At 35.9% G+C, this 144,179-nt stretch overlaps 6 protein-coding genes, 2 long non-coding RNA genes and 1 pseudogene across 9 annotated transcripts in view; 3 read left to right on the top strand and 6 right to left on the bottom strand.

Moving 5' to 3' along the window:
* LOC145567524 (ribonuclease II, chloroplastic/mitochondrial-like) overlaps nt 1-16,748 on the bottom strand; it is an 18,151-nt gene extending 1,403 nt beyond the window's left edge. The window contains exons 1-13 of one of the 2 annotated variants that reach the window (XM_081626821.1): nt 16,312-16,748; nt 14,291-14,450; nt 14,013-14,126; nt 13,840-13,917; nt 13,632-13,763; nt 12,786-13,007; nt 11,937-12,119; nt 11,633-11,695; nt 10,158-10,264; nt 9,879-10,028; nt 7,867-8,026; nt 6,804-7,199; nt 4,073-4,297 (exon numbers count right to left, since the gene is read on the bottom strand). In XM_081626821.1, the coding sequence (XP_081482947.1) occupies nt 4,073-4,297; nt 6,804-7,199; nt 7,867-8,026; nt 9,879-10,028; nt 10,158-10,264; nt 11,633-11,695; nt 11,937-12,119; nt 12,786-13,007; nt 13,632-13,763; nt 13,840-13,917; nt 14,013-14,126; nt 14,291-14,450; nt 16,312-16,583 (2,262 nt within the window). In that variant the 5' untranslated portion in view covers nt 16,584-16,748. The remainder of the gene's footprint in view (nt 1-4,072; nt 4,298-6,803; nt 7,200-7,866; nt 8,027-9,878; nt 10,029-10,157; nt 10,265-11,632; nt 11,696-11,936; nt 12,120-12,785; nt 13,008-13,631; nt 13,764-13,839; nt 13,918-14,012; nt 14,127-14,290; nt 14,451-16,311) is intronic. The other variant, XM_081626822.1, reaches the window with a different exon arrangement.
* Nucleotides 16,749-17,330: 582 nt separating this feature from the next.
* LOC145566533 (uncharacterized) lies at nt 17,331-18,620 on the top strand. Its single transcript, XM_081625922.1, has 4 exons — nt 17,331-17,399; nt 17,514-17,741; nt 17,795-18,207; nt 18,482-18,620. The coding sequence occupies exons 1-4, from the start codon at nt 17,331-17,333 to the stop codon at nt 18,618-18,620; spliced, it is 849 nt and encodes a 282-aa protein (XP_081482048.1).
* Nucleotides 18,621-71,317: 52,697 nt separating this feature from the next.
* Nucleotides 71,318-75,576, bottom strand: LOC145566532 (RHOMBOID-like protein 4; annotated as a pseudogene).
* Nucleotides 75,577-76,787: 1,211 nt separating this feature from the next.
* Nucleotides 76,788-77,279, top strand: LOC145566531 (uncharacterized). The gene has a single exon (XM_081625921.1). It carries the CDS (start codon nt 76,788-76,790, stop codon nt 77,277-77,279), a length of 492 nt encoding a protein of 163 aa, XP_081482047.1.
* Nucleotides 77,280-84,533: 7,254 nt separating this feature from the next.
* Nucleotides 84,534-95,189, bottom strand: LOC145568803 (uncharacterized). Its single transcript, XR_014095963.1, has 4 exons — nt 94,268-95,189; nt 88,501-88,553; nt 85,557-85,820; nt 84,534-85,452 (listed from the first exon to the last, which is right to left on the bottom strand). It is a non-coding gene; the product is annotated as an uncharacterized LOC145568803 (long non-coding RNA).
* Nucleotides 95,190-96,095: 906 nt separating this feature from the next.
* Nucleotides 96,096-97,389, bottom strand: LOC145566530 (putative disease resistance protein RGA1). The gene is made up of 2 exons (XM_081625920.1): nt 97,386-97,389; nt 96,096-97,312 (listed from the first exon to the last, which is right to left on the bottom strand). The coding sequence occupies exons 1-2, from the start codon at nt 97,387-97,389 to the stop codon at nt 96,096-96,098; spliced, it is 1,221 nt and encodes a 406-aa protein (XP_081482046.1).
* A 176-nt stretch (nt 97,390-97,565) lies between these two features.
* On the bottom strand, nt 97,566-100,636 carry LOC145568801 (putative disease resistance protein RGA3). The gene is made up of 2 exons (XM_081628202.1): nt 99,509-100,636; nt 97,566-98,794 (listed from the first exon to the last, which is right to left on the bottom strand). Exons 1-2 carry the CDS (start codon nt 100,173-100,175, stop codon nt 97,566-97,568), a joined length of 1,896 nt encoding a protein of 631 aa, XP_081484328.1. The 5' UTR covers nt 100,176-100,636.
* Nucleotides 100,637-102,200: 1,564 nt separating this feature from the next.
* On the bottom strand, nt 102,201-108,843 carry LOC145568800 (RHOMBOID-like protein 4). Its single transcript, XM_081628201.1, has 6 exons — nt 108,274-108,843; nt 107,167-107,330; nt 105,222-105,385; nt 104,869-105,119; nt 103,236-103,362; nt 102,201-102,505 (listed from the first exon to the last, which is right to left on the bottom strand). Exons 1-6 carry the CDS (start codon nt 108,606-108,608, stop codon nt 102,374-102,376), a joined length of 1,173 nt encoding a protein of 390 aa, XP_081484327.1. The 5' UTR covers nt 108,609-108,843; the 3' UTR covers nt 102,201-102,373.
* Nucleotides 108,844-135,905: 27,062 nt separating this feature from the next.
* Nucleotides 135,906-140,442, top strand: LOC145568799 (uncharacterized). The gene is made up of 3 exons (XR_014095962.1): nt 135,906-136,302; nt 138,355-139,329; nt 140,035-140,442. It is a non-coding gene; the product is annotated as an uncharacterized LOC145568799 (long non-coding RNA).
* Nucleotides 140,443-144,179: the final 3,737 nt, after the last annotated feature.

Here is a 144,179-nt window from a genome sequence, read left to right as displayed (position 1 = left end):
GTAGGGATTTCAAGATTTGAAATGGGAGGGGTAAGAAAAGGTAAATTAGTGTTAAAGAACATTTGTGAAAGAAATACATTCTCAGGTTCAAGATGCATTAACTGATGGCATAACATGCAAATTTACACAGAAATCTATTAATCTATTATCAAACTTTAATTTACAACCCACTGTGTCATAACATGCAAAATTACAAAGAAATATATTATCACCTCAAGTTATAACCCTATACTCAACAGAGTCAAGTTATTAAGTAAAATGTTACACAGTGATAACAATAATGCATAGTTGAGTGTGTCATGGTAACTTATATACGCACACAAGAAACATTGCATACTTGAAGAGTCAGATATTGGTCAAAAATAAGTTTTTGTAGGATTCATATGCCAAAGATGGTTATAGAATGCACCATTCTCTTAGTCTTATTGAAGAGGATTCCTTGTTTTTATTCAGAGTAACAATTCAAGTTGCTAAGAAAAACTGCTAAATGTTATAAACTCTCCTCCATATTTTTTTTTAACTTTTTTTTTATATCACTTGATGATGCATGGAGCTTTAGGAGAGTTCATTTGCTCTTATAATATATTGTGCAAGGACAAGTGACTAATTAAATTATTACTCCCTCCATCCTTTGATTACATGTTTGTATTCCTTTTTTGGGTCATCAAAATTAAGTGTCTGTTTTTATTTATAGGTTGTACTTTTTTACAATATTATTCTCTTTTTGATGATTTGTCATCTTTTTTTTTTTTTTTTTTTTTTTTTTTGTACTTTAACATCAATTCCCAATACTTTCTCTCTCCTAATTCCTAACCACTTTTTCTTTCTCTCTATCTCTCTCTAACCCCACATGCATATTTATACTCTCAATTATTAGTTTAAGAAATCTTTAACTTTCTTAATTTCCGTGCAAAATGAAAAATAGACATGTAATAAAAGGACGGAGGGAGTAAGATAAAAGTACAATGGGGACCGTGAAACAGAGCATGTGAGAGAAAGTAGTTTTTTTAACCATTTAATTAGGGACCATGAAAGAGAAACAATAAAATATTTTGAGTGAGCATTAGGGAAGAGAGAGATATGATTAAATATGGTTAAATTTAAGAAATATAGAGTGATGCAAATATAAAAAACAACACTAAACAATAACAAGTGATGCAAATATGAAAAAATAACACCAAAGTGCACTTCTAACTAAGCCGCACCAAACTGCACCGCAAAATGCAGTTTGGTGCGGTGCAGTTTGTGATTTAACCATTTTTTTTTTTTAATTATAATTTTTTTTTTTAAACAAAACTTTTATTTTATTTAGTAATTATTAATTATAATTCAAATATTAAACTCTTTTTTTACCTTTAATAGCTAATAGGCAAAGATTAGGCTCATATATTTTAGTTCTTTTATATTTTTTAAATAAAAATATAGTATAAAAACTACAAACCGTGCAGTTTGCGATTCAATTTGGTTTTATTTTTTTTTGAAAACACCAAACCGCAAACTGCAATTTGGTCCTTTATAAAAACCGCACCGCAATTTTAAAACTAAAAACCGCACCAAAACACAAAATTGCAGTTTGGTTTGCGGTTTGGTGCGGTCTAAACCGCACTCTATACAACCCTAGATACAATATAGTTTGAGCACTTAATAAATATATATAATCAAGACCTCAAAAGCCTCAATTATCATACAACTAATATATAAAGCTAAATCTTAAGTCAAGCCATGAGACAACAATACTTGCGTTTCAACTTTTCGCCAAGTGTTGTGCCACATAGGCGAAGTGTCGCGCTACGTACACACACACACCAAAAACAAAAAAAAAATCTTTAATACGACACCATGACATTAGATTAGTAAATTAAAGATACAATAATTTACTTTTGAGTTTTATTTCTAATATAACTTCTAAAATTCTATATATGTATAAAATCTACAGGGGAATTTAAAATAGATTTTTAGGATAAAAAATGAAAAATAATAGGACTTCTAATACTCCACATGTATAAAATAGATTATAACTTTTTTAGAAAACATCTTATAATATAATATTTTTTTTCATCATAAAATTCGTACAAAACAAATCCATTTATGATATAGTTTAATCAACTAAATTGAGACATTGAAATTTAACATTTTAGCTTTTTGCCAAGTGTATGCCATGTAGATAATAGATAAGAATTAGTATCACATGTAGTGGCTTTGAGTGGAGACCATGGCAAGAGATAAATATAATATAGAAATGACATTGCCCAAAAAAAAAAAAAGTGTAACACTTAAAAGTAGCTCCAAAAAGAAAGTGTATCATATTCTTTTAAAAAAAATGTAATAAGTCAGCAAAATCCTTTCATATGTATACAATAATTATAACTTTTTTAAAATAAAAAAAAAAATTATAATATTAATATACTAGAGTGTATCCATGGTTAGCACGGTATATACGTAGCATGTATATATTTAGAATGAAAAACAATAAGAGATGTGGAAGTTATAAAAAAAATAAAAAATAAACAAAGTTGGAGAAATGAAAGTTACTTAATTAAAGGTTATAAAAAATTAAAAAAAAATAAAAAATAAAAAATAAAAACATAAGATTTGAGAATTGGGCTTTTGGAGGGTTGTGGTTAAGTGACTCTTAAATTATACAAAAGATTTACATCATAAAATTCATTTTAAAAGTACTTCAAAACACCATTTATGATAAATCTATATCAATTAAAAATATAAAAAAAAAAACCTCACGATCAAATATGATTGTTATATTATTCAATGTCATTTCACTATCTTTTATATGTGGCATCATGGAGTTACTCGACCAATGTTGTAGAGGTTATTCTATCAGTTTTCTAGAGGTTTGTTAAGTAAGAGTTACTCAATAAGTATAATAAGGAGTTGCTCTATCCGTAAAATAGGGGTTTCTCTATTAATCTAATAGGGGCTATTTTATTTTCTTACAAGCAACCACATGATGTAGCCAGACGCATAGAAAACGCGTTGATGTACTTTGTACACCCGAAAACTGCTAATGGTTATTATTATTAAGTGATCATGAATTCATTTGTAGTACACTGAAATAATAGCAATTACAAAAAAATTTATTTAATCACATAAACTACTTAACATAGTTATTGAGTAAAACATTAATTTTTTCCGGTGAAAGTAATCATTAATTCATGAGTATCATAATGAAATAACATAGAATAATCCTACATAGAAATTACACCATTGTTTTTCTTTCATACGAAGTACAATTCTATAATATATATTGCTCTTATATAAATCAAGGGTATGCTATGTCAAAGTATCACAAATCAAAAGGGATAATTTATCTGTTATCAAAAATATGTGTTAATATATGGCATTTGGAACAATGATGTAATTAGCTACCCGGGCAATTACTCGAGCACAAAACTACTTTCTAATAATTTCAAACTCTCAGAATTTGCCGAAAGGAAAAGAGATGTCTCACTTTCACTGATCACTCTAATCCATGACCCTTCTCACTTTTATGAAAACCTTATACGTTTGATGAAAGGCATGAATACTTTAATTCCCTCCCAAGTATAATTCCATATTTCCAACAGGAACCTATTCCATAAGATTTTTTCCATCATCACCCCCACCACGACCCCCACCAACAGTTAAAAGTTTTCAATCAAATTTATTGATGAATGTGTTAAAATAGTTACCTCCTTTATCTCTTTTTCATACAAGTTTTAAACAATTTTTCACTAATTGAATTTTCCCATGCATGACTCTAATCTTCAATCATCATTCTCTCTTTCCAATTATCACATCAATTACCTACCTTTTTTTTTTTTCCTCCTGAGAAGTAAAACTATTCAATGTAAAAAAAAAAAACACAAATTAATAAATAACAGAATCCTATTATTTTACATGTTTTCTCTCGTCAAGGTCCATGTTTCTTAATTTACTCTCTGATTCCAAATGGGAAGAACAAATAAGATTGGAGGGAGTATAACACAACAGTGCAAGCACATTCAACAACAACAACAACAACAACAAACAAAAAAAAAAAAAAAAAAAAAAAAAAAAAAAAAAAAAAAAAGCGTACCTCCACCAAAATCAAGGCTGCGATGCGGTCCTTAATGAATCTGAGAATCAAAGCACGGAATCTTCTTTCCTTTGGCTGCCTTCTTAAATATTCTAGTACCCAATACCGGAGACTACTACTGAAGAGCTTTCTTGCAACTCTATGCTGCATATTAACTATCGATGCTATCCCTTCTAGCTGACCTGCTGAAAATGGAGGGGTATCACCCCTAATAAAAGACTTTACCTGAAAGGCAATCAATCCAGTACTAATGTTACGGAACAAGAACATCTATAGAGTCTATTTTTCTTTGAAGGCTTGAGGAAACATAAGGCTAATCAAAATTTAAAAGCAACAATAAAGCAACTTCAACAGCATGGAGACCGTAGTTGAACATAGATGTCATGAAATCGACAAATGTTTTAAATAAACAAAATGACACCCCGTGGTAGATAGTAAATCAGATTCATGACTAGAGAGCACAATTTTTATCTACAGAGCACGTATAAGTTTGGTCGGTCCTAATCTAATGTATCGGTCATAATACAGAAGCCATCATCTGTTCTACAAAAGGACGAATACGAAAATACAAGGGGCAACTCTATATATAATAGCTTGGTTGATGGATCAACAATTTTTTTAATGGTGGAACAAACGACTCTCACTTCTTCTCTTCAGTTAACTTTTACAGATTAGCCCTTCCTATAGGTGAAATGAACACAACAAGAGGTTGTTTATACATCTGTGTACTCGCTTCGTTGATCAATGCTAGATTAACAGATGTTTTGATGGTGGAATAAACAACTCTCGTTTAAGCAATATTCTCTCTAATACGCAATAGATACTTAAAACCTGAACAAGAAAGAAATGTAACACTACTTTCCAAACCAAAAACTTTGGAAGTGTCATATAGATAATAGTGAATCTTTGTTTATTAGTATTAGCATGTAACTTTATGCTGTCTGCATAGGAAATGAAAACAGGCCCAAAAAAAACCAAACGATCTATACATATCTGGACCAAAAAGTGAAGAAAAGGCTAAAAAGATACTTCCTCCGTTTTTAACACTTGCAATGTTTCCTTAAAATGGAAATGTCACAATACTTGCAACACACTACATTTGGAAACTTTTTTTGGGTGAAAGTTGTACTATTTCCCTTACTTAAAGGTCATGGCCTATTTAATTAAAATCCTAACAATCTCTCAACCCCATTTTAAGTGTGTAAAATCATGTGAAGCCCACTTTTATTAAATATTGTTGCATCAATCTATATGCAACTTATTGCGGTGGCCTAATCAGTAATCCCTCCAACTCGACAATAAAAAAAATTCTGAAGCCATTCACAACTCTCCATAAAGTTTTCAAACACATACAGTTCCCTATGCATAAACTGCCTTCAACGGCTTCAAGAGGCCCACTTAAGTAACCATGGAGCAAACTCTGCCCACACTAAAGTAGCAGGCTACTCAAGAGCTTCCCTTTTTTTTTAAGCATCTTTAAATTACGAAGATCAGCAACTAAGACAACAATATCATCTACTTATTAGAAGGTATACCTAAACTTTTGTCACCACCCTAAGACCCAAACTTAAACCTTCGAGCATGTCAACTGCAGTGAATAAAAAAAAGTGACATAAGATCCCCTTCCATAACCCCCATGACAAAGAAAGCCACTTCCTGGGAACGCCATTCACCATCACCTAACACTTACCTCTTTGAATTAAAGAGTCCCAAGTTCCCAACCAATCTAATCCAGAAAAAACAAGTGATTGCCAGTCTTGTTATCATAATAGAGCACACAAACATTGGGAGAAAGGCTCTTTAATTATGTCTCTTAGCTTGGAATCTGTCATCAATGCTGGATTCATCCAATATATGACAAATTGAGCAACAGACCTTTTATCTTTTTGAAGCCTTAGACTTCCATATGAAATATGAAAGTAATAAAATTTGAGCATCAGGTGTTTCTCGCATACGTAGTTACAAACAGCATATGCATTTTAAGGAAAACAAATGCAGAATGACCCCTGTTGCTACATCGCTTTTACCAAGATGCCTGGATCATTAAAGAGGAAGATGCTAGTGGTACATGCTTTAACCTTGATTCACTAGATTTCCTTTCAAATGCTCATATATGCACAAAGAAAGGGAACGAATTATTCCTACACTACTACAGGTTTAACAAGATGCCTGGATCATTAAAGAGGAAGATGCTAGTGGTACATGCTTTAACCTTGATTCACTAGATTTCCTTTCAAATGCTCATATATGCACAAAGAAAGGGAACGAATTATTCCTACACTACTACAGGCATTCTATCAGCTCTCCTAAGTCAAAACAAGTTTAGTTAACTTGATGTTTTCCAGTGTCGTTACTAGGCTTTTTGATTAGCTGTCACCAAAGGAGAAATTTATATTAAACCGGCATACATGACTTGCTACATCAAAGGAAAGATAAAATTACAAAAATAAACATTTTATGAACCAATAATTATCAGAATGACTTAATTTTACAGGACGACCACCAGTTGGGGATATGATCACCACTCAATAGCTTCAATATCCCACATTTAAAAATGGGAGAGAACTTTTCACTCAACATGAATTATTTGGAACTATTACAACTGAAAAGTGAGAAAAATAAGCAGTAGCTGATCTCAGACTAGACAAGATGGATAATAAACAACACAGTGGAATATGTATGACTATTAAAACGCTTATCCAGTGTAATCAACATCAAAGGAAGAACAAACCTGATAATGGGCAAGAAGATCCATATATCTTCGTATAGGAGATGTAAACTGAACATAGCCAGGAACTCCTAAAACACCATGGCGTATTGGCTTCCTAAAATCATATTCAGCAGCACGCATTGTTTTAACTAAGGCAGCACTCCGAACTGGTCCCTCAGGAAGATGAGAAAATGTAGATACATCTATATTTGACTGAGGCTGTCCTCTATAAGGTAAAGGAATGTTGTTACAAGATCCAAATGTAGCAACGACTTCTCCACAAAGAATCATCATCTCCGAAACCAGGCGCATTGCAGGGTCAGCTTGATTCTCTACATACAGATTGATTTGTGGTTCTGGATCATCAGGATTAGCCACTTTGACACGTGCTTCTATCATTGAGGTGTCAACGGCACCCTGAAAGAGAAAGTAATCCAATAAAGTTTGGAAATTTAAATAGACATCAAGCCACAACAAATAATTCAAATAAAACTGAAGAGATGCATATGTGTGCCAATAAGATTTTTAAGGCTCAACCAAAGAGAATTGTGATTGCAGATTACAAAATTTGTCATATATCAAGACTTCAAAAGAGCAGATATTCAGGGGAAAAATACAGCTGAATAAACAACAAAACAATTGCAAAGTGAAGTATGCCAAATACAACATGAAGAAACCCAGAAAATATTACTACACTGTAATTGAGAAATACAAGCTTTAAAAATAATACAGAATTATGATACAGAATACAAAGATGTAACCAGTTTTTTACGTCAATAAAATTCCCACACGGCATCTATTGTGGTAATTCTACAGGTCCACAAATATAGTCTTCACAAAATATGTGAATGAACTAGTAGGGAAATTTTTATTTAAAGAAAGACTGGTAGAGAAGTTTTGGATGAGAGACCTTAGTCCTGTCATAAAATGTTGCTATAAAAGGAAATTGGACAGATATTTGACAGCACAAGAAATAAAAAGAGTCACTATATTGGGGTATACAAACATGGTAAGATGAAATCAGCAGCTAGCAGCCATTACGACTTTTACAAGAAATATATATCTTGTGGAAGTTATATCTAACCTGCTGTCTTCGCCAATGCAAACGTAGAGCTGCAGCCTCAGATAGAATCTTTAATTCAGGCTCCTCTTCAAGATTCAAATGTAGGAGCTCTGATGCACTTTCATATGTGAGCATGTAGGTAGGTCTTATAATGGTGTTCTCTACAGAATGCTCAGTGATGCTGCAGTGTAAAGGAGCAAAGCATCATAATATGCCCATCATGTATGCACTACGCAAGACAGGCATTGAGTATTCTCATGTACGCACTATGCAAGAATAACATCATTTTAAATGAAGCTTGAAGTTCATCCTACAACACATTAGCAGCAAGTGGTGCACTCATTCTCCTGGTGCCACTTGTGTAACCAAGTGCCTTTAGAATAGGTTGTTTTCTGAACATGAAAGAACAAAACCACATGGTGCCCATTTATATTATATCCAAACATTTGTTGCTTAGGCAGAAAAAATTACAAGAATAATTACATAGAGGTAGCATAAGTCTTACACCTTTAGTTGATGGTTGCTTGGCATACATTTTGCAAAGGATAGACACTATTTGGTCAAAACCTGATACCATTATGATTTATGACAGTTAACGAATACTGAAATCGTTTCTAGCTCAGATAATGACAGCTTCATAGATATGAAAAATAGGAATACAAAAGTACCCTTGAAAGTGAATGTTTGTCAGCTATGCAAAGGATCACTCTATGCAAGAGGTAACATAAACAACCATCTTTCTAGTACTGATGCTAATTGTGGCAAGAGTCATCACTGTGCTTTTGAGGTTTGATATTCATCCAGTTAGAATTTGTCCCTTTGCTGGCCAAGCTTGGGAAGAAGCACAATTGAATAAAGTTCTGGTAAAAAACTTCTGGCAATTTGCTATTGACTAATTTGTCCTTTGTGCAGAGAGTGTTATGATGCTGGCATAATACATTTTGCTTGCTCCAAATTAGGAGGCACATAGTAGCTTGCATAATCAACCGAATAGATTATCCTTGAGGACAGTGATGCAGCTTGCGACACTGCAGTTGGCTCATGGCAGCTCCCCCACAACCACCAAGCTGGGTACTTCACAGTTTAAGGTCAGCAACCAGTGGCTTGGGGGTGATTATCAGAAAAAAATTCTGGTGAAGCGGCTATTGCAGCATATAAATATATTATTGACAGTTAAGAACTGGTGATGGCGGAAACAAAGACTTCCTTTTTTTAGGGTTCTAATATGGTTCACCAAAGTGGCACTGAAAACTTTATCTTGGATGGTAAATGTCTTAATACTTGTTTGGTGAACATTGAAGTGTGGGAAATAGAAATTCTTTGGAATTGCAAATGGAGTAGCTATTTGGTTATCAACAAAAAGTGAATGGGGGATGTAGAAAATCATGGGAATGGGGAACTTCCCACAAAACATAGGAAATAAATCACCCACCCACCCACCCCAGGTTAATTCATGAGATTTTTTATTTAAACCAAACAAGATTAGAAAACCCCTAGTAATTGCAAATGTAAAGTAATTTCCCATGAAATGTAACTTCCTACAGGAATTTATTTCCATATAAATTAAACAAGCACTAAGAAAATTTGAGATTTCATTTTCTACAACTTTCAATCTAGGACTTCTTGGTGATGTAGTTGTAGATTTGTTAGTCTGTATAGCAGGTTTATTTTTGTTTATGGGGACCATGTTCATAGGTATAATAAAAGAAATTTATAACCCTTAGCTCATATGCCTCCCTATGAAGTTAGTGCTTGAGTGGGTGGATGGGTGTCCTGAATTCCTAATGTTGAGATAACATAGTATCAGAAGACAGTTGTATTCTGCAAATACTTAAACAACCCCAAAAAATTATCACAACATATCTTCATGCACCAATGTTATTCAAAATAAATGAATGAAGTCAAACCGGGATTACAGTTGTGATTCATGTAGTGTCACATGGAACAGACTTGTCCATATTTCTAACCCAGAGGAGAAAATTGGGCAACCAGACAGAAAGAGATGTGCATCAACCAATCAACCAAATGGTTACCTGCCATCAGAATGAAGAACAACCGATACTGTCACAGCATTGCACTTGGTCCCTTGTTTTAAGCTCATTCCTTCCATTGCAAGCCTCACTGGAAACATAGGATAAGTAGCTGTAGGAAGAAATATAGTAGTTCCTCTGCTCATGGCCTCTCTGCAGATGTCAATAAATTAAACGAAGTTAAGAAAGACATTAACATTTAAAAGATAAAGAAATATATGGAGGAGGAAAGAGCAAGTAGAACAATATCAATGGACATGTCACATGGGTGCATGGAATTACTTGTCAAGATTGCTTCCAGGTCGAACCAAGCAGGTTGGATCTGCCACATGTATCCACACTTTGATCCGTCCATCTTGCAATCTTGCCGCACTAAGTGCATCATCAAGCTGCAAATACAAATTTCGTAATAAGATTACAGGGCATTGAAAAGTTCATGCAAAGGTGTCACATGCGAGTTTAGCCTTCAAAAAATGGCTAATGACACATCAGTCAGCTCTGCACCGTTCTCTCTGAAGATTACCAATCTTCCTACGAGTTGTTAGGGGCTTAGGGCAATAACACGTTCAGTCAAACTGCAAGTACTCTGGAAGTCCGATTGTCGGTAGAATAATAAGCTACCACGTAATTCAAATTTTATTTGCTTGTAAACAAATGTCACTAGCCACTACAGAGCTTCATGAATCAATTCAATATATGATTGTGGTTAAGCAAAGATATAGTGAGGTATAGGCCCACAACCTATAGTAAAAAAACAACTCCATAAGAGAAGCGACCCAACAGATTGATAAGCAAAATGATGAAGGGAAGGTGCTGTAGAAGACTTTTGTTAGTGTCCTCCTACTGTACTACAGCAAGCAACTAATGTAATTGAGAAAACGGATGGAGCACCATTACTTGTGGAAGCAGAGACAAAGAAAAGTTTATCTAACATCAAGAGAATGCTGACTTCAATAAGTATCATAATTTCATAAACACAAGAAATTGTAGAGGCACTTGCAGGAAAAATGTATAGCTTTTCAGCTGACAGAATCCTGAGAGTCCCAGTACCTATTCAACAAGCAGGATCTTAAAACCGAGAAAAAATTTTGAAGGGTAATTGGCTGTCAGAACTTAGATATTTGCATTGAGTTTTCTCATGGAAAAATGAACAAGAAGATACATACATATATATATATATATATATATATATTAAAGGATTGATAGAACTGATTGGGATTTGAGGAATGACCGAATGAGCAAAAAGAAGATAGATTGATAATAATGTAATCACAAGTTGATGAATACCATTTACTTAAAAATTTGGGTGAGCTGAAGGAAATAGGGTAGCTATGTAGTAGGGAAACATTGCTGACTTCATGGTTCAAGGTTTGCGCTTCATAACGCCAACATTTGGCAAATGAAACATTTCTGAAGCAACCACCTAGCAAGCGAGACACTCTTCTAATTAAAATATCCAGATCTGAGATTTGTGACATGTTTCGAAATGTGTTGTGTTCATTTCAGCATCAAAATGCCAAAGTAATGAAACCATTTTATGAATGGGAACCTTACAATACTCTGTCTCTCTCCCACCTCGATCACAGTTCAGAGGCCGCCGCCAACAAGTTCTCACCGTCAAAAGCAAGACATTGCAGAACCTGTGCTTTGTTCTGGCAAGTCATTCTTTCTTCAAATTCATTGTGTGTGTGTGTGTGTCTGTCTGTCAGATGGAGTGTAAGATGGAGATGATTCTATCATATTCGAATTACAATTACCTCATCAGCCTCGTCTACATCAATGGCGTAGACCTTCAAATGAGTAAGGTCTTTCCTTCGAATCTGAAAGAAATGTGGTCGAGTAAGTCATAGAGCACACTGGAAACAGATTTAAAATACATAAAAAAAAAAAAAAAAAAACAAAAGAATAACCAGCATCTCTCCTCTCCTAAATAAGCCAGCAAGAAGTGAAACAACTCCCATAGAAATCGTCACTCAAAGCTACTACCTAAATACTTTAATTAACCTTTTTGGGCATAAAAACATTATTTGACCTCTTTAGGAGAGGATCATCAAAAATTACCTCATCAATATCACGAGATTCTGACAGCAAATCTTCAGCAGCCAACACAATTTCTTCTGGGTGATTAGTGCGAATGTTCAGCTTCAACAGATCAAGATTAACATGTACTGGAAAATAACCAATATCTATGAGAAGATTTAATGCTGATGACGGTGTTTTCGCCAACCCCATGGCTGTAAGAATCTGAATAGAGATGTATACTAGCATTAGACATGGCATTGAATACATGTTTTGTTTATCGAATACAGAGTGCACATAAATGCCAAAAGAATGACCACTCTGCCGCAATAAAGCAGTCCTTCCGATTCTTGCTTGTCAAACTTTGAATATAGTTCAATATAGTCAGATAGGATATATGGCTACAGATCTTGTTGATAGCACCAATCCTCCAGATTAGCTTTATGAAGGAGAAAAGTATAATTTGCAGTACATTATGAATGACAGATTTTGTTATATCAGCATTTCATAATATCTAAACGGAGAGGAAAGGTTATTTATTGTGGGGTAAAGGAACTACAACTAAGAACAAGATGTTTAGAAGAGTAAGAGCACATGAATATATCAACTAACGAAGTTCCAGATAAAATCTTGGTCCATGATCACAAGCAATTAATCACAGCAAAAAGTGAACTTCTCTTCAGAAATATACCTATTGTAATCACTTTTTCAAATAGGTTGAAATTTTACTTCCTCTTACAAAAGACAAATCTATATTAGGACAACTTAACACAAAAAATGGACTGTTTAATTAGGTACTTAGGTCAGACAGAACATATTTATTATAATCAATAAGCTCTGACAGTTGCAAGGGAATGTGGAATTTAGCTGTTCTCAAGTAGAATAAATTACCGTCCCAGCTGTTCTCTTCTGGGTATCACTGCAGAATGATTCAACTGCATAAGCAGCTAGAGCCTCAATACGATCACGAATTCTGTCCTCTGAATTCCACGAGGATCTAGGAAGCTTCGCATCCATAGATCTTGCCTTGGCAGAATATAATAAGTCTATGAACTCCTGATGTTCCTTTTCAGCAGTCTCCTTGGCAAGTTTCCTCCTCATAAGTTCCTCAACCTAGAATTTCATGAGATAATATTCCATCTAGTAACCATCAAAAACAAACCAATATAGACAGACGGACAGAAAGCAGTGCATATTGAGGAAATAGATTTTGCAAATACAGAGTATAGTAAAAGTATGGTCAAATCAGGCAATCAGATCTAACAGATCAGAAAGAAAAGTTCATCAAATAAGCAAAAATAAGATGATATAAACACAGCCTTACAGGGGGTGAGTTTGTTCCCTCACATCAAAGACTACTTGCAATCCAATGATCCATGACAATGTGAAGTTTAAAAAGATACCAAGGTCAAACAATATAGAAGGTGCAAAAATCAACAGTAACCTCAATAAGGTGAAAACCCCCAGCCAGTATCATGCACCAGCACAAACAGCATATATAAAGAAAATAAATTTAAATCTCAAAGAGTGTACGGTATATTATATAGAGCTCAAATATAAATCAATGCTATGCTCATCAATTGTAGCACTTCCAGTCCAAATGATTATGAGAAAATATTATTAAAATTATAGAGCCAAGCTAGACTCACAGGAGAAGTATACAAGAGGGAAAAAGGCTAAACAACCTAAGAAAAATACAGGATATCTAGAACAAAAAGGATGAATCAGATGGTTTACCTGATCAGTAGACCGAGGAGTGTAAACAGAGCAATAACCTTTACTCTCCAGCACAGAGAAGTAGATTTCATCCTTTGACAGCAAGAGATGAGCACAATAACTCTCAAGTGGTTCAGCAATTCCATAAATCATCTGTATAATGAGCTCACATAGTCAACATCAACTATAAATCAGAACTATGATTCTATGAAGCAAAGATATGTAGTACCTCTGCCAACTCCTCTGGAGTCACTGATTTATTCTTCTCAAGCAGCTCAGCCCAGGCAAGCTCAAGCAGAGATGAATCCTGCATCAATTAATACATTTGATCAATTAGTTTTTTAGGTCCAAAAAAAATAAGGACACCGTACTCATGGTGATTCACTACAGGACCAGACTAACCAAGTTATCCTGAGCTTTCTGCATAAACTCTGAAATTTGGGTATGGTCAAAATTCTCAACACCAGGAACAACATAAGTTATCTGCTGTGGTCTTATAGAGCACGATGTACCATTCTGCTTGAAATTAGGGGGAAATGAGTGAAGAACCAATAATAAAGGAAGGATAAATCAATTCACCCTGAAAAACAAGTATACAATAAATTTTTCTTGCTTTTGAAGCAAAAAATGATGTATGCTCAGAATTTTAAGTTTTTAATACATTCTTCATGTATATGAACCTGATCTGACACCATCCAGTTCTTCTTCCCATCAGGTTTCTGAGCAACTGCTAGCAAAACCCTTTCTGAATCCTTTTTAAACTCCAACAGCAAGCCGCCTCGAAGTCCCTGCTTTTCAAGCTTGTCTTTAAGAAGCTCTCCACTGCTCGTTAAAACCAACCTCCAAAGAGAAGCACCTAATCAGTAGGGAGCTAGACCCTTTCTTTATTAATTGCTAAATGAGTAGATAAAAATTGTGCAAGAGATCATTGACTGTCACTCAAAACGAAATATTATAGGTGTGAACAAATATGCTACTGTTACCGCCTCCCATCACCCCCAACCACCCCTTGTCCTCTTCAGCGGTTACTTTGCCCTTTTTTTCATGGTTAACTTAAGGAGACTTCTTGGGTTAAGGTCAACGATTATTGAACACATAAATGTGCCCATTCTGTATTCTAATTGAAGGTTCCTCCAAAACACTCAATGAGTCCAAGGATTATACGGCAGACATTTCATTGAAATGCCACCAATCAGTCATCATAATGTATATAAGTAGAAAGTCGGCAAAAAAAATGACCAACTAAAGTTTCTCCACAATTTAAAACATAATACTTGTCTGACTTGCTCCCATGTTCTATGTGGATTTTGGTTCGTGATTTGGCACACATCAATGCAAGATAGATTATATGGTTGTGTATGTTTTGTATTTCTTTTCGACTAAAGTTGCTTAAAAGGGTGCAAAGCAGTGCCTTCATGTGCCATCACATTAGCGAGCATAACTTGTGTAGAAGAATTGCTTAACAGCCTCCAAGAATCTATTAGTTCACTTGCTTAGGAGACCAAAGTCAAATTTGGAAAGTTAGAGCCAGTAGAGGAGTTTAACACTTCAACTATAACACAGAATAACACTATGGCTAACCTTTTACATGAATATAAGAAATTAGTCATTGAAGATGATGAAGACGCCGAATTGGCCAGAATATGATGAAGAGCATGATAGTGGTAAAAACTAAAAACAATACATCCCTTGATGATTGTGAGATAAATCTTGATGATCATACAGGTTGATCTTCTAAAGGAGGAATTGGATAACACATCACCCAATCACTTTTAACGAAGTTTTCAAAATCAAAAGTCTACAATAAGTGAGTTGAACTTTTGGAAACGGGATATATATTTAGAAAAAAAAAATCTAATATCATGGTTTTTGTCATCTTAACAGGACTTCCCTGTATAGGCCTTCGGGATAATCTTCCTTACTGTCAAAATTGGCAGATTATAAACTTATCATGACAGATAAATAAAAAGCATGGCAATTTTTGCCATCCATAATTCCATAGTCCAATCAATCTACAAACGCTAACAAACAGGAACCACTAAACAGATGCTAATAAACTTCTCAACTCTCAAACAGACAAAAAAACCTCTCTTTCAACTGTCTGAAGGTTCAATAAATCCACTACTCACAACTGCATCCCTCAACACTGTGATAGGTCGTCTTTTCACTTATCTAACAGATATGCTACAATACTACTCAGACACCACCTCTACAACTAGACACGGCATATAAGTCCAAATAGAACTGAGCTAGTAAACAAAATCACCCATGTTTCGGTAAGTTACATCGTTTCACTTCAAGTTGCTCCCAACCACTCAAATCAATCCTGAAACAATGCCATCAATCAAACTATCCAAGTAACTTAATTCTTGATAAAGTTTGCATCCCCCAATTTCTTTGATTTCGTTCTTTAACTCAAAATGGTGGCTTACCAATTCAATGTAATTTCATCCATTTGTTCCATATCAACACCACTAGCACAACATAACAGTAAGCAACTAACTAAACAAATCAAATATCATCAAAGGATAAACCTGATTCAGGTAGAACAATCAATAAATTCAATTAAAAAAAACAAATTCCACCAAAACTCCAAGCAGCAGAAACTTATCTCACAATATCTTATTCAAATTCTCCAAATTTTTCAGCAAAAACAAAAAATTTTGCGAATAAAAATAATAACGAAATACAAACATACTACCTGTTCGAAGTTCGAATTCGTCTTGCCCTACGCCTTTCCTGAAGCTCCTCCAATACACTATCGACCAAACTATGAACCGCAAAAACCCCAAATTTTCCGCCATAACCATTGAATTGAATCTCGAAACGGCAATGAGACGAAATGAACCCTAATTTAGAGCGAGTCTGAGGTCGTAATTGATGAAAACAACAAAGCAAAGAGGAGAGAGAAGGGGAAGAATAAGCGGATGGCCGAATGATAGCGCAGCCATTGACAGCACGAACCGCCATCATCCTCTTTCCTGCGGCAAGAATTCTAGAGAGATGAATAGTTCATGTGGATTTTAACGGAGAACACAAGCACAAATGTAATGGAGTGATGGAAATGAGTTACAAGAATGGTGGTGTGGGAAGTTGTGGAGTTTGGGGGAGTTGGAATTTATGGGCCGGAAGCTTGCCGATGTTGTTGATAAACGCAGGTAAGATAAAGTGAATTGCTAAATCGCGTCCGGTATTTACCAGGTAACGTCCGTATTTTAACACGATATTACAAACATGTCCCCTTTTAATTTTACCCTAATTTACTCTTACCCTAATTTACTTTTACCCCTTATAAATTTCACTATTTTATTTTTACCCCACCGGCCACCAAACAGCCGCCACCACCATCCGCGACTCCAAGTCATATTTTTTTTTTTTAAAGAAAAAACTTTTAGTCAACAACAATTTACACAAGGGGGTGAATGGACGAGTTTACGGAATTGCAGACGCCACCGGAGAGGTCACCTGTGCGTACGGAATCGGTGAATTTTTAGAATGTTTTTCTTTGTTTTTTATTTCGTAATTGCCAGAGGAACACCTTATATTTTAGAATCTACCGTGGAACATTCTAAAATTTCAAGCATTCCCACCATTGTTCGCCTGGTGTTTTAGAATGTTCCATGGTAGATTCTAAAATATCAGGCGTTCCTCTGGCTGCATATGAGAAACGCTTAGAAATATTGAATCTACCATGGGACATACTAAACTATCAGACGAACCATGGTTGAAACGCCTAATATTTTAGAATGTTCCACGGTAGATTCTAAAATATCAGGTGTTTCTTCCATGGTACATTCAAAATTTTCAGGCGTTTCCTCTCTGATTATCATTTTATTATTATTATTATATCATTATTATTATATGATTTTATGGGTTCTTAAGTAGTTTGTTTTGTGGTTATAGGATTCAGAATCAGAAAATGGCGGTGATGGTGTGAATTACAGTGGCCATTTTCAAACTGACACCGTGTTTCCTACTTTTGATGCTGATGTTGAATGGGCGAAAGTTATTTCGCAAACAATCGGATTTTTATTCGTCTCATCATCGTACAAAAAAACCACCGATGGTCGGCCGTATCGATATTTGGCTTGCGATTGTGGTCGAAAGAAAAGGCCAAAAGATTTGGAGAATGTGATTCGCAAAGACACTAAAACTAAGTCCGTTGGGTGTCTTTCTACATCAAGATTTATTATGAGAGAAGCGCCGATGGTTGGAGGATCCGTGTTAAAAATGATGTAACCGGCACCCACAATCATCCATTCATTGTTTATCCTGAAGGTCATCGACAAATCAGCGGTCTTAGTCCAGGTGCAAAACAGGTTGTGCGTAACTTGACGAGGTCAAAGGTTGCGCCTCGTAATATCATGGCAACCATTATAGAGCAATTTCCTGAAGATCATCCAAACATCAGGCATATATACAATTGTAGAAGTGACATTAGAATGGAGGAGTCTGAAGGAAGAGGAGTGGTTCAACAATTTCTGCATTTGGCTAGAGAGAGTCACTACATTTACCGGGTTATGGTTGATGACATCGGCGTTTTACAACATGCATTCATGGTGCATCCGATCACGTGCAACTTGTTATGCACATATCCGTACGTGATTGGTATGGACTCTACATACAAGACAAACAAATACAGTATGCCATTCTTTGAGATACTTGGGGTTACACCGACCAATCAAAATTTTCTTGTTGGCTATGTCTTCATGAGAAACGAGACACGGGCTAGTTATCGATGGGTGCTTCAAAGATTGAGGGATTTGATCGGATACCAACGGGGAGCCATCAGTGTTCTTAACTGACCGTGAGCTTGAACTTTGTGCATCATTGAAAGCTGAGTTTCCCCACACTACGCATTTACTTTGTAGGTGGCATATTAATAAGGATGTCGAAGCTTATGTGACTAGATTGTTCAAGGACAAGACGGTGGGTGCAAAGTTCAAAAATGGTAGATGGAAACGAGTCATGGGTGCTGCATCTGAGCCGGAATATGAGTTAGCCTTGTAGAGATTGAAAACAAGTTGGGGTCGATATCCGAAAGTTGTGGAATACGTTGAGACTAACTAGCCCCCCCAGAAAGAGAAATTTGTGACGTGTTGGACGAACAGAGTTCTACACTGTGGTAATGTTTGTACATGTAGGGTTGAGCGTCAGCACTCGGCAATCAAGAGTTAGATGGAATCATCAACTGGTTCTTTGGATACAGTATGGGCTCGAGTACATTGCCATATTGGAAATCAGATTGTTGGAATACGTAACGCTTTAGAGGCTAGTAGATCTAAAGTAGGTGAGAAGTACAGGCACATGCCGTTGCAGCGGCTGAATGGAAAGGTTTCTCATAATTTTCTGTCTGTTCTTTACGATGAGACGGAAAGAATAAGAGAGTTGAGTTATGAGGTGCATGAGCGTTCTGGTTGTGCTCTACGGATCACCCATGGGATACCATGTGCTTGCCAGATTTATGATTCAATGCATGATAAGAAGGGGTTGTATTGCAGCCAAATTCATCCATTTTGGCAGAGCTTGTCATTGGTGATATTCCGGAATTCGTTGAAGAGTCGGCAGAAGAAGCAGCACATTTTCGTTCCCTTGTCGATGAGGTTTTGGCTAGTGACCCTGTTATAGTTTGAAATGTTTCTCGCATCATTGAAGATGAGTTGCATCCGAATCATTCAGATCTTGAAGAGCCAGAAGTGAATCACTCAACACGGGGTCGTCCACGGGATCGTTCAACTAGGCGTGACCGTAGCCATTTTGAGAATGCTGAGCGTAACACTAGCGGTCGTAGAGGGAGAAGTCCGGGCCAACATGGTTCGAGGCAAAGCCGTCAAACTGAATCCGGTATATTTTTTTTGTGACATATATTTCTCTACCAATTACGAATGTGTATATTAATTTCTTTTCTACCCATTACGAATGTGTATTTTTTTTAGGAGGAAATGGATTCAACATCGAACAATGTTGGTACGCTCACTTGCTTCCCGGACCTATATTGCCTTACATAACCAGGTGGAATGCTGTCATTGGTGATGGTAATTGCGGCTTTTGTTGTGTTGCCACCTTCTTCATGGGTGATCAAGAGCAATGGAGGTTAGCTCGACTATTCATGGCTAATGAGATTACTGGTTATCCACACTTATACAGGAGGATTTATTACGAGGCAAGTTGTTTGGATTTTGAGATACAACGTATTCGTTGGAGCGGTGGCCCGTGTGGGGAAAGACATTAGATGGTAGCCTTTCAGGATTTGTATGTAATTGTTACCTTATACAATGCAACCGTGATTTGTTATGGCATTGGACTGACACCAACAAGCTACTATCCTTGCATCACTGTGTTACCCTTGTGGGCCCCTGACAATGCTACAGCACCAGCTCGATAGTTTGTTATAGGTACTGTGGGTGAGTCTCATTTTATACTTTTGCAGCTTGACCAGGACCACCCGATTCCCCCGATTGCAGATACTTGGTACCGGGCTCGTGAACCTTGCGTTATTGGATGGGAGCAACGATACCAACGTAGAATTAGTTTGTGGGAAAGATTAGTCGCGTCATGATGGATGCAATGCGTTGTTCAAAACTTAAGTAATGATAAATGTTTGAACATAGATTTATTATTATTATTATTATTATTATTATTGTTATTATTATTATTATTATTATTATAAGTAAGCATGCCAAAAAAAATTAAAAAAAACTAACAAGTAAAGTACTAATGTCCGTACAAATATTAAAAGTGTCCGATTACAATCAGAAAAACAAAATAATAAAAGTGTCAAACCAATAATTTAAGTGTTCAACTAAGAATAAAATTGTCTAGCGTAACTCAAATCATAACTCACACATAACATCCCAATCACGAAGGGCCTGTGTAGCCATGGCCTTAGCCTCACGGGACATGGGCCCATGCGACTCGGCTAGTGCACGCTGTGTGAACTCAACGAAGCGTCCAACCCACTGCAAACATTATAAAATGTTAAAAAATCAATAAAAATACCAGATAATAAATACAAAGCTAAAGGAAAATGTACTTACATAATCAGTATTGGTCCTTTCGGGAAGACCGCGACCTTGAGGTACGTCAGGGGGTGACACACGAGGGTGAGAGTATCTGACCAACCATGGAATATAATCGTCCGTGCATGTAGGACTGCCGCGACTGAGTCTAGTGTAGCAAGCCACTAGTAGACAATACGCAGCAAATGGAATAAAGCTCTCCCACATGTGTATGGATGTCTCAGCCGGGAACTCAACACTATACATCTTAACCTTCTTCGGTCTCTTGGCCTTCTCAGGCCTAATGGGGTACCTAGGTATACCTTGTACAAACCCAAGCTGTCTGACAACTTGATCGGGCATTTACGGCTCAATGATGTTGCGATACCGAATAAATCCCGAGAACAAAGTCGTAGGAACAACACTGGCAGGGTAAGGTCCGTAAGGCAGCCAGTTTACCTGCATAATCAAACAATAAATTAGTCACATAAGAGTAACGCGATACAAATCACAACGAAATAATAAATTTGATATTTACCTCAATGTCAGTCAACATGTCAAGTCGAGCACAGAAAGCGTAAAGCCGACCTGGGCTCTTAGGTGGCGAACCAACATCCCATAACAATGCACGCTCACGTCCAGGCTCCCTAGTCAGAGTGCCCTGCTGAGGGCGAAAGCATGGAAAATACTCATAAATCCACGCTTGAAGATGATAGGAATGGTGTCCTTCGAACAAGTGTATTACTCCGATAGAGGGTTCGGAATTATTAGAAAGCTAATTATTCAGTAAGGTCAAGTGATAGGAATGCCTAGTTGGAGGCCGCTTTTGATCAGTAATATTAATGAGTAATTAATATTACAGTTAAATCTTGACTGAACCCTTCAGGTCACACCCAAGCAACTACACGACGAATTAATTCGGAAGGAATTAATGAGTCGCTCGCTCGAGTATTGTGAACAAAGACGTCAGATTTCGAGCTTAGAGCGTCGGAACCGAATCTTAAAAGTTGAGCCAAAATTTAGGAATTGGCGAGACGGGAAAATGCTTCAAGTAACAAGTAAAAACCCTAACCGTGCGAAAGGCTAGGGAAGCGCGCCAAATAGAAGTGCGCCACGTGGCAGCCACCAAGTGGTAGCGCGCCACGTGGCAGCCACCAAGGTGGCGGCGTGCCAAGGTGGCGGCCACCAAGTGGCAACGCGTTACGTGGTAGCGTGCCACGTTGGCAATGCCATGTGGCAACGCGCTACGTGGTAGCGTGCCATGTGGCAACGGGCCGCGGACTCGGGTGGCAGGTCATGGACGTAGGCCAAAAGGTGGCGGCCCAACCGAACCCAACTTGGGGCTCAAGGTTAGGTGCCACATGGTTAGATCACAATGCATGTGACTTGCCTTGGGGAGCAAGTGAGAAAGTGGTCCTCACCTAACCATGTGACACTTGTTACTTTGTTATTCCTTGGTTTATTTAACTAAGGATTGAATTCAACATTCTTTCTATGTGGGATCTTTTTGTGAAAAAGTACCACATTGAAAGATGAGTGGATTCACAAGGAAGCACTCCTTATAAATAGCCAAGGCATACCTTGGAATTGTTCACTTGAGTAAGGTGTTTGAAAAGGCATCTCCATTGAGAAAACCTTTAAACACATATAATTACTCGAGTTTAGGTCGGGCTTAGCTAACCTCTAAGCATTGGTCCTTGTCGGGGTCGTGTTGTGGGTGGACTTCCGTTAGAGGTCTTCGTGCGAGCGAAGCTAAAAGCTTTCCGAAGTAAGAGCTCTTGTTGAGAGAGAAGCACGCGTCAAAAGTATTAATCTTTCCTTAATTCTTGTTGTTTAAGTTAATTAGGCTTTGTGATTATATTAATTATGAGTGTGGTCTTAGCTCGGGTTTTCTTCCGCGGTGAGTTAGACTCATTAAAACCCAACAGCGGTATCGGAGCCTTGCTTATTTATTTTTTATAATCATAATTTTCAAGGTTTTTTTATGGCTTAATTTTTCTGGTTTTATGTTGCTAATTAGATTAGTAGCTTGGTTTTATTATTTTTAAGCCCGTATTAGAGCTGACTGCAGCCCAAAACCTAGATTTTTGCCCAAAAATAGTGAATTTTGGGTGGAAAACGTGTTTAGGAAATGATTTTACCCTTCAGGACCGTGTTTTTGGCCAAAATCCGACCAGAAATGCTTTTTCGAGGGATTTTTCGTTTTGACGAAAATTTTTAAGTCTTTCTAACCTTGAATCTTAATGGCATATTTATGGTGGTTATGTATTTGGTTCTTTTCTTAATTTTTCTGCAATTTTAAACCTCTTTAAGCATGGTTACTTGGTAGTAATTGGTGCTTGAAAGATTGGTTCATATTTTCACATAATTGCAAATCCATTGCATTAAGTGTGAAAATTTGTTCTTTGAGGCTTCTAAATACTAAAGATTCAATCTTTAATTGTTTTAAGTGATTGAAATTTTGAGTTACTAAATTCCATTATTTTTCTGTTGAACTTTTGATTTAATCATGTATTAAGTTGATTGGAATCATAAAGTTTAAATCTTGTGATAGAAGTTTGATTTATCTTCATGTTGGAAGATATAATTTTTCAAGGATTCAGAAGTTAAAGTTAGAATCTTTATTTAAATATTTGTTTCATAATTCCCACTCCCCTTTATTTTGTCAAAATCTCATGATTAATTTAAATTAATTAAATTAATAATGAGTTATTACCCTTGTTCATTTTGTTGCACCAAGTTAAACTAATTTTATTAAAGAATGGTTCTTAGAAATAGTTTTGGTTATGTGCACCTTGATGGAATTTTTATTTAAGTTGGACTTGTAATAATTTTTTCATTTTTGGCTCATTTTATTAATTCTAAAATTAATTTGGAGTTAATCATTTAGTCACACAAAATTTGGGTTAAAAACTCGGGGATATTGCACGAAAATCGAGGGCAAAGCATCCCTTGGCGAACCGGGCTGCATAGCAGCCCGCATGTGGCTGCCAAGGGCAGCCTTGACGTAGATGCAACCCATGCGTGGCTGCTGCCACAGCCAGCAAGTACGGCTGCCCGTGGTTGCTTGCGTGTGGTTAAGCCTTGTGGTGCATGCGTTGCTTGGTGTGGCTAGGTGTGCGCACAACCCTTCACTTAGCACTTGTGCCTCGTTTTAAGGCTATGTTTATTTGCAATTTTGCCGTTTTAATTATTTTAATTAATTATTTTGGTTTTAAATATTTTAATTAAAATTTTGAGGCTAGGCCTCGGTTTTGAGCGGCATTGGAAAAATTTAATTTTGACAAAATTTTGGGTTTACCGACTTAATTAATTGGATTAATTAAGATGGATGTGGAATTTAGTGGGAGCTTCAATTTTAATTTCACTAAATTACATAATCGATTAAACAACTTTGACTAGTTTTAATTAGGCATGTTAATTGGATTAACGACCTAAATTAGTTACTAGTTTTCGCGTGTTTGTGCATTGTTACTTATCATTGTAAAATGCATGGGCCATTCACAAATAGTGAATGGATGAATGGAATGTATAGAAAATACGGACTGTGATCCGTGATGTATTTTGTAAATCTAAATACGGTCTGCGAATGTTGAGTATTTTTGTACCTTAATATTTAGATTAGTCCTAATCGTAGATACTAGTATTTGCATAATTATGGTCATGTCTTGAAGACGGAGGTTCTTGGAAGACGAAGCCATGAAGTTGCAAAAGCCGTCCCTTGAAGACTTGACGACTCAAGGGGTCATGCTAGTTGCCAAATGCATCTTTATTTATGTTTTTGATTTATATATTTATGATTTTATATGTGTGTGATTCATATGTTAGATGCATGTTTAGGATTTCGAATGATGGTATGATTAATTAAATTCACTTAAATCAACCAACATAGAAACCCTAGGTCCCTAAAATATTGAGTAAAACTTGCCATTCCAAAACAACACTTATCGACCTATTGAGAGTAGTGATGGGCTACGCCAAAGCGAGGCATCACTATTACTCCCTAGGATACGTAAGGTATGATGATGGGTTTGCCAAAGGAAGACATCACATGCATGTTGGTTTTGGTTATACTCAACGATATGAGTGATGGAGTCCTAACATGTCGTGGCAAAGTGGATAAGTTGTTGAGAGAGCATTAGATGCGACGATTTATCTAACCAAGAGTGGCTTGGAGCCATTAGCAAAGAGTTGCTTACCTTAGAAGATTGAGTGTTAAGACAAGCCAAAGCATGCTTAACCACTCATTGTTTCTTTGGATCTTGGAATCGCCTTATTTTGGCCAAATGGGGACAAATTTAATGCGTGGATAAGACGTTTAATAAGTTTCAAAATTTGCATGAATGCTTTTAAATTTCAAACTTATTATGTTATTTTCTTGATAAATGGTTATACTTTGCACTTATATTTCTAGAATTCCAAATCAAACTATATTGTTTTCATGATTGGTAAAGGAAATCTTTGAGAATGGTTCTCAAAGAAAGGAAAGGCATTTCTAAAATGCAATTCTCATAAATGACTTTTACAAGTCCGAAAGGACAGTTGGACATCATGTATTCAAAATACTAGGTAGTTTTGATAAACATGAAGTATTGAGTTAGAAACTCAAAATTGTCAATGCTTGACAACCAACATATCTTTTCGCTTTATACGCTGGTGAGTACAACTCATTGATGTATTAATTTAAGTACGAATTAAAGGAAAAGATGGAACTTTGTTATACGGCGCATTAGATGCTTAATTATGCCTAACAAAGTATAAAAGTCAAAGACTCTTAACGAAATGATTCTGAAAGATTATGAGATAAAGTATGATAAGATATAGGAAACGAGGAACAAAGAAAAGGAATAAGATTCCATTTCTGCTAAAGAGTTCATGTTATTCTGATTAACTTAGCAAGTTATTATCTTCACAAGTATCAAATACTGCTCGAGTATTACACTTAGTGACCTCAAACTACTGAAGATAAGCTAAGTTATCGACTTACAAGCTTAGAATGAAGTAAGAAGAGCTACATCAGTTGTAAGGTCGTATGCTTTATTTAAAGACCTTTTAAGCTAAGGCTGGAACAAATAAATGGTTATTGTGTTCCATAATCAGCAAATAATCCGTTAACACACGGAAAGACTCACATTCAAAGTAAAGAGCAATAGTTGCAAATTTATTTGAATGACATGGTTGTCTAAACCATGAGTCAAGAATTCTTGATTATATAAACAAACATTTCCCTAACATGAAAACTCACAAAGTTCAAATCATAGGCATTGTTTTGGGTGTTTTGTCCCTCGGGAGAGTTACGACTCGAAGACTGGTCGGGAAGCGCCTGTACCTGCAAAATAACGGAAACTCCGGGTGGGTGGAGCTCCGCCTCCGACGATCAAGTTAGAACGTGCTGGAGAATGTAAAAAGTGCGAAAAAGGTAAAGGTGGAATCTTCTCGGATTCCGAGATCAGGAGATTTCTCTAATGTAAGAGAATGTTAGGATTATTGCAATAAATATCAATCTGTCCCACAAATGGGGGGAATCTCCCTATTTATATGGTCATTGGGAAAAGTGTGCCCTTACGTAGGTCATTTGACCTAGAGTTGATGGGCCGCCCGCGTTTTTGGCGGCTTTTTGGGAATTGGGCCTATGAAGGCCGCCATTCTTTCTCTTGAAGGTGGATTCCACGTGTCATGCTGCTATTGGCCTCTTTTGAACCAATTCTAGGTGGACACGTGTCCTGTTTTAAGTGGCCCACGTGGCGGGGTAATTTTCCCCAAAACATTTGCCCCTCACAGATGTGATGTGGCAAGCCACGTGGCATCTGTGACACTTGTCACTCAACAATTGGTGGAACAGATTTTACTGTTCTCCTTCTGGAAAAATTACCAAGGTGCCCCTAGAATTACCCCTCTATAAATAAACATTGCCCCTCTCCTTTTCGCTCATTTACGAAAAATCTTTGAGAGAATTTGAGAGAATCTTTAACTTTTCTTTAGAGAACGATTCCGCTTGCCGCTTGCTTTTTGCCGCTTGACTCAGACAGTTTGAACGACTTTCAGCAGTACCTTTCCAAGGTAACCGCCTGCTCTTTCTCTCTCTTTTCATTTCCCTTTTTTTTCACCCGTGTTTGCTTCCTTAGAAATGGTATCATAAACACACACGACACGACCTAGGATAGCTGTCAGCCGGTCACCTAGAACGGCTGAATCTAGAACTAGGGGTGCCACCTGTCCTAAACTGCACTCGCCAACGAATCTATCTGTGTTTGTGCAGGACACTATGGCTAGGACAAAAAGGACAGCTCGGCCGCCAAGTGATGAAGAGGACGAAAGTCCTATCAGGGTGCCTAGGAGCGAAGTCTCCTACTGTCCATCAGGCGTCCCCATGACGCCGGATGACTCTATCTTGAGTGAATTGGGGAGGGACTCGAGTGGTGAGACATCCGGCTTTGATGAGAGCTCACCTCAGTCAAATGCTAACACAGGCGGTCCTAGAAGCGAAGAGGGGCTGCCTAAGAATGCTAAAGAGGTATCTGAAGAGGAGGTCGCCTCTGTGGAGCGTGGCCAGGAAGAGACTTCCTCTTCTCTTCAAGAAAGATACACCCCATACTTCACCCACATATCCTCATCCGCCCAAAGGATCATGCGGAAAAATTTAGATTAGATCCAGGATACCTATGTTATGGGAGCCGGCTACAGAATAAATGTCCCTGCCCTTGACGACGCAGTCGTTTGGCCGCTTGACCAGAGCTATGGGGATTCGTGCTTTGGGTGCTAAACGGCCACAATACAGGTGGGTTTTAGGTTCCCGATAGATCCGGCTGTTGAAAGGATTCTGGATGGGTATCGCCTGGGGGTGTGGCAACTAGCACGCAATTCTTAGGTTTACATATTAGGGTTCGTAGCCGCATGCAAGATGCAGGGTGTCGAGCCAAGCTTTGAGGCCTTCGCCCATATGCACTACCTTAGCAAGGCTCCCAAATCAGCCGGTCCCGAATGGTTCACTTTGTCATGTAACAAAGGTTACATGATGACTTTAGGGAAAGAAAATAAGTGGAAGGATTGGAGGAACAAGTTCTATATCATCTCCTCCCCTGACACCATCCGGAACAGAAAATACAACTTCTGGAATCAAAATCCCTATCTGTTGGGTCAGAAAGCCATCCTCCTGCCTGTATCTAATGAAGGCTGGGATCAAATTTTAACGCCTGGGCTATTTAAAGTTGGAATAAAAACTGTTAAGGGGGGAACGGAGAAAGAAATAACCCCAAAGAGTTATATCCTAAAGTTCGACTAGTTAACAGATCCCTTCTACCTGGTTGCCTGTGGCCTTAGTAGTGAAAAGGGAAGAGGTGGGCAGCCACATGAGTATTTTGCGTAGCTTGATTTTTTTTTCTTTTTTTTTCCTTTTTTTACTAACATCTCATTCGGATTTTTGCAGAGGAAGCTATGTCTCAGTTAGACCCCAACAAGAAGCCAGGGAGAGCCGCCTCTGCCTACCGCCAGATGGTTTGGCAGAAGAGCCAGATTTTCAGAAAAGAGAAGCTGGAGCATGTAAGTTCTTCTACATCCGCCAACTTTCTTTTAGAATTTTTCAAATTCCACACTTTTGTTTCTAAGATGTGTTTTTTCAGGAAGGGTCGGTGAAGCGGCCTGTGCTACCAACCCTTGGGCAAAAGCCCTCAAAGCAGCTAGCTCCGGATGAGGATCCGACGCTGACCAAAAGGAGAAAGACGGTTGCTAACAAGCTTTCTGCAAGCCAATCATCCCATCCTTCTACAGGCGGCAAATCGCCGGCTGCCATGACTGCTCTAAAGCAGGCGGAGGAGTCCAAGTCAACCAGGGACAAACCTCTGACTGGGGCTACCGGCTCTTCAGGCGGTCTTTCCAACAGACGGAAGGACAAACACGCCAAGGATCTGGTCGTTATCCCAGGTACCTCCGCCTTTAATCCTTTGCCTTACCCATGTATGGTTAAGACTTATAGTCATTCGCCAACCAGCACTGAAGACAGCCGGTCTATTGGCCGGATCTATGCCAGCCTCTCACCAAGTGTTGATTGTGCAGATGCTCCCCAGGCGCCGGATGTGAAGCGGATCGCCAAGGATATGATCCCCCCCGTATCTACTGAACAGCGTGACTCTATTAAAGGAGTCGGCTCCTTGAACTTTGATGCTATCCTTACAAATTTGGCAGAGGTAATTTCTTTAAGTTATTTTCCAAATTTTGCCTTTACCGACTGGATACTAACCGCCCTTTCCTTTTGGCCGGATGTAGGCCATGCTGCGAGTGAATGGTCTTAAAAAACCATTCAGTGACAAGCAGAAAGAGGTAAGAGCTGCCAACCTAAGGGCCGCTTCCAATCTTGACAAAGCCATGTATGATGTAAATAAGACTGAGTTGTTGACCCAAGATATCCTATACTCACAGGCAACTGCAAATTTGCAAGTGAAGAAAGATTTGGAGGCGGCCTAGAAAAAAGGTGACTAAGCTGAAAGCGGCAAAGGAAAAGGTGGAGGAGCTTTAAGATGCTGGCAAAGACACGGATAGTCTCAAACGTTAGAATGAGAAGTTGCAACACAAGCTTTCCAACTAAGAGAAGCAGCTCGTGTCCAAATGGTCCGCCGGGGTTGAGGAGGAGAAGAAACAGCTCATTCAGGAGAATGAGGCCGACTGCGTCACTTGCATGAAGATGGCGTGGAAGTCTTTATTCCCCAATGACGATTACTCCGTTTGGGAGTATCGTTATGAGCAAGCTATGGATGAGCTGGATGCACAGGCGGGCCAGGGGGCAGATGGCGTTTTACAAGTTGGTTAATTGACTTTGGAAATTTTGTGATACCTAAAAAGGGTATGACTGATTTCTAAGTCAATCAATCACTAAGGTGTTTGCCCCAAGCCAATCGCGCAGCCGGCGACTTGAGTAGCCGGCACTGAATGCAAGCGGTCATTTGACCTTTTTGCCATAATCAGATGACTGTTCATGCTATAAATATTACAAGTTGCATGAACTAGGATGTAAGGTTTGCATTGGTCCGCCTGCTATTCTTCTACTACAATATCAGGCGGTCCTATATTTTCCAGGCGGCCTCATGTGCCTACCCCATTTCAAATGGGTTTCTGAGACTTAGTTATCCTACTTGGGCCAATTTTAAAATTGGCCGTCTGTGTAGGTTGATGACCATAATTTAGTTATCCAATTATACTCAATGTCCGTTTGCCCCTATTGGGAAGACTTGTTTAATTTCGAGAAGTAATTTAAGTTAGAACTTCGGTCGATTGCCGGCTGATGTGTCGAACATCCGGCTTTCGTTGTCTTGGTCGTTCTTTAGATTACCCTGATCAGACGGCTATGAGTTGACCAATTAGGTCGTTCAATTTTTGCCGTCTGTATGTGCTGGCAAAGCAAACGAAAGAATGCCTTCTGCGACGATAACACCCGGAGGGTCGTCGCCGGACGCCATATTTCACATTGGAGCAAGCGAATTTATAAAATGTGTAACCATCCGGCCATAGGCCTCATGTCTCTTTCAAAAGACGGTTATATAGCCACTAAACCTTTTTTGTACTTAGTTTATTATCTGGCCATTGGCCTCACGTTATTTGGGCGTTAGTGTTTCACTTCCAACATGATAGGGCGCATGTATATAGAGGAATAGATAACATAATTTGGAAACAAAACGCAGCTTTTTCATTGATAGGCTTTCTATTTACAACACTTAGAAGAAGTAATTTTTGAGATTGTCTACATTCCAAGTAGATTCGGTAGGGGCCTTCCTAATTAGGAGTCAGCTTTTCAAGCTCATTTGCCCTACCGGTTGCCTCCATTTTGCGTAACACAAAGTCCCTAACTTTCAAAGGGCGCTTGTGTACTTTCTTGTAGTAGGCACGAGTCATTCTCAGACGGTAAATCTCATGACGCAAGGCGGCATTGCCCCTGCGCTCCAGGAGTGAGTCCAATGCTAGTCGTATGGCCTCCCAGTTTGCCTCTTCATCGTATAGCATGACTTATAGAGTCGGCTTATAATGCTCGATGGCAAGACGGCTTCAGCACCGTAAACCATGAGAAATGGGGTTTCGCCGGTTGCCCCCTTTGTAGTTGTCCGGATGGCCCATAGGACATGAATTAATTCTTCTGCCCATAAACCTCCGGCTCTTTCAATTTTCTTTTTAATGCCGTCTGAGATGAGTTTGTTGAAGGCTTCAACTTGGTCGTTTGCTTGGGGTCGGCCGACTGACGCAAAATAATTTGAGATCCCTTGATCTCCCAACCAAGTTTTGAGCTGAGGCGTCTCAAACTGAGGGCCGTTATCAAACACCATAGACATAGGTACCCCAAACCGGGTGATAATGTTCTTCCATATGAAAGATTTGACATCCTTTGTCTTGATGTTTTTGACCACCTCCACCTCCACCCACTTCGTGAAGTAATCCACAACCACTAAGATATAGCGCTTTCCGCCTGGAGCAGGCGTGTAAGGACCTAGAATGTCCATACCCCATTTAGCAAACGAGACTGGGCTGTGGATTGCCGTCAGGTCAGTAGCCGGACGATGGATTAGCTTGCCAAATTTTTGACACTTGTCGCATTTTTTAACCATCTCCATGGCATCTAACTCTAGAGTAGGCCAGATGTAATGCCGCCTGGCTCTGACGGCTAAGGATCTACCGCCTGAGTGAGAGGCGCAGTATCCCGCATGCAAATCTTCGAGAACTTCCCTCCCTTTCTAGGGGGTAACACACTTCAGTAGAGGCTTCAAGAAACCTGCTTTGAAGAGTTCTCCGTTTCTCATCTCAAAGCTTGCAGCTCGCTTCTTCATGACGGCTACCTCCTGTGGTGAATCAGGAAGCGTGCCGTCTGTCAGATATGTCCGGATGCCATCCATCCAGGTGAAGCTTCGATCAAGAATTCCAATGGGCTCCTCATGTATATTTCTCTTTTACAGGACTTCCCAAAAGACTGACCGAGGCGTATCACAGTAGGCGGAGGATGCCAGTTTGGACAACGCATCCGCCTTGATTGTTCTCAAATCTGGGCACCTAATTTAGGTGGAATTCTTCAATTGTCCCAGTCTCTTCTTTGATCGCCTAAAGGTATTTGATCACAGTCGGATGGGTGGCTTCATAGTCACCTTGGTACTGGCTAACGACAAATTGCGAATCAGAGTAGGTGCCAATTTTGGTTGCCCCTGCCGCCTTGCACATGCGAATGCCGGCTAGCAGGGCTTCATATTCCGCCTCATTGTTTGAAGCTTGGAACTTGAACCGTACTGCATACTCAAATTTGTCCCCCTCAGGGGACTCATAAATAATTCCTGCACCACAGCTATTCATAGTGGAGCTCCCGTCCACGTACACTTTCCAAACCTGATCAGGATTATCCGGTGGAACCGGTCTTGTTATTTCGAAATGAAGTCGGCGAACGCCTGACCCTTCACTGCCTTTCTTGGTTCATAAGTGATCTCAAGACTTTGAATTTCAATAGCCCTTTTAAGCATCCTAACGGATGACTCTAAAGTTGACATAGGCCGCTTGAGGGGTTGATCTGTGTATATCACAACCGGATGCGCTAGGAAGTATGGTTTTAACTTCTTGACTGCCATGTAAAGTAGATCGGGAGCTGAATGCCGTCTCTTTCAGCAAGGAGAACGACACTGAGGGCATGGTCTGAGACGGCTAAGTACATGTATAACATATCTTTGAGCAGAGGGCTAACTAGCCTTGACAAAGAGTGCAAGTGTTCTTTTAATTTTTAGAAGGCCGCCTCAGCATCCTCCCCCCATTCAAATCTAGTCTTCTTCCTGATTGCTTGGAAGAAGTAAAGACATTTGTCACCTGACCGGCTGAGGAATCTTCCCAATGCCGCCAGGCAACCAGTTAGTTTCTGAACTTCCTTGATAGTGCGGGGTGACTTCATGTCAATTATCGCCTGTATCTTCTCGGGGTTAGCCTCTACCCCCCTTTAATCAATTATCCGAGAAACTTCCCAGACTCAACACCAAAGACGCATTTCTTGGGATTTAACATAACCTTATGCCGCCTGAGTGTGGTGAAGGTTTCTCGGAGATTAGCAAGATGATCCGTCTGAAGCTTGGATTTGACTATCATATCATCAATGTACGCCTCTACGTTCCTTCCGATGTGAATAATGAAGACTGTATTAATCATACGTTGGAATGTAGCAGGCGTATTCTTCAAACCAAATGACATCACAATATAGTAGAATAACCCTTGATCAGTGACGAAGGCCGTCTTCTCTTGATCTTTTTTCCATAAGGGTATCTGATGGAAGCCGGAATAAGCATCCATGAAACTCATCAAGGCATGGCCGGCTTAGAGTCGACAAGACTGTCGATCTTTGGGAGCGGATAACTGTCCTTTGGACATGCCTTGTTGAGATCTGTGTAATCAACACACATGCGCCATGTTCCATTCGGCTTCTTTACAAGCACAACATTCGCCACCCAATCAGGGAAGTTACATGGCCGAATGAACCCAGCGTCTAGCAGCTTTTTAACTTCGGCAGCTGCCGCCTGACTTCTTTCCTCGCCGTGATTTCTTTTCTTTTGCCGGATGGGCTTCTTTTTTGGATCCATGGCGAGTTTGTGGACAGCAAGATCCGGGACAGCAAGATCCGGGCTGATGCTGGGCATCTCTTCCACTTCAAAGGCAAAATGTCTTTGAATTCTCTTAGCAGGAGGTGCAAGTTTGCACCCAACTTAGCAAAGGCAGCCATCCCAACCTTAACAGTACGCTCTAGACGGCTGTCATCCAGAGCGCGGTCCATGTGCTCACCAGCCGGCTGGGGACGGAGCTCCTCTGACCGCTCTCCGGTCAGTGATTGCTATTTCTTTTATTTTTTCTCCTCCACCACCTGTTCAGTTTTTCTTTTCTTTGCGGCTGGAGGGGCCGAATCAAGGTCCTTGACGTCGTCAAGGTCTATTGGCTCCTTCGGCTGACCAGCTGCAGCAGTAGTCGGCTTGACGTCTGAGAGATAACACTCCCTTGTCGTCTTCTGATCCCTGTTGAGGGAGCCAACAAAGCCATCATCCTTTTCATACTTGAGAAGCATGAGAGCTGGGATGATGACAGCCTTGCACTCGTTCAGAGTGGGTCGTCCAAGAATAATGTTGTGGCGGTCAGCTCTTTAACCACAAGGAACCGGACGACCATGTGTCGCCCTTTTCCCTTCTCCGCCAGCCGGATGGGTATATCAATATGTCCGACTGGGTGCACGACTCCTCCGCCAAAGCCAACTAATGGATGGGAGACGTCGCGCAGATTGTCCAACTTGTAATTAAGCCTGGACAGACACTTGTAGTTGATGAGATCAGAGGAGCTACCCGTGTCTATTAGGATCCGGCCAACCAGTTGGTTGGCGACCTTGCATTCAATGACGACTAGGTCGTCATGGGGTCGGCGAACTTTTCCCCGATCCTTCTCGGTGATGAGGACGTCTGGGAATGTTCCATTGGAGGACGCCTTTCCATCATCAACTGAATGGATCATCCTCTTCAGATGATCCTTGGTGCCCTGAATGGTCGGGCCACCGCATGCGAATCCGCCTGCTATAGTGTAGACCGGATCCTTGTCAGTATCCGAGCTACTAGTAGGCTGGACAATTTTTGACGAATGCTCCGGATTCGTCTTAGAAGTCGCTTTGGACTTCAAGACATAGGACTTCAACAGGCCCTTGTCAGCCAGACGGTCCAATGTCCGCTTGAGACTATAGCAATCGTTGGTGTCATAGCCTACTTCTTAATGGAAGTGGCAGAATTTATTCTTGTTCCGCGACTGAACGGAACTCTTCATAGGATTCAGCTTCTCAATGGTCAGCCAATCCTTCACCTCTGTAAAGATGGTGTAACGGTCTTTATTGAATTCATACCGTGAGACTTACGGTTCGAATTCTTTCTTTTTCTTCTTGGACGGCTAGTCAGGTTCCTCAACCGCCCAAACTTCTTTTCTCTTTTTGCTCTCTTCAGCTTTCTGAGCCGGCTGAGCAGACAGACTCTCTTTTTGCTTATCGGACTTCTTGGAGTCCGATTGATGGCTGGATAAGCAGAGGTCGGTGGCTTAAATAAAGCTCTCCGCCTCTATCAACGCCTCTTGAAGGGTAAAAACCCTCTTTCGGACAAGGTCAAACTTAAAGGTCGACCCATTCTTTAGACCCTTGAAGAAGTCTGTATAGGCTATCTTGTTAGATAACCCCTGGATTTGAATTCTCACCAGGTTGAACCGCCTGACATAGGAGCGAAGTCCTTCTTTATCTCCTTGCCGGATGGTGCTCAAGTCGAGACTTGTTTTCTTGGCAGGGATGTTCATTGAGAAGTTGGAGGTAAATAGGAAGGCAAGCTTCCTGAAGCTGTCAATGCATCCGGCTGGCAAGTTGCCGAACCATTGTTGGGAGATGCCCTTCAATGTAGCCGGGAAGCACCGGCACCACATAGCATCCTCCAACCCCTGCATGTGCATGAGGTTGGAGTAGGCCATGAGGTGGTCCTCCGGGTTGGTGGTACCGTCATAAGCACCCACCAACACATTCTTAACCTTGGCCGGCTGTGCGGCCTCGGTTATCTCCTTGGTGAACGCAAAAGTTTGTTCACCAAGTTTGAGCAGACAGAGCTGCCAGTCCAAAGGTTGGACATTGTATGCCGCCTGACCCCCAAAAAGGGCCGACTGCATGAAGTGAAGAGAATACGGACTGTAGACCATGGGGGGTACGTACCGTGCATTCCCGATCATTTGAGGGCCAGAATGGACGGTATTACCGCCTGTATGGCTCTCATGCAAGGATTGAGTATTCCTTGCTGATGTATTCTTGAAGCTGTCTGGAAAGCTCGAGGTAGAGGCTGACTCAGACAGCTGCTGGCTCCGATTTCGCTCGATGACATGCCGAGCGTCGGTGTAGGTCTTCTTGGTGCCATCCGGCTTAACAGCACAGATGACCTTCCATGTGCCCGTCTGGGGCAGAAGGATCTTCGACCAGTCAATGGCAGGCACAGTTTTATCCTTGGGGTGTGGGGTAGGCTGCCTGTCTTTGACTGACTTCTTCCTCGTAGTTTGAAGAGACTTCTTGGCCGGCTGACCCTTACTAGAGCCAGCCGTTTTCTTTTCGATCAGGTCCTTGACCTCACCCTTGAAACTCGTCATGAATTTCATGAGCTCGTCTCTGGTGACTGGAGCCTGACATCTTACCGACTGTGTTTCCCCTTCCGGCTGACCAGGGGGCCTAATTGTACCCGCCTGGCTTTTGCCTTGTTCCAAAGTGTCTCTGGGACGGATACGCTTAGTGATGAGTGAGCCATCTTTGGCAATGTATGTTCCGACCTGAGGATCATCATCCTCATGGTCTGTAAAGACCTCCGGCTGGTTAGCCTTGTGGTCAGGAGGCGGTACAGACTCTTCAACCATCCTTGAGGTACTCTCCCCACAGACGGCGCCAAATGTTTTGGATGTTTTTGTCCCTCGGGAGAGTTACGACTCGAAGAATGGTCGGGAAGCGCCTGTACTTACAAAACAACGGAAACTCCGGGTGGGTGGAGCTCCGCCTCCGACGATCAAGTTAGAACGTGCTGGAGAAAGTAAAAAGTGCGAAAAAGGTAAAGGTGGGATCTTCTCGGATTCCGAGATCAGGAGATTTCTCTAATGTAAGAGAATGGCAGGATTATTGTAATAAATATCAATCTATCCCACAAATAGGGGGAATCTCCCTATTTATAGAGTCATTAGGAAAAGTGTGCCCTTACATAGGTCATTTGACCTAGAGTTGATGGGCTGCCCACGTTTTTGGCGGCTTTTTGGGAATTGGGCCTATGAAGGCCGCCATTCTTTCTCTTGAAAGTGGATTCCACGTGTCATGCTGCTATTAGCCTCTTTTGAACCAATTCTAGGTGGACACGTGTCTTGTTTTAGGTGGCCTACGTAGCGGGGTAATTTTCTCAAAAACAGGCATGATTTGTGTTCCGAACATCTTTAGCAATGTCACATTAATAAGAACGTACTCAAGGCTATATATGCTCTTAACAGTTGATCGATTCGGAATTGTTCTAAGACAAGCATGTCTTACTTGTTAAAAACCGACAAAGTAAAGAGCTATTGTTCTTGGTATAGACAATTGACTCCGAAAGCTAAAGAGGATTCAATTACTTCAACGTTTCATGAAGAATTTGAAAGAATATGGCTATATTCATCAAATGTGAACAAACTTGACCTTGAATAGTTCAAGAGTTCAATGAAGTACATAATCGACTTGGCAAGATATCAAAACGTCTAGATTAGATCGAGCGATGTTTGCTTGAGCCAAGCGTGACCATCACAAAGTTATGAAATTGAAATTTTCATAAATATCTCCACAAAGAACATAGTGTGTCTTTACGGAGACCTTGATGCCATTTAAAAATGACTCGAACAATGATGGATCACATCCCTTCCTATAAAGTTCTTAAAGATTTGCACAAATGACTAATGTTACACTAAACAAAATGTCGGAGCTAAGAAAGGACACCATATTCAGTTATGGATAGAATTAACTTCTAAACGTCTTTTCAAGTATATGTCTAAAACTCTTAGCCACAAAGGGAGCTCACTGGCTTAGTGGGAGCTAAGTGACTTAGTGGGAGCTCACCGGCATAGCAAGAGCTAGGTGGTTTAGTGGGAGCTTAATGGCTCATTAAAGGCTAAGATAGCTCACGTGGGAGCTAACTGTTTGTTTCACAACGAACTTTTACCCAAAGACAATATACATGTCTCCTTGTAAGCATTCAAGTGAGACTACGGGCATTACCTCCACAACCTAAATGAGAACATAATATTTGTTGCTCTAAGTGGTGTCTTTCTGGAAAGTAACACATTTCCAAAACGACAAGTGGGAGGAAAATGAATTCGATGACTATCGAGCTTAGCAACAAACTAGAACTGAGAATCTCGAAAGACTCAAAAGGGCTTCATGAGAATGATTGATCAAGAATACTCAAAAGGACTTTACAAGTGCCTTAAAAGAGAATTCATTACTCACAAAACTACTGATAAGTTGGAGTAAGATCAACATAATCAAAGGGCTTTGGAAGCGCCTTGAAACTCAGTGTTTGATGCAATAACCCCGTATAGGTATAAAATTCACCAAAGTTTTGGATTGAATCCTATAAATTTTCTATTAAGTTAGAAATAAACCTAAGACTTACAAGCATACTATTTACTATTAGATAGTAAGGAATAATGCCTTGTAAGATAGCTACGACAAATCCAAATTCCGAATATTGGTTAGAGGCCATAAAATCTGAAATAGACTCCATGTTTGAAAATCATGTTTAAAACTTGATTAATTTGCATGAGGGGTAAAAGACCCATCGATCGCAAATAAGTTTTCAAGGAGAAAACTAACAAATGTGGAAATGTATATGCATACATAGCTAGATTGGTTGAAAAGGATATAATTAAATTCACGGAGTTGATTTTAATAAAAACCTATTCACCAATCGGAATGCTCAAGTCTTTTCGTGGTTATTCTAGCAAAATTGCACATATGAAATATGGCAAAATATATGCCAAAACTGCCTTCCTAAAATAGGATTTTGGAAGTGACTATGAAAATAGTCTAATGGATTTGATAATCTAAATAATGCTAGATTTGAAAACAAGCTCAAGAAATCCGTTATGGGATTGAAGGAAGCATTGTATAAAGGAATTGGAACGTGTTTTCTCATAATGTTAATAAATGGATTGACTTATGAAGAAACATAGAAATTCTTATGAATAAGAAGTTTAGTGGGAGCAAGAGTCAATCTTGTAAGGTCCAACAAGAAGTTTACGAACTCTGTTGTAAATTAACTATCAAATGCTAAATGCTTAGATTTGAAAGTATTTTCGACAATGGACCAAGATAATGACGATACTTAGTACATATTGGGAATTAAGATCTATTGTATAGACTTAATAAAATGTTTAAACAAGTAAAGGAATTTACCATGTTAAACATGAATTGAAGGACTTTGAAAGGCTTTCGACCCGTATGTATAAAACTAAGTAATTGTTTGAACTAAGTATGAGCTAGGCTAATTACTAAGTAAAACAAGAAAGACTCTAGTAGAGACTTTCAACCATATCACATAGCAAATAGTTTAGCAAGAATCAGTGAAACTGGATGAGCTAAAATGTAACGTGGATGGAAAAAGATTAAGTCATTCTATAATTAAATCCATCATGTACGCTACGATATGGAATCGTCACACGACTTACTTGCTTAGAGCATGTGAAGTATGTATATAGTACCAATCAACCTGAATCTATGTAATACATCGTTAGATTATGGCCAAGAACATCCAAAGTACTTGGATAAGTATGAGGATGAGTTCTTGACTTATGGAAACAAATACAATTTGAGAATTGATGTTGCAAGCACAAACCTTAACAAGGATTAGATCCTTAACACGGAAGCCGTTTATAAGCACGAGCTAACAATGAGTCGTGGCTTGAGAATGGTAACATGGACGTGCATCCATGTGTAATGTGTGGGAATTTAAGGTAAATTTCCATGATCACAAGTGGTTAGGGTATCCCAAATCATTGTGAGCCGTTTGGAGTGAAACCAAAGCAAAGTATCATCAAGAAGTCTACTAAAATATATGTTGAGAATATTGTTGCCTTAAAGGCAATAATAAAGAAGATGTTCTATGGGAAGTTCGTTGTTGAACGTTAATGATTGTAGGTTGTCAAGTTGAAGATCTCAATCATGAAAATGAGTGGGAGCCATCACTTGGACAATAAATCCTAAATCACTTATAATCCATGACACTCTCAAATTTTATCATCTTATTATGAAAGTGATCAGTAATGAAGATGCTAAGATTAGCAAAGTAATTATAACTAAACCTATGCAATAAGTGAACGAAAACATTCACAATTGCACGAAATAAATCAAGCATATTAGATATGGGTTTGATTTCTGTAAATGTTTTATAAAGAGTGTTACTCTTAAAAGATTCGGAAAAACCATTTATCATAAGATGAACCATTCAGGTTTTGGAGTAATTTAAAATTTCATGCAATTTTATAACTCTGTTTGCTATTTAATTGTGGTTTAGGATTAAATAATGAGTCCATTCGATTATGAGAATATTCAAAATAGGGTATCAAGACCAGTCTTGATAAGGAAACACCTATTAAGTGAACATTGAATATTATAATCGAGAATTATCCCTAATCGAGGTCATTTAAACGATGGACGATTAATGACCACTTAAGATTAGTGTGTAGTTTGATTTATAGCACCGTTCCTTGTGCTATGAGGACATGATTGTCATAAATCATTTGCACAGGTATTGGTTTGGAACCATACTGGATCGACCTATGAGAATACTTTAAGAGAAATAAATATCGTCATAAGTACAATTCTCATTATGGCTATCGGAACCTATTTCCTCGACCATGAGGATTGTGAGTTCTCTTGTTTTAGTACTAGTCTGCTTTGATGTTGTCAAACGTCTGCCGTAAAAGGGGATTATAACGGCAACACTCGAACGGCTAGGTCCTCTTAGTAAGAGAAGCTACATTACAAGACTGGGAATGTCCCCCTAGTAAAATAGGGAAGATTTCTTTGTTGTTTACAAGGCCTCTCGAAGAACGAGACTGTAAAAATGCATGACCGTGCTCGGATGGATTTTAGAAATCATCTGTTTATTGACAGTCAGACTCGGGATCGAGAAACACTTCTGGACATAATAAGGATGACGAATAAATCTTACCTTATAGTTCCTGAAGAGACATTAAGCGACATAGGAAAAATGCTATACACTAAATGCTCACTTGTCCGGAAGGAAAAGTGGGAGATTGATAGGAATGGTGTCCTTCGAACAAGTGTATTATTCCGATAGGGTTCGGAATTATTAGAAAGCTAATTATTCAGTGAGGTCAAGTGATCGGAATGCCTAGGTGGAGGTCGCTTTCGATCAGTAATATTAATGAGTAATTAATATTACAGCTTAATCTTAACTGAACCCTTCGGGTCACACCCAAGCAACTAACGAACCGACACAACAAATTAATTCGGAAGGAATTAATGAGTCGCTCGAGTATTGTGAACAAAGACGTCGGATTCCGAGCTTAGAGCGTCGGAACCGAATCTTAAAACTCGAGCCAAAGTTTAGGAATTCACGAGACGGGAAAATGCTTCAAGTAACAAGTATAAACCCTAGCCGTGCGAAATGCTAGGGAAGCGCACCAAATAGAAGTGCGCCACGTGGCAGCACAAGTGACAGCGCATCACGTGGCAGCCACCAAGTGGCAACGCGCCACGTGGCAGCGTGCCACGTTGGCAATGCCATGTGGCAACGGGCCGCGGCCCCGGGTGGCGGGTCATGGACGCGGGCCAAAAGGTGGCAGCCTAACCGAACCTAACTTGGGGCTCAAGGTTGGGTGCCACATGATTAGATCACAATGCATGTGAGTTGCCTTGGGGAGCAAGTGAGAAAGTGGTCCTCACCTAACCATGTGACGCTTGTTACTTTGTTATTCCTTGGTTTTTTAACTAAGGATTGAATTCAACATTCTTTCTATGTGGGATCTTTTTGTGAAAAAGTCCCACATTGAAAGATGAGTGGAATTCACAAGGAAGCACTCCTTATAAATAGCTAAGGCATACCTTGGGATTGTTCACTTGAGTAAGGTGTTAGAAAAGGCATCTCCATTGAGAAAACCTTTAAACACATATAATTTCTCGAGTTTAGGTCTGGCTTAGCTAACTTCTAAGCATTGGACCTTGTCGGGGTCGTGTTGTGGGTGGACTTCCGTTAGAGGTCTTCGTGTAAGCGAAGCTAAAAGCTTTCCGAAGTAAGAGCTCTTGTTGAGAGCGAAGCACACATCAAAGGTATTAATCTTTCCTTGATTCTTGTTATTTAAGTTAATTATGCTTTGTGATTATATTAATTGTGAGTGTGGTCTTGGCTCGGGTTTTCTTCTGCGGTGAGTTTGACTCATCGAAACCCAATAGAAGAAGCGTGAGACAACCAGAGATGGAATAACAATCTGCCCGCGAGGCCTGCCCCAACTGACGGTACAAATACGCTTAAGTATAGTAGAGCCCCATGAGTAGGAACTAGTGACAAATGTACCCTCGACAGGCTGAAGCTCATGGATGATGGAGGGATGAAGTCTATTACCACTCTTGTCCACAAAGAGTGATGAACCTAGTAAAATCCACATAAATGCCACCACGTAGATCTCAAGGGGCCTCTCAACATTGAAGGTCATCTTGAGGACCCTCGAAGAAAGCGCGCCACTAGGCGCGTAAGTGGGTTTACGTAGCTCCTTGATAGGCAAATCCATCATGAACAAGCAATATTGTCGTAACTGTAGGGGGTCCATAACAGTAGAAACTATAGTACCATCTATAAAGATCTCAAGGATATGATACACGTCATGTAACATGATCGTCATCTCACCGAACGGCAAATGAAAGCTGTTAGTGTCTGGTTGCCATCTCTCCACGAATGCTAAAATCAAGGGCCAGTCGAGGTGCTAATACATATTACTAGGAAGATGTGATAGCCCGCTCTGATCTATCAGGGCTAAGGTCTCTAGTAATAACGACTGTCGCAGTTGATCTAGTGCACATCTTTCTCATACTCATACATCTCAAAACACCTTGCTCCATACCACCCTAAATCGCAACTGCACCATGACCACCATAGCTAGGAATGACGCTACCATCCTCTAGACCACCGGCCATCAGCGTACTCACTAACCAATTGTCCTGTGTCAGAGTCCGACTACGACTAGTCTCCTGAGTATTAACAAATCTTCCATCGGCAACCCTATAAGTATGAACAATGTCATCAGGCTCCTCCTCCTCGTCATCGTCATCGCCTGATAAACCCTGTCCTCCTCTGTACGAGTACTTGGGACCCGGTGACTCACCCTCCTCCTAGTCAAACTCAAAACCCGACTCATCCCCCTGAGACCTTGAATGATGACTCTGTGCCGCAGAGGTCGAACTTGCCATATTAGCATTAGGGATTAGTCCCGTCTCGGTACGAGGCTGAAAACGATATCGGTCTCTCTCCCTCCTAATTGACCCGTTCAAGTGCTGTGATACAGCGTGTCATGTTCTCGAACCCTCAATCTTAATTTTTTGCAAAAGGAAATTAAAATAAGCCTAACTTTATTTCAAAATAATAATAATAACAATAATAATAGTAATCGGTCTGACTTCGTTCCTAGTCGTGTTGTGTCGGCGGCGGCTCAGCGGAAGCGGGACAAGTATAGGGCGCGTTGCAGGGCTATTGGCTATGGTTTTCTGCCTTTCTCCTTTTCTTCGTTGGGGAAATTAGAGAAGGATGCTATTGCGTTACTAAAGCGGGTCCAGGCGTTCGCTAAGACTCAGGACATTGGTGCTCGTGCAGCTGCTCACATCTTCAGCAGGATCGGGTTCGCTATAGCTAGAGGGGTGGGGCCCAGATTGTATCTCGGCTCCCCACCAATTTCTTGTAAGTTAATTGACTTTATAGGTATTTTTTATATAATAATAATAATACTAATAATAATAATAATAATAATAATATATAACATCAACAACAATAATAATAATAACAACAATAACACTAAAACAAAAGAAACTATGTACTTCTTTCTAACATAACTTCATACAACTTCTGCCCACTACCTCCAACTACCTAGCCTACTAAAGTTCTTTTAATTAGAAAAAATCCATGACTTTTTTTTTTCTCCTTTTTATATTTTTCATAGAGATTTCAATGGCTTTATTAATTTAAATGTTGTCAAGTCTATACTCTGTATTTTTTTTAAATGGTTTTGCTTATTTTTTCTTGTCATGATGTGCTATATTGTGTTTAATTTTGTGTTGTGGTGGCTAATCATGAAATTAGGGTAATTTTTGGGTAGAAATTTGGGGTATTGTCTAGGGTTTTGGTGAAACGGGGGGGGGGGGGGGGAGGGTTTGAAAATGAAACAAACCTTAACTAACTCCATTACTTGGCCTAGGTATGGACGCTTTGTCAAATGCTCACCCCATCTTCAGCAACCTCAACCTTCTTTGCCTCTACATTTTCCTGAAGGTCGACTAGCTACGTTGGGAGAATATAGAGAAGGTCTGCAAGAAGTGGATGCTATGGTGGAAGACTCGCCACTGTACATGGCCAACCTCCAACCCTTTCATGTGCCCAAGGTCTCGGTCAATGAGTGGGTTCTGAACGATCTCATCTTCAATGACAGCTGGGACCTTCATGCCTGGCTCAACAAGGACATAACAGCCTACTTTGATGGATTTCCATTACTCTTTAAGGAGGAGCAGTAAGTAGTCCTGCTAGGGGGGGGGGAGGGGTGGGGCTAACTAGGTTCAACTTATTGGTTTTGTTGTGAGAAGCTGCTAGTATAAAGCTTTTTTTTGTTTATTCTGAATTTTAGTTGTTTATGGTAGGTTAAAGTTGTTGATGGTAGGATTGCAATGTCATGGAAGGGTAGTTTTGTAAGTAACAAATCAATGATCATCTTTGGGATTTGTCATTACCATGACATTGCATAGTAATTAGGAATTGGTTTGTATAGCCATTTTGTAGTGGATCAATTATATATATATATATATATATATATATATATATATATATATATATATATATATATATATATATATATATGAATGAAGCCACTTATTTTGAACATCTCATTGTTGGTTATTCTTATTATGCTTTTGTTTTCCATGTTTCAAATGCTATGCTTATAATCACATTGTTTGTTTTCAATTGAAGCAAATCACATAATGATATTGGATTTACTAAGTGAAACTGTTTACAAATTGGCAGAGAATATGAATGATTTAAGGCCTTGTTTAGTTGTACACCATGGTGGGATATGGGTAGATCGATGGAGAAAAAATGTATTATAGGGGTGGTAGGATCAATGTGTTTGATGATATTCCTGACTGTAGACACCCATTTGTGTCTCCCCAAAACCAAACCCAGTGATGAATACCTTTTGCGTCGAATGATAATCGAATAAAGTGAAAGTGTGAAAGGTCAGGTGTTGCGGTTAGTTTTTATTAAAAACTCTTTCTTTCTGTTTTCGAAAAACAACTCTATTTTATGAAAATAGCCAATCCAGTTTAGTTTGGTCCACAAAAAGGGTCCAATAATAGTTTAGTTGGATGGGGTTTGCAAAGAGCTATCCAACGATATATTATAAGCCTTATTCCGATGAATAATGAGGAAGTTATGACCAAAATACTAAACTAGGCCCGGTTTGATCTTTACATGCGGCCCGATGATCTAGGGGAGGGCCCAATGTTAATTATTATTCCTAAAGTTATTAGAATTAATTATAGTCTTCTAGAATTCTCTAGAAAGTTCTCTTAAATCCTAATAAAATTAGAATTAATAATTATATTTTGATAAGTTTTACTTGGAATAAAATATTATTTTATGAAAAATACGATTTCAGTTTTCATACGGACTTTACAAGTCAATTTTGATTGATAAGTGGACTCCGTGTTTGAAAGCGCGTAGGAATCCAGGCTGTCGCCAAACGACAGGCCTGTCGCCACGCGACAGAGCTTGTCGCCAAGCGACAAGTTTGGTTTTGCGGCGACAGCGTGGAGTTTTATTCCTTATCAAATTCTACCTATTTTCGGACTGTTTTCTTATAAATAGGGTCTTGAACCTCCGTTTGCAATCATCAATTATCATCTACAATCAATCAATCTATTCTCTAAATTCTCTCTAAGCTCTCATCTCTCTAGCTTTTCACAAACACAATTCCGCATACACAAGATTTAAGAACACCTAGCCAAGTTCGAAGTTGCCTTCGCCCTAGACGTGAAAGGTTAATACTTTTCTGAGGGTTTGGCCCTAAATCTCTATTTCCATTATTTAATTTAATTGTTTAATTTTATTCTTTTCTTTGAAGTTACTAACGCGTGTATTTTGTTATTAGAAAGAGATACGAGACATCAAAGTATGTAATCTTATTGCTCTAATCTTGTAGAAAGCATGTTTAAATTTGTTTAATTCCTAGTATCATGTTAGGATGTCTTTATTGCTTTCTAGTATCATGTTTAGGGTGCCTTTTACTCTTTTCTAATAGCATGTTAGTATCATGTTAGGGTTAAAGCTTTGATTTTTATTGTTTAGTGACATGCTAGGATTTGTTATTAATCTTGTTAGTATCATGCCTAGGATCTTGCTATTATATTTAAGCTTTATTATTAACATGATTATTATGTTGCTTGATCTTATATTTTATTATTGTTATTGCTTGATCACGCCCTCTCTTGCAGGATTAAAGGGAATTTGTACTTGTAATCACGCTTAATAAGATAATTAATAATCTTGTTTAGGGCTAATATGATTATAATTCAAGTGATCGCCAATAATAGTTTTATTTGTGCATTAATATTCAACCAACATAGATAAACAGGTTTAGGGTTAACCTAATGATTGCATGTTAGTCAGAAAGCGCACATGAATACGAGAAGAATGAAGTAGAGGCCTATCTAGGGCAGGTTCAATCTCTTTTAGGTTGGATTTGTACCTTCATCCCCGAACCCTATTTGGTTCAAGACCTTTTTGAGTTGACGATCTCATGGATCGTTAAGGGGTGTAACCTTCATCCTATGAACGGTTTACAAGTTCCTAAAACTTATTGGCAACTCTTTTGCTCTAGCTTCCTTCCCTTTGGACGCCACCATGCTTAAGTGTATAATCACAGTGGGGTTCAAGTTTGGGGTAATGCTTGAAATATTCCCTACAGTTTTTGGCGACTCCACTAGGGAGGATTTCTATTTTAATTCCTGAAATTTATTTCGGCAATGATTTAGAATGAGTGGATGAGACTCGAAAAGTTCTAAGTATTTCATGTGCGTAATTTTGATTAGCATTATTGTCATATGCATAAAAGAGGTCCTCATTGGATAGACCATCCGAAATGAGTCAAAAGCATAGGATTTTTACACGTAGGAAACTTGAGAAATATCTTTCACAATTAGAATTGAAATAATACTGCGAAATCTGGAGAATTCTAAGAACGTAGATACCTGCTGAGGCATGTAGGAACTAGTGTCTAGAAAACAGGGCTTGTCGCCTGTAAAGTGCTTCTGTCGCCTGGCGACAGGGGTACTTTAGCGGCGACAGTCCCTGTAGTCTGGCGCCAAGTTCTTCCAATACCGAGCCAGAACTCTGCCTTCTTGTTTTGACCATTTCTAGCACTGTTGGCTCGATTCTACTTCCTGATTGAGTTTTTCTCTCTTTTCTGAAACCCATATGTGTTCTACATATGGACATAACCCTCTGGGGATTCACGCTCTATCAACCCAATCGAACGCTCCTGGCAACGACGGGTACATCCGAGTTTGTGAATCCACCAAACCGTGGAAGCAAGTTTTTAACTTGCAGGGTCCCATCCATACGCGCCAACCCTTCCAAAGGTAAGGCTTCCGCGCGATGCATCTGGACTCATAACCATGGACCCTCTTTGACTAACCCATATCCTTGAACTTTAGAGAACTAGGGCCATGGTTAGGTTGCAAACTCATTACATCATATTGTGACTATTTGAACTATTTGTGCATTCTTTGCTTGTGCATACCCTATATGTGCTAACCGTTTGTTTTACTTGTGTTTAAGTCTAAATAAACTAATTAATGACTTAAAAGGACTTTGTCTAACTAATTAATTAATTAATTTGACTAATTAAAGACTAATAAAGTAATCAATCTGACTCAGTACGACTGTAGGCATGTCCCCTTAGAGTAAAATTACTGGAAACAGTCCCAGATTAATGTTCCAGCAATGGCGCAGAATTTTGGGCTATGGCGCCGCAGTTTATTGTTTGTCGCCTGGCGACAAGTTTGTCATTTGGCGACAAACTTCAAACTGTGGCGACAGTTCTGTTGTTCCGGCGACAGTCCAGATTCTTACTCGAGTCATCACGATGAGTCTAATTAAACAGTCTATTAATCAGTTTAACCAATTTGTTAATGGCTTTAGCCATATTTAAGTCCTTAATTGAGTCTAGGCACTTAGTCCCATGGTCATACACACGAGTCAAAGCATGTCATTTGCACTCACTTATAAAGCACACATTTAACATGTATGTCTTACCTTGACCATGTCTAGAGAATCTTGAATGCGTGTTTTCCGTCATTTTTTTTAGGGGGGTAAGTCGGATATTAATCCTCCAATTAAACCACTTGTTTAAACCCATTCCCAAAAATATGCACCCTATTTTTGTTTTTTTTTTTTAACCATAAAATCAAAGTCAACTTGAGTCAAGTCATTAAAACAAATATGGTTTAATCTACAGCGCGTGGTTAAGAAAGGAAGGGCATTTAATCAAGGACAACACTTTCGTTCAAGTCTCACTTTTTGATAAGCCGATCGGTCGAAAAAGGAAAGCTAAGAAGATAATGGCAAGTCAGGAAGAAGTCAACGAACTCAAAGGACAAGTGGCTAACATGGCTGAAATGTTGAAGAATCTGACTCTTCAAATCAATGACCCTGTGAGACAACAACAAATGGAGCTCATCCAGGAAAGTTTGAGCAGATTATCCAATGACTATAGATTCCAGGGCATTAGCTCACAAGGGGTCTCGGTGGACAAGGATCTTCTTCCGCAGAAGTTCAATGCCAACGACATCCCGAAATTCAAGGCAATGGATAACCCTTATTTTCGTTTAAGAGCCTTTGAAACTGTAATGAATATTAAGGGAATAGATAAGAAAGCTTTTCATTATGTGTTTTCTCTATCTTTAGAAACCGTTTGTCAGCAATGGTACTTTTCTCTTGATAAAGAGAAAACCTCTACTTGGGAGTCAATTATAAACGCTTTCACTGATAGATATAAATGCAATGTTCAAGTTGAAACTGATCATGGGGAACTTGAAATACTTAAGCAGAAAGAGAATGAAGGCTTTACTTCCTTCTTTAATAAATGGAGGGAAACTTCTACAAAGATGGTTGAGGTGCCTAGTGAGAAAGAATCTGTGAGGATGTTCATCAAGAACCTCCAAGAAAAATATTCTAAGCATCTCAAATACCAAAATAACTTGCACACTTTCAAGGCCGTCTATGACATTGGTATCAATATTGAAGACAACCTAGCTAAACAAAAAGCTGCTAACAATAGTAACTCTAACAGTGGCTGGAAAGGCAAGAAGATCGACAATCCTTCTTCTTCCAAAACCACCCACTCAAGTAATGTTAGCACCTTTAATTTGAATGAAGTCCTCGCTATGAATAATCAAGGACAAAAGAAACCATTTAGGAGAACTTTACTCCTATTGGTATGAGTTATGACACCACATTCGATCGCTTACATGCAAAAAGTCTTATAACTCCCATAAGAGAGGGAGAAGATTATCCATGTTACGAATTTCCAGAACCCTTTGTTGTAAACGGCATAAGACAACCTGGGTTCGAAATATTTCTGGATTGTTGCTTTCTAGATGAAATCCCAACTCCTATCCATAAAGAAAAAGCACCCCCATGCTTTGAGTTTAATGTCATGGGACTTCTCTTTGGGCAAGAAAAGAACGAGCCAAGATATATAGAGGATAACTCTTCACTCATTCAAACAGTCCTATAAAGCGAGAACTTTGATCCTTCCAAGCTCATCACTCCAGCAGAGGATTTAGTGCGAGGATGGCGCAAGACAATGAAGGTGACTACTGCAAGTGGAAAGAAGATCTCAATAACTACAGGACAAGGGCCAATGTTCGAAGAATCGTCTGAGTCAGAGTCTTCCCCTATCGAGTCCTCTAAGTCTCTAGTTGTAGCACCTCCCTCTAACTCTTCTATTTCAGCATCTACTCCTAGGATAGTTAGCAATCAAGTCCCAACGGACATTTCTTTGTTCGATGTAATGATTTCTGAGTTTAATAATATGTCTTCTTCCCCTTATTCCTCGTGTTTTTCTTTAACTCAAGATGACGAGTATTGCTTAACTAACGATGAAAATGACAAAGAAATTATTAAAGCAATGGAAACACTTGAAAATAAGACGCTAATAATTGAGGACACTGAAACTGTTGATATCTCAAAAGATCTAACCATTAAAAGAGAAGTTAAAATCGGACTCACACTAAACAAAGATGAAAGAACCGATTTAATTAATCTACTTAAAGAATTCATTGATGTATTCGCCTGGTCATATGAAGATATGCCCGACATTAATAGAGAAATAGCTCAGCACACTATACCACTAATCCCAGGTAGGGTTCGAATGTGTGTCGACTATCGAGATCTAAATAAGGCAAGTCCAAAGGACGACTTCCCTTTACCACACATCGATATTTTGGTAGATAATACAGCAAATCACGCACTTCTCTCATTTATGGATGGATACGCAGGGTACAACCAGATTCTCATGGCCGAAGAAGACAAGGAGAAAACAACATTCATAACACCTTGGGGTACTTACTGTTACACGGTAATGCCATTCGGGTTGAAAAACGCGGGTGCCACTTACCAACGAGCAGCAACTGCCCTACTCCATGACATGATGCACAAAGAAGTCGAAGTATATGTGGACGACATGATTGTGAAATCTAAAGACTGTCCAGGACATTAAGTAGCCTTAAGAAAATTCTTCGAGAGGCTAAGAAAATACAACATGAGGTTGAATCCATCCAAGTGTGCTTTTGGAGTAACCTCAGGCAAACTCTTGGGATATGTCATAAGCTCTAGAGGAATAGAGATAGACCTAACCAAGATCAAAGCAATCATGTCAATGCCATCGCCCAAAACCGAGAAGCAAATTCGAGGATTTATTGGCCGGTTGCAATATATAAGTAGGTTCATATTTAAGCTAACAACAATATGTGAACCGATATTCAAGAAGCTTAAGAAAAACGTGCCAGAAATATGGGACGACGAGTGTCAAAAAGCCTTTGAGAAGATCAAAGCCTATCTCGCCAATCCTCCTGTATTTGCCCCAGCGCTTCCAGGAATCCCTCTAAGGTTGTACTTAACAGTCACCAAAGAAACAATGGGAGCTATGCTCGCACAAGAGGTAGAAGGAAAAGAAAACGCCATTTACTACCTAAGCAAAAAGATGCTCGAATATGAAGCACGCTATACACCACTTGAGAAATTGTGCCTCGCATTGGTGTGGGCCACAACTAAGTTAAGACACTACATGCTTGTTCACACAGTCTTTGTAGTGTCACGAATGGATCCTCTCAAGTATTTATTCAAGAAATCCACACTTAACGGACGCATCTCAAGGTGGATAGTCAACCTAGCCCAGTTTGATGTAAGATTCATGCCTCAAAGGGCTATTAAAGGATCTGTAGTCTCAGACTTCTTAGTGGACTTTCCAATAGAAGATTCGACACCAATACACGACAATGAATTTCCAGATGAAGACTTGATGGTCACGAAAGATGATACTTGGACTTTATACTTCGATGGAGCCTCGAACCAAAAGGGATGTGGCGTAGGAGTCCTATTAGTATCACCTAAAGAGGAGCATGTTCCAATTTCAATAAAGTTAGATTTCGACGTTACCAACAACACTGTAGAATATGAATCATGTGTGGTAGGCCTCGAAACAGCTTTAGCATTGGGTGTAAAGAAACTTCGATTATTCAGAGATTCTTCCTTGATCATCAACCAAATCTCCAAAAGATGGAAAGTAAGGAGCGAAAGCTTAGCCCCTTACCAAACCTATCTGGAAACTCTCACCGATCAACTAGAAAAGGTAGAATACACATATCTACCTAGAGAAGAAAACCAATTTGCCGATGCCTTGGAAAGACTAGCCTCAATGGTTAGGATTCCTAAGGAAATTGAGCAAATGCCTCTAACTATAGAGAAAAGACACAAACCAGCATACATTCAAGCTATAGAGGATGATGAAACAATCCAAGAAGAAGAAGAAGAAGAAGAAGAAGAAGAAGAAGAAGAAGAAGAACCATGGTATACTGATATACTCAATTATGTCACCAAAGGAGAATACCCTCCTCATGCTGACAAAAGAGCAAAACGAGCTTTAAGACTTTTGGCTTCCCAATACGTACTCATAAATGATGAGTTACACAAAAGGGTACCTAAAGGTCAAGCCCTATTATGTGTAGGCAAGAAGGACGCTCAAAGAACTATGAGAATAATCCACGAAGGAGTATGTGGAACGCATGTTAATGGCAAAATGCTACTCCAAAAGATAATGCGAGAAGGATATTATTAGACTACCATGAATAGGGATTGTCATCAATATGTAAAAAGATGCCCTAAGTGCCAAATTTATGCAAATTTGCAACATATTCCTCCATCTCTTCTCTACACCTACACCTCACCATGGCCATTCTCAACGTGGGGAATCGATATAATCAGAAAAATCATACCTCCTGGAACAGGAGGTCACGAGTACATCTTGGTAGCAATCGATTACTTCACAAAGTGGGTTGAAGCACAATCATATGCTAAACTCACTGCAAAACATGTAGCACTCTTTATCGAAAGGAACATAATTTGTCGATACGGAGTCCTACATGAGATGATAAGTGACAATGGAACTCACTTTCAAGCCGAATGTGAAGAATTGTTACAAAAGTATGGTATTTAACATCACCATTCTTCCCCTTATAGACCTCAAGCAAATGGAGCAGTTGAGGCAGCTAATAAAAAATTTAAAGACTATCATCGAGAAAATGACAGAAAATTACAAGGATTGGCCTGACAAACTCCATTTTGCACATTGGGGTTATCGTACGTCAATTCGAACGTCAACAGGAAACACGCCATTCGCCCTAGTCTATGGAATGGATGTCGTACACCCTGTAGAACTAGTATTACCTTCTCTACGCATTGCGTTAGAAAGTAAACTCGATGAAGTTGAATGGACTAGAGCACGGTATGAAGATTTAATTCTACTTGACGAAAAACGACTAGAAGCTCTACATCATACCCAATGCTACCAAACTGCTAGACACTTTAACAAGAAGGTCAAGACAAGAAACATCAAGGTCGGAGACTTGGTACTAAAAGCACTAAGGAAAAATGTTTTGGATCCAAGAGGCAAATTCAGGCCCAATTGGTCCGGACCATACATTGTCAAAACAATCTTGTCAGGAGGTGCAACTCAATTAACTGACATGGACGGCAATGAATTCTCAAACATGACCAATCTTGACCAACTTAAGAAGTACTACCCATGATTACTTGAGTAGGACACTCAAGAGAGCTACGTTTGGCCTGATTCCTTAAGAAAGGATACGTAGGCAACCTTTTAAAGGGTGCGGCCACTTTAATTATTAAGAATTTCGCGTCCCAGCATCGACAAAAGCATAAAAAAAAGAGAGACCTTGTTGCCAAACGACAAGCGTGTCGCCAGGCGACAAGTGGAAGAGTCTGGCGACAGAATCGTATGAGCAGCGCCAATTTTCTGCGGACATCTGGACAACTTGGGTGCATTCTGGAAATTTTTTCGACTTCCGTACTTGAAGAAATTTTTTCGTAAAAAATATTTTAAATTGTTTTCATTGCTTTAAATAATCAAATGTAAAGTTAATTTAATTAAAAAGCTGAAATTGCATTAATAAAGAATTACATTATTGATGGAATTTAAATAAAGCTTAAAAAATTAAAATTAACTTAAATTGAAGAAAAAGCAATGCTCTAATCTTTCTTTTCTTTCTTAATCCTTTTCCAATTCTTGTCAGAACCTTCCTCTTCATCCATCACTTTTGCTAAGAGACATCCATTAGAGGATCTACATTCGATTTTAGTATGAATAGTCTCTCCCACAACTAAAACTCCATGCTTTTTCTCTACCCAAACCTTCTTTTCTGTAGAGTCCATTTTTCTTTTCCCTTTGTCTTTATTAGCACTTTTCTTTTTAGGCATCACAGGAGTCTTAAACCCAACTCTTCCACCTAGGCGTTCCTTAGCAGGAATTTTCTTGTCACCAAGGCGAGTCTTCACGTTGGTCTTCTCTACTTTGGTTCGGTCTTTTTGAGATCTACCAGTCAACCATTGCTTCACATCATTGGACAAAGAAGGTGGAACCTTTTGGATAATCACTTCCCATAAAGGCCTAGCACACCAATACTTGTCAAATCTTTCAACTTCTTGTGAAACGGGGAATTCATAAGGGCGACGAAGATCTCCCGTAGGAATGGTTTGCGCAATCCCATATTGCCTCTTTACTCTACAGGGATAATAAAAGGTCAATTTTGACAAACTAGGAAGCCGGCAAAAGGGTTGGGTATTACAACCAATCATCTTTTCAAGCTTCCACCAGGGAACGACCCATTTAATGGAGAAGTCACAACAGGAAAAAACTTTGCCCCACTCACAGCGACCCATCTTCAAGGAGAAACGTTTCTTTCGCCGAACAAAGCAATTGGGGGTATATTTGTCAATATTATCAGGAGAACTAATCAATTCTAGCCTCTCCATGAGCTACATCTGTAAAAATTAATGCACATAATTAGTATTGCTATACAAAAATATGTTTTTAATTTCTGTAATTAAGAATATTATTTTTCTACCTGTAATAAAATTGGAGAGCCTCGAAGAGGTGCTTCTGGATTCTTTTTCAATTCATCATGGCTAAGCATAGTCTCTCCAACGATTAATGGCATTGGATTTCTCCCAGATTCAATTTGTTCTAGCACAGATATTATAATTGCTTGACCATCATTATTTTTACCACTAGTAAGAAGATATTGCCTAAGCATGCAAAAGAGGAAAGCTCTTCTCCTATAAACATGAAAAGATTCAGAGCGTGGTCTATCAAAATAAAAACGTGCAAATTTTTTTAAATCAACATTTTTACCATACAATATGTTTTTTAGATCTTTACCCCTAAGGTCAAGGAAGCTCATAATCTTTGTAATAATACTCACTAACCGTAGGCATTACCGCGAGATTTAATGAAGGAAAGCCTAGAATGGCGCCAAACTCTTCTGGTAAAGGGCAAATTTTATCATAGCCTAATCTAAAGCAATGAGTATTAGCATCCCAATATTCTAAGGCGGTATGAATAAAGTCTATATCAAGATCTACCCCCTTTATGCCATAAATACCCCCCATATGGAAAAAGTCAAGTTCTTTTCTCTCCTTAGCAGTTAAAGAACGACACCACTCACGAGTGAAATCACAAAAGCTCTTCTTAATTAAAGCCATGATTAATTTTTGAATCTAATTAATCTGTTCGAATTATACAGAAATCGTCAGATTTGGGGGCTATTTATAAACAATTTTTGGTAGATTTCGAATTCTGAAAGGATTTGGAAAAATAATTCTATCGTCAAACGACAACGTCTGTCGCGTGGCGACAAATCTTGTCGCGTGGCGACAACGCGTCTAAACCAGCGACAATTACGCGTTATACAAATCGCGTTTTTCTGACTTCGATTCGACTTTGATTTTGCACATTACACCCCGTTATTCAATACCCCTATATACAAATCCAATCCACATGGCTTTTTTCTTTTGATTAAATTGAGCTTAGGCTTATTTTTAGTCGAAATCATTTTATTTTTCATTTTTTCTTTTAGGGGAAAAAGTCGGATACCCTCCATTGATAATAAAAATGACGGAAAATTTTGCGCAAAAATTAAGTCACAATTGCACACACTCACATGCACATAAAATGAAAAATAAAATGCAAAGATAAAACAGGCTTAATATAAAAAAAAGTTTGTATGTACAATATGTCTAATATGTAAGTCATATAATACAACGGACAAAGTCCTATGAAGTCAAATAAATAAATAAGCACAGGTATAAACTATGGTGCCGAAGACCGTAGATGATGAGGTACGCCCATCATATCAAAGAACGTTGTAGTCCGGGGTGTATGCCCCTCACCATCTCCTGACCCGCCAGTCGGCGGAAACCTCAGCTCAGGGCCAGTCCACCCAGGCTCACCCCGATAATCAATCGACAATGGCTGAAGCTGCAAGGGCTGCTGCGATGACGAGCCAACCTCGTACATCCCACCACCCATCGAAGGAGCCGATGTCACGCCTCCTTGGCCCGTCGGCCCAGCAAAGACATCCCCAGGCGAAGAAACCGAGTCCTCGGTAGGAGCATCCTCAGACCGGCCACCTCGGCCGCTAGCAGAAGTGCGACGACGCCTTGAGCCAGATCTAGCCGGCTCTCTCCTAGCCTCGGGTCTCGAATGAGTGCGGGGTGAAGGAATAGGCTGTCCCTACAAAGGTAAATCAAGTCAGATACCAAGTAAAGGATATAATAAAAGGTGACACAAAAGAAAGACAAGAGAGATACCTCCTCAACGTCGTTCTCCCGACAGGTAGCTCGGTTCCATAACCTCACGAGCTGGCTGCGAAAGGCGTCTATACACCTCGCCATAGCTGTCACCACCTCGCGAGAAAACTGTCAAAGGAATAAAGTCAGTAATAATACAGAACAAATACAAAAGCAAGAAAATAGATAAGCTCACCCGAGTCTGGTGACGAGGAATGGAGCGCTCCACAAAACGTTGATCCTCGGGGGCTGGAGGAATCATCTCCTCGATTGGTTCGAACATACCCTGGTAACGGATAGACATCCTCGGGGGGATGAACTCCCTAGGCCCAGCCTGATAAAATAAAATTCAAATGATTAGAATTTACTTGGGGGCTACCTAATGAAAAATAAAAAGTAAAGCACATTGCTGCCTCCTCAGACAAAACAGGGGCCGGCGCTAGCAAAGGCAGCAAGTCATCCTCGTAACTCTACTCTGAATGGACATGAGACCGCCAGCGAGTGCCAAGAGACAACCGACTCGCGGAGTCACACATCAACGCCTCATGAAACATATGTTGAGGCGCGCAAGTGGGGACGACGAAAACGTCCGAGGAGTGCTGAATAGCTACTCTCTCGCCAAGATACACTGTAGCGTCATATGTCCCCTGAAAATAACGACGCTCGGTAGTATACCGCGCGGCCAGCACAGGTATAGCCAAATCAGCCCATGGTCGGTATACCATGCCAGGCTCCTACAAAAGCACAGCGAAAAATGAAGGAGAAAGGGGGGGTATTTAAAAAACCCAATCCTGTCGCCAAACGACAAGTTTGTCGCGTGGCGACAAAGCCTGTCGCTTGGAGACAAGCAGAAATAGCGACGACAAACAGTTCCGGCTAGCGCTGGAGCGGCGACAGAGTACAAGGCTCCATAATATGGTTATGTGAACCTCGTGCAGCGGTTTGGGTTCCGTGGTACGCCAGTTAGCCCCTCTAAGCAACTTAACATGATTTAATGATCGGCTCGATTACGATTAAATCAAGTGATCGACCTGGTAAAAAGTCTCACTTCGCTTAAAGCGCCTGAACATTGGCTCATTATAAAGGCACCGACATAATGGTTCATAAACAGCAAAGGCACCGACATAATGGTTCATAAACAGCAAAAGCACCGACGTAACAGTTCACAAGCAAGCAAAAGCGCCGACGCACTCGTATAACAAAAGCAAGTTCAAGCGAACTTTAAAGGATCAACAGGCGTTGGTCTTCGGTGATATTCTTCGGAGTATTGCCACAACAAATGAGGATGACTTCAGGCGAAGATATCTTCGACAGCGTTCCCTAGCTTGTGGAGGGTTGTCACAAACAACAGGAGGTGATTTCAGGTGAAGTTATCTTCGATCATGTTCCCTGGCTTGCGGAAGATGGTCACAAAGCAATGAAGATCGTTTCAGGCGAAGTAGTCTTCGATGGTGTTCTCTAGCTTGCAGAAGACTATCACAACAGAAATTGGGGGCAGTTACAGGCGTAGCGATCTTCAGGCGGTATCCCCTAGCTTGAGAAAAATCGTTAGAACAGTAAGATGGTGTTCCCTAGCTTGTGGAAGGTCGTCAAAACAAAATGCAACAAATCGGTTACCTTTAGAGATGTGTGCTCGACGGTGCAAGATACACGTTTCTTAACTCTTTTATCTGTTTTAACTAACGCTAGTTTGCAGGTATCGGCGTTACAAGAATGATTTGGGATCGCAGAACGTTCTGAATCATTCTCCGTCCCTATCGCTACTTTGACTTTTGTTTTCGAAACATGCGTTTCTCCAAACTTAGTCAAAGTGGGGGCTTCTGTAGACACCCATTTGTGTCTCCCCAAAACCAAACCCAGTGATGAATACCTTTTGCGTCAAATGATAATAGAATAAAGTGAAAGTGTGAAAGGTCAGGTGTTGCGGTTAGTTTTTATTAAAATCTCTTTCTTTCTATTTTCGAAAAACAACTCTATTTTATGAAAATAGCCAATCCAGTTTAGTTTGGTCCACTACAAGGGTCCAATAATAGTATAGTTGGATGGGGCTTGCAAAGAGCTATCCAACGATATATTATAAGCCCAATTCCGATGAATAATGAGGAAATTATGGCCAAAATACTAAATTGGGCCCGGTTTGATCTTTACATGCGGCCCGATGATCTAGGAGAGGGCCCAATGTTAATTATTATTCCTAAAGTTATTAGAATTTTCATAATCACATAAGAATAAATTCCGTCCAATGTAACTTTGGATGTGCAAATGGTTTATGTGACCTAACCTTACTTTGTTATAAATAAGTCTACTTTAAATCATCTAATTTTGCTTTTTTGATCTACTTATATCAATGTCATACAACAAAATTAACTCGTATCTAGCAAAATGAAAACAGTTTATTACCTTGGTCATGGATCAACACTTGTCCAAGCCAAGTAAAAAACGAATCAGTATTCAAACTTACACTGAAAATTGTCTCATCAAAAACTGGAAGTTGTTCTAAAATCATGATAAATTGATCAGAAAATAAAACTATGAAGCTATCTCTGGCCATTCAAACACTTCTAGTGCACCTTCAAGCTCCATTTCCATGCTAGCCTCACTTACTTGTAGTCCCTGCGCAACATTCATAATGTTAAGCACTGCAACTTGGTATCACATACCTAAGTGAAAGTTAAAATGTTTGTAACATAATACCTGAGGTTGATGCTCCATTCTTCTTGAGGAAGTCAAGGTATTTCTGGCAATTACGTTTCCAATACCCCTTCTTCTTGCAGTAAAAGCATTCATTTTCACTTGCAGCCTTGGGTTTTGGACTCGCCTTAGGCTTCTCAGGAGCCTTGGCAACTTGCTTGCCCTTGCCCTTGGCACTAGCCTTTTGCCCCTTTTTCTTGAACCCCTTTCCCTTTTGAATCATAAGAACTTCCTTCTTAGGTTCCTTAGGGATTTTCTTTTCAGCACTAACTAGCATTGCGTGCAATTGATTCATAGTCTTTGCAGTCGCAGTCATGTTAAAATTCATGATAAACTGGTTAAAAATTTCTGGAAGTGAGTGGAGAATGAGGTCTGTTGCCATCTCATCACTATATGGGTGCCCCAGTTTCTCCATACTTTGAATAAGGCCGATCATTTTGAAAACATGATCATGAACTGTGGCACCCTTCTCCATCCTACAATCCAAAATCTTACGATGAAGCTCGTACCTTTCAACTCTTGCTTGTTTCTTAAACAAGGCTTTAAGTTCTTGCATGATTGTGTACGCATCCTGATCCTTAAAACGCTTTTGAAGACTATGTTCCATGGTAGCAATCATCAAGCAAGTGATAGGCACAGATCTATCATGAGCTTCCCTGTGCTTCTTGACTTCTGCCGTAGTTGCATTTTTTGGCAGAGGTCCTGGCAATGGGGTGTTAATGACATCCTCTCTACCTTCAGATTTCAGAACGAGCCTTAGTATTCTTTCCCAAGTGGAAAAGTTTTCTCCTGTCAACCTATCCTTCTCAAGGAATGGTCGAAGATTGTAAATGTTGTTGTCATTGTGATTACGGCTACCCATCTATGTCAAAATAAGGCAAAGTTTAATAATTATGTTTAGTTTAAAATTTAAAGTACCATAAACGAATAATATAGGTAACTTTAAAACACTTTATTCAATAATTAATTAATCCCAATTGAATTTCAAGTGATTCCAAGACCCTTTATTCGTGCAATAATTGACCGGACTTTGGCCTTACCATAAACCATTACATTTTCAAGGTGAGTAAACTCTTTACTGATTACAACTCTTGTAACTCTAGGTTGAATAATTAACCATCACATGTTTAATTATTTCCCTTTGCTTCAAGGTTCTAAACTCTTTAGGTAGCCTTGTTGAGCATAACCAATTAAAATTGTAAAACTTGATTTACCCCAAGTCTCCCAAGATATAAAATGACACCCAACTTTGGCATGACCTATCATAAATATCAAGGGTTTGTCGGGTTTTTAATTAGAAAAGCAATCTCAATATTACTGGGACCTAGATTCATTTCTGCTGTGATTATATAGTGAACTCTAGCGCATCATCAATCAACATAAATAAAATCTAATATGCATAATCTACTAATGCAATAAAACAGGACATAGCATGGCCCCTTAGTTCTAAGAAAACTAGAAATGAAAAGCTCCCATTTGAATCATTATGGATCTCCATTCACCTTGCTCCTTTGGGCCTTCACTTCATGGGCTTCTTTGGACTAACACTATTTAAATAACTAATCTATTTACTTTAAATAAAAGTTACAAAAATACTCAACGGTATGCAGACCGTATTTAGATTACAAAAACACATTACGATGCGCAGATCGTATTTTAGAATCTATGGGCCACACTAGTCTATATATAACAACATAATATCATATATTATAAAAGTGCCATATAATAAATCACTCAACATGCTTGTCTAAACTACAACATCGAATGTTCATAATTAAGGCAACGCATTTCCTAAAATATCTTATATTTTAATCATAATTAGATAATATCGCATATTATTCATGACCAATCATAAAATATCATATATTTTAATTTAGGCATGAGGTAGAATAAAATCTTATTTTAATCTAGAAGATAAATCATATTCAATCTTCCATGATTATCCTAACAAATTTAGGAGATTCTATCCTAATTATAAGCCAATCAAATAATTTTAAAATCAATTATATATAATCTAATTATGGGATAATCACATCATTTAAATCAATTATTATCCTTTTGGAATATGCTCGTAATATCCTAATCAATCTTATCCAAAATTAACCACTTTAATTATGGATAATTACCAATTTAACAACTTTAAATATGGATAATATCAAATATAACAACTTTTGAATATTTGATTTTATCCTAAAACAAGAGATTTTATCCAAAATAAAACCGATTTTATCTTTCAAAATATTTTATTTTATCCCAAAATACATCAAATTTATCTTGAAATATTTTTCAAAAATAGAATTTTTTTTTTTTGAAAAAACCGCAAGTCACCACATCGCCGACCACCGTGGTTGGCTAGCCGAAGCTAGCCACGGTGGCTGGCTGCCATAACAGCAGCCACTGCCGCAAGGGCAGCAACACAGGCAGCAGTGGCAGCAGCCGTGCAACGCTTGCACGCTGCTGCCCACAGCCACCACGGACCTCCTGCCCTCCCTCCCTCCCTCTGGACTGACCACCAGGTCGGCAGCTGCCATAGCTGCGCCACCCAGCCGCGGTTGCCGACCTTAAAACCTTTTTTTTAAAATTTAATTAATATAACTTTTATAAAAATTAAATCAAATCAGTCCAAAAATTAAAATTAAATCATCATTCAACTTTAAAATTAGGGTTCATCATAAAATTAATCCCAATTTAATTCTAACTCTTAAAATTAAATCGATGATTATACATAAAACATTTTTACGCATTCAATCCGATTAAAATTATGAATCATAAAACAAATCGAATTAAATAAAAAATCAAGCATAAAAATCATATTTTAGGCTATGAATTTTCGAAAAAATCGAAAACTAGGGTTAGGGATTTTTGAAAATCCGAAACTAGGGTTCTAGGGTTTGAAATTTTCAAATACTTTAGGGCTTAATTCGGTCCTCTTCATTGCTATTTTGAGCATAGTTAAATCACATTTAATCAATTTTAAAAGTTTAATCACATTAAATATAATAATTGAACCATAATTAAATTAATTTCTCCTTCTTAATTGATTATAAAATTAACATGGACTTCAAATTAATCGTATTAATATGATCAAGCGCGTTCATGCAAGAGGCTAACTGATACCACTGTACGAGTTTATAGGTACTACGCAGCGGAAAAACATGAATCATATTCAATCAAGTACCTAATTCCAAGATCACATGCATAACACAAAAAACACATAATCATACCTTTGAAGCGTGAATTCCACGTCGCAATTTGATTGACAAATCAAGGAGAGAATAGAGCCCCAAGCGTTGCTCCTCTACTTAGTTCACGAGCTTCGAACGAGCCGTGCACCAATACTAGATTGGTCGAGTGATTGAGGAAAACCGCGATCACCACCTTTAATGGACTAAGCCGACCACCACGAACCACCACACTGGCGCCGAGGGAGGAGAAAGCCGTGAGAGGGAGGAGAGTTTGAGAGGGATTGGTCTCGTGTTTGCTAATTAGGGTTTGATCTCACTGATTAGTTAATTGCATCTGTATGTAAACCCTAGACACCTAGTCTATTTATAATCACATTATAATTAGACTAGGGTTAGGAAGCCCAAAACCCTTCAATCCACTCCATGTGGCCGGCCATACTAGGGGATGAGGCCCATCATGGGACTCCTCCTCTCGTGCCCGATCTAGACCCTTTGTGTGACCTTATAGGATTCGTCCAATTGGGATTTGGCCTATTTTACTAGTCCAAAGATCGTTAGTACCTCTAGCTATAATAAAACGACGACCCAAATGTCCGAACTTAATTATCTCCATAATTTGATCCATTTATATATCTAGTAATTGCACACGACGAAGACATAAATCCTTCATCTTTATCTTGCGCGGGCGTGCAATCGAGGTCCATTTCGTACCCAATTTATAGCGAGCGCGATCGAGGAGGAGAGGGCGTGCAAGCCACCTTGCACGGGTGCGCAACCTGCCATCGCGGATGTGCAACCCTGTTTTTGGGTTCATTTCGAGCTCGTTTCTCCGCCTCTTATAAATAATTTAAGACCCAATTTTTGGAGGAAGTTTTTAGACATTATTTTCCTCATAATTTTAGCTTACTTGAGAGTTTCTCTCTCTAGTTTTAGGGTTAGTTTTAAGAGTAAATTTAGAGAGAGAAATTAAGAGATTTCATTGGTGATTTGAGAGATTTAAGATTCAAGGTGACAATTGTATTGAAGATCTCCATAATCAATCAATGAGGATTTCTTACTCTATCTCATTTAATTGCTTTGTTTAGATTCATGTTTGTTTGATTTGGTTTTGATGGTTGATCTTGATTAGTGTAGTTGTTCTTTATATTTTGTTGATTCTTGATTTCATTACTTGATTGTTGATTTTATGATGATTCTTGATTAGTTGCTTTGCTAGGGATTTGGTTAAACTTGTATGATTGATTGATTGTGATTAGTTTAGGAATTATGTTGATTTATTGTTGAGATTAAAGTGATTAATGTAAGTTTGCATGTGTGTAGTTTGATTAGGCCTTGAGAATTATGCTAGATTGCATTGTGATTTCCAATGACATGAGTCATTGATTTAGGAATTGCAATTGTCGATTGGCTTGGATTGTGATTCTCCTAGTTTGTTATTCGTAGAGACCATTAGCTTAATAACGATTAGGAGATAGCTCTTTGATTCCAATTGATAGCTCTTATCATTAGTCTTCACAAACATTGATTGGCATGTTCTTCCTAATTTGTTGCAATTGTCATGATTACTTGTTTGATTATTTGTTTTGTTAGTTGATTAGTCTTGGTTACTATATTCTTCACCCTTGATTTCGACCTAGCTTAGGCGCACAATTGAGAGCACTTGAACATAACCGTTCTTAGTGGTTCGACTCTTGACTTACCTCTATACTTGTATTTAGGTTTGTTAAGTGATAATAAATTTTGTTTGGCTTTGGGGAATATTAGTCAACGACCTAGTTTTCCCCCTGTATTATGTACAACTTGTTGAATGATATGTGTTATTTGATAGAGGATACGTACAGTTTGTTGAATGATATATATTATTTGTTGGAGGATATGTACACTTTGTTGGAGGATATGTAGTATTTGATATAGGATATGTACAATTTATCTTTGATAGAGGATACGTAAAGTTTGTTTTAGGATATGATGATGTCGTATTTGGTAGAGGATATGTATAGTTTGTTAGAAGATGTAGTATTTGCTAGAGGATATGTATAATTTATCTTTGATAGAGGATACGTACAGTTTGTTAGAGGGTGTAATGTAGTATTTGGTGGAGGATATGTGTTATTTGATAGAGAATATGTATTATTTCATAGAGAATATGTATAGTTGGCTAATATGTTTTTTTTGGCTTACCTATTGCTTTTGTTTGCTGCATGATTTCATCCTTTTATTGGCTGATATGCTTCATTTGTTGGATGATAGTTTCAATTTGTTGGCTGATATCTATCTTTTGTTGGCTGATATGTTCTTGTTGTTGGCTGATATGTTACATTTGTTGACTGATATTCATAAAAATAATTAAAAGGTAAACAATGGCGGAACCTCCATTGAAGGTCTCATACTAAACTCATGGGTATAATATAACTTGCTCATTTCTCAACCAAAATACATGCATTTGTTATCAAAAAGCTCACAAATTCAACATATAATCACATGGGACAATCAATTTCAACAATTATACATCACACAAGAAAGCCCCAATTTTATTTTTTGGGCATATTTCGAAAATTCCGAGAATCTCAATCAATTATCAAGCCAATGCAAGTGTAAATCATGGACAAATATAATCAACAATCTTTATTTTCTCTTTCCATCCTCTTCAATTCTCTTAAAATTTCTCTCTCTTCCGCCATGGATGACGTCTTTGATCCCGACGAGTTTCTCACCGTCGACGATACCACTGCCAATAACAACGTCGCCGATAGGAGCGATCATTGATATATAAATGTTTCTGCCATGGGAGGTGTTAGTGGAAGAAAAGAAGAAAATGATGTTTAAATGAAATGCAAGACATTGAGGAAGAAAAGAAGTTTGGGGGTAGTTATTTGGAACGTCGTACGAATTATTGGGTGCGTTACGTCACGTATCACCCCTCACTTCCACCAAGAGAATACTACAACATCACCGAATTATAAATATGAACGGTACACGTCAATTAAAAAATGTTCTTGTCAAGAATTGAACTTAGGTTCATTGGGAAATGAATAAGATGTCATACTATTTTTGCTATCTAATAATTTTATTTACCTGTTCTTCTTAAATATAGTTAATGTAGACTATGAGAGTGCTTTTCTTTGTACTTTTATGTGACAAATTATTTTCTAAGACTAAATCTAAAATTTTTCACAAGAAAAAAAAAAAAACCACTATAAAACTTAAATTCATTTACATATATAAAATATACTAATATATGAAAAGTATAATACAATAATATTAAACGTATTGACCTGAGGCTTTGCCCGGGCTAAACACTAGTTATTTATTAAACATTGTTTTATATTGGCATGTTTGTAGAAATAGCAAGTAAGCAAATTGTAGAGGTGATCAACTACGGCTTGACTTGAGATTTGGATGGGTTTGGGCAAGACTAAAAACGCAATTTTAGTTAAGACCCAAACCTGGCCCGACAAGGCCCACTTTTCCCGATTGGACATGAAATATAATGTTAAGGCTCGGCCCGACCCGATTTTATAATCACATCTAACAAATTGTCTATTTTTTTATTCCCTTCATCCAAGAATAATTGACATACTCAAATTTGACACATATGTCAATGTATTAGTTTGACTTTTTTTATATACATTATTAAATACTTCCTCCGTTCTTTTTTACTTGACCCGCTTTGACTTTTATACTATTCACCACCCTTCCTTTTGACCGTCTTTTAAGAATAATATATAGGAAAAATTGTCAAAAATAATACAAGCTTTGAGCGGTCTGTTAAAAACAAGTCAATCTTTTAATTATTTCTAAATAATACAAACTTGAAGGGATATCCGCTTTAAACAAGTTATTTTACCTACGACTTATTTAGCCGGTTAATTTTTTTATTTATCTTATAAAGTTGTTTAATAGTTTCAAAAAAATAATACAATCTCATGTGTTCTATATAACCTGTTCATGAGCTAAATAATCGGTTTTAACTTGTTTAAATCGGATACCCCTCAAAGTTTGTATTATTCAAAAATAATTAAAAGTTTGACTTATTTTTGGCGCATTGCTCAAAGTTTGTATTATTTTTGACAATTTTTCCTAATATATAAGGAAAAACATATTCATGTGGGATCTTTTTAAATTCGTCTCAGTAAGTACTATATAATATATAAATTTTATAATTTTTATTTATGGAGAATAAAGTTGTTGATCGTTAAAGTTTTGTATCGCCAAGCGTGATAAAAGAAACAGGTCAAGTTAGAAAGAACAGATCAGTAAGTACTATCATAATATATAAATTTTATAATTTTTATTTATGGAGAATTAAAGTTGTTGATCGTTAAAGTTTTCATCGACATGCGTGATAAAAAAAACAGGTCAAGTAAAAAAGAACAGAGGAAGTATTAGTAAAAAATATAAAAAAAGTTATTATGAAACTTATATTAATACTTATACATATTTTTTTTAAAACCATGTTAATACTTATTTAATTTAACAACATATTTCTTGATAAAATTTAAATCTACAATGTTAGCAAAAAATTATAGTTAAAGTTAATATATGGATACTGAAAAACTCAAACATGTCATTACAAGGGATTGAATGACTTTTACCTTACTTCTTTTTGGAATTTCCTACTATTTTGGAGGGATTAAATATTCCTTGGAATATTCCTCTACTAGATGAAAGCCCATGCGATTCACGGATTTTCAATACATAAATAAAAAAATATTTTGTATATTCTTAGTTAAACTATATAAATAAAAACATTTAATATCACATCAATACTATTAGTTTAAAACAGGAAAGTTTAAAAGAAATCTGGAGTGACACGTCATCCTTTTTTTTTAATTTGGCCTTCAAATTTCAGTGTAGCGTCTTATCAAAAAAATTATCCAAGTGAAACGTTACAATTATATTTTCCCTTTTTGGTTGTTATTTCTTTTCCTCTGTTATTTTCATTTGTTTCTTTAATGCGGAATACTCAGTTTATCATTCCCATCTCGTATTAAGCCTGAACTCCCTAATCATTTTTGTATTTACTCTGCATATAAGGTTATGAATTTCTCTTTCTTTCCTTTTTTTTTTTTTAAATTTTTACGTTTTTGTAATATTTTCTTGGAATTATACTGTATTTTTTTTATTCGAAGTAGTGGGTTTTTTTTTTTAATTATTTATATATTTATTTTAGGAACAGTTATCTTGCATAGATTGTGGGGAGGTGTTCAATCACCATAGACCAAATATTGAGTTTTTCTTTAAAAATTTGGGTTATCATGATATGTTTCGTCAAATTTCTAGCAATATTTTTACCAGTTTCAATTTTTTGTTTCAGATTTGAATTTGGGTTGCAATTCGATTTCACTTATATAATTTGTGACAAAATCATCGCTTCACAATCTTGGTAGCCATGCCGTATTTTCTTTAACTTAGTCTTCTTTTGGGTCGAGGCTTTGCCAGTAATGGAAAAACCAGCTGTTCTTGACTCGAACCACACATAAATGTTTAATTTGTAATAGTTTTCACTAACCGGATGTTTTTATTTGATCTCTATAAATTTTTTGGTCTTTTTTTTTAATTGGGTTTTTTTTACTTTTGAAGTGTTGAAGGTATTAAATTAGGTTAGATTCTTACTTATAGGATTTTAAGGTGAAAGTTATTGTCTTTTTTCCCCTTCTTTTTCACAATTCAATTTCTCTTCCCCATTGAAAAAATAGTTCTTTTTCACAAAATGTTTTCATAAATCGATTGATCGATTCCCCATTTGTTCAATCCTCTTTCATTCTCCTCTACATGATCTCTCTGATTTTTTAAAGGTTAGTTGTTATTTTCCTTCCCCTTAATTTCTCAAATGTTAAGTAAATTTTAATGTCTAAATTTTGTCTAAAATTTTCATCTTTGAAATCTTAAATTGGTGTTGACGGCGAATCGAATTTTCAATTTCTATGTAATTATCTATCTAATTTTGTCATTTTTCAGTTGATGGTTATTTTTCTGGTATTTGATATTTTGTAAATTTTATTCATTGGAACTATTTATTTCTCTTAATCTTCAATCAAATTTCCTCATGCATGTGTTGATGTACTATGTCCAGATTGCCGATTATATTAGTAAAAGTTAGTAAGACTATAAATTCACAACCAATTTTTTAAAAAGTAAGGGTAATTTTATGATCTCACAAGTATTAATATTTTCGAGATTTTATTATTCTTTAATTTTGAGTGTTTTGTTTTGTGATGGGTTATGAATCTTATTATTTTTTATAAATAAGTGTTCTTCAGATTTAGAATACATTTGGGTGATATTGAATTTTTCTTTATAGTTTGATATAGTTTTATTTTTTTATTTTTTTATTTTTTTGATATTGAAGATCAATAGAAAATAAATGTAGTATTTATTTAATGTTGTTGGCAATTGAATTTCCATGGTATAAATATTATGAGTAATTGATTTTGATACTTTTTCTATAATAATAATAATAATTCAAGTGGATTATTTGTTTTCATTATTCTGCTATACTTTAGGTCCTGCAATTCATACCTCTCAAGGGATAAAATTTCAATATTCTGATTCATCCATATATCTCAATACTTTCTATAACAATTAAGGAGTTAACTAATAATGCCATATTTTCTGTGTTTCATAGTTGAGTAATAGGAGCAGGTTGATTGGGCTTTAGATTTTTTTTAAAATTAAAAAAATTATAATACAATAAGCAGCCGTGCATCGCACGGGTTTAAGACTAGGTTAAAAATTAATTAATAAATAAATATCCTTTTTGAGACTTATCTTTTCCAATGTTTTTATTTTTTTTGGATTTTCTATACTGGTAATAATGATTTAATAAATTTATCTTTTCTTTTATTTTTTCTTTATTTTTTTTACCATTAATTTATTAAATAATTTAATTTTTGGTGTTTAATTCATGTGGCATTAAAATTATAAAATAAAATACAATAAGCCTTTTCTCATACATTGAATTGAATCTTAATAAAAATTATGAAATTCGAGTTGTGATAAATTTTTATCAATGTATATGATAAAGTTTGTAATGTAATACTTAATATTTTTAGTAAAATAAATAATAATAAATGAGCGGATATTTTTTGTGCGAGATAATAAGAAAGGATATTTCTGTTATTTTAAAGATTTTTATATTATATTTTTTATCTAATCCTAAAATGAATTATTTTTTATTTTTATTTATTGTACGTTGTTTTTTATCAAGTTTTGTAATTTTCAAATTTCATTATTATTATTTTTTTAATCTTGAACATGTTTTTCTTTTTTTTTTCTTGAAAACATTTAATTGAACGTAATTTTTATTTTGTAACTTTAATATTTATTTTATTTTATTTTTAATATATATATTTCATTATAACCCTTTTCATATGTTATTATCTTATAACACACTGTATGATTTTTCTAGGATTGATAGAATTTTTAAAATATAAATTTTATACGATTAATTTTAGTCAAGTTAATATTTTAAAAAAATAATTGTCAAAGGCTAAAACTTTTGGAAAAATAAAGACAATGTACATATTATTTTTAAGGGAAAGTGAGATTATGATCGTTCTATCGATCTGTTCTTTCAATTCATAGACTATAACTCGTACTTTGATTATCTTATCAATTTCCTCGAATTTAACTTTGATTAAATTAGATCTGCATGTAAAAACAAAACAAAATTTAGTAAACAAAACATAAACATATATCTCAAATAAACACGATGTAAGAAATAAGTAAACAAAACATAAACATGTATCCCAAATAAACACAATGTAAGCAATAATTACAAATATACTTTTAAACATTAATTTTAAAAATTAAACAAATATACTTTTAAAATACCCAGCCATTGACAAAAAATTACTAACACAAAATTCGCTTTAGTTGGTTTTGTATTGGTACGAAATTTTATTGGTGTTGTGTGATACATCAATTTATAATGGTAGGTATGATAAATTTTTATTTAGTTATACTTAGGAAATAATTTTTATTTCTTATCATAATTACTATCAAAATTTATCTTATAATAGTACGTATCAGATTTTATAATAGTCGTTTACACAAAGTCTTATATGTGGCTAGCCACATGATGTGACCACTTCACATAATCACATACAAGACAATTAGTTAAGTAATATATAGGGGGTTACGATGATAAGCAAATGGGGTTACCTTAATGCGTATATAAGTTACTTAAATGAGAAATAGGGGTTACTCTCTTAAATAAGTGGAATAATTCTTTCATTTTTTAAAACAAAAGAATATGGTTACTCAAGTGAACAAACGGAGTTACTTATTTCTAAATTAGCTAAATTAATTTGTGTTACCTTTATGGACAACATGAGGTTACTCTTATGAAAAATTGAGGTTACTCATACATATAAATGAAGATTACTCTTATAAACTAATGTGGCCACACCGTGTAGCTAGCCACATACAAGACTTGCCCTTTTATCATTTAAATATAATATTATTTTAGATATGATTTTCATTAATTAATTAAAAATATCTTTTTAGAGATTTATCTTTTCATATATTTTGTTTGGATTTGTCATATTCGTAGTAAGGATTTAATAAATTTTTATTTTTCTATATATTTTTTTTAAAAAAATTTTACCATTAATTTATAAAATACTTTTATTCGTGGTTTTTAATCTATATGGAATTAAAATTTTAGATTTATCAAATGTAATTCGTTACTTTTATCTAGGTGGCTATATAATTTATTAATTCAAAAATAAAATACAAATTTTTTTTTCTTATTGGTCGAAATAATTATATTTCTTATGTGGTGCTTCGAATGATCTCCAAAAATGCCTACTTCATTTATATGTATTAGATTTTATCTTACTTCTTTTTGGAATTTCCTACAATCCTACGTAAGGCCTGTTCACATTTACTGAATTGAACTGAACTGAACTGATTGGAGCTGAACTGAGCTGAAATGAATATTTTATGACAGAAGTAAATTAGAAGCTGAACTAAACTAAATTGAAATTAAGTTGAAGTGAACAGGCCCGTAGTAGCCTTGTAGTATTGGGTTTTCCAAGTTGTGGTTATTGTTTTTGAATGTCACACAAAATACTGGTTACTATAGGGGCACTACATAGAAATCTTTTTTTTTTTTTACTACTCCATCATTATTGAAAATTTCATTGCTTTTAACAAAGCTCTAAAAATATTTAATCAACATTTACTACAGAGAAAAGAATAGTAAAACTATATGTTAATGTTACAAAATAAAGAAAGTCTTTTATACAATATGCTCATATTACGATAAGAAAAAAAATAGGGCTATATGTCACTGCTTATTAACTTTTATACCAAATTATCACCATTTGCTAACTTATAAACCAATATGTGAAGAGGCTGCTAATTTACTAATGTGGTTAATTCGCCTATCATAAAGTAGGCAATAGCATATTTAAGCAATGGGATAACATTATAGATGTTTTGTGTCATTAATAATGTACGTAGCCAAAACATCTCTTCATAAATCGATTGAATGACAAAATATTATGCAGTAATCTAAGCTTAATTTACAAGAATCATCAGGATGTATAAGTATATAATTTCAGAGCTTTACATGGTAGTTTTTATATGCACCTCAGACAATCTAAACACCTCACTATTGAAATCTATCTAAAGTTGATGCAGAGCTGAGTGCACAGGTCGTTAAGTTGAGAATCACTGATATTTGACAAGTTATACGTTCTAGATTTCCTGGTGGTCACACATGTCAGATTCACCTGATTGCTAGATGGCTTTTCTGCAAGAAGACAATGAAATTTATTAAGTATGAAAACCTAATTTAATATACTTCAGGTTCAAACAAAGCACACTACCCCCCCCCCCCCAACACACACACACACACACACACACTGTAGACACCTAAAAATGTCTCCCCAAAACCAAATCCGATGATGAAAAATATTTCACCGCCATTATTGGTTGGATTGAGTATTTAATATTTGGACTGATTAAATCCATGTTTCCATTCAATACATTTCATAAACCAATCCATTTCCTAGCTCATTTCCCTAAACCATAACTTGTTTTTCACTTTTCGTGTCCACATCACAAAACCGAGAGAAACTGATTTTTTGACCCTATAATTTTAATCCAATAATTATTTGGTTGGATAGGCCTTGAAATAAGCTTTCAACGATATATCATAAGCCCAATTCCGATTTAAAACGAAGAAGATATGAGTAAAATACTAAACTCGGCTCAAAACCGACACCCTTTCACTAAAACGGCCATAGCTTAAAATCTACAAATGATTTTGACCTGATTTTAATTGGATTGGAAAGTAGACTTGATAAAATTTCCAATGATATATTATATGCTATATTCCGAGTTACGGATCAAATGTTATCGTAGTTTGAAAAACGCGTAAAAAAACTTGAATTACCGCGTAGCAGCTAAAATGCCGCGACGCGGCAAAGGGTGACGTGCCACGGTGCTTATTGCCATGACACGGTTCTCTACACCGTGTCACGGTGCTTTTTTTGTTTTTTTCCTCCTTTTCTCACGCATTTCGAATATAAAAGTACGCCGTGACACGGCGCCACGTGTCGCGTCACGGCATTTTCTGCCGTGTCACAGTACATGTGCCGTGTCATAAAAAAAAAAAGTACACCGTGACACGGCGCCACGGTGGACTTTGCCGCGTCACGGCATTTTTTCTGCCGTGTCACGGAATGTTTCCGTGTTTTCTCCGCGTAAAACCTACACGCGTTTTATCTCTTTAGGGCAGTTATTTTTCCGCGTCGCGGCAGACTTTGCCGTGTCGCGGCACCCTTTGCCGTGTCGCGGCACCCTTTGCTGTGTCACGGCGCCCCAAAACTAGGGTTTTATCTTTTAGGGTTACGTGTGTTCCCTCTACTCATTTTCTCTATAAATACCCCCTCCTTTCTACAGTTCGGGGCACCAAATCATTCTCTCTTCCTCTCTTCCACACCAAAAAATCATTCTCTTCTCTCTCTCACACTCTAAGCCTTAAACTTATATTCTTATCTACATCATTCCTTCCTTAAGCACTCCAAGGAGTCCATACTTAACCCGAGGTTCTGTCCTTAAACCAATGCGTGAAAGGTATAATTGACTGAGGGTTTGGACCAAATCAACTCTACTTTTAATTTAATTTAATTTCAATTTGATTTATATTTTATTGAAGTTACTAACAATTTATTCATGATGTCGCAATTTTAAAGGAACGCGCGTAATGTGAGTAATTAATTAATTTAATTACTTCTTTTATTTTTATATTTCTAGTATCATGATTAGGTTAATTTATATTTGATTTGACTAACAATTTATTGTTAAATTGCTTCCAATATTAATGTTTATTCTATTATATATTTATTGATCACCATATTGCATGTTTAAAGGGAATATGTAATTGAAAATCACGCCTAATAAGATAATTTGGACGACCGGTTTAGGTTCCTTTTTAATCTTGTTATTAAATCAAGTGGACACGATATTTTAGAATTATATGTTGCATTAATATTCAACCAATTTAGCCTAATAATAGTTTGGAGCAAAATAAATCTTTGTTTGCATGCCTTTGAGATCGCATGAATCACTTTTCACCATAAGAATCGAGTAGAGGCCAATACGGGCGAATGTGACTCCATGACTCACTTCGTACCATCATCCCCGATCCTCCTTTCGTGGTTTTAAACCATATGGAGTTAGTAATCTCATGGATTATGAATGGGGTGTAACCTTCACGGGTCAATCGTTGTTGCCTTTGATTGTCCGTTAATCGTGGTTGCCTTTTATGATCCGTGAACGGTTTACAAGTTCCTTAAAAAACTTGTTGGCGGCTCCCTACTTTATTTGTCCCTAATCGTATACGTCAATTCCCACTTCCTATGAGTGCCAAGCATATTCACCACATGCTTAACGTAGGCGCACTTCGAACGACGCCTACACACACAAAGGAAAACATTACAAGTTTGAAGCATTATTTTCTTTCCTATAAAACGATTTTTTGTCAAAAGTAGTGAAAGAGAACATGTATAAGATTCATAACCCAATAGACGAAATTTTAATTCATGTGTTCATGTTCCCTCTCACACAAAGGTGACAGAACATACAAGATTCTTACAAAAAATTCCCCTTCTTCTAAATCTAGAAAGAAACAGGTTTTTTGTTATCACAAATTGACATCATCTTTGAGCATAACTAATTACTAATGTCAAAATTACAATGTGGTGCACAACCTTCAGGTTTTGGAAGCTTATTAGTTTATAATAATGATACAGAGCAATTTCATAGACCTTCAGTAGTAGGAGAGAAAGTGGATACAAAAGAACATATCATACAGGATCCAGGCTCTGAATTGCAGCTCCATTTTGACATAGGAACACAACTCAAATAATGGCAACAAGAACAATGTTCATTCCCATCAAATCCTCTAAAGAGCATAACAAATGCAACAATGAACCTACAATAATTAGCATAAATCTAAAATCAAGTATCTGCATAATAGCTCTATGACAACATTAAGGGGGGAAGAAAAGAAAGACAAATAAATGTAGACAAATCTACACATTCTTTGTGTTGTAAATGTAAAATTTTGATCCTAGTTAGGAGTGATGACTCAGAAACTTGACAAGGAGCAGCAAACTGATAGCAAAGCTTGTAGAAAGAGGGAATGAAAATTGCCAGCCATAGATTATATGGCATGTTCTCGGTTGAGAGTGTCACACACTCTCTCAAGACCAATCTTTCTACACGAAGAGAGGATATAGAGTTGAGTGTAAATGGAATATAATTATCACTTCCATATTATTAAGGCTTGTACTATTATCCCTTTGAGTTTGTCTAACTTTGGAAAGGTTAGTTTCTTGAAAGGGGAAAACCCATCCACTCCCCTTATCCCATAATTTTCTATCGAAAGGGAAATACACCCCTCCTATTCCATTCTTTCTTTGCCTACCGTTCTCTCTAACAAAGGTGATAAAGCAATGCTTTAATAATCAGATTAATTTGTAGCTTTTTGATTTTTAGCAATCTAGTGTTTTTTGGAAGTCAGAGGCAGGGTACTCACAACCTAACACTTCTATACCATCTTAATGCTAATTAAAATTTACTAAATTTAAAAAGGGAAAAAGAAGTAGTGAATGCAGCCATCCTATTTTTTCGACTACCCACCTTCTCCCTTACAGGTCCCGCCTTAAATTCCTCCAGCCACAATACAGTCATTTAGTAAGACCTTGCCATAAAGTACACATGATGTATCACCAAAACTGCCTAAGCCTTTGATTTCAAGATCACATCATCTCCTACTTGACTATATAGATAAATGAAGAGACGAAAATCAAAATGACTTCACTTGCTTACCCAATTATTAGGATAATCAGCAAGATGATCCACCAGGTACCCTGATATATCTTGTATTTAGGCCTCCTTGATTCTAAAGAATCTCCAGGTGGCATATACTTCTAGCTAACCCATCCAAACTGGGGTCGGATCAAAAACACAAAGCCAAGAAAAAAACCAGAAATAAACCCCCCTATGTGAGAAAAATTATCGACATGTGGAAGAATTCCAACAGCCAAGTTGATTGTAACAATGAGAACCAGCATCAAGAATGATGCAACCTGGAGAAGCAGATCGATTTTAAAAAGGAAGTTTTGGTAGCATTGTATAATAAACACCATGACATGTAAATATAGATTACTAAAAATTCATTGGGTTTAACCTTGTTACTGTATATAGTCCAGTTAATGATCAACTCAGAAAGCATGGCACCTAGTAACCCAAAAACAGCACCGGAAGCACCAACGGAGATGTTTGATCGCACAAAAAGACCAGACATCAAACTCCCACCAAGTCCAACAATGACGTACAGTAAACTAATCCTTACTGTTATAGGAAAGGGGAGTAAAAATTATAAATGAACATACTTAAACAACATCTCATAATTATTATTTATTATATAGAACAAGATAGAAACCTGGTAAAATTGTATACACCCTAAGTACCTAATTATTTTGAACGTAACAAGGTTTTAAGCAGGTAACTGAGTATTTTGTAGTATGATACTCCGTAGTTAGTAGCGGGAATTATTATAGTCATATTATTCGTATGTGGTTAGTGGAGTTATTTTTTATTTGTTTTTTATTTGTTTTTTTTAGTTTTTAAATAATTGGTATCCTATGTAAATTGTCCAAAGTGAAAAAAAAATGAATATTATTTAAAAAAAAGAAAGAAAAATTAAAAAAAAATAATAAAAAAAAAGACAAGAGAAAAGTGAGTTCATGCCATTTACAAAAGCATCAAATAATAGGGACAGCTTTATAATATAACTAGCATTTTGACCCTTTTGATGCACGGGTTGTTACTTAGGTTATTATTTTTATACATATGTATGTTTTTCAATAGTTGAAGAAGAAATTTAGTTAGTAGGTATATATACATGAATATTGCGAGATATGAAATGACATATTGGTTTAAGTTAAATTTTTATGTTTAGGAGATTAACAATTTTGTTTTACTTCATATTTTATTAATGTGTAATTAGTTCAACTTTATTTTATTATGATGGAAATGAAACACTTATTTTCTTAAGTAAATTTGCAAGTTACAGAATACATAAAGACTCTAACATTAAAGGATTCATAAAAAGGAAATATGAATAGAGATGACACGTGACATATGTTAAGAAGAGTAATCTAGAAAAATCTAGAAAGTAATGTGAAAAAATTTAAGAGTAAATATCCTAGAGAAATCTAGACTAACAATCTAACATAAGCTAGTTAGAACAATCTAGAGTAGTGTAGCTACTTCACCTAAGTAATCAACCGACATATACTAAGCCTACTACTTCAAAAATATACCATGCATGCATTTGTAATGTAAGTGCACTAGGAATGAAACCCACTCCCATGCATTTGTAAAACTAACTAACTATTCATCCAATAAATTCATTACATTATATTCCTTTGTCTCCCAAGTATAAATCCACTCAAAATTAACAAAACCTATAACACTTTCGCAAGCCTAAATTCTAACATTTGGTATCAGAGCCACAAATTCCCAAAGCCTTCATATAATATCATACACATATTAGCCTAAACACAACATAATATAATGGCCAATAACAATGTAAGTTTTCCCATTCCAATTTTTGGGGGAGAAAATTATGATTTTTGGAAAATCAAAATGAAGACAATGCTAAGATCATATGGACTATGGAGTTATGCCGACAAAGGCTATAACAAACCTGAAGATGAAAGCAGCCTAAGTGATGCTCAAAGGAAGAGACTTAAGGAGAAAAGAATGAAGGATGCAAAGGCATTATATCTCATACAAAATGCGGTGAAGGATACAATTTTTCTAAGAATTATAAGGGCTAATACAACAAAAGAGGCGTGGGAGATTCTACAACAAGAGTTCCAAGGAGATAACAAGGTGAGAAGTATTAAACTTCAATCTTTAAGAAGAGATTTTGAAAATTTAAAGATGAAAGATAATGAGTTGGTTAAAGATTATTTTTCAAATATTATTGAGATTGTTAATCAAATGAAATCATATGGAGAAGAAATTTCGGATGAAAAAATTGTGAAGAAAATTTTAGTATAATTGAATGACAAATTTGATAGTTACAATAATTGAAAAAACAAAAGATTTATCCAACTTAACTGTTGAACAACTTATGGGATCTCTAGAGTCCCATGAACAAAGAAAAAACTGTCAAAGTAATGATGAAGATATAATGGAGACCACGCTTGCAGCAAAATTTTCTCTTAATCCAGATGAAATCAAGAGAAATGGGTCCATGAAGAAGGCCAATGGTGAAGATGAAGAAGATTCACCAAAATACAAAGGTACGGAGAACAAATTATTTTGTAAAATTTGTAAGAGCACTAACCATGATAGTGCAGATTCCTATTTCAAAGGGAAAGCACAATGTTGGATATGCAAAAAATTTGGCCATGTTGGAAAGAATTGCCGGTTCAAGAAAGCTGATGTGGAAATTGCTAATTTTGGCAAGGAAGATAATGAAGAAAGTTTGTTTTGAAGAAGAAAATAGGAGGTTGCTAATGACACGTGCATTTGCAGAAATATTTGGTGACATGAGCACCAAAAATAGAAGAAAAAAAAGATAGATTCGAAAGGAAGAATTTGGGAGATATCTGGTGACACGAGCATTAATTAGAAATATGGTAACAAAAGTACCAACAAAATTAACAAAAAGAAAGATAACAAATTAAGGTTGGTAACATGAGTACCAACACAAAGACAAGAAGAAAAGTCAAGATTAGAAGTTATCGGTGACAAGAAGAAAAAACAACATCAGAGGTCGTTGGTGACAAGAGTGATAGGAATGGTGTCCTTCGAACAAGTGTATTATTCTGATAGAGGGTTCGAAATTATTAGAAAGCTAATTATTCAGTAAGGTCAAGTGATCAGAATGCCTAGATGGAGGCCGCTTCCGATCAGTAATATTAATAAATAATTAATATTACAGCTTAATCTTGACTGAACCTTTCGGGTCATACCCAAGCAGCTAACGAACCGACATGATGAATTAATTCGGAAGGAATTAATGAGTCGCTTGAGTATTGTGAACAAAGACATCAGATTCCGAGCTTAGAGCGTCGGAACCGAATCTTAAAAGTTGAGCCAATATTTAGGAATTAACGAGACGGGAAAATACTTCAAGTAACAAGTAAAAACCCTAGCCGCGCGAAAGGTTAGGGAAGCGCGCCAAATAGAAGTGTGCCACGTGGCAGCACACGTGACAGCCAGCATGGTGGCGGCGTGCCACATGGCAGTGCGCCAAGGTGGCGGCATGCCACGTTGGTAGCCACCAAGTGGCAACGCGCCACGTGGCAGCGTGCCACGGTGGCAATGCCATGTGGCAACGGGCCACGGACCCTGGTGACGGGTCATGGACACGGGGCCAAAAGTGGCCGCCCAAGCAAACCCAACTTGGGGCTCAAGGTTGGGTGGGACATGGTTAGCTCACAATGCATGTGAGTTGCCTTGGGGAGCAAGTGAGGAAGTGGTCCTCACCTTACCTTGTGACACTTGTTACTTTGTTATTCCTTGGTTTATTTAACTAAGGATTGAATTCAACATTCTTTTTATGTGAGATCTTTTTATGGAAAAGTCCCACATTGAAAGATGAGTGGAATTCACAAGAAAACACTCCGTATAAATAGCCAAGGCATACCTTGGGATTGTTTACTTGAGTAAGGTGTTAGAAAAGGCATCTCCATTGAGAAAGCCTTTAAACATATATAATTACTCGAGTATTAGGTCGGGCTTAGTTAACCTCTAAGCATTGGACCTTTGTCGGGGTCGAGTTGCGGGTGGATTTCCGTAGGCGGTCTTCGTGCGAGCGAGACTAAAAGCTTTCCGAAGTAAAAGCTCTTGTTGAGAGCGAAGCAAGCGTCAAAGGTATTAATCTTTCCTTAATTCTTGTTGTTTAAGTTAATTATGTCTTTTGATTATATTAATTATGAGTGTGGTCTTGGCTCGGGTTTTCTTCCGTAGTGAGTTGGACTCATCGAAACCCAACATTAACACAAGTACCAACAAAATTAACAAAAAGAAAGATAACAAATTAAGGTTGGTAACATGAGTACTGTAGGGAATATTTCAAGCATTAACCCCAAGCTTGAACCCCACTGTGATGATACACTTAAGCATGGTGGTATCCAAAGGGAAAGAAGCTAGAGCAAAAGAGTCGCCAACAAATTTTAGAAACTTGTAAACCGTTCACAAGGTGAAGATTACACCCCTTAACGATCCAGGAGATCGTCAACTCCAAAAGGTCTTGAACCAAATAGGGTTCAGGGATGAAGGTACAAATCCAACCTAAAAGAGATTGAACCTGCCCTAATAATAGGCCTCTACTTCATTCTTCTCATATTCATGTGCGCTTTCTGACTAACATGCAAACAACAGATTAACCCTAAACCTGTTTATCTATGTTGGTTGAACTTAATGCACAAATAAAACTATTATTGGTGATCACTTGAATTATAATCATATTAGCCCTAAACAAGATTATTAATTATCTTATTAAGCGTGATTACAAGTACAAATTTCCTTTAAACATGCATAAAAGGTGTGATCAAGCAATAACAAAAATATAATATCAAGCAACATAATAACAATCATCATAATCATGTTCCTTTTAGTGTTAAAGCATAATAATAGCAAGATCCTAGGCATGATACTAACAAGATTAATAACAAACCCTAGCATGTCACTAAGCATTAAAGATCAAAGCTTTAGCCCTAACATGATACTAACATGATATTAGAAAAGAGAATAGGAAGCATCGCAGGAATCATAATAAGCATATTTGATATTATAACCTTTTCCCTAAACATGATATTAGGAATCAAAATAGGAACCTAAACATGATTTCTATATCATAATATCAATAAAACAATTAAAGTACTTACTTGGATGCCTCGTATCTCTTTCCAATAACAAAATACACGCGTTAGTAACTTCAAGGAAAATATAAAATCAAACAATCAAATTAAATAATTGAAATAGAGATTTGGGACCAAACCCTCAGAAATTATAACCTTTCACGTCTAGGGCGAAGGCAACTTCGAACTTGGCTAGGTGTTTCTAGATCTCGTGAATGTGGAATTTTGTTTGTGAAAAGCTAGAGAGAGTTTAGAGAGAGATGATTGATTGAAGATGATGATAATTGAGAATTGATGATTGTTGATGATCAAAACGGAGGTTCAGGACCCTATTTATAAGAAAACAGTCCGGAAATAGGTAGAATTTGATAAGGAATAAAACTCCACGCTGTCGCTGCAAAACCGACCTTGTCGCTTGGCGACAGGGTCTGTCACTTGGCGACAAGGCTTGTCGCGTGGCGATAGGGTGGATTTCTACGCGCTTTCAACACGGAGTCCACATTCGAATCCAAATCGACTTGTAAAGTCCGTATGAAAACTGGAATCGTATTTTTCATAAAATAATATTTTATTCCAAATAAAACTTATCAAAACATAATTATTAATTCTAATTCTATTAGGATTAAAGAGAACCTTCTAGAGAATTCTATCATTAATTCTAATAACTTTAGAAATAATAATTAACATTGGGCCCTCCCATAGATCATTGGGCCGTATGTAAAGATCAAACCGGGCCCAGTTTAGTATTTTGGCCATAACTTCCTCATTATTCATCGGAATTGGGCTTATAATATATCGTTGGAAAGCTCTTTTCAAGCCCCATCCAACTACACTATTATTAAACCCTTGTCGTGAACCAAACTAAACTGGATTGGCTGTTTTCATAAAATAGAGTTGTTTTCGAAAACAAAAAGAAAGAATTTAATAAAAACCAACCGCAACACTTGACTTTTCACACTTTCACCTTATTCGATAATCATTCGACGCAAAAGGTATTCATCACTGGGTTTGGTTTTGGGGTGACACATTTGGGTGTCTACAAATACCAACACAAAGACAAGAAGCAAAGTCAAGATTAGAAGTTGTCGGTGACAAGAAGAAAAAACAACATCAGAGGCCGTTGGTGACAAGAGCATCAACAAAACTGAAAGAATGTTTTGAGAAGACGTACAGTTTGGAGTACAAGATTTTTCAGATTAAGCGGGAGTGTTAAAAAGAGTAATCTAGAAAAAGAAAGTAAGGTAAAAAAATCTAAGAGTAAATATCCTAGAGAAATCTAGACTAACAATCTAACATAAGCTAGTTAGAACAATCTAGAGTAGTGTAGCTATTTCACCTAATCAACCGACATATACTAAGCCTACTACTATAAATATATACCATGCATGCATTTGTAATGTAAGTGCACTAGGAAATAAACCCACTCTTGTCAAAAAAAAAAAAAAAAAAAAAAAAAAAAAAAAAAAAAATCCCACTTCCATGCTTTTGTAAAAGTAACTATTCATCCAATAAAATCATCACATTATATTCCTTTGTCTACTAGTTATAAATCCAAGTGATTTGTGGTGAGATGTGGTATAAGAAAGATTTGTGGTTTGTGGTGACATGTGTAGTAAGAAAGATTTGTGGTTTGTATTTTTAAATATTAAGTATAGATATAATGTATAAACTATCAAGTTCATTTGGTGTATTTACAAGAAAAACAGAACGCCGGTTTATATTTTTAAATGCACACTTCTATAAAATCCAGAGATGAATAATAGAATTGAATAGATTAGATATCACTTCTGCATTTGATTGATAAATCTAATGCAACAAAACTGGAAATTACATAGAGTAAATTGGAACTAATAGTGCTCAAAGTCCAAAACACAATCAATTATTAGTAAAAAAGAAAACCTATTCAATGGGCTAAATTGCCTAAATTATAAGCTGTCCGCTCTTGTTCATGATTGTCGCCATGAAAATCATAGCAACAGGCTACCTTTAGCGCAAGAATACAAGTTATATACCCACTTACCCAACTAAGGCAATCATAAAATCAAGGTGTTGAAAGAAAATTGCTATGAAATGAAACAAGGGAGCATGGATTTAATGTTGTACACTTTTACTTGATACAAGATTGTCATAACTAGATAAGTGAAAGGCCCAATTCAAGGCCACAAGAAAAGCCATTCAGCTAGCAAATTCTAAACTGCAACATAGTTCTACTGGAAATACATTCAAACACTGTAAAATTACCAAGCTTAAGATAACTAGAGAGAAAACAATATAGAGTAACATACAATTCTAAGCTATGTTACTCGGACTCGGGTACCCATGTCCAACACGGGTATGTGTCCAAGTATTTGACTCGGCTGTTTTGTGAAAAAAATCTATGATTTTGAACTAAAATGAAGTGTCCGAGTGTCATACACATGTCCGTGTGTCGAGGGTTCGACGCGGGTACTTGGGGTAAAACAAAGAGTCCGAGTAACATAGATTCTAAGGGCTATCCTTCTACTCCTTGATTCGTGTTTAACATCTTTATCCTTCCGCTCCTCTTTCTTTCTTCGACTTCCATCTCTGTACCAACAGCAGCATTACTGTTTTCCACATCCTTCCATTACTCTTCTTTTTCTTTCTCTCATGTTTCTGCTAATCATCAGATAAATTAGCCATTTAACTTGGACTTCTTTGCACCAGGATTCAGAATTCATCATCTTCGGCCTTCTTTATCTTCTATTTTCTTATAACTTTAATCTCATTATCCTTAACTTTCTTTACCTTCTCAATCTTTCACTTCCACAACTTCCTCTTGCTAACATTATTACATTAACTTTCACTAGTACAAAACTAACCTTAAGTAACACCCAAAAAATGTTACATAATGTGGTAAAAGTGTTATTATAAACAATAGGTAACACTTTAGTGGGTGATACTTCCGCCCATGTTCCCTAAGGTCTTATGTAACACTTTCGGTAACGTATGCTAACACTTTTTAATGTGTTACTTTAAACCCTCTTATGTAACACTTTTTTATATTATTAGTATCATTTTTAAAGTGTTATCTTTTATTTCTTAGGTAACACTTTACTCATCTTTAGTAACATTTTTCGATCATATAGGATCACTTTATCTAACATTACGTATCACTTTTTCGAACAAATGTATCACCTAATTGATATTAGGTAACATTTTTCAATCATCTTGTGACATATTATAGCACTTTATTCGACATTATGTATCACTTTTTGCAAACTACAGTAACACCTTATTAATTAATAGGTAACATTTATTATTATTATTATTATTATTAATTATTATTATTATATTATTATTTTATTATTATTATTATTATTATTATTATTATCAAAAACAAAAGTTATTATTATTATCAAAAACAAAAGTCATACAACCTACAATAAATTAGTGGGAAGCCGAGATACAATCTGGGCCCCCACTCCTCTAGCTATAGCAAATCCTACCCTAGTGAAGATATGAGCTGCAGCACGAGCCCCAATGTCTTGCGTCGTCGAGAACCTCTGAATCCGCTTCAGTAACGCAACAGCCTCCTTCTCTAATTCCCCAAGCGAAGAAAAGGAGAAGGGAATGAAACCATATCCAATCGCCTGACATCGAGCTTCATACTTAACCCGCTTCCGATGAGCAGCATCAGCCACAACCCGCCCAGGAATAAAGTCAGATAGCCCTGACTGTGTCAAAGGAGAAGACCCTGTCAAATCAATACAGACATCGCGACCACGATCCCATGAATAAAGTAACACATCCGCAGGTCTGAGGGCCTCGTCGTTCCCTCCAGCCAACCCAATGTCAACCTCTTTTCTCGCTGAAATCCCAGAACGATAACAAACATCAACAAGGGTATCCCGAACAACATTATGCCGATGTTTAATACCCACAATACCAGCACAAGACACCGCGTGATCACCGAAAATATCTCCAGCAAAAACCCTCGAACAAGCAGAGCACGACGTCGAGATAGAGAACAATGGAACACCCAACCGATAGGACAACACACAGCGATAAGTCTTGGCGTTCATCGTCTGACCCAACCCCGAAATAGGAACCGCCCGGAGCCAAGAAGAGGTGTGATCACCCTGCTGTGATTTCCACAATGTTGATTGTCGAGGAGTTAAAGAATAAGCAGATTCTGCAGAAGCGGTAATCTTTGTGAAATACATATCTGCCAATTTCTTCATGAGTTTAGGGGCAGCGACCTCACTCGGATTATTATTATTATTATTATTATTATTATTATTATTATTATTATTATTATTATTATTATTATTATTATTATTATTATTATTATTATTATTATTATTATTACATGTTCAACATCAACGATAGTGAAATTAACATATAAGATAAACAATTATTTGAATTTATATAATTTCATAGTTTCTTTACAAAAATCTATAAAAACCAATTTTTTGCTTGGCTAAGTAATGTATTAATAAAAAATAATAATAAGTCAGCTTCGGCCTTTAAATTAGACCACCAAATTCTTCCCACTTCTTTGTTTCAAGACCAATAGGCTTTCCCATTTCATTAAGAACAATAGGCTTACACTCTTCTAATGTCCATTCATGAACATCTTTACACATAGTTGGTCCTCTGGTTCGCTTCCTTTTTGGAAGTGCTACATCAATATTAACTCAACAAAGTCATTAAAATCATGTATGGTTCTTAACATATTTATCTTAAAATATTTAGAACGGAATGATAGTGATCATTACCTTTCGTGCTCTTGGTTCATTAATGGTCCTAGCTCCTCGGGGGTAAGAGTACTCAAATCATCACTAAACTCATCTTCTTCATCTACATATTGTTCCAATTTGTGTTCATTTGAACCCATATGATTCTCGTAATCTTCCTGTAAGTCAGGTCCAATTCTTTGTGGTTGTGAAACTGTGTGCTTGCGAACTCCTTAAAAGCACCCGTGAACTAGCCATGTTAACAGGCTGTGAACTAGCCATGTTAACAAGTTGTAGTTGTCGTTGTAATAAATCAGTTTGTTTTGCTCTTTTTTCTTTTTCTATCAATTATGTTTTCATTTGCCTGAAAGCACTGAGTGAACATGAGCAACCATTGCCTTACTCTGCACTATCTTAGCTTGGATACCATATCCAATCTCAACCTCTTTCTCTTGCTGACTATGGGACGATAGATTTTTCTGTGCAGTAGACTTGCCTAATTCGAATTTTTCTTTGCGTTAAATCTCTCCCTTGCAACCCTTGGCCTACTTGTTGTTTTTCAATGTTTTGATTATGCATCTTAACAAGATTAGCCATTGGTACTGAAGAGACACCTGTCGTGTCTTTAATGTTTATGGGAATCTTCCCTCTCAATGCCACAACCTGAAATAAAGTATTCATGAAAAACATTAAAAGTATTACATGACTTTTTATCAATTATGATTCACATAATTAAGTTGATAGAAAAGAAAAAAAAAAAGAAACACCTTTCTCAAACGAGACCTCAAGTTTACACTGTTTTTCCTTATCTGATTTTCATCCTCTTCACTTGAGTGGTTCAATTCACCCTCTTCATCAGGTGTGTACTCGTCAGTATCTTTAGTCACCTTCTTACTTTTTTTCGTTTGTTTCGATCCGTTCATAGATTGTTTTAGTTGATAAGCCATGGATGTAACCCCCAAATCCTTCATTCTGCTTATATTTTGTTCTATCCTTGCTTGTCTAGCTTTCTCATAATCTGCCATTGCTTCCTACAGAAAAACTCATACCATAACATCAGATTAGCTAAAATGAATCAGACTTCACTATAATAATTTTCTCATCACATGCACGGATGCACCAGTAGTATACTATAATTGAAGTGAAGCCTATATGGCACAAGTCTAGCTCGTGAAGAATAAGGAAAAATGAATATGTATGTTGTCCTAGAGAAGCAAGAGAACATAAGCAAGTTCCAGATTAATAGCAAGAGAAAATAAACTTGGCGGTTGTAAATTTATAAACTGGTGGCAGCTGTTTTAGGTGAGGTAGGGTTAAAACCATTACACTTAGGAGTGTGGAGCAGGAAAAATCTGTGTATAATTAGGCTTTAGTGGAGCAATAGAAAATGGTGCTCGGTCCTGAGCTAGTTTTTTGGTATGTGAGTTGTCAAGTCAGGCTAGGCTGGGTGGTAGATTTGGGAGGCTTATAATTACATTTAAGAGAGACAATCTAAATAGAGGAGATGGGTGGTCAAAAGTGGAAGAGTGTACTTGCAGTGATGAGTCCTGGAAACATGAAGATGAGGGAATAGAAGTGTGTACTTACAGTGATGAGTCATGGAAATATGTATGAATTGTTGCCATTCAGTTTGGTACAAATAGCATTCAAAACTCTGCCGTTCCAGATTAGTTTTTACAGTTTCTCTATTCATTTCAATGTTGACAATAACAATACAGATATGGATTAAGCCTTTAATGACACTAAGCCACAATGACATCCCTCAAGAACTCGGGGACAGATATGGCGGATTTCTTAGCTCTGAAATACAGTAAGCACATATGAAGCATGAAACCAATTAAGCATAATTATTCAAACTAAAATCAATTTTCAGAAATCTAGCTTTCACTAAGCTTTTAAATTTAGGAGGTCTAGTATTAATCACTATAATTTTAAAATATTGAATATGTTCAGAATCCACAAGTGCTTCGAATTCAGAAGAGTACTAACGAATTGATACTTGCAGGAAGGATTTTGAATACTATGCCAACCATACTTTAGTAGAATCGTGAGTTATATAAACAAAATAGGCACAATTTTACATGAAAATTTGCAAAATAGATATAAAAACAAAGTTATCATGGTAAAAAGGGTACTTCCACTATAATATCAAACCTCGAATCAAATCAACTAGCAACATAAAGGTGCTCTGAATTGCCATTACAAGCATTCTGATTATTTTTTTTTTGACGGGATACAAGCATTCTGATTATACACACACACACAAGCTCTAAATTTCACACACACACACACAAGCATTCTGAATTTCAGCTCTGATTTCAAATCTGATTTTCAGTTCTGAACTTCAGATGTGAAATTCAGGTCTGAATTCAGTTCTGAATTTCAGCTCTGATTTCAGTTCTGAAATTCATCTCTGAATTCAGTTTTGAATTTTAGCTCTGATTTTAGTTCTGGATTTCAGTTCTAAATTTCAGATCTGGTTTTAGTTCTGATTTTCAGTTCTCCAGTTTCGAATTTTAACTCTGATTCCCTCTCCCCTTTATTAACCTTTTTGGGCTTTACTTTTAAGCTTATTCCTAAAACATTCCCTTAGTTTTTAAGTGAGAGTAGTGAGGGAACAGGTTGGTTCTAGGGGTGAGCAATGCAGAAAACTTTGTCAAAATTCCCAGAATTGGAAAATTAGAACCAATGGGTACAAGTTCTGGTTTAGGGAACCCTGCCATTATCTCGACTTGATAAAATAGTGCAGCTATAGAGCTACTTTTAGATAATGATTATTTTTGCAAATGCAACATGAATTAACATTCACAACTAAACTTGGTCAAAAATAGTGCAGCTTTGAGCTACATTCAAGCACTGTCTGGTTTTGCAAACAGAAAAATAAAGGTGAATTTCACAATACTCAAAGGTCCCAAAATTCCCAAGTATGATTTTGCAGGTTGGCTGCAATAAAGTTCAATTAAGACATCAAGGTCCGTCATTGCAAGAATTGTAATCACACTCTAAGTCTAAACCCCAAGAGTCATGACAAATTTACAATGCTAAACCAAGGCATTTATCATCATTGATGCAAATTCTAACTACTTGCACAACAGGGGAAAAAAACAAAAGCAGCAGCAGCAGGACACGGGGGAAAAAACAAAAGTAGCAGCAGCAGGACATCAGGACACAACCACCACTAATCACTTTAACATATTTGAACCACTACGTTCGTTGCAACACACATATAACCTTTTTCAGCTACTACTCACAGTGCTAGATAACACACATTCACAAACAGTTATTGTTCAATGCAAGTTGTCAAAAAGAAAGTATATTGTTGAAGCAAAAACATGTACCCCTTTGCCAATCTGATCAATCAAGTAAGCTTAGAATCCTAGAATTGAAACTTAGCGACCTTTTTGATAACTTGAGGCATGAATATGAATAACAATCTTTATAGTCAAACATAATACAATTGCGCAACATACAGCCACCAGCATAAGATCGATTGCAAATTAAAAAAATTAAAAAAATAAAATAAAAAATACACTCCAAGTATGCAACTTGAAGTAATGCAACAATTACAAGCACTTTCATATTGGAAAATTGAATAAACACTAGAGAAAACTGAAATTAGCAAGTTTATTCTGTGAAAGGTGTAAATTAAATAGGATTCAAAAGAAGGACATACAAGCAAAAATGAGAGAGTCGGGAACAAAGAAAGAGCACCTGACTGGAAATTTGAGTATCTCAGTAAAGAATGAGCACCTCAGCACACCTGACTACACATAAAACAAAGTCAAAATTAATTTACATATTCTTAGTAGAAAGGATATTTCAATAGTTGGCTAAATGTAATTTGGGTCCTTGTGAAAAATAAGAATGACCCTCTGAATATTCAACAGCTAATGGCCTATTCAACTGCCACTATAATATCAAGCCTCGAATCAAATCAACTAGCAAAATAGAGGTGCTTTGTTGCACAACACTTAATTTAACCACTAACTTAAAAACAAAAAAATAACACAAGGAAGTTAAGAAAGAAAAATAAAATAGTACAAAGATAGTTTGTCAAATCCACAAAATAGGTTTAAATCTATGATAATAATAATTCTAATTAAATTCTCCAGACATGTCACTTTGATGGTTCCATCCAATCCCAATCTGTGTCATCTATATACTATCTTCTCCATTAATATCCATAATTTCATTGTTCACAGGAACCTCAACTCTGTCATAAGCAACTTCTCTGCACCAATTATGATGTTCAACATGATCTGTAGCAGAAATTACATCCTCTGCGGGTTCACGAACTTCACTCATAAACGTTTGTTCAGATTGCCCGTCGACATAAAAAAAGTCTCTTGGCAAATTTCGGTTCACATAGTACCAATCTCCTTCAAGGCCGTCTTGAGTATAGAACACTTGATGCACTTGTGATGCCAAGACAAAAGGATCATCTTTAGAGCATAGTTTCTTGAAGTTAAAATGAGTGAGTCCATAATCGTCTACTTCCACATGGAACCAATCACACTCGAATAACACAACACTGAAAGCACTCCAATAATCTATCTCAATTATAGACCTTATAATCCCATAGTATGTGACATCGCCAAGAATGGGATTGTGATCCTTGCTACTCATGAAGCTTGGAGTCAAAGCTGTCAAAGAGACTCCACTATTTTGAGTTTTACACTTTTCATCATGATCTCTTGTTTAGAACTTATATCCATTACAAAAATATCCGGAGTAGCTCCGTGCAACTAGAAGGACCTTTTGATAGCCACTTGATATGATCCGGGTCATTATCCACCTCAACCTTTCCTCTAAACCAATCCATGAATTCATTGCTATGCTCTTGTGCCTCTTTCCACCTTCTTTTTCGTCTATCTCTAGACTTCTTCTTTACAAACTCTTCATGTTCCCTTCATAGTATTAAACAACCATATAAGTAAGGTAATAAAACAATATAAATTCAAACACAATGGAAAAAGATAATTGAAAAATTACTCACTTGATGTAATTCTCAACTTGATCATCTTCACAATTAAACAACACATAACGATGTGCTAGAGTCATTGTGTTTGAGTCAAGAGTGTATGACTTCCCTTTCTTCATCAATTTCATTAGTTTTCTCTTGACTTTTGTTAAACCAGTTAGACCGCTTCTTTACACTAGCATTCAAATACCTAGAGCAGAATATCAAGCACTCTTCAGCCAAATAACCTTCTGCTATAGAAGCCTCGGGGCGACATCGATTTTTAATGTGATTTTAACTTTTTGAGGTACCTTTCTATGGGGTACATCCACCAATCACAAACTGGTCCACCACGCTTTATTTCATCAACCAAATGAATCGGTAAATGGACCATTATGTCAAAAAAAGATGGTGGAAATATTCTTTCTAGTTCACAAAGAGTCTCAACAATCTGTGCTTGAAGGCGATCCAAATCTTTTGGATTGATGACTCTCTTGCATATTTCTCTAAAAAAAGCCACTCAATCTCATAAAAGGTAAAGCAACATGCTTTGGTAAAGTTTTTCTAATATAATTGCTGACGAAAGCAAGTGTTGCATTATTATATAAGCATCATGACTCTTGTACCCTGATATTTTCCCCTCCTTCACTTGCACACACCTTGCAATATTTGATGCACAATCATGGGGCAACTTTGTCTTCTTCAAAACACTACAAAATATGCTTTTATCTTCCTTCGTCATTGAGAATGATGCTTTAGGCAGCAAAACATACTACCTGTCACCAGCATCTATAGGATGTAGTTCTTCCCTTATACCCATTTCTTGCAGATCTAATCGAGCCTTATGATGATCTTTTGACTTGCCAGGTACATCTAACAAAGTTGCCAGCACATTATCACATACATTTTTTCGATGTGCATGACATCCAAATGATGACGACACCAACAATCTTTCCAATAAGGCAAAGTGTGGAAGACGGAGGACTTTCTCCATGGACAATCTACATATTTCTTCTTTGGTTGTAAGTTTCCAAACTTGTTTTCCCAGTCTTCCAACAAGCTTGAAATTTGATCCCCTGTTAAAGGATCTGGAGATGTCCTCTCTTCCTTTTCCCCGTTAAAAGACTCCATATCATGTCGCCAAGGATGATTTTCATCTAACCATCGACGATGAGCCAAATAGCAGGATTTGTTACTATTATTCAAGTGATGATGATCAGTCTCGTAGTGACAATAAGGGCATGCAAACTTCCCTTTGGTGCTCCAACCAGATAACATAGCATAACCTGGAAAGTTGTTGGTCGTTGATCATAAAGCTGCACGCATCTTAAATGTTTGATGCTTCTCCGCATCATAGGTGTCCAACCCATACTCCTACAAATCTAAGTTCTTGAACCAATGGTTGAAGGTAGACATCAATGTCATTTCCAAGAGAGGTGAGCCCGGGAATAAGGAGGGATAACATTAAGAATTTTGGCTTCATACACAGCCATGGTGGTAACTTGTAATTAATTAGTACAATAGGCCATGTACTATGTTGTGTGCATATAGTTCGAAATGGATTAAATCCGCCACTTGCAAGCCCCAAACGAACATTGCGTGTTTCATTAGCAAAATCTGGGTACTTTTGGTCAAACTCTTTCCACGCCTCACCATCATCGGGATGCCTCAATAACCCATCTTTCTTTCTTTCTTCACCATGCCACCTCATTAGCTCTGTTGTTTCTGAACACATGTACAACCTTTGAAGCCTTGGTTTAAGAGGAAAATGCCAAAGAACTTTTGCAGGGACTTGATGAACTTTTTTAGATGGCTCATTGGAGTCATTGCTAATATCTTCTTGGTTTTCAATTTGTATTTCTTTCCACCTTGGAGCATGACAAACATGGCAAGACGTGGCAGCTTCGTGCTCCTTTTAATAAAGCATACAATCATTACGACACGCATCAATCTTTTCATAATGAAGGCCTAGATCTTTTATCAATTTCTTTGCCTCATTAAAAGAGATAGGCAAATTGGATACATATGGTAACACTTCTCGAAAAAGCTCTAAAAAATCTGAACTTGCTACATTAGTTAACCCATGAGTACACTTCAAAAGGTAAAAACGAATAAGAAATGATAGCTTTGAAAAGTTTTTGCACCCGAGGTATAGCTCTTGTTTTCCATCTTCAACTAATTATAGAACTTCTTAGCCTCATCATTGGGCTCATCTCTAACCCCTTTATACCTTTCTGCCACATTTCTCTATGAACATCATATATCAAACGTTCAATATCATCATGCATGTCTTCAACATCCCTCTCGGCCTTTGATGTTGATGACATGCCCTTTTCATTACAATGCCATCCTTTAGTGCGAGGCTCGATCCCGTTCGCAATCAAATGATTAAACATTGTCTCTCTACGAAGCCAAAAGTGGTGATAGCACACCTTACACGGACAAGTAATTTGATCTCCAATTGCTCGTGTAGAAAATGCTTTATCTAAATAATCCTCTACACCTTTCTCATACTCGTTACTAGATTGTAAGAAGTTGGTCCAACTACTCATTTTGTCTCCTTTATCAAAATATAAACATAAGTGAATTTACAGAAAAGAAGACTGCTATACATAAGAGAAGAAAATAACATAAATTTTGGAGATTGTTTTTCTGTCTTTAGGTTACTATCATCTCATCTTCATTACAGAATAACTACAAGCACCTTAGCATGCTACTTTTAACAGATCAAACTAATAATTAGCTACTTTTTTGGTCAATTTTACCTTAGCATGCTACTTTGCTTGGCTAATAAAAAGATGAATAAGTACTATTAACTTATTGTTAACATTCTGACATCACACCACAACCAAAATAGCTACAACCTATGCCCTCTCAAACTCATAACATGGACCTACAAATAATATGCCACAATAAAGTGGACCACCCCGAATATATGAATGAACCTAAAAAAGACTCTGCCAAAGGTTGTAAGCCAAACCACAAAGCGAGAAGTCAAGAACACATGATTACCTATTTCAATTATCAACCCTATAAAAACACAAGGAACCAAATACGGATACGACCTCTGGATAAATAGGTTCCAAAAAGCATGGAATTATGTAAAACTAGCTGCTAGTATAATTACTATCAGATTTCAGGGCCAATTACCCCAAGCTAATTTGACTAATTACATCTTCAGTTTTTATATTCATTCGATTGCACATCACTTCAAGCAAAGAATATATACATGCATATTAGATCCTACCAGGGGTGGACTACTAACCACCAGAATTGGGGTTGGGATGCTATCTCGGAAGCTGACACCTATCCAAAAAAAAAAAAATTATTCCTTTGGCAGCTGAGAAAGGTTAATGGATAAGGGGTTTTCAATGGAAAGGTTTATCTACCTCCCCTAAGGATGCTGAACTACAAGCCATTTTGTTAGCTTCTGATTGGTTGAAGGAGAAAGGCCTTCATAGATGTCACATTGAATCTGACTGCAAGTACCTAGTTGAAGAGCTTAATACGGAAGTGACAGGTGCTATTCTAACACCAAAGATGAACTATTGCATGTTGTAGTTGCAGGAACAAACTGAGGTTAGGCTGTACTGTGGGAAAAGAGTGGAGAACAAGGCAGCAGACATCCTGGCAAGAGATGCAAGGGCAAACTTGAGCATTCTAAATTAGCTTTGTAATATAATGGAACCTCCTTTTGTATGCCTAAAAATGCTTACAGCAAGACTTAGCTTTTGAAACTTGTAGTATTAGTATGCAAGATGTAATTTTGAACTACCCTTTGGGTAGTTAATACTTTGTTTATTTGGCTATGAATTCCCTCTTTTACCTCAAAAAAAAAAAAAAAAAAAAATATATATATATATAAAATGAAAATCATGTTGCAAGCTATATATATATATATATATATATATATATATATATATATATATATATATATATATATATATATATATATATATATATATAATGAAAATCATGTTGCAAGCCATAGAAGAACGCAACTAAATGTACACGCACCAAAATTATATGTAATTAGTCAAATTAGCTTGGTGAATTATAATCAATACTGGTGAATTTCAAGCATCATAAACTGAAGATGTAATTATAATCAATACTGGTGAATTTCAACAAGCATCATAAACTATCACAGCACACCAAAATTGCAATTTTGATCTTACAATCCAAACCTCTGAAATTGCAATGTGCCTCATGAAAACCCCAATAAGCAGAAACCCAAAAAAGGACTATAATTAATAACACTAACATGTATAATTATATCTTCAAAATTCAGTAAATCAGTTCAAAGTGACGTTAGAATTCAATTTACAATCTCTGCACGAATTTGCATGTAATCTATATAAAAACTTATGTTCAAAATTCAATTATAAAACATATAAAACGATTAATTTTCAAAATTCTTGAAAATTCAATTATAAAACATATAAAACGATTAATTTTCAAGAACAATGAATAAATAACCAAATAAATTAAGATTAATAAAAGAAAAACAACGCATACCTGGAATTGGAAGCACAATTTCGATAATACCCAATATCACGCTCAAAAGACAACGATTGATGTTCGATCAATACCCAATTTCAACGATTGATGTTCTAATCAAGTGATCAATACCCAATATCAACAATTGATGTTCTGATTAATACTCAATAACAACTTAGGTCAGAGATTTTCGATGGCTTTGGAGGATGAAATCAGGGAGCGAATTTGTTTTTTTTTTCTTTTTTTTTTGGCGGTTTTGAAATTCACTTTTAATTAAGCTGTTTTGAAATTAACTTTGCTCCAAATTTTATTTCGTGTTTTTCATTTTCCTTTGGCGGCAATAATAATAAACCTAGCTATCAGTTTTTTTTTTTTTTTTTTTTTTTTTTTTTTTTGAGGAAAAACCTAGCTAGGAGTAAATAAATGAATTGTTAAAATTGGGAATTAATTAGATACTTACTTTTTTTTGTTTTTTTTTTTTCTTTTTTTTTTAAGGAATTACACACTTACTTATTTTTATTGAAAGTTTAATTTATTTTTTCCCCATAAATAAGTAACACTTTTTAATGTTACCACAAATTGTTACCTATCAAATGTTATATAATGTCAAAGTGTTACAATAATGTTACTTATAAATTAGTTATGTTTCTAGCTTTAAAAATGATACCATGTGGTGTTACCTTAGGTTAGTTTTGTACTAGTGTTTCTTGACACCTCCACCAACATGGCTAGCATCAACCTCCTCTAATTTTCTCTCTATTTCTTCTCCTTCTTCTCTTCTACTACCCCAAGCCTTCACAGGTTCAGCTGCAGCAACAGTGCTAGCAATCGTGGCATCTCCATCAGTAGGAAGTACCTTAGAACCACATTCTTCGCCCACTCAGCTGGAGTCTGCTCATATATCCTGCTTGTTCTCTGCAATCAACTTCTTCTTCTACGACGGCTTCGTCCCAAACCGGCAAACCCTCATTTTCCTGGGGTAACTGGAGAGGTATCTCTCTATCCATATAATCACCCTATTAATCTTTGTAACTATCCCATAGTCACAAGTAGTCAATAACAGTAGTCGTCAACTCCGCAGTCCTCAAAGCAATGGCTTCACTATTAAATATAAATAGATATTTTATAAATAAATAAATAAATAATAATGGGGGTCGTCGACTCCGCAGTCCTCAAAGCAATGGCTTCACTATTAAATATAAATAGATATTTTATAAATAAATAAATAAATAATAATAATAATAATAATAATAATAATAATAATAATAATAATAATAATAATAATAATAATAATAATAATAATAATAAAATTAAAATAAAATAAAATAAAAAAAAACCCTCCTCCCCAACCTCAACATCATTCTCAAACCTAAGAAGCCCAGGAATCTAACATAGATCTTTACAAATCTTTACAAATCGCATTAAGGTTCTCAAATCACAAGCAAGCAAAACAAAGAAGTAAAGTGAAATACCAAGAGTTTTACAGCATATGACATGGAACGTCCACAAACTTCAGGCATCCAAATTTAATCTAAGACATTTACAATTTTCACATGGAGATGGGCAAATCTTGTGATACTCTGGGCCATTGACCTTGACAATATCCTCCAGCAAGGGACAATCTTCAATTTGTAAAAACCTTAATTTGGTGAGTTTGCTGCATGGCCTCCACTGATGATAGTTTATTCAGCTTCCTGCATCGCGTGAAGAACACTTGGAGAGATGAAAGGCTTTCAAACCAATCAGGAAGATGTTCCAAGTTTCCAAAATCAGCAATTCCTAACCCTTTTAGGGTAGTGAAGTGTTGCAGTTGTTCTGGAAGACTCTGCATCTTTTCCCAACCATATTAAGTCAAAGTTTCAAGGGAAATAATATTCAAAAGAAAACTGAAATCAGGATAATTATTCAGCTCCCAGTAGTCTCCGATGTGTATAGACCTAAGGTAAGGTAGGGTGTATAACCAAGCAGGTGGCTCACATATCATCTTGGCCAGACTTCTTATACAAAGATTTGAAAGGCGGTTGAATCCTGTCAGGTCTGGGAGTGCCTCTACCTTTGGACAGCTATAAAACCAAAATTTCTCCAATGACTTGCAACTTTGTAGCCCATCTGGAGCACCCATTAAACCTTCATTATCAAAGATGTCAAGCTCACGCACCAAGATAAGATTGTTGAGGCTGGGTAGAGACACCAGGTTTGGGCACCTCCATATTTGCAACACCTCAAGAAAAATAAGCTTTGCTAGGCTACTCGGCAAAAAACTTAGATTCTGGCATCTATCAATTCTCAATGCTCTAAGAGATGTGCAGTACTCAATCAACTCTTGAGGTACATGTGTGAGTTCCACCACCTCCTCAATATGGAGATTCTGTAAGGAAGAAAGTGAGTTTTTGTTGGTTATTATCTTTAACAGGGGATGGCTGCTGGTGATATTTTTAACGATTAGTTGTTTGAGGCAGGGAAAATTATTTGGAGCTGTAGTCAATTCAACACAGTCTTCTATAACTAATATTTCCAACGAAGGAAAGCTAGTCCATAAGTCAGAAACCATGTTTGGTTCGCACCACTCCATCAAATTATGAAGCCCGCATAATTGAAGCTCTTTCAAGCTCGGAAAAGTTCTTTTGTTGGTATTAGAACTACTGGTTGTAACCTCAGTTGATGTCTCAAATTGATGATAAAAATCTGTGCTTATACACTCCAAGCTATCCATGTCTCTGATCTCTAGTTTTTCAAGAGCAGGCAAGTGCCCCAAAGTTGGCAATTGTTGGCATCTTCTACAATTATTCAGATTTATGAACTTTATCAAGTTAAGAGCCACACTATCATAATCTGGTTTTTGAGCAATATCCATCCTCATAAACCATGATGGAAATTTCTCACCCCCATAGCCGTCTATCCATAAAAGTCTCAAGTTGTGATTCAGAAACAAACCATCTAACACCTCCTCATGCTTTATCCAATTGTCATCACTATCCCACGTCAAACTCAACCTCTTTACTCTTGACTTCTCTGACAAATTCGCACTTTCAGCTTCTTGCTTGCTCTTGATAAGCTCAAGACCTCGAATAATCAGAAGGTCACTTATGTTCTGCAAACATCCCAATTCAGAAATCTGAAATCTGCCTTCACTCACCCATAGACATGGAAGAGTTTGCAAACAACTCAACTTCCCAATTATCCCTGCTGGACAGTGAATAAATGTATTTACAGCAAGATGCCTTAAATTAACCAAATTACTCAAACCTCTAGGCAAGTGCCCTAGTAGCTCACAATTTTGAAGGTTCAAAATCTGCAAGTTAAATAAATTTGTGATTTAGTCAGGCAATATTTGTATTGGATTGCCAAACAAACTAAGGCACTTTAAGCATTTCAATTCAGCAACTGATTTTGGAACAACTTGTAATCCAAGATTCTCTAAAAGTAGTACGCGCAAGTACTTCACATGACTCATTATTCCCCGTGGTAAGCTGCCATATATGAAGAGTGTTCGCAGATTTTCTTTAGTCAATCTATCCCACTTATCTGATATCATGTCTACTTGTCCATGCATTGCCAAATGTCGAATATCATTCATGATTTCCACCTGATTACCTGGTTCCAGCAACAACAGTTCGTTTGCAGAAACCAATCTTGCTAAGTCATGCACTAGATCATGCATACCATAGGAACTTATTTCTCCAAATTCATTTTTATCCATCTCATGCAAAAAGGAAATGCTTAAAAGTGCATCGATATATCCTTCAGCAATATCCTCCATTAAGTTTCTATTTTGAGATTGTTGGATGAGGCCCAATGATATCCAATTACAAGTCAACCATTGCTTACCTAAGCCATAATTCTTAGGAACAATCGCACAAAAAGAAAAGCATTTCTTTAAGAATGGAGATGGCAAATGATTGTAGCTTAGCTTCAAGGAAGGTAATATCCCAGTATCGTCCTGTGGTAAATCCCAAAGCTCACTTTGTTCAATATTTGCCCACTCTGCATTTTTCTTAGCTTTCAACATTCCTCCAATTGTCTTTATTGCTAGAGGAACACTCTTGCATTTTTTAACGATCTTTTTACCAGTGGTCTCCAGCACAGAAATATCCTCTAACGACATATATTCTGCATTGACAACTTGCTTGAACAAGGACCAACTGTCATCTTCTGAGAGTTCTGGCAAACAATGGACTGAAGAAGTGTGCATTGTTTGTGCAACAGAATAATCTCTAGTCGTCACCAAAATCATGCTTTCCTTAGACCCGCCAATATTTTCTACTGAACTTTTCATTGCATTCCAAGTATCTTGATGTGTATTCCAAACATCATCAAGCACTAGCAAGTATCTATTCCCATCCAGATTTTCTTTAAGTTTTCTTACAGCCATTTCGCCGCTGATGAGATTCCCACAATGGCTCCTGTCAACAAATTCTAACATTTTGTTCAAAATCCTTGAAATATCAAAATCTTTTGATACGACAATCCAAATTCTCTCAGTAAAATGGCACTTCACTTGCTTATTCTCAAAAATGTTTTTAGCAAGCACGGTTTTGCCAAGCCCTGTGACATACATTTATCAAATATTTTAAACACGATTGTTGAAACGGACCGTGTAATGTTGCTAATAAGTATCTGAACATTTAATTTATCAGTGAGTCTTTAGTAAAATGATCTATAATTCTTGGATTTATTATCACAACTGCACTACATACACGCATAAATAATATGAAGTATGTCTTTTGTTCTTTGACATTGAGAATTAAAAACTATTTTAAATGAACTTGACTTATTTTTCCTAAACTTGATCGATTTATGTTGATCTTACATATTTTTAATTGAGCATTGTATTATTGTTTTCAGGTGAAAAAAAAAAAGCTGTGTCAAATAATAGTATATAGATCGATAATTAGGTAATCAAAATGTTTTATTAATATATAAGAAACAAATTATGATCTATGGGATGATTAATTCACGTCTGCTGCCAGTAATAATTGGTACGTACATATAGTTACACTCTTTAAGATGTGAGCAAAATCAAAGAAACTCAAGAACCATTAAAGCTTAATAGGGAAATTCAGCCAACTATGAAAAATACTGTATATAACTCCTTATATCATTTATATAAAGCTATGCATGAGATCTATTTCTAACGCTAGAAAATTGTATTGTGAAATATCGATAAGTAGCATCTAACTCGAACGTATAATATCTAACATTGTAATATGGAGTTATAGAGGAAATAAGTACGTCGTAGCAAAATTGATGATATTATACCTCCAAATCCAACGATGGTCACAACAGAAACGAGGTTACGGTTGATGACCTTGTTATCTGAACTCTTGAGAGGATTGCACAACTTGTCCACAATAGAATCAACATCAGAATCCCTTCCAACAAAGAGGGACATATCAACATTTTGTCTGAGCTGCTGCAGACGATCATCTGCTGCTTGAGCCACGACGTTTCTTGTTTGTATTTCTGAGGCCAAGTTTACTAGAGCCTTAAGCTCGACAATGGTTCGAGCTTCTTTCAATGAGTCTTCGATATTTCTATCGATCTCCTTAATCCATTTACCCATCCTATGGCGAAACACAATGGGATTCAAAGGTGAGAAGAAGAATCTCAGCTTACCTGTAGATGACCTTTTCGGCCTCTTTTTCATGAGAACCACACGCTGCTTTTCATAGGCCAATACATCTAACATGTCCTCCACGCTGTATATGATGTGGAAGGTATTCCTTAACCACAGTTCCACTGCCTTATCTGATACTACAACGTCAACACTACTACTTTGGCTGCTAGTATTAGTAGCAGTCATGTTGATGTTGAGCAAAATGCTTGCAATAATTTGAATCTTTCGTTGGAGCTTGTTGAGTTCATGTTTGAAGCCTCGGATTAGGCAGATCTCCTCCATCACACGATTTACTAGTACCTCAATCATGGGTTTCGCAGCTTCAACTAAGAGCTCTAGAGCTACAGATTCAGTCTTTTTTTTTTTTCTACTTATAATTTTTGCAGTGAATTATTTAGAAGGATCTGCTAAATAATTAGAGAAATCACAAAATGATGTCGTATGTGTGAAACTCTTACTTGGTCTTGATAAAAATAGGATAAAATATGATGGCTACACAAATAATGGAAACTTCCGAGTGAGACAACTCTCTAAAGACTTCCTACTTTCCTAGCTATTCAACCCCCATGAAAGAAAGACTGAGAAAAAGGGAGAGGTAGTGGGTAGATATGTTTTTTTTTTTTTTTTTTTTTTACAAGAGATAGTGGGTGGATAATATTTGTCTTATATTTTTGGAATTGTTAAAACTATTCCGCTTTATCATTTTTTCTAGGCTATAAAATTATTTTTTAATCATTTTTTTGTGCTTATTTAAAGATATATTTTCTCCATTTCTATTTAATCGACGCGTGCAATTTAAGCACACATATTAAAGAGAAAAGAGAAAGTGATATAACAATTGGAGTACACTAGTAAATGCAAAGTATAAAATCTATCCAAAAAGAAAAGTGTTGGTTAATAATAAATTTCCTAAAGAGGAATGTGTGTCAACCAAAAAATCTAGGTGAGTATTAATTTATAGAAGACATAAATTACTTTGTTTCAAAAAAAAAAAAAAAAATAAAAAAAAAAAAAAAAAATTACTATTACCTAAGATGGAAAGAAATTTAATCATACATCCATGACGTGTTTTGTTTAAATGATGATGTGGCACAATGCTAGTGAAGATCTATAAGGCACATAAAAATGTTCAGAAATGCTTTTAGTATGTATATAGAAAGCTAATGCAGATCTACATGTCACATAAATGTGTATGAAAACGCTTTTTACTACTCGTTTTGTATTTTATTTCCATTTCTATGTGCATGGAGTTTTAAGAGAAATAGTAAAAAGTAATAAAATAGGAATGAAATGCACTTGGTGGAAGAATAAAGTATGATATTTAGGCCCTGTTCACTTCACCTGAAATAAATAATATTCAGTAAAAATAATTTCAATTCAATAAAATTAATTTCAGTTCAGCAAAAATAAGTTCAATTCGGCAAAAATAATTTCAGTTTAGTAAAAATAATTTCAATTCAGTAAAAATCAGTAAACTTAAAGAAGAAATATAACAGTAATTTATTAAAAATAATTTCAGTTCAGCAAAAATAATTTCAATTCAATAAAATTAATTTCAATCCAGTAAAAATAATTTCAGTTCAACAAAAATAATTTCAATTAAGTAAATATAATTTCAGTTCAGCAAAAATAAAGTGAAGTGAACTAGGCCTTAGAAGGAGAGAGAATATCAAAATATTAAATTATGATAGTTGGGAATCCATTAAGATAAAAGAAATTAGTAAAATACTGTAAGAGGTTTCTTAAAAAGAAAAAATAAAGCAAGTAATAAAATAAGACTGCAAAAAGAAAGTAGAGCAAATAATAAAATTAAATTACAGATGGAGTATAAAAATATACACTAGATTTTTTGATGGAAAAGTCACGGATACAGTTTCCTTTACTTAATTTAGACATAGGGCAAGGGGAGGGAAAAATAATTGAAGGGATCCATTTTATTTTCTATTTTTAGTAAATCAAACCCCTCTAGTTTGTTGGAGAAATTTATAAGGAACATGGAAGGTCCCTTTCTCCACCCCTCTTTCTCCTCCCTTTTCCCCCCTTTTCCCCTCCTTTTATTCAAACGTAGTGTACATCACCAATTTTGAAGGAATTGTGTTTAATAAAGGGAAGAAACAGAAATTGTGTTTAATAAAGGTTAGGAACATAACTCCTCATCACTTTCCCTTCCTTACCAAACCTCTTATCTGAAAAAGGGACTTATTCCCCTCCCTTTTCATTCCCTTCCGCTTACCCAAACAAAGTTTGAACTGGTTAATCATATGGCACATTCAGCTAACTTAACACAAAGTTGGCAGTAGCATCCAAGCAATGGGATAACAATACAGATATGCGTCACTAATAACGTATATAGACATACTCTTCATAAATTGATTGGATGATACAATAGTATGCAGTTGTCTAAGTTTAATTTACAAGAATCATCAGGATGTATAAATATAATTTCAAAAATTTACAAGGTAGTTAATATATGCACCTCAGAAATTCCAACACATCACCGTTGACATCTATCTAAAGTTGCTGCAGAGCTGAGTGCATAGACCGTTAAGCTGAGAATCACTGATATTTGACAAGTTATAAGTTCTAGATTTCCCGGTGGTCACACATGTCAGATTCATCTGATTGCCTAGTTGGCTTTGCTGCAAAAGAAAATGAAATTTAGTAAGTGTATAAACCTTGCATAATAGACTTCAGGTTTAACAAAGCAAAATAAATAATAAATAAAATAATACAAAATTGAAACAGGTTTGAAGCATTATTTTCTTTAGCACAACAAAAAATTGTCCCATCAAAAGTAATGAAAGAGAACAAGCTTAAGTTTCATATTCCAATAACCAAAATTACAAGTAATGTTCATGTTCCCCCTCATAAAAAGGTGACAGAACAAATTCCCTTTTCTTTTACGGTTTGTATTGATAGCAAAGTGGAAGAGAAAGGGGAGGAGAAGAAGAAAGGGGGAGGGAAGGAAGGGATTGGAGAAGGTAAGGTACTAAGGTTATATTTTCCCGCCAAATCTTTCCAATGTTGGACAGATTAACAGATTTGGTTATTAAAGAGGGCGGGAAAATGTATCCTTCCATTTCCTTCCTTTCCCTTCTCTCCTACCAAATGGCATCCAAGCAAGGGAGGATGGGTCCCTTCTTTTCTCTGAATTCTGGATAGGAGCAGGTTTTTTGTTTTCACAAATTGATCAAATTTGAGCTTCACTAATCACTCGTGTCAAAATTACAACGTGGCGCACAACCAACAGAATTTGGAAGCTTATTAGTTCCAAATAGCGATATAGTGAAATTTCATAAAATTTCATAAGCCTTCAGTAGCAGGAGAGAAAGTGAAACATATATGAAGCTATGATACAAAACAACATACCACACAGGATCCAGGCTCTGAATTGCAGCTCCATTTTGACGTAGGAACACAGCTCAAATAATGGCACCAAGAACAATGATCATTCCCATCAATTCCTCTGAAGAGCATAACAAATGCAACAATGAACCTGCAATAATCAGCATAAACCTAAAATCAAGTATCTGCAGAAAGAATGGGCCTGATAACTCTATGAAATAATAAGGAAAGGCAAACAAAAACAGAGCAAACAAGCACTATCTTTGCTTTTGAAATGTAATTTATATTTAATTTTGATCCTAGTTAGGAGTGATAGACAAGCTCATAAACTTGACAAGGAGCAGCAAATTTACAGCACGGTTTGTACAAAGAAGGGATTATAATTGCCAGGTACAGATAATATGGCATGTTCACTGTTGAGACTGTTTAATACTTTAATGTGTTTGGACACAAAGTCACAAACAACAGACAAAATATTCACAGGGAACTGCCTTACTAATGCTCTTATATACGTTAAATTCTAGTTTGAAGTTGCATGTAGGTGTAGTGATAAAAAAACACGCAAAACTTTATAACCTGGTCCAATTAACAGCACGCTGATATGAAAAGCTTAATACTTGCTGTCAGTTATGGAAATCTCAGTTTTAGGCTTTCATGTCTGATATTCTATTAATCAGTTTTGTCTCAATTGTAGTCAACCAGATTCTCTGCACTAGTTCTGATCTGCAGTTTTTTTGGGTTTTGGTTGGTATGTTCCTATACAGCTTGTCTGGATAGCAATTTAGGTAGGAGAGGAAAGGACGTAAGGTGAATACTTTTTTCTAACAGAAAAGATGAGGGAAAGGAAAGACATGGAATTCTTCTCACCTAGTATCCACTTGGTTGCTAACAGATTTAGCCACGATAATTAACCCTAGTCAGTAGTGAATCAGAAATACATGGTTCATTATTGTTTTCCTGATTAAATAAATCAAAGAATCTTCTTGTGATGTATAGGTTAATTCCCATGATTCTAATTTTCCTCAAGTTAACAATGCTTTTTTCCACTCCCATTTTATTTCCACATTTTGCAGGGAGGAGAAAGAGTTGGATGTAAGTGGAATAATTATCATTTCCATATAATTAAGGCTAGTGCTATAATGTTCCCTTCGAATCTTTCTAACTTTGGCGAGATCAGTTTCTTGGAAGGGGAAAAATCCATCCATTCCCCTTGTACCACAATTTTCTTCCCAAAAGGAAATACACACCTCCCCTTCTGTTCTTTCCTTCCCCTCTTTAACAAAGCTGATACAGCATTGTTTTTCTGATCAGATAAATCTGTAGCTCTATGATTTTCAGCATTCTAATATTTTTGGAAGTCAGAGGCAGGTACTCACAGCCTCACACTTGTGTACTTGGTGTTAATTATACTTTATTATATTTACAAGGGGAAAAAAGAAGTGAATGCAGCCATCAACTACTACTATTGTTTTGACTACCCAACTTCTCCCTTACAGGTCCCCCCACCCTGTATTCCTCCGTACACCAATATATCATATAGTAAGACCTTGCCACAAGGTAAACATAATATCAATTATGACTTATCACCACAAGATCTCCCTACATGTCTATACAGATTAATGAAGAGAAGAAAATCAAAATGACTTCATTTGCTTACCCAATAATCAGAACAATCAGCGATATTATCCACAAGGTACCCTGATATATCTTGTATTTAGGCCTCCTTGATTCTAGAGAATCTCCAGATTTCTGGCTAACCCATCCAAACTGGGGTCGGATCAGAAACACAAAGCCAAGGAAAAAACCAGAAAGAAACCCCCCTATGTGAGCAAAGTTATCAACATGTGGAAGAATTCCAACAGCCAGGTTGATTGCAACAATGAGAACCAGCATCACAAGTGATGCAACCTGGAGAAACAGATAAAATTTAAAAGAAATGTTTTTGTAACATTACAAATAAACATGACAAGACATGTAAAATTAGATTACTAAAAAATCATCAGGCTTCACCTTGTTACTGTATATAGTCCAGTTAATGATCAACTCAGAAAGCATGGCACCTAGTAACCCAAAAACAGCACCCGAGGCACCAACAGAGATGTTTGATCGCACAAAAAGACCAGACATTAAACTCCCACCAAGTCCAGCAATGACGTACAGCAAACCTATCCTTACTGTTACAGAAAAGGGGAGTAAACAATATAAATGAACACACTTAAACAGCATCATTATAGAACAAGATAAAGGCCTGACAAAATTGTATACTCCCTAAGCCCTAACTATTTGACATACTTTGATCACAAGGTTTTAAGCAAATTAATTGATTATTTTGTACTCTGTAGTAGTAATGGTGTATTACAACTATATTATGCGTATGTGGTTATAATTATTATAAGGAAAAATTAACAACAAAGGTCCCAACTATTACTGATCTTCTTTAAAAGGGCCAACCTATTAATTAACTTTGGACAGACCCAACTATACTTACGTTTTCTCAAAATAGTCTAGTGTGACTTGTTACTTGTTGAACCGGTAAACTTTTTAATTAAAAATTATTTTTCAATTTTTACCTATTACGCCATAACCACCACAACTCCGTCCTCCTAGTCTCCACAACATAACCACCAGTGAACCACTTGAATTTCCACCACCACCATTTTTCTTCTAACTCCCATTCTTTCTCTCTCTCCACTACTTCCCATTCTTTCTAACCACCTCAAACTGGCAACCAACGTTTCCGCTATCCCGCAACCATGGCCAATTGTGGCTACTCATCTTCTCTCTCTTTGCTTAACCTGCTGGAGATGATGGAGGCTTCAAAAAGGTTATTGATGGGGGTGTATTATTACGATGTTGTTCGATGGGTAGGTTCTTGGTGACGATTTTGTGGTGGTTGAGTGGGTGGATTTTAAACCTGCTGGAGATGGATCTTGGATGGGTTAATCGGTGGTGATTTTTCTTATGTGCGTGGGTGGTTGGTAGTTTAGTGGGGGTGGTCTAGGTTGGTGGTTTTGTGACTGGGGTTGCTTTGGTTGTGGTGGTTGTGGACATGGGGTGGATGTGGCAATATTTAATCCATTATAATGCAGATTTTGCTCATGTATTACATAAATTGGTAGATAATTAATAACTACGTAATTCCTATTACATAATTTAACTTGTAGTCTAATCCGACGATTGTTGCTTGCCACTATGTATATTGGACTGATTTATGCAATAATTTTAAGTTTTAAAAAGTTGTAACAATTTTAAGAGAAGAAGAAAAAATTGCTATATTGGAGGGGGGTTTTATCAATATAAAAAAGAAAGAGGAAAATTTTGATTTTTGTATGTTCAAGGCCATGTGATATACACGTGAAATATTTTACCTACAATAGCAGGTCGGATACAGGCTGGGTCCACGCATGTGAACTATACAAAATAGTTGGGTATGTCCAAAGTTAATCAGAAGGTTAGCCCTTTTAGAGAAGACTAGTAATAGTTTGGACCTTTCTTGTTAATTTTTCCTTATTATAATACATAGTTTGTCCAATATGAAAAGAGAATGAAAAAAAAATGGTGGTTCATGCCGTTTACGAAAGCATGTCAAATAGTTGGGACATCTTTACAAGGAAAGTGTGTCAATTGTCAAGTAAATAATAAACAAAGATGATAATACTTAGAGGTGTTTCTTGGTATTGAATCCAATTACAAGTATCCAAACCCAAAGAGGAACTAAAGAGAATAATCATGAGCAACAAAAGAAGTAGATTGCATATCACTAGCAGTCTGGCACTATGATAAGTGAGAAAGTGATTTTTTAAAAGAGCTAGTCCCTTATATACATATGACATAAACCACTTCTTGCATGATTTGAATGCAAAAGTAAAGCATTTTCACAGCATAATATTCATGCATCACATGTTAATTACAATAATCAATATGGTAAGAGAGGGTAGAATCCATTTAAACATACCAAAACCAAATTCTCGCTCCATTCGAAATCCAATAACTAGTAAACCTAACATGTTTGCCAGCAAATGAAAAACTCCACCATGTAGCCAAATACAGCTGATCAAACGCCAACCTTGACCACGATTTACAATTTTGTCTATTGCTAAAGCCCCCATCTTATCAAGCCTGATGAAAATAATGTTGGACAGAGCAATAATTGTGCTTTTAATAGTTAATACAGAAGCTATGTAATGCATAATGTTAAAATAAATAAATTAATTAATTAAATTGCCAATCGTAGAATTAAATTGCCAATCGTAGGCTGGGCTAGAGGCAAAGTACATAGAATGATTCATGCATCATGCTACTAGAGAGATTAGGTAAATTAAGGACAAAAGCTTGAACATGAAACAAGCACCCCATTCTTCCAAACCCTTCACTGAATTTCGAATATTTAACAGCTGCTTCTTCCCATCCTAGATGCTAGAAAGATCAGGTTTGGCATGGAGGGAGAAATAATTGGAGAACGAGAGATTATTCAAAAACTCTTTGCGTGGCAACAATGAATGATCAAATTTATACCGAATCCAAGCCAACATAAACCCAAATTACTTGATGACAAAATGCTTGAAACAAAATTGTATGTTTTTAGCTTTTCAGGCTATGACCTATAATACCTTAATTTTCAAAAAAACTATAAGAGCTAGTAATATAGAAAGTAATACTAGAATTCCAATATTCAAAGGAAATTCAGACGACACCGGGAATTTTATTCCACTTAAATATTAAAATTAACACAACTTGATCAATAATCTAACCTATGTATGACCACATGACGCTGCATTTCAACCAAATTTATCCAAATTTAGGATTTCTAAAAATAATTCTATGTAACATGATCAATGTCACTCGTATAAAATAATTGCACCAAACCATCAAACATCATAGTAAAATCACAATAATCCCAAAACAATCAAACCCAATAAAAAAAATAAAAAAACCCAATTAACAAATCTAACTCACAAAACAGATTTATTTCATACAACCCAAATCAATCAAACAACCAAAATTCCAAATAACAACAAAATCCATGAATCAATTAAAACCCAAAAAAATGAGCAAAACTTACGTAGTAGCAGAAGGACCAAGAAGAGGGTTCTCCTTAAAAGGCTGAAAAGCGAAGCGACCAAAAGATGGGACTAAACAAGAGAGAGAATATCTGGGGCAATTGTTAACATACATAGTGATTATAAACATAACAGTATTAGCAATTACAATTGCAGGAATCAACCATGGAAACCATTTCTTGAAATGCTTGACTTGATAGTATCCCGGATTTGGTGGTGGATATGGTAGTGATTGTGGTGCTGAATTTCGTTCAATATCAACTGGGTGTATTATATTTTCCCTTGAATTTGGTGAGATTGATCGAAGTGGGATTTCTTGGGATGAATCTCTCACCATTATTGAAGATTTTGAGGAATTCTTGAAAATTGATTTGGTAGTGGTTTGGTAGTGGTTTAGTGGAGTTTGGTTTACCCAATAGAGAAGAAATGAGAAGGATAAAAGGGAGAAAGTCAACGAATAATGGCGGCGAGGTTGCTTCTGTTAGTCTGCCATTCATGAATTTATAGTGGTTTTTTACTCCGTCGTTGGTCAGACGAGGTGTTAGTGCTGACCGCGTTGCTTCAATTTCTATCTTTCGCTCTCTCTAATAGCGTGTTTCTTTTTTCTTTTTTGGTTGTTTAACGAGTTGGTAGGTACTGTGGGGTAGTGAAAACAGTTTAAACAGCAGCCCCAAAACGAATCTCAATACACTCTCCGTTTCCCTTTAGATTGTACTGTCGGGTTGGCAACCGGGTCAGGTTGGGTTGGGTTGGGCTCATGTGCGGGTTTGGTTGGGTTCATGGGTTGGGTTCATGCTAGGGTTAGCTTTAGATTCAGTATTTTTTATTTTGACTACGATCATGCTCACCTCACCTTATTTTGGCTGAATTGAAATTATTTTTACTGAAATTACTTTTGCTAAAATTATAATATTTTTATTGAACTTAAATTATTTTTACTGATTTCCTATTATAGGAGCAAGCCTCAGTTTATACCTTGATAAACAAATTATGTTTATCAAATGGTATTTTTGTAAATAAGTTGCATTGAAAATTGTGTTTATTTTAGTTAAAAAAAATATTTTTACTGTTTGTGGGCCACTATGGCAAGTTGGACAGATTTTAGGAGTAAACGGTGTTAACTCACCGTTTGTTATTATTCATCTTCTTCCTCCTAATTTCTCAAATCTTCCACCAACAGCACCACCATAGCCACCATCTGGTCCACAACCATAACATCGACCGCCATCCGAACTCCATCACATCCACCACCATATGTCCGCCTTCTACCGATCAAACTCACAAAAGCCTTCCTCTTCGTCCTCTTCGTCCCGTAGTCCTCCTCTTCTTTATCAACAATGGTATCTTCATGGTGAAACAAAAAGACACTCTACTAGAAAGGAGTGTAAATTAGGGCTATATCAACCCCTTATGGAAAGTCTTTCATTTGTAGCAGCATTTTGAACTGCCATAGGTGGTGGTGCCGTGGAGGAAGAAGTGGTTTCTAGGTTTGGGAGTTTGGGTTTCAAATTTCCACCATTGAAATTGAAGGTTGAAGGAGGAGAGAGAAAACAACAAAAGGTTGAAGGATGAGAGAGAAAATCATAAAATATTAAAAGGTTGAAGAAGGAGAGGGAAAATAACAGTCAACCAAAACTTAGATATAATTTATATATACACCCCTTGATAAACAATTTTTGTTTATCAAAATTATAAACTTGTATTTTCTCGTATTATAGTTCTTTTTTAAAGTTTGACTTTTAATGAACTGAAATTATTTTTTCTGAAATGAAATTATTTTTGCTGAATTGAACTTATTTTTACTAATCTATTTTTTTTTTTTTACTAAACTGAAATTAATTTTACTGAATATTATTTTTGTAAGATGAAGTAAACAGGGCCTAACTTTGAATAAATATATTTTTGTAGTAAAAAAATTAAGTTGAATTTTTAATTAGGATAAAAAAAGTCGGTTAAATTTAGATACTTCCTCCGTTCCTAAAGTTCGACTCACTTTGCATTTGCACAGGCTCCAATGAGTACCTTTGACCATTAATAACTTCGGCTATGTATAAGTAAATTTTTTTAAAATCTGATATTTAAAAATTTTATCATAATGGGTAGAATAAGATCAAATTGTTAATTTATTTTGATTGTATAAATCATAAAATGTGGCCAAAGTTATTTTATTTTAACCACATGAATAGTTAATGAGTCGAACTTTCAGGAACAAAGGTAGTAGATTTTATAGGATAAAATAGTTAGTTTAAAGTTTAATTTCAATAAATTTTGGATTGATTTTTAGGATAAAACTAAATGAAGCTCGTGGTATGCACGGTTTGTTTGTATTTTTCAAATAAAATATTTTACTAATATGTATTATCTAATAAACTTTGTAATATTCGCTTGCTTACTACTTGAATTTTTTTATTATAAAATGAATTATTAACTTTGTTTCTCATATTTAGATAATATTCGTAATATAAAAAAAATAATATTTTATTTTAGAAAGTTTCATTTGTGGCTGGTCACACCGTGTGGTCGGGATTATTTGGTCATGAGTTACATAGTTGGTCAAGGGTTACTCAATCAATCAAAGGCTTAAAGGGTTACTCGAACGGTCGAATATTATTCAGTCAGTGTTTGGATGTGCCACAATAGGTAATATTATGTTATTTACTTTGTATTTTTATAATTAATGACCAGTCACATATTTAGTATAGTTTCAAGTTCTTAGCTTTTCATCCAAGTACATTTGCGCTTATAGAGATTATTTTTAATGTTTTATTTACCACATTTGGAGCTGATGAAGATTTCCTTGTTGATAATTCAAAAGAGAGGCATGTAGACTTGATTACTCCCTTCCACAAGGCAGTCAGGCAAATTTTTCGCGAGGTTTAATGTACTTTACTATTCTATATATAACATTGCCTTCCTTTTCTGTAAAGAACAACTTGGGCCAATGAATGTTGATTTAGAAAGTATTTTAGACTTATCTACTTTCTCCTGTATTATGTATGTGCTGATGTTATTTTGTATGTATCCTTTGTCTCTATGTATGTGAATAATATCCAATATATACAGTTCTCAATTGTTTGATGTGAAATTGGATTTTGACTATAGCCAAATAACACCAAGGTTTTCTACTTAATCTGCTTACCTTCTCAATAAATTGCTTCATTTGTCTGCCTTAATTCTTATGAAATATGATATAATGTCTTGTAAAAATGATAGATTAGCTAGATTTTATAATTAAGGATGTCTCTCGATAACAAAGTTTTCGAAATTAAATTAAGAACTTATATACACAAATGTGACACGTTTATAATAATAAAAATTAAAAATTGACACATATAAACTGGTAGGGTTGATAAGTACACAACGGAAGCAAATATAAGATGAGATTGAGAAGTATTAATATGGAAGATAAATAAAGGCAAGATAAATAGGCAAGAAATGAACACATAATATTTAATGTGGGAAAAACTATCAAACCACGACGGCAAACACCCAAAATAATCCATGATATGAAAAATAGGAGAGTACAAGGACCCTTGAAAGGATGAGTCGATGAATAATAGTACAAAAAAACTCTAATTATGTAAACTCACAAAGGAGTATTACAAAAAGGAATAGTGGATTTATACGGAGAAAGTAAATAGGTAGAGATTTATAAAGAGGTGAAATACTTATGTGTGTATAGGTATGACTTCTTGTGTGTATGTATGTTGATTGAATGCCCATGACCTACATTTATAGTTGAAGATAGAGCTTGGAAGAAATAGTTGGAATATTCCAAAACTTCCTTCATTACTCTTATATCATAATATTCTAGAACGTTCACGAACCATGTACAAGTGGTTGTTTTTTCTACATTGACATTAGAATTTAGCTTAATTATATTTTGTTACGAACAAAACCATCCACTTTGTTTCTCATATTTAGATAAAATTTGTAATATAAAAGATAATAATTTATTTCACAAAGTTTTATATGTGGCTGGTCACACCATTTGGTTGGGATAACTTGGTCTTACTTGGTTGATCAAGGATCACTCAATCTATCAGGGGTTAATCTATTAGGGGTTAATTAGACGATCAGGGGTTACTCGGTCGTTGTTTGGGTGTGCCTTAGCTGGCTACACGATATGACCAGTCACACAAAAAACGCGCTGATTTTCTTATTATAATTAATATAAATTTTTTTATCTAAAATAAATTGCAATTCTTTATTTTCATTGGCTAAAATATAACATTTTCCTATGTGACACTCTAAAATTAATATTATGTGGCATAATCCTATTGTAGTGTTTTAAAATTATTAATCCTACGTGGCACTTTTTTTTTATTATAATAATCCTACGCAGCGCTTTAAAAAAATACTAATCTTAGGTGGCATAATCCGATTGTAGCATTTTAAAAATATTAATCCTAAGTAGCGCTCTAATAATTTTTAACAAAATAAATCCTACCTGGTGCTGTAAAAACTCGAGAAAAAACTCCCCTTTATATATATAGTAGGTTATGTCCCGTGCCACGCACGATAATTTTCAATAAGTGCTTTTAAAATTAACACTGTATTAATTTTTTTGACTTTTGTATGTTATATATATCAATTGAATGTTTCTTAAATAAAAGTTGACATGAAAAATCACACTAAAAATAATCAACATGTCAAAATAAAAAAATGACAAAAGTATCATTTGTTGATTTAATGTTCGCATTTCATTATTTAAGCATGTAACATTGTAGTTTCTATTACATAATTAAAAAAAAAATCAAGAAAATTATATATAATCTTTTTGTAATAAACGTATGTAGTACATAATATGTCTTTCCTAAAAAAATAGTCCATATGTCACAAATTATGCTAAGAATATTATTTTTATTTATTTTTTTGCTTAAGTTAATATTTATATGTGCTTTTACATCAAATCTTCTACTATATTTTGTATGTAATTATTACTTATATGTAGAAAGATTTCTTCCTTAAATAGATTTTTTTTTTTGCGCAAAAAAGTAAAAATAAAAAAATAACTAAAGACACACCAGGAGATGACATGTGTTATTTTTGGTGTGTCTTTTAGTATCTAGTTATTGATATTAGACTAGTTTTGTGCCCGTGCGATACCCGGGTTATTTATTGAATTTTAAGATAAATTTTTTTATCTATATGTCAATTTTTAAAATATATCATATTATCATTGTATAATTAGTAAGGACGGAGTGGATGTGCTTTTGTGACGATTTAAACTATGTAGTAGAGATGTAATAACTAATAATAATATTGGTAAAAATGTTCGATTAAATATAAAAAAAAAATTGTTTTGAACCCGTTGGGTTGACCCAAACCCAAAACTGTAGACAATGTTGAACATTTCTCGACCCATAACCTAAAGTGATCCTATTGGATATGACTCGTATGACCCGACCTGATTGACAGGTCTACATACAGTAATAAAATCATATTAGATTGTGAAGCATATTGTGGATTGAACCTTGGTTGCTTAATGATGGGAAAATTATAAGACCATCTCCTCTTTTAGCTCATGACTTAGGCCATCTCCTCTTTTAGCTCATGACTTAGAGGTTAGAGTTTCTAATCTGATTGATTTTGGCAGTGGGGAATGAAAAGCTGACATGGTCAAGAGTATGTTTGGGGCTGCTGAAGCTCAATGTGTGTTAAGTATGCCTTTTTCTCGACGGTGGCCAAATGACAAATTGTTTTGGAGTTTGAAAAAGGAGGGTGTGTACACTGTTAAGTCCGACTACTGGCTTGCTAAATTGGGCTCACAAGAATTGAATGAAGGAAATGGTTTACACGAGATGTGGAAGAAAATATGGAAGTTGTAGGGTCCTCCAAAACTTCAGATGTTCATATGGAGAGCTTGCAAGGGTAGTATGGAGGTAAAAGAAAGGCTCTATCAAAGACACATTGTTCATGATTTGATGTGCCCCATAGGTGCTGGGAACGAAACCATAATTCATGCTTTATTCGAATGTCATGCTGCTACTAGCATTTGGCAACACTATCCTTCTTGCGAGCTTGATTGCAGATGCTCCATCATCTTCTTTTTGTGATAGATGAATGTGGTTAGAGGATAAGCTAAATGTTGATGAATTTCAAAATGCAGCTACTTTAATGTGGGTAGCATGGTCCTTTAGGAACAAGATTTTCTTCGATAATGCAACGTCGGATCCTCCTTCATTAGGTGCGGGTTACGTGAGATGGTGAATGACTACCTACCCTATGGAAAGAAGGTCTTTATGAAGACACCAAGTTGTGCTGCTGCTACATCTTGAATGGCTTGGGTGCGTCCTCCTGTTGGCGTAATTAAGGTAAATACTAATGCCCATTATGCTGATAGTAGTAGTGTGAGGTTGGGTGCGGTTCTCAAAGACTCTAATGGGCATCTACTCGTTTGTGCAGTGAAGAAAATGATGGCTGAAATGGCAGAGGCAATGGCTATATGAGAATAATGCTTGAATGTGACGCCTCGAATGTGGTTAACACTGTGAAAGGTTGCTCGTCTGGTTATGCTCCAATCTATTTGGTATATGACGATATCTTAGAAGATAGCTTATTGTATGACTCTTTTAGTATTTCTCATGTGAAAAGGGCATGTAATACCGTAGCCTGTATGGTTGCTAGGTGGTAATTCGGAGTACATTTGTATCGGTCCTTTCCCCAATGGCATTTCGTCATTGGCGGAAATTGATTTGATTTAATAGCATGCCGAGGCTATCTTCTCTCAAAAAATAAATGGATGTTGTACGTCTTGAACTACTACCTTCACTATAAAATTTATTATGATATAAAAAAAAATTATATGATAATTATTGAGAGTTATAATCTATTATTTTTTGAATAAATTATATTTCAATTTGTACATATGAAGTATTGGTATTTTATCAAAAGTAAAACTCTAAACTAACAATTTTATCCTAAAATTCTATACAAATTTGATTGAAAATTCTAAACTAACTTTTTTTATCCTACGGAGTCTATCAAAACCTATCCAACGTGGCATGACACTTGGGAAAGTTGGAATGCCAAGTGTCTTTATCTCGTGGTTTGGCTAAAAGTTAAGCTTTATATATTAGTTATATGATTAGATTGTTGGTTCATAGTTATTTCCGATAAAATATCAATGTGTACAAATTAAATTATAAATTCATATAAAAAAATATATAATTTTAACTTTTAATAATTATCTTATAAATTTATCACTTTTATATGAATTGTACAAGATTTGAACCTACAACCTTAAGTTTTGCCCTTCTTAATTTGCAAAATTACCTCTCTTACCTACAATTAAAAATTAAGAATTATTTTTTTTTTTAAAAAAAAAAATACCTATCATAACTATTCTATAATAACCGCTCCACTTCTTTTACATAAATTTATACTATCTTCAACTGTTCTCAGTCCCCCCACCCCCCCACCCCCCCCCCCCCCCAAAAAAAAAAAAAAAAAAAAAAAATTGCTCTTGATATTTTTTATTCTTTATTTTTTGTGGGAAAAAAACTCCTCCTAAGTTTTCTCATTTATGGTTTTTTTGTTCTTCTATATTTCTCATGCTTTTAGTAAATATTTTATCTGTATTATTAGTTTAACAACTCCTAATACGCATGGTTGGTGTTTTTTTTTTGGGGTGATTGTAGGTTGATGGCGGGCATTGGTTAATATCTTTTTATTTTCCTTCTAATTTCTTATATGGTACATGCATAGCGTGTACCTTTTAGCTTGTGGAATTAATGCAGTAACTCGGTGTAATACCCCATATTTTTGAGACGCATTTTCTAATTCATTAATTAGTTAATTAGAATTTTCTAAAAGGGTATTTTAGTTATTTATTTTAATATTTGAATTTTGGAGCCAAAATGATATTTGAATTTTGGCACCAACAACATTTTCAAAACTTAATTATTATCTTGGATTTTAGATAAGATTTATTATCCATTTATTTTATTTCAAAAATCGGATTATATATATATTTCGAATATTTTAATTAAACAAAAATTATATTTTCCTATTTATTTAAAAGGGCTGAATTTTCCAAAGTCAATTAGCTAAGATTTTTGGATTTTCTTAGTGAAGAAAATCTAATTTCTTAGTTAAATTAATTAGTGATTAGTTGGTATTTTTCTTATTAATTATTTTCTACAAAATATATTATTTACACAATCATTTTTAATCCTTAAAATCTAGCAAGATATTTCCTAAAATCTAGCTATGAGGTCCGAAAATATGAATTTAGGAAGGCTCAATATTTTTGGCCACTTCATGATAATTTTAGGTTAATTATTTTGGTAGTTTTGTATTTTAATTATCTTCCTTAAATTTTCTTATTTCCTATTTTCCATCTCACAAAGATTTGATCATCTTATTTATTTACCTTAAATCATTCTTGATTATTCCTCAAACAAAGCCATTTACCATTTAATATTTCATGACTACATACTTACCTTATTTCTTAATTTCTTAATCAAAATAAACTAAACCCGGCAAAGCGGTAGATCTCGATAGAGAACCTGGGTTCCTAAACTCTCTTTTTCAAGTAATTCCTTAAACTAAATTTACCGTAATTCTTCCTATAAGATCTTACCTTAATTCTTTCATTCATGAGCCTACAAATACCCCCCTCATACCTCTCATATTCTTAACACCAAAACCCAATTATTTTCTTCTCTCTTATTCTTCTTTTTCCTAAATATTTTCTACTTTTCTTCTCCTCTTTTTATACAAACATTATCCTATATACCTTTGAATCCAATTTTCGGGCACTTCTGGTCAGTTTTGAGGTTTTGCTATTTCACAGAAAATTGTTCCTATGGAAAAACCCTTGAGGTTAGGCTAACAAAACACCCAATTCGGGTTCTGCCTATTCTTTCCAACGCAAATTCAACTCTCTTTAATCTTATTCCATTTCTACTTTTTTCATGGTTATAATTTTATATTAAAGTATTATTTTCAAAAGAGTTTTATAGTCCATGCACATTAGATTTGGGTTTATGTCTAAAGATGTTGTGATAACCTTGTGGTTATGTCAATTGCAAGGTGTATTCGTGATTGAACTCTGAAAGTGCAAAGTGTTGATTGAGATTCGGAATTAAGGTATGTTTAGGTGACTAGAGACCTTCGAAAGTGATTGGTTTGAATATCATGTTTTATTGACTTTATTGGTGATTGAATTAAATAGATTTGAATTATGATTTATGAAATAAAGTATGTGTAATACGCCGTATTTTTATAATATTTTTATATATATAAATTAATTATTTTATTTATTTTATTCATTAAATTGATTCTTTTCATTTTAAAAAGAAATTAATTATTTAAATAAAATGTAAGTGTGTATAAATTAAATGAACCATGAATTGAGACAACAAAAACATTTTTAATTGGGTCAATCTTATTTAAATGAGTGGACCAACTTATTGAAAATTTAAAGGCCCAATAAGTTGGCCCCAAGTGAAAAGTTGCGAGGGAGTACGAATTAGTGATGTCAATGTTGTAATTATGAGTTTTTATTTTAAAAGGGGAGTATAAATACCTTAAAACCTCAAGATTTTTCCACTCAAGATTCATAATTGTTAGATTTTATAAAAAGTTTCAAAAGTTTTCTCTTTATAATCTCTCTCCCTTTTCTCCTTATTTTTCTTCTCTATTTCCTCTTCTTTTTCCTCTTTCCTACGCCACTCTCTCTCCTTCTTCTTCCTCCCTCACGCCGGCAGCAGCCACCGGCGCCGCCGCCACCACCACCGGCTGCAGCAGCAGCGCCGACGCACTGCCGGTCGTCCCTTTCTCTTTTCGGTTTGTTAAATAAAAAAAAATAACTCTTTCTCTTCTTAAATTAATTCTATTGATTTATTGATTTAAAGGCATGATTTTAATTATGTTTTGATATTGATTTTGGGATTTTGATGTTGTTAAATTATTGATATAAATTTCAGATTTTTATTCAATCAAGAACCCTATTATGAACCCTAGAAATTGGGGATTTTGTATAATTGGTTAGGGATTAATGCTAGGTTGTTGCATGTTATTGATTAATTCATGGTTTAAACATGTTTTAATGAGTTTAAAGCCCTCAATTTAATGCTGGAATTTAATTATACACACTACTCTTTAATTATTGAGTAAGGTTTTTATTACCCATAAAAGGGAAAAAGATTTTAATGATTTAAATATGATTTCCTAGTCTAAAAGAGATGTTTTATATCAAATAAGTATGCTGGAATTTTGTTTAAGTCATGAAAACTAAGTCTTTTTGAAAGGATTTAAAATACCCACTTACAGAAAAGGTTTTATAGCTTTTATGTCATTAAATTGGGTTGATTAGTAAGGTGTAAAGAGTATTATAGTTGCTGGAAATTTGTGAGAATAGTGGATTAATTATAGTCATGTATTTTTATTTGTAGGAAGCTTCAAACTAAGTGATTTCTAGCGAGTGTAGCCGATTTTAGGCGATATTCAAGGTACGTATATACACAAGAATATTTGTGTATGCATAGTATTATGTTAGGATTGTGAATTATGATTGAAGTGATGAATTAGTAGCATGTTTGGTTGATTATATGCTTGGAATTGATGTTGGATGATTATGAATTATTATGCAAGCATGTGAATATGATATTTGAAGCATGATACAAGTTAAATATATGTGAATCATGTAAGTATGTTTTATTTTCAAGTATCAAGGAAGCATGAAATTAATAAGCAAGGCTTATGTATGTTTAAAAGAACTATAATTAAAATTATTGAGCATGATTCATGAATTCAATTCTCACCCATTTATTATTAGTGTTGAGTCAAGGAAGTTAGTTTATTTATTTACCTGCTCAAGTAAGTTGAGATTGAGTTAAAGAATTTATTAGTGCATTCTATGCACCAAGGTAGTAATCGTGCAATTTTATGCACAAAACTAGGGAAGGAAACTTAATTAAAATAAATAGTATGTGCTCACTAATTAATTCAAGAATGAATTGGAAGTATGTGTTGATTGTTGTTATGTTTATTCTTGATTGATTGGTTGGAGTCATCATAAATTAAATTGGTAAATCACGTAAAGTGTGAGAGGATACGCACTAAAACTCTTGGAACGTATACACCTGGAGTATGAACACATGGGGGGAGTTATGTGACTTTATATTTGAGCATAGCTTCTACAGGGGTACAAGACGATGTACTTTCTTTTATTATTTATGTGCTGGAATTCCGTCACCAAGTGTGACATAGTAGGTGCCAATTGGGGTAGCTCCTTGATTGGAAGCTCCATTTTTAATGGGCTATTTTTAAGGAAGGAAACCCGTTCGATGCATAATCCAAAGCTATTATTTAATAACTAATATTGCTAGTTATGAGTCAAAGGTAAGTTGACTTGTGATTGTATGGCCAGCATATTTTAATTATTTTATTGATGATAGGATATTCATGTTAGTGTGGTGCATATGTACTCAGCTTTTGCTGATTCGTACTTTTGTGTTTGTGTTTGGCTTTCCTTTGGTTGGCCCTACCATGACCCATTTATATGGTGAGTAGAGGGTTGAAATAAAGGGGAAGTAACAGGTACTTAAAGCATGAAGAGCATGATGGGAATGAGTGCCGAGAGTTACTTGTTATTCTTTCCTAGTTTTATATTTTGGATTATTGATTATGAACTAACTTTGTTATGTTTACTTTAAGTTGGATTTTTAAAAGAGCCATGTTTGGATTGGTTCCAACTTGTGGATTATTTATTTCTACTTTGTTTTGAGGTTGTGAACTCGAGTTTTATTTTGAAAGTTGGTTTTTATTTTAGACTTTCACTGTGTGACTTTGAAAAATAGCCTTAGCCGTTATCACGGTGGCGGTAATATTTTTGATATTTCCTTAAAAGGGTTTTATTTAGTGTAAAAAGAGTGTTTTAAAAGAAGGGAATTTCCAGGGTATTACAGTATGGTTGGAGGAATTGATTTTAATATTTGTTTTAATAAATGTATTTTTGAAGGACTAATTTTAATTTCATGTTTTGAAATATGTTTAAAGGAATCTATCTATACTAATATATTAAAAGGCGTTTCTAAAAATGTCGATGTGCCACATAGTCCCTATTTTGTTGAGCCACGTCATCTTCCCAACATCTCATGATGCCACATCATCCCTCAAACAATGCCACATCACCTAAGCAACTAACATCACTCCATATAAAAACATAAGGATAAGGAGGTTCAAACCCTCAACCTCCTATAACACATATGACTATTTAACCATCTAAGCCAATATCAACTATGGTATTTGTATGGAAAAAAATTCATATAAGTGCAAAGTACAAGGTTCAATTAAAAAAAATAAAAAATAAATACAAAATACAAAAAATAAAAAATTAAAAAAAAATTAAAAAAAATTAAAAAACTATATTAAAAGAATAACTTAATTTTGGTTTGACAATGACAATTGAAACTTTGAAAAGCCTTTTAAAAAAATTATCGATTATACGTCTACAATAATAGCAACCCGGAGCAACACCCGGGGTCACTCACTAGTTTGGTTTTTAAAAGTATGTTGGTTTGATTTAAAGAGTTTTGAAAAAGGTTTTGAAAGCTTGTTGAATTGAATACAAAAGGATTTTTTGAGTTATACTATTATAAGTTTGATTTTATTCAAAAGAGCAATTTAAAGAGGATTTATTGAATCATTTATTAAAAGCTTTACAGGCATGATTATTATTTGTTTTTATTTTTTTTGGGAAGTAAGGTAATATATAAAAGTAGGATCAAAATATGTATAGCAAAAATGGAGTTCCCTTAGAGAATCTCCTAAGTCCGTCCAAAAAGTAACAGACCACAACACCCCTAATAGCCACCCTCCACATAAACAAACCCACCCCACCAACAAACTACACAACTAAGCTACTCTACAGAATTCTTCAAATTGTAGAACCATTTACAATCAGCTATGGTCCATTTTCTATCAATTAATCGTTGAACTCTCAGGCAAACTTCAGCTTTAATCCTCTTCACAACCTATTAGGAGAGTAGACAGCTCTCTGGAAAGAATTGTTTCTTGCATATCAGATGTTGCAGACCAAACCAGTTTAGATAACATAACCAACTTTTCTCTGCTTCCCTGGTTTGAATCTTTTTCCCCATTCCTTCCAAGATGCTAAAATCCCCATTTGAGGGAAATTATCATGACCAATCTAAGACAGAATACTATCCATGCATCTCCTAGTATACTTGCATCTAAAAAGTAGATGCTGCTCTGATTCTCTGCATCTCCACACAATAAACAAGTGCTGCCAGAGCAAACCCCATATTTTCAAAGCTTGTCTTTCATTCTCAGTCTTTTCTAGATGGCCAGCCATGCAATAAAGGATAGTTTTGGAATATTCCGCCTATTCCAAACCCAGGCAGTCTAATGGCAATGAATAACTGGTCCAGATCGAAGCCATTTATAACATTCAGCTATTGAATATTTGTTATTTTCCCACCTATTTTCAAGAAAACCTTACTTTAACTTCTCCTTTATCTGCACATCATTTTCTAGCCCCAACTAGCATCCTAGGGATGCTTATACTCCCACCAACATTCATCTTTTATATACACAGCATGAATCCACCTCACCCACAGAGAATCGGCTTTTAAAGCTATCTACCATATATACTTCCCCAAAGATGCATAATTCCAAGTTACACAGTCTTTGATTCCCAGCCCACCCTCCTTTTTCGGTTTACAAATCTAATCCCAGGACACTAAAGGAGTTTTTAAGAGTAGAGCTTTCCCTTCCCACAGAAAACTTCTACAAATTTGGAATATCCTAAGCATAACACACTTAGGAAGAAGCATCATCTGCGCCCAATACGTAAACAGACTTATAAGAACATAATTAATCAAAACTTCTACAAATTTGCAAACAAACATGATTATTATATTAATCCCACTATGCGGATTTATTAAAGACTATAGACTCTGTATGACCTAGTCTTTTCTCAAGAATAACCTTTCAACACAAAGATACTAGCTTGGGGGGTGTGCACACTTAGAGAGAAATTGAGTTTTTGAAAAGAATTGATTTTAATAATCACTGTTATTGAATTATTGAGTTATTGGAATTATTTTTGAGTATCTTGAGAATTGATTTTGAATTATGAGTTTGGAATTATTGGAATTGGTTTTAAAACCATGTTTGAAAATAAATTGAGTTTACTTATTTTGCACTTATCGTAGTTAACATATTTTGCTAATTCGTATTTCCTATTTGTCTTGGTTCGCCCTGTTTACCTTAATGGTAAGAGTGTTGACTAATTTCATGTGGAGTCATGAATGAGCATATGGGAGTCTCGAGATTTGCTTCACCTAGTTTAGGAATGTTGGTCTTGTCTTAATTTTGAGTACTCATAACAATGTTACTAGTATTAATAAAAGAAAGTTGAGTTTTCTGCTGCAAGTCTTGTTATTGAATTAAGTATTTTGAGTAGCCTTGTGTAGATACGCGGCGGTAATATGCCTAAGTCTATGTATACGGTATAATTATACGTACTATACTAGTATTGCCCGACCTAACACTAGTTAATTATGTAAAGTTGTATGATTAGTCAAGTCACGATAGAACAAAACTTAAGGTAACAACTAATCATTAGTTTGACACGTATCATTTATATGGATAGTTTTTTTAGATAAAAAAGATGGATATATTTGGATTAATTTTTGTAGATAAAAACATAGTTTAGAGTTTTATTTTCAATCATTTTCAAATTGACATGATCTCAAGAGCAGCGAGGCTGGTGAAGAGCAACAACAAAGACTCCTTGAAAACAAACCATAAGGACTACTAAGGCTATTTTTAATTCACATGATTTGATCGTACCTAGTCTAATTTGATTTTCAAATTTAACCTAATTTGTACACTAAATCGTAAGATAAAACATTATCAAATAAGATGTCATTATGTATGTATTAATATGTACTTTCCAAATATAAAATTTTCACATTTGTTTAAATTACAAAAATAAAGATATTCAACATAAATAAATGTGAATAAAAAGAGAGTAAGATTTTATCAAGTCTGATTTAATTTAATTATTTTTGTAATGGTTTATATCAACTTAAATAAGTTGAATTGAACATAAACTAAATTATCACCATTGAATAAATGAAGAGATCAAAAGAAAGGCTGAAAAAATAGGATAGTCGGATATAAAAGTAGGTTGTTGAGTTGGGATAGATCAATTTCAAAAGGAATTTGGATTTAATTCTTGAAGGGTAACTTGAATGGTGTATAAGGGCCATAAGCACACTTACTTGATTGCCCTTACAATAAGTGTTAGCTGGACCCTAGTGTAGCTAGAATAGATGGACCACACTCTATAAAATGAACCTTTAAAAAACAATGTGACCACCTTAAAAAAATAAACATACGTACAGACGATGCAGTAATAAAAGTGAACAAGTAAAAAAAAATGAACATCTATATTATATATTAAAAGATGTTCTTAAAGAAGTTTAGGTTCCATGTGGAGCTCTCCTTATTTAATCCAATTTCAGTCCATGTTTAACAATATGGTTCTTACAAGTTTTGAACTCGCGACCTTACATTTAAACTCCAATGTGTTAGCCACTAAGCTATTGCTATAATACATGTCGTTCAATAAAAATTAAATATTAATAAAGATTTTTATCATGAAAATAATTTAGTAACTCGAGGCATCGCTCGAGACTAAAACTAGTTGAGTTTTAAAAAGTGAATACGTTAAAAAAATATTTAACATATTAAAAATCAACATGATGATTATTATATAATTTCTGGACCACGACCTATAAAATGAATATTTAATTAGTACAAAATTTTGAACATGTAAAAATGAACATTTAGTAATAAAAAATAAACATGTAAAAAAATGAAAATCTATACTAATATATTAAAAGGCGTTCATAAAAACGTCTATGTGCCACTTGGATCCCTCATTACGCAACGTCACATATTCAATTCCTTAATACGCCACGTCACCCACTCAATTCTTCAATGTGCCACATCACTCACGCAACCAACAATATTCCATATTGTTTCAACTAAGGGCATGTTCACATTTATTGAACTGAGCTGAATTGAAATGAACTAAAACTGAACTGATTGGAGCTGAACTGAACCGAGCTGAGCTGAACTGAACTGAACTGAACTGAACTGAGTTGAAATGAATATTTTATGAGAGAAGGAAATTAAGAGCCGAACTGAACTGAACTAAACTGATTGGAGCTAAACTGAACTGAACTGAAATTAACCTGAAGTGAACATGCCCTAAATTATAAAAAAAAAAAAAAAAAAAAAATGGAATATTAGGAGGTTCAGACACTCAACCTTTTAGAAAGACTAGGGCAGCTAACGCACACGATGCGCGCGCATAGCTAGTTATATCTAAAAGTTCTTTCGGTTTGACCTTAAATCACAAATTTAGTTGTTTATATGTAACCAACTATATTTTGAGGTATAAATTTTGTCTTCAAAAAAAAAATGTTTAGAGGTATAAATGTCCAAGGCAACTAACATTAATAAGAGAAAATGAGTAAATAAACATTTTTGAGGGTATAATTGTCCAATCACTGTATATATATTATAAAAAAATATACATATTAATAAGGATATATATGTAAATACACATTTTGAAGTGTATAATTAGCATCACACTATTCATAAGAGTAATCTTGTACTTTTTATAAGGTAGGGAAAAGAGCATAGTTTAACCATCTAGGCTAATTGTCACTTATGCTCTGTTCTTGCACACTAATATATTAATACTATACTACATAAGTATTAATAACACACACAAATTATTAAATGCCTTTTAAAAAAATTAGCGATTGCACGTACAACTACAAAAGTAATAACCCGGGGCAACGCTCGGGCTATTCACTAATTTAGTAATAAAAAGTGGACACGTAGAAGAAAATGTACATTTAGTTTATTAAAAATGAACTTGATTACCTATATTCATGTAGGTTCAAATTCAACATATTTAATTATTAACGGAAAAAATAAAGATGAATAAATAGTTTAAAATATGTTCATTGTAAATAGTTGTATGTTCTTTTGTAATGTACTAAATGTTTATTTTAAAAGTACCACATGTTCTTTTTTTTATTATTTTTTTTACAAAATTATACAAAATTCGATTGTAATTATTCTAACTTTAATAATTTGAATATCCATCTAAAATCTAATTTTTTGGTTTGTCATACTAATTGTTGATCAATAACATGTTTAATTATAAATCAAATGACTAAGAGAGAGAGATATAGAGAGAGAAAAAGAAAGAGGAGAAAGAAACTACAAAATTAATGTAGCTAATTGATCGTCTTTTATATTACCAAAAACCAAAAAAAATTAAACATAATTAATCAAATAAAAAGTAACTTGCATTGACATTATATCAAGAATAATCGCTACTGATGAGTATTTAGGTTATTTTTACCTTCTTTTCATAGCTTTCTTTCTTAATAAATGCTTAATTTTATGCATTTTCTCTTTATTTTCCTTTTCTCTCTTGTTTTGTGTTTTTATGGTTTTACTTGTGTTTTCTCCTTTATTTCTCCTCTTTTCATGGTTGTAGGTATTGTACGAGGTTTGGGTCTCGATATTGGTGGTTTTCTAAGTTGGAAGATGCTTTTGGAGTAAGTTCGTAGCTTCTGGAAAGCTCAAGATGCAAGGAAGTGGATGCTCCAAGTTCTAGCTCTTGCGCTCTCAAGTCGTGCTCTCATGAAAGATGGTGTTGAACTTATCGTGGAGGCCCTTGGAAACTGCCACCGCCAACATGTATTAAGTGGAGCTCACGAGACCCATTTGCGAGCGCACGAAGCGATGAAGAAGCCGAAGAACCCAGAAGAGCGCGGACACGCAACCCTCGAGCGTGGGCGCGCAACCCTCGAGTGCGGGCGCGCAGCCTAGTTGCGCAACCCCTGTGCGCGGGCGCGCGCCTTTGCCTGCACGGGCACTCCTCCCTATTTCCGGCTTCTCTCGATTTCGTTTCTCGCGCCTCTTATAAATACCTATTTAACCCGATTTTTGTAAGAGGTTTTTAGACATAATTTTGATCATATTTTTTAGCTTAGTTGAGAGTTTCTCTCTCAAGTTTTAGGGTTAGTTTAGGAGTAGATTTAGAGAGAGAAAGTGAGAGATTTCAATGGTGATTTGAGATATTGATGATACAAGGGTGACAATTGTGTCGAAGATCTTCTCTATTATCAATGAGCATTTCTAACTCTATCTCATCTTATTGTTTTGTTTAGATTCATGTTTGTTTGATTTGATTTGGATGTTTGATCTTGATTAGTGTAATTGTTCTTGATATTTTGTTGATTCTTGATTTCTTAGTTGTTTGTTGATAGATGATGATGCTTGAGTAGTTGTTTGGTTAGGGATTAGGTGAAACTTGTATGATTGATTGATTGTAATTAATTTGGGAATTGTGTTGATTGATTGTTGAGATTAAAGTGATTAATGTAAGTTTGCATGTGTGTAATTCGATTAGGCCTTGAGAATTATGCTAGATTGCATTGTAATTGCTAATGACACGACCAATTGATTTAGGAATTGCAATTATCGATTGGTTTGGATTGTAATTCTTCTAGGTCGTTATTCGTAGAGACATCTAGCTTAACGATTAGGGGATAGCTCTTTGATTCCAATTGATAGCTCTTATCATTAGTCTTCGCAACCTTTGATTGGCATGTTCTTCCCAAGTTGTTGCAATTGTCATGATTACTTGTTGATCCACATCCCCTAGTGTTTTATTTGTTTGGTTGTTTGTTTTGTTAGTTGTTAGCGTTATCTCTTTACCTTTGGCTTCGACCTAGCTTAGCCGCCTAAATTGAAAGCACTTGAACATAACCGTTCCTTTGGGTTCGACCCTTGACTTAACTCTATACTTGTATTTAGGTTTGTTAAGTATTTATAAATTTTGTTTGGCTTAGGGAGGATTAGTCAACGACCTAGTTTTCCCCGTGTCAAAATGTCGCTGTTGCCGGGGAACGGTGTCTATGTTTGAGTGTTTTTGATTGCTTAAGTCTAGGTCTTTGCATATACTTTTCTTTTATTTGATTTTTTCTTATTTTGAAAAAAAAATGACATTTCTCTTATTTCCTCAATATGACAATGAGCCTTTTTGTGAATATTTCAATAGACTTGATGGATTTCTTGATAATAATTGTTGTATTCTTTGGGAAGCTTGTGAGATTTGTTATTTTGGTTTGAATGAGCAAACTAGGGATGAAGTTGAATGCATGCATAATGGTGAATTTATAGCATTGTCAATTAAGGATGCTTAGGATTTTTATGTTTGGTCTGCTTAGGATGTTTATAATAGGGGTAATCATGTTTTTAATATTGATGTGCATTGTCTTGATTCTTCTAATGTTAGCATGTATTCCCATGAATTGTCATATGCTCCCATGATTGAACCTAGAATAAATGATTTCGACTCTATTTCCCCTTTTCTTCATGATGATGAGGTGCATGCTCAAGTTGATGCTAATGGTGTATTTCAATTTTCTTCATTATTTACCATGCCTTCTTGTGATGTGCTTTATTCCCTTGATGACAAATCTCATATGCTTGATTGTGCTCCTACTCCCCAACGTGATGTATATGCTCATGATCTTAATGTTGATTCTTCCAATCTTGGTTGTACTTCTTCTTCTTCTCTTATTGAGCCTCAACCTTCTACACCTTTTGAATCTCTTGTAGCTATTTTTGAAACTCAAATTAGGCATATTGAGCTTAGTAATGAGCTTGGGCCTAGTAAGGAGTCGATTCTTAATTCTATGAGAAGTCAATTAGATATGGTGAAAAAGAGTGATGAGCGTTTTGAGGAGGAAAGAAGGTGAGGTGGAGAGCTTAAGAGCCAATTATCATCTTTGATGCTTGTTTGTGAAAATGCTAAATCTAATGTGTGTTTTGAGGATGATGATGATGATTTTGAGCAACCAAGAGAGTGTGAGGATCATATTAAAGAGAATTTGAGTGATGGTGAAGGAGTTGAGGATAAAGTGAGTGTTGAATATGAAAATCCTAACCCCTTCTCCCATCTTGATGAGTCTCTTGTGCATGATTGTGATTCTTCTATCCATGGGTATTTGGACTCGTTTGAGGTTATGTCTAATATGTTCTTTGAGAGTCAAAAGAAAACCCATAGCCTTTTGAATGAGTTCATTGAGGATGCTTCATGGGAGAGAGATGAGTTTGAAATGAATTTGCATCCATTCATGCATGGTTTTGAGACTTTGGGCTTTAAGGATGTTGAGGGAGTTGTTGTTCATTGTTGTGATGGAGAGGATTATGTAGTTCCTCTTGGAAGTTGGATGTTTGAGGGAGATGGAGATTATGAGTGTTCTTCTTTTGAGGATTCTATGATTGATTTCCATGCTCTTATTAGTGATTTGAGGCATGGTGGTGAGAAAGAGTTCCTTTGTGAGACTATTGCCCCTATTCCTTCTTCTCATTTCCCTTTTTCAAGGAGATTTAACCATATCCCCTACATTCCTGTGTCCCTCCCTTTCTTTGTTAATGAGCCTATTGGGGACCCCCTTGTCTATGATGATTTACATGTCCCTCATTTGTCTTCTATTGAGGAAAAGGGTGATTTTGTCACCCAAAAATATTTTGAGGAGAGTTTGCCTTATTCTTCTTTTTCTTTTTACTTTTCTTCTTCTTCTTCTTATTTTGTTGAATTTGTTTTTGATTCTTCTTCTTTTTCTTGGCATCTCTCTCCTCATAGGTGTGCACTAAGCTTGTTGCATGCCTTCATTTTGTCACGTGCATACCTACTTTCATATGAAATGTGTAGTAATGCATTTGATAAGCTCTTGCGTTCGTTGCAATATTATTTACTAGAGCGGTCAAGCTTGGACCTTAAGCAAGCCTTTCTCGGGAAGTAACCCGTGTTTTCATTTTCTTTTCTTTTTAGAATAGATTTTCTCTCATGGAAATGTTTGTGTGTCTTTTGCTAGGCACATGACTTGATATACTTTGGTGCATTGGTTTGAATCGAGATTCAAGGAAGTATGACTCCACATTTGCTAGCAAATGGAAAGCAAGATTCAATTCTAAAGGAAAGTAGCTTTGAAAGGTTTAATTGGGTCATTCGCGGGTATTTACACCCACCAACATCCGGTAATATCTTTCCTTTCTCTTCCTTTAATGGTTAATGACTTGTTGGACGTGAGTTGGTTTGTTGGATTGATTTCTACCTTTTTCCCCTCCCATGGATTATTTGATTTATGTTTGAGCATGTTGTCTCATTCAAGCTTGGGAGAGGGTATTCTATCTTGTTCAGCGGGATGTTGATTCATATATTCCATGCACATTTGTATATGCATTTCCATGTTCTTTTATTTTGAAAAACTCCAAAAAGACTTTTGTTTCTTTTAAGGCAAATTTGCATTGTGTTTTGTTTTGTTCTTGCTTTGGACATAATACTTTTGGACTTGTATAGTTGAATGCTTTTCTTATTAAATGGTAACGGTGTGCACGATTTGAGAGTATGTTTGGTTGATTATAGGATAGAGTATGCTAAGGTAGTGTCTTTAGAACTTTTGGGGCCTTGAAGCCGGATTCTAATTGTTTGTCGTAAGAAGGTGTTGCTTCCTTTGGTGAATTTGAAACTGTAGACACCCAATTGTGTCTCCCCAAAACCAAACCCAGTGATGAGTACTTTTCACGTCCCTTGGTTATCGAATAAGGTGAAAGTGTGAAAAGTCTTGTGATGTGGTTATTTTTAATAAAATCTTTCTTTCTATTTTTGAAAATCTTCTCTATTTATGAAAATAGTTAGTCCAGTTTAGCTGGGTCCAATAATAGTGTAGTTGGGTCGAGCCCACAAAGAGCTTTCCAATGATATATTATAAGCCCAATTCCCATGAATAATGAGGAAGTTATGGCCAAAATACTAAATTGGGTCTGAAATGGTTTTATGGCCCAATGATCTAGTGGAGGGCCCATTAATTAATATTCCTAAAGTTATTAGGATTGATTCTAATTTTCTAGAGTAGTCTAGAAGGTTTTTTTGAGTTCTAATGGCGTCAGGATTAATAATTATATCTTTTGAAAAATAATGAATTTGATTTAAAATAAAACAAGTGTTTTATTTTGATAAAATCTGATTTTAAATTGATAAACACGGAGTTTAGTTGCTTAATTATATTAATAAAAGGATTCCGTACAAAAGCGCGTTTTATCTTTTAACTTGCGCCAAACGATAAATCTGTCGCCAAACGACAGAGCCTGTCGCCATGCGTGATACTTATCGTTTTGCGCTGGGCTCTGTCGCTGGCGACAGGGGTCATTTTTATTCCGATTCAAATTCTGATTCTTTTCAATCGTTTTCGGACTATTTTCTTTATAAATAGGGTCGTATTTCCCCATTTTCATTCACTCAGAATCACTAAGAATCACCAACAATCATCATCAATCTTTTATTGTCTTCTCTCTAGAGCTAATAGCTTTTCTTTCTCCTCTTTCTAAACCTTTCCCTTTTACAAAATTCCGCATTCACGAGTTCTAGACACACCTAGCCAAGCTCGAAGATGCCTTCGCCCTAGACGTGAAAGGTTGATAATTTCTAAGGGTTTGGTCCCAAATCTTATTTCAATTCTTTGATTAGATTTACTGTTTAATATTTTCCTTGAAGTTAGTAACGTGTGTATTTTGTTATTAGAAAGAGATACAAGGCAATAAAGTAAGTTGTTTTATTGCTCTAATATCTTTTGAAAGCATGCTTAAATTATTTTAATTCCTAGTATCATGTTAGGATGCTTTTATTGCTTCCTAGCATCATGTTTAGGTTGCTTCCTATTTCTTATATCATATTAGTATCATGTTAGGTGTAAAGGTTTGATTTTAATGTTTAGTGACATGCTAGGATTTGTTATTAATCTTGTTAGTATCATGCCTAGAATCTTGCTATTATTATTATGCCTTGATGAGATTGAGATTATGGTTATGATGATGATGATTTGTTGTATCAATATATTATTATGTTGCTTGATATATATTATTGTTATTGCTTGATCATGCCCTCTCTTGTAGGATTAAAGGGAATTTGTACTGGTAATCACGCTTAATAAGATAATTAATAATCTTGTTTAGGTTAATATGATTATTGCAGACACCCATTTGTGTCTCCCCAAAACCAAACCCAGTGATGAATACCTTTTGCGTCGAATGATAATCGAATAAAGTGAAAGTGTGAAGGGTCAGGTGTTGCGGTTAGTTTTTATTAAAAATTCTTTCTTTCTGTTTTCGAAAAACAACTCTATTTATGAAAATAGTCGGTCCAATTTAGTTTGGTCCATGACAAGGGTCCAATAATAGTTTAGTTGGATGGGGTTTGAAAAGACCTTTCCAACGATATATGATAAGCCCAATTCCGATGAATAATGAGGAAGTTATGGCCAAAATACTAAACTGGGCCCGATTTGATCTTTACATGCGGCCCGATGATCTAGGGGAGGGCCCAATGTTAATTATTATTCCTAAAGTTATTAGAATTAATTGTAGTCTTCTAGAATTCTCTAGAAGGTTCTCTTAAGTCCTAATAAAATTAGAATTAATAATTATATTTTGATAAGTTTTACTTGGAATAAAATATTATTTTATGAAAAATACGATTTTAGTTTTCATACGAACTTTACAAGTCAATTTTGATTGATAAGTGGACTCCGTGTTTGAAAGCGCGTAGGAATCCAAGCTGTCGCCAAACAGCGACAAGCCTTGTCGCCACGCGACAGAGCTTGTCGCCATGCGACAGAGCTTGTCGCCACGCGACAGAGCTTGTCGCCATGCGACAGAGCTTGTCGCCAAGCGACAAGTTTGGTTTTGCGGCGACAGAGTGGAGTTTTATTCCTTATCAAATTCTACCTATTTCCGGACTGTTTTCTTATAAATAGGGTCCTGAACCTCCGTTTTTATTCAATCAACAATCAGGAATTCTCATCTACAATCCACAATTAATCTATTCTCTAAATTCTCTCTAAGCTCTCATCTCTCTAGCTTTTCACAAACACAATTCCGCATACACGAGATCTAGAAACACCTAGCCGAGTTCGAAGTTGCCTTCGCCCTAGACGTGAAAGGTTATAATTTATGAGGGTTTGGTCCCAAATCTCTATTTCAATTATTTAATTTAATTGTTTTGATTTATATTTTCCTTGAAGTTACTAACGCGTGTATTTTGTTATTAGAAAGAGGTACGAGGTATCAAAGTATGTAATCTTATTGCTCTATTCTTGTAGAAAGCATGTTTAAATTTGTTTAATTCCTAGTATCATGTTAGGATGTTATTATTGCTTTCTAGTATCATGTTTAGGGTGCCTTTTACTCTTTCCTAATATCATGTTAATATCATGTTAGGTTTAAAACTTTGATCTTTAATGCTTATTGGCATGCTAGGATTTGTTATTAATCTTGTTAGTATCATGCCTAGGATCTTGCTAATAATATTATGCTTTAACATGATTATAATTGTTATGGTTATTATGATTGTTATTGTGTTGCTTGATGTTTATTTATTGTTATTGCTTGATCACGCCTTTTATGCATGTTTAAAGGGAATTTGTACTTGTAATCACGCTTAATAAGATAATTAATAATCTTGTTTAGGTTAATATGATTATAATTCAAGTGATCGCCAATAATAGTTTTATCTGTGCATTAAGTTCAACCAACATAGATAAACAGGTTTAGGGTTAAACCTATTGATTGCATGTTAGTCACAAAGCGCTCATGAATACGAGAAGAATAAAGTAGAGGCCTATTTAAGGCAGGTTCAATCTCTTTTAGGTTGGATTTGTACCTTCATCCCCGAACCCTATTTGGTTCAAGACCTTTTGGAGTTGACGATCTCATGGATCGTTAAGGGGTGTAACCTTCACCCTGTGAACGGTTTACAAGTTCCTAAAACTTGTTGGCGACTCTTTTGCTCTAGCTTCCTTCCCTTTGAACGCCACCATGCTTAAGTGTATGATCACAGTGGGGCTCAAGTGTGGGATGCTTGAAATATTCCCTACAGTTTTTTGGCGACTCCACTGGTGAGGATTTCTATTTTAATTCCTAAACTTTTATTTTGGCAATGATTTAAAATGAGTGGATGAGACTCGAAAAGTTCTAAGTATTTATGTGCGTAATTTTGATTGACATTATTGACACATGCATAAAAAAGGTCCGCATTAGAAAGACCATTCGTAATGCGTCAAAAACATAGGATTTTTACACGTAGGAAATTTGGGAAATATCTTTCACAACTAGAATCGAAAAAACGCTGCGAAAAATTGGAAAATTCAAAGAACAGAAAGCTGCTGAGGCATGTAGGAATCGACGCCGAGAAAACAGTGCCAGTGCCAGCGCCATGCGATGACTCTATCGCCGTGCGACAGCAATGTCTTTTGGCGACAGGGTCATCGTCTGGCGACAGGCCCTATTGTCTCGCGCCATGTTCTTCCAATACCGAGCCAGAAATCTACCTTCTTTGTTTCAACTGATTCTATTACTGTTCGCTTGATTCTACTTCCTGATTGAGTTTTTCTCACTTTTCTAAACCCATATGTGTTCTACATATGGCCATAACCCTCTGGGAATTCACACTCCATCTGCCAAATCGAACGCTCATGGCAACGAAGGGTACATCCGAGTTTGTTGAATTCACCAAACCGTGGAAGCGAGTTTAACTCGCGGGGTCCCATCCACACGCGCCAACCCTTCCAAAGGTAAGGCTTCCGCGCGGTGCATTCGGACTCATAACCATGGACCCTTTTTGACTAACCCTTATCCTTGAAATTTAGAGAAGTAGAGCCATGGTTAGGTTGCAAACTCATTGCATCATATTGTGCTTCCTTGACTACTTGTGCATTCTTTGCTGTGTATAACCTATGTGTGTTTACACTAACCGTTTGTTTGACTTGTGAATGAGTCTAAATGAACTAATTGATGACTAAAGGACTTTGCTTAATTAATTAATTCATTAATATGAGTCTATAAATCGATCAAACCTGACTTAGTACGACTATAGGCTTGTCTTTTTAGAGTAAAACACTGGAAACAGGCCCAGACTACTGCTCCAGTAATGGCGCATGAGTTTGGCCTGTGGCGCGACACACTAGTGTCCAGCGTTATGCGACAACACTATCGCATCGCGTTGGTCCTAGCGTATGTCGACAGTTCTGTTGCTTCGGCGACAGTCCAGTTTTTTGCTCGAGTCCTCACGTTGAGTCTAATTAATTAAACGGCAGAAGCTATATTTAGTCCTTAATTGAGTCTAAGCACATAGTCCATGGTCTTACACAAGTGTCAAAGTATGAGAGTCTTATGTGCGAGTGTTTTCCATCATTTTTTTAGGGGGGAAAGTCGGATGTTAATCCTCCAATTAAACCATACTTGTTTAAACCCTATACTTAATTCCCATTTGAACCCTATACACCGATTCCCAAAAATATACACCATATTTTTGCCTTTTAAAAAAACCAATAAAATCAAAGTCAATTTGAGTCAAATCATTAAAATAAATGGTTTAATTTACAGCGCTTGGTCAAGAAGAGAAGGGCGGCTAATCAAGGACAACGCTTTTGTTCAAATCTTACTTTTTGATAAATCGATTCGTCAAAAGAGAAAAGCTAAGAGGATAATGGCCACTAGTGGAAAAATTGCTATTAGTAGCCCCCTATTAGCAACTGGCGTTATATACGTTAGTTAATAAAACACTAATTGCAACTGGCTAAAATATTGTAAGTTACAAATACTATATCATTAGCAACTGACATATATATGAACGTTGCAAATACCGTGGCATTCGCAGCTGGCATAAAATGCACGCTACTAATAAATGTAAAGTAAAAAGTAGAAATTTTATTAGTAACCGACTTATTAATGCCCACTACAAATAATTGATCAACAAAAAATTGACCGAAATAATTATAGCTGGCCTTAAAGTGCCAGCTGCTAAAAACAACTACATATATATATATATATATATATATATATATATGAAATTTTTTTTGAAAACCATCTTATAAAAACAAAATTTTGTTGAAAATCATCTTATAATTTTTTTTATTTTTTATTTTTTATTTTTTTTTGTCAAAACACACCTGTTTTAAAAATTATTTTGTCAAGGCACACCTGTTTAAATTTTTTTTTTGTTAAGTCCCATCATTTCCCCGAGTTTCGGCTAATTACTTACATTTTCGGCATTGACTAACATGTGCATCTCACGTGACTCACTTAACTCCACTTTTCTTTTATTTTTCCCCCTTTTCCCTCCATTCATTCCCCTCTTCGTCACTCCTTTTCATCATAATTTGGTTTTTATAGCCTTTTATACAATTATACGGAATATGTAAGTGACGAAGAGGAAATGAATGAAGGGAGAGGGGGGGAAAATAATAAAAAGTGAGATTAAGTGGGTCACGTGAGGTGCACATGCTAATCAACGCCGGAAATGTCAATCAATAGTCGAAATCCGAAAAGTGGTGGGATTCAACAAAAAAAATTTTAAAACAGATGTGCTTAGACAATAAAAAATTTATAAGATGATTTTTAACAAAATTTGGTTTTTATAAGATGGTTTTCAACAAATTTTCCATATATATATATATTTTGTTAAAAGTTAAAAGGAGTAGTTCTCAAACTTCAAACCCTCCTTCGTTTTGTCCGCCTCCCTCTATGGATATGAAGCTCACTCTCTCTCCTCATCAAACTCTAATTAATCTATCCTCAAAACGTCACCCTCTGATCTCCTCATCGAAGTAGTATTCACTCCCTCTCCTCATCAAGTTTTATTCCATTGATTTGGCTATTTAGTGTTTCAGCGAGGGGGAAGGCGGAGTTAACGAAGACAATCCTTCGTGTATGAGCCTTAAGGTGGCTTCATCTGCTCAAAAATGGCGGTGCCCCTTTACAATCCTTTGTCGCTCAAAGAATCATCTTTCTCTTACATCGAAATAGAAGCTCTTATAATGGAAACTATGGAACTCTTAAGTATTTACCTGGAGTTTGATATAGGATGAGGTGCTGCTCCTCAAAATTTTAAGGTATTCGACATTTTTTAATTTTTTTTTTTTAATTATTAATGTTTTTATTTACTGTAATTCGGTAAATTGTTAATTTTTTGCATTTTACATTTATAATTTTGCTCTGACTTTGATTTTTGCTGTTCTGATTTTAATTTACGCTTCTTTACTCATCAAAAGAATCAATGCTTGGATAACTCATAGGTTACTGTAATTGAATCTGATTTGATTGGATTTTTTCTTTAATTTTTTTTTATTGTAATTTCATTGCTGATCAGATGGACTGTTGACATGTTGTGGTTTTGATTATAATTGAATCTGATTTAATTTAGTGTTATAAGATTTGATTATTCCTTAATTTAGTTTGTATGTTAAATTATTATTGCTTTAAAGCTATAGGTTCAAAGCACTAATAGATGGGGATGTGTAGTTACATTAATTAGAAGTGATTAATTCTAGCTTTTGTATCTGCTTCTTATTAACTTATCAAATGTGATTCTTCCTCTCTTAGAAAAAATTTATATGATAATGGGTGGGGCACTAGGCTACTAGTGATAAAAACAGCGCCATATAGTTTCTTAGAAACTTACAGGTTCTCTTTTTTGGGTACCAGTGCAGTAACACTAATGGGTTCCATTTTTATATCATGATGTTGGTTTATCTTGTTATTGGCCTTTTCATCTATGTGATGATCATAATCGTAAAAGGCAGATTTCACAAAACATATAATTTCTCTTTTGGGTACTAGTCCACTAGTAGCACTAACGGATGCCATTGTATATACTATACAAAGTATTACATTGAGTTTCATTTTTGAAAAAAAAAAGAGGTAAGGTTTGAGAAATTAACATGACAATATGGTATAGTTTCATACTTTCATGGGATGCGTTTTAGTTGTGCCGAAGCATTATAATTAATTTATTAGAATATGAGAGGCTTTTTGAGTTTGGTTATGTATTTTTGAGTTTGGTATGTGTGAGTGGTAATATTAGTACAATAAAAATAAAATAAAAGCATTCATTTAGAAGAACTTCAATGTAAGGCCAAAGGAAGCCAAGTAGACCCCTGCATTTCAAAAGCTATGAGGGCTGAGTGTTTTTGAGCCATAAAATATTGTTATCCTTGGTTCTTAGATTCTCACTCAAGCTGTAATACTTTCCCTTGTTAATAATTGCATGTCACCAATACTAGACATGCTGATTCTGACCATACACCTATCATCTTATATAGCCTTTTCCATTGTTTCTTGATGAATTAAGAAACATATGTGAAAAGAAATCTAATACTTAGGGTATGTTTGGCCAAGCTTTTGGAAAACAACTTCTGTTTCTTAGAAGTAGTTTTCCAGAAACTATTTCTAGAGAAACACTTGTTAGAAACAGAATTGTTTGGCCTAATAAATTTAGAAGTGATTCTTAGAAATAGAAACTATTTTTCCCTATTTGGCCTGTAGTCGTTTTTTTTATAATTTTGAAACAAAGTAAGCTAGTTGTTTATTTTTTAATTGAGGGATATACAATTAGTTTCTTATACATTATTGTTTATAAAAATTCAATTTAAAATTTTGAACAGTTCGTAAGTGTAATTTTTTTTTTTTTTTTTTTTTTTGAAAGAATGTGGTCGGGCTTTTATTAAATCAAGTCAATTTGCGCCAAAGTGGAAATGCTTTGGAAGTCTTTTTGTAAAATATTGGGGGTGTTTTTGTCCAAATGAAAATTTCATTAAATGAGGGAAATGGCTCCCCGAGAAACAGCTAAGAGAAGCTCCAATTTGGTGCTTCGCATTCTACCCATCCTAGAAGCTATTTTGGGCTTCTTATAAAAGTGTTTCTATTTCTTAGATTTCCCTTGTTTGGCCCAATTTCTGTTTCTTAGATTGAGAAACAGTTTCAGAAACTAGGCCAAACAGCTCCTTAGCTGTCAATATTGTCTTTTTTTCACATATTTTTATGATATTACATAATTTTCCAATTCACACCTTTTTTTTTTTTTTTTTTTTTTGCATTTTGAGATATAACCTTTTTGAAGTTGTTGCATTAATTCTCAGACAACTTTCTGGTGCTTGTTTTTGCAGGTACAACCTATATTGGAGGAAATGCTCTATAGTCCTATAATTTGGATGAGACACCAGTTTCCCCTTCATCTGCTGATAAAAGAGATCTAAATCAGTACTCTGTATTTTCTTTCTCTTATTTTCTTATCTACTATTTCACATCTTTCTTTCACAGCCAAACAAGGAATTAGTCCAATGTGCTGCATGTTATCATGTCAACTATGGAGAATGTATTTGGTTTTGCTTAGATGAGTTTCATACTTCCATTACTGATTTCCTGCTGACCTAATTTTTGTGGCTCTATTGCATATCAATTTTTTTTTTTTTTTTTTTTTTGATGCTGCATTTCTCTTGTTTTGATTCAAGTGTGTTGTTTGTGAGTTGCAATTTATTCACGAAGCTAGAGTTTGGTTTGTTGCGTTTTTGTGTCTCTAAGTTGTGCTGTGTAGATGGATTTACCTTAACTTGCCGGATTGACATTGTCAAGAGTCAAGATAGACTGAACAAAAGTTTAAGGATTTCGCATCATATGCTCCTGAGTCCTGATTGGGATTGCATAAAAGCTGGTAAATGCATGGTCTGTTCCTCGGTTGCTCTATTGGCATATTAACTTGTTAGTGAAACTAAAATTTTATGAAGTGTTTGTCAATTGTCAAGGAAGAATTCAGCCTGATTTTGCAATTTCAAGCCCAATTTGATTTTGGGAAGCTTTGAAAATAGTTTGGTATCGCATTTTCTTGATTCATCTGTTTGGGATTCAGTTAGGAAGTAATCTTGTACAATTGTCTTTTGAACTAATGTTTATTAGGCCAATGCTACATTCAAAGCTCTCACACCCTTAATCCCTTTCCCTTCCTAAAATTATTATTGACTTCTCTGACATGTATCGATTTGTTTTCACAGATTGCTCCGTCTTAGAACTTTATGTACTGGTCTGTATGAAAAGGCTAGAAGTTAAAGAGCAGAACTCATATAACTTCAACTCTGACATGAAAGGTACACATTAACGATCTACAAGTCGCATTTTGTTTTAAAATTTCCATGTACTTACTGTAGGTTACTTGATAAATTGAAAGTTCATGGTTTTGTTTGTGTTGTATGCAATTGGATGTATGTTGATGATTTCCATAATATTGCATAACTAGTGAGATATAGTTGGTTGGATATTGTTTATTGAGTTTATTTTTAACTGGTATGATGGATGTATGATCAATTAAAGATATTCAATGCTTATTTTTTATCTGAATTAAAGTAGAGTTGGTGAACATTGTGCTTCTATTGCAAAAGCTACATGTTTGTTGGTACATAAATCTACTTTGTTATCAAAAACTACATAAATCTACTTAGTTGGTAAAAAGTTGTTACAAACATTGTGCTTCTGTATTCTGGTAATTGACAGCGGCATTATCAATTTTTATTACTTGTTCATGTGCTTTGCTTTATACTCCAATATAAAGAGTTATATGCTTTGGATTGTGAAGGCCCTTATTTATCATGAAGCTGAACCTATTGTTCTGGTTTATTTCCTCCTTTGTCACGAAGCTGAACCTGTTGTTCTGCTCAACTCTTGCCATAAGTGTATGGGCTTTAATGTTTTAAATCAATTACTAGGGTTGTTCAATTTGAAAAATTAAATTGGTTAATTTTTATGGACGTCATTATTTACATCTCAGTCAGTTTTATTTTGATTCATTTTGGCAGTTTAGCTATGGATTTCGATTACGCCCACTACACGTTTTATTTCTCTTTGCTGCTGTTTCTGTGCTGCCATTCTGCTTCTGCGCTGCTGTTCTGCTACTTCATTATTTTCTGCTCAACTCTTGCCATAAGTGTATGGGCTTTTGCTGAAGAGAGCACCTGCTGTTGTAGAAGAGAGTAGTGAAGCACCCTTGGCTCCAACAGTTGAGATTAGTGAGACTCTAGAGCAAGAAGCTAGTGAAGAGACTCCTGAAGAAACAATTAAAGGTCATTTTACTAAAAAAATGCTAGATGAGATACATCGGCTTTATGTGATAGCTTTCTATATTCGTCTTTAGTATATATAACCTTGTAATTTTTCAAACAATTTGTTATTAATTTATACTATAAAATTAATTTTTTTGTTGTTAATAGTAACTTCTAATATATTTCGTAGATACATGTAGTTAAAATTGCATTTTTTTTTATTTTAAAAAAAGACATTTTGCAACTGGCCTAGTTAAATGCCAGCTGCAAATAATCATTATTAGCAGCGGACAAAGGACTAGGCCAGTTGCGAATAAAACATTTTTACATTTAATAAAAAGTATTTGCAACTGGCCTAGCTTATTGCCAGTTGCAAATAATAAGTATTAGCAACGGGGGTTAAAACAAAGCAAGTTGTGAATAATTCGTTTTTAAATGAGTATTTGCAACGGGTCATTTCATACACTAGTTATGAATAATGACTATTAGCAACGAACAAGTGCCAGTTGCAAATAATATTCTCATTAGTAGCCCCCGCAATAGCAGCCCCACGCGCCAGTTGCTAAAGGCCACTTTTTGCCAATTGCTAATAGCGTTTTTTCCACTAGTGGACAACTCAAGAAGAAGTCAATGAACTTAGGCAGAACTTGGCCAATAAAACTGAAATGATGAAGGCTATGCCTCTTCAAGTCAATGACCCTGCGAAATAGCAACAGATGCAACGAATGGAGGAAAGCTTGAACAAGCTCTCCAATGACTACAAGTTCTAGGGCATTAGCTCACAAGGGGTCTCAGTGGACAAGGAGCTTCTTCCGCAGAAGTTCAATACCAATGACATCCGTAGGTTCAAACCTACTGACAATCCTTATTTCCACTTAAGAGCTTTCGAAACCATAATGAACATTAAGGGGATTGATAGGAAAGTCTTTCACTCTTTGTTCTCTTTATCTCTTGAAACCGTTTGCCAACAATGGTTCTTTTCCCTTGACAAAGAAAATATCTCTACTTGGGATAGAATAGTAAACGCTTTCATTGATAGATACTGTAGACACCTAAATGTGTCTCCCCAAAACCAAACCCAGTGATGAATACCTCTCATGTCATTTGATTATCGAACAAAGCGAAAGTGTGAAAGGTTTAGTGATGTGGATGTTTTTATTTAAATATTTCTCTTTCTGTTTTCAAAAATGTTTTTTCTTTCACTCTATTTATGAAAACATCCAGTCCAGTTTAGTTTGGTTCACGATAAGGGTCCAATAACGGTGTATTTGGATTGGGCTTGAAAAGACCTTTCCAACGATATATTATAAGCCCAATTCCGATGAATAATGAGGAAGTTATGGTCAAAATACTAAACTGGGCCCAAACCGGATTTTACCTACGACCTAATGATCATGTGGAGGGTCCAAAGGTTTCATCCTATTCCTAAAATAATTAGGATTAATTAGAAGCTTCTATGAGTTTCTAAAAGATCTTACTTATCCTTTTTGAAAAGATAAAATCAAAGAGTTTGAAATTGAATAAAACTTTCCTTTTTTAAGTCCTAATTCTATTCGAATTTAAAGATGTTCAAAGACAGTCAGATATTATTTTTGTGCCTCATAATATTTATCCAAATATTATATGGTTGGATAGATCTTGAAATTACCTTTCCAATGATATATTATAATATTAATTCCGAGCTATAACGAAAAAGATATGAATGGAATACGAAACTCTATCCAAAACTGACACGCTTTCACTATTTCGGCCATATCTTTTTATCTACAAAAGATTTTAATCTTATTTTAATTGGGTTGGAAAGTAGACTTTAAGAGCTTTCCAACGACATATTATATGACTTATTTAGAATTCTGGATCAAAAGATATGATAAAAACAAAATCCGCAAAAAAATGTCCCAGCGCCAAACGACAGGTCTGTCGCCTGGTGCTGCTACCCGTCGCCTGGCCCTGCTCCAGTCGTTTGGTGCTGACTCCTGTCTTTGGCGACAGGAGGTCTTTTATTCCGAATGGGACTCGAACTCTTTTCTATCGTATCCCGAGCTATTTTTTTCTATAAATAGGGGTCGTATCTCCCCGTTTTTCAACATTCACAACAATCATCTCTCTCTATTCTCTCACTAAAAAAGCAAGAAGCTTTCCTTCACTCTCTCTTCTTTTTCTAAACCTTCCCTTTTACAAAATTCCACATACATTAGCTCTAGACACACCTAGCCAAGTTCGAGGTTGCCTTCGCCCTAGACGTGAAAGGTTGATAATTTCTGAGGGTTTGGTCCCAAATCTTATTACAATTCTTTGATTAGATTTATTCTTTATTATTTTCCTTGAAGTTACTAAGGCGTGTATTTTGTTATTAGAAAGAGGTACGAGGCATCGAAATAAGTAATTTAATTGTTATTCTTTTGATATAGAAAGCATGCTTTGATTATTTTGATTCCTAGTATCATGTTAGGACGTTTTATTGCTTCCTAGTATCATGTTTAGGATTAACTAATATTTATGATATTAGTATGATGCTTCCTATTCCTTTTCTAAATATCATGTTAGTGTCATGTTAGGGCTAACTGATCTTTATTGTTTAGTGACATGCTAGGGTTTGTTATTAATCTTGTTAGTATCATGCCTAGGATCTTGCTATTATTATTATGCTTTATTGAGAATATTATTATTATGATGATGATTGTTATTATGTTGCTTTATGTTTATTATTGTTATTTCTTGATCACACCTCTCTTGTAGGATTACAGGGAATTTGTAGTTGTAATCACGCTTAATAAGATAATTAATAATCTTGTTTAGGTTAATATGATTATAGATCAAGTGATCGCCAATAATAGTTTTATTTGTGCATTAATATTCAATCAACATAGATAAACAGGTTTAGGGTTAACCTATTGATTGTATGTTAGTGAGAAAGCGCACATGGATATGAGAAGAATAAAGTAGAGGCCTATTTTTAGGGCAAGTTCAATCTCTTTTAGGTTGGATTTGTACCTTCATCCCCGAACTTCCAGTCATGGTTTCAGACCTATTAGAGTTAACGAGCTCTTGGATCGTTAAGGGGTGTAACCTTCAGCCTGTGAACGGTTTACAAGTTCCTAAAACTTATTGGAGACTCTTTTGCTCTAACTTCCTTCCCTTTGGACGCCACTATGCTTAAGTGTATGATCACAGTGGGCTTAAGTGTGGGATGCTTGAAATATTCCCTACAGTTTTTTGGCGAATCCACTGGGGAGGATTTCTATTTTAATTCCTAAAATTTATTTTGGCAATGATTTAGAATGAGTGGATGAGTCTCAAAAAGTTCTAAGTATTTCATGTGCGTAATTTTGATTAACATTGTGGCATATGCATAAAAAGGTCCGCATTGGAATGACCATCCGAAATGCGTCAAAAATATAGGATTTTTACGCGTAGGAAATTAGGGAAATATCTTTCACAACTAAAATAGAAATAATGCTACGAAAAAGCTGGAAAATTCAAGAATAGAAAGCTGCCGAGGCATGTAGGAATTAGCGTTGAGAAAACAGCGTCAGCGCCAAACGATGGCGCTGTCGCCTGTCGATAGTTTTGTCGTTTGGCGACATACGCTATTTTCTCGAGCCGAATTCTTTCAATACCGAGCCAGAAATCTACATTCTTATTTCGACTAGTTTTCTAGTACTGTTTGCTCGGTTTTACTTCCTGGTTGAGTTTTTCCCTTTTTCTGAAACCCATATGTGTTCTACATATGGCCATAACCCTCTGGGGATTCACGCTCCATCTACCCAATCGAATGCTCCTAGCAACGAAGGGTACATCTGAGTTTGTTGGATTCACCAAACCATGGAAGCGAGTTTAACTCGCGGGGTCCCATCTACTCGCGCCAACCCTTCCAAAGGTAAGGCTTCCGCGCGGTGCAT

Source organism: Chenopodium album, chromosome 11 (assembly GCF_948465745.1).
Source record: "Chenopodium album chromosome 11, dcCheAlbu1.1, whole genome shotgun sequence".
In the NCBI taxonomy this organism is placed as follows: Eukaryota; Viridiplantae; Streptophyta; class Magnoliopsida; order Caryophyllales; family Amaranthaceae; genus Chenopodium; species Chenopodium album.
Note: the sequence above shows the minus strand (reverse complement) of the source record. Positions and strands in the feature narration are given on the sequence as shown.

Excerpts from the sequence above, each read along its gene's own strand:
- LOC145566533 (XM_081625922.1), top strand. The coding sequence starts at position 17,331 with ATGGTTGAAACGCCTAATATTTTAGAATGTTCCACGGTAGATTCTAAA. Across the intron at positions 17,742-17,794 it reads GGCCAAAAGATTTGGAGAAT|ATTTATTATGAGAGAAGCGC; the intron begins GTGATTCGCAAA and ends TTCTACATCAAG. Across the intron at positions 18,208-18,481 it reads AACTTGTTATGCACATATCC|GTGGCATATTAATAAGGATG; the intron begins GTACGTGATTGG and ends TTTACTTTGTAG.
- LOC145566531 (XM_081625921.1), top strand. The coding sequence starts at position 76,788 with ATGGCCAATAACAATGTAAGTTTTCCCATTCCAATTTTTGGGGGAGAA.
- LOC145568801 (XM_081628202.1), bottom strand. The coding sequence starts at position 100,175 with ATGATTGAGGTACTAGTAAATCGTGTGATGGAGGAGATCTGCCTAATC. Across the intron at positions 98,795-99,508 it reads GACCATCGTTGGATTTGGAG|GGCTTGGCAAAACCGTGCTT; the intron begins GTATAATATCAT and ends TGTATGTCACAG.
- LOC145568800 (XM_081628201.1), bottom strand. The coding sequence starts at position 108,608 with ATGGTGAGAGATTCATCCCAAGAAATCCCACTTCGATCAATCTCACCA. Across the intron at positions 105,386-107,166 it reads GGAGCGAGAATTTGGTTTTG|TAAGGATAGGTTTGCTGTAC; the intron begins GTATGTTTAAAT and ends TTTCTGTAACAG. Across the intron at positions 105,120-105,221 it reads GGACTATATACAGTAACAAG|GTTGCATCACTTGTGATGCT; the intron begins GTGAAGCCTGAT and ends CTGTTTCTCCAG.